At 31.8% G+C, this 144,179-nt stretch overlaps 14 protein-coding genes, 2 non-coding genes and 2 pseudogenes across 24 annotated transcripts; 8 read left to right on the plus strand and 10 right to left on the minus strand.

The window, feature by feature from the left end:
* Positions 1-20,493: 20,493 nt before the first annotated feature.
* LOC123887846 lies at positions 20,494-20,581 on the minus strand. The gene has a single exon (XR_006801836.1). It is a non-coding gene; the product is annotated as a small nucleolar RNA snoR114 (small nucleolar RNA).
* Positions 20,582-20,585: 4 nt separating this feature from the next.
* Positions 20,586-20,656, minus strand: TRNAG-GCC. Its single transcript has one exon. It is a non-coding gene; the product is annotated as a tRNA-Gly (tRNA).
* Positions 20,657-27,066: 6,410 nt separating this feature from the next.
* Positions 27,067-28,405, plus strand: LOC123883322 (E3 ubiquitin-protein ligase ATL4-like). Its single transcript, XM_045932080.1, has one exon. The coding sequence runs from the start codon at positions 27,261-27,263 to the stop codon at positions 28,215-28,217; it is 957 nt and encodes a 318-aa protein (XP_045788036.1). The 5' UTR covers positions 27,067-27,260; the 3' UTR covers positions 28,218-28,405.
* Positions 28,406-33,284: 4,879 nt separating this feature from the next.
* On the minus strand, positions 33,285-36,860 carry LOC123883330 (1-aminocyclopropane-1-carboxylate oxidase homolog 2-like). Of its 2 annotated transcripts, none has more exons than XM_045932091.1 (3): positions 36,211-36,860; positions 34,540-34,861; positions 33,285-33,646 (listed from the first exon to the last, which is right to left on the minus strand). In XM_045932091.1, the coding sequence occupies exons 1-3, from the start codon at positions 36,729-36,731 to the stop codon at positions 33,398-33,400; spliced, it is 1,092 nt and encodes a 363-aa protein (XP_045788047.1). In that variant the 5' UTR covers positions 36,732-36,860; the 3' UTR covers positions 33,285-33,397. The 2 variants fall into 2 exon arrangements, with proteins under 2 accessions (XP_045788047.1, XP_045788045.1); XM_045932089.1 differs by lacking the exon at positions 36,211-36,860 and adding an exon at positions 35,231-35,787.
* A 392-nt stretch (positions 36,861-37,252) lies between these two features.
* Positions 37,253-40,523, minus strand: LOC123883327 (1-aminocyclopropane-1-carboxylate oxidase homolog 3-like). The gene is made up of 3 exons (XM_045932085.1): positions 39,750-40,523; positions 38,790-39,111; positions 37,253-37,669 (listed from the first exon to the last, which is right to left on the minus strand). Exons 1-3 carry the CDS (start codon positions 40,268-40,270, stop codon positions 37,418-37,420), a joined length of 1,095 nt encoding a protein of 364 aa, XP_045788041.1. The 5' UTR covers positions 40,271-40,523; the 3' UTR covers positions 37,253-37,417.
* An 8,699-nt stretch (positions 40,524-49,222) lies between these two features.
* On the plus strand, positions 49,223-51,103 carry LOC123883323 (hydroquinone glucosyltransferase-like). Its single transcript, XM_045932081.1, has one exon. The coding sequence runs from the start codon at positions 49,304-49,306 to the stop codon at positions 50,699-50,701; it is 1,398 nt and encodes a 465-aa protein (XP_045788037.1). The 5' UTR covers positions 49,223-49,303; the 3' UTR covers positions 50,702-51,103.
* On the minus strand, positions 50,924-52,729 carry LOC123886927 (1-aminocyclopropane-1-carboxylate oxidase homolog 1-like). The gene is given in 4 exon segments (XM_045936198.1): positions 50,924-51,178; positions 51,472-51,793; positions 52,217-52,336; positions 52,659-52,729. Coding segments are annotated over 4 exon segments (768 nt in total).
* An 89-nt stretch (positions 52,730-52,818) lies between these two features.
* On the minus strand, positions 52,819-55,117 carry LOC123883324 (1-aminocyclopropane-1-carboxylate oxidase homolog 1-like). Its single transcript, XM_045932082.1, has 3 exons — positions 54,430-55,117; positions 53,608-53,929; positions 52,819-53,257 (listed from the first exon to the last, which is right to left on the minus strand). Exons 1-3 carry the CDS (start codon positions 55,038-55,040, stop codon positions 52,994-52,996), a joined length of 1,197 nt encoding a protein of 398 aa, XP_045788038.1. The 5' UTR covers positions 55,041-55,117; the 3' UTR covers positions 52,819-52,993.
* Positions 55,118-56,205: 1,088 nt separating this feature from the next.
* LOC123883325 (1-aminocyclopropane-1-carboxylate oxidase homolog 1-like) lies at positions 56,206-66,543 on the minus strand. The gene is made up of 3 exons (XM_045932083.1): positions 65,898-66,543; positions 56,832-57,153; positions 56,206-56,713 (listed from the first exon to the last, which is right to left on the minus strand). The coding sequence occupies exons 1-3, from the start codon at positions 66,440-66,442 to the stop codon at positions 56,453-56,455; spliced, it is 1,128 nt and encodes a 375-aa protein (XP_045788039.1). The 5' UTR covers positions 66,443-66,543; the 3' UTR covers positions 56,206-56,452.
* A 1,263-nt stretch (positions 66,544-67,806) lies between these two features.
* Positions 67,807-75,012, minus strand: LOC123883326 (1-aminocyclopropane-1-carboxylate oxidase homolog 1-like). Its single transcript, XM_045932084.1, has 3 exons — positions 74,354-75,012; positions 69,480-69,804; positions 67,807-68,333 (listed from the first exon to the last, which is right to left on the minus strand). The coding sequence occupies exons 1-3, from the start codon at positions 74,893-74,895 to the stop codon at positions 68,073-68,075; spliced, it is 1,128 nt and encodes a 375-aa protein (XP_045788040.1). The 5' UTR covers positions 74,896-75,012; the 3' UTR covers positions 67,807-68,072.
* On the minus strand, positions 70,434-73,193 carry LOC123883328. Of its 4 annotated transcripts, XM_045932088.1 has the most exons (6): positions 72,741-73,193; positions 72,348-72,497; positions 71,726-71,799; positions 71,434-71,484; positions 70,861-70,927; positions 70,434-70,773 (listed from the first exon to the last, which is right to left on the minus strand). In XM_045932088.1, exons 3-6 carry the CDS (start codon positions 71,797-71,799, stop codon positions 70,639-70,641), a joined length of 327 nt encoding a protein of 108 aa, XP_045788044.1. In that variant the 5' UTR covers positions 72,348-72,497; positions 72,741-73,193; the 3' UTR covers positions 70,434-70,638. The 4 variants fall into 4 exon arrangements, 3 of the variants coding, with proteins under 3 accessions (XP_045788044.1, XP_045788042.1, XP_045788043.1); XR_006800159.1 differs by having other exon boundaries at positions 70,861-71,306; positions 71,726-72,497; XM_045932086.1 differs by having other exon boundaries at positions 71,726-72,497.
* Positions 75,013-76,720: 1,708 nt separating the features above from the next.
* LOC123886928 lies at positions 76,721-81,614 on the plus strand (annotated as a pseudogene).
* A 1,654-nt stretch (positions 81,615-83,268) lies between these two features.
* Positions 83,269-92,530, plus strand: LOC123886929 (annotated as a pseudogene).
* Positions 92,531-96,807: 4,277 nt separating this feature from the next.
* On the plus strand, positions 96,808-101,489 carry LOC123883331 (transcription factor bHLH19-like). The gene is made up of 4 exons (XM_045932092.1): positions 96,808-96,879; positions 97,085-97,552; positions 99,026-99,415; positions 101,175-101,489. Exons 1-4 carry the CDS (start codon positions 96,844-96,846, stop codon positions 101,268-101,270), a joined length of 990 nt encoding a protein of 329 aa, XP_045788048.1. The 5' UTR covers positions 96,808-96,843; the 3' UTR covers positions 101,271-101,489.
* Positions 101,490-104,650: 3,161 nt separating this feature from the next.
* Positions 104,651-114,009, plus strand: LOC123883332 (protein ENHANCED DOWNY MILDEW 2-like). 5 transcript variants are annotated; one of them, XM_045932094.1, is made up of 21 exons: positions 104,673-104,751; positions 104,958-105,121; positions 106,488-106,931; positions 107,016-107,112; positions 108,085-108,135; positions 108,217-108,548; positions 108,674-108,770; positions 108,891-108,989; positions 109,292-109,539; positions 109,685-109,774; positions 109,887-110,408; positions 110,515-110,653; positions 110,783-110,884; positions 111,127-111,219; positions 111,674-111,715; positions 112,530-112,640; positions 112,789-112,860; positions 112,966-113,084; positions 113,207-113,270; positions 113,365-113,514; positions 113,686-114,009. In XM_045932094.1, the coding sequence occupies exons 3-21, from the start codon at positions 106,516-106,518 to the stop codon at positions 113,710-113,712; spliced, it is 2,871 nt and encodes a 956-aa protein (XP_045788050.1). In that variant the 5' UTR covers positions 104,673-104,751; positions 104,958-105,121; positions 106,488-106,515; the 3' UTR covers positions 113,713-114,009. The 5 variants fall into 5 exon arrangements, with proteins under 5 accessions (XP_045788052.1, XP_045788050.1, XP_045788053.1 ...); XM_045932097.1 differs by having other exon boundaries at positions 104,707-104,751; positions 104,961-105,121; XM_045932096.1 differs by lacking the exon at positions 104,958-105,121 and having other exon boundaries at positions 104,651-104,751.
* Positions 114,010-117,852: 3,843 nt separating this feature from the next.
* Positions 117,853-120,997, plus strand: LOC123883333 (ATP synthase subunit delta', mitochondrial-like). Its single transcript, XM_045932098.1, has 2 exons — positions 117,853-118,224; positions 120,424-120,997. The coding sequence occupies exons 1-2, from the start codon at positions 117,976-117,978 to the stop codon at positions 120,766-120,768; spliced, it is 594 nt and encodes a 197-aa protein (XP_045788054.1). The 5' UTR covers positions 117,853-117,975; the 3' UTR covers positions 120,769-120,997.
* Positions 120,998-124,193: 3,196 nt separating this feature from the next.
* LOC123883334 (putative clathrin assembly protein At1g03050) lies at positions 124,194-126,623 on the minus strand. Its single transcript, XM_045932099.1, has 3 exons — positions 126,096-126,623; positions 125,938-126,050; positions 124,194-125,361 (listed from the first exon to the last, which is right to left on the minus strand). Exons 1-3 carry the CDS (start codon positions 126,621-126,623, stop codon positions 124,317-124,319), a joined length of 1,686 nt encoding a protein of 561 aa, XP_045788055.1. The 3' UTR covers positions 124,194-124,316.
* A 14,306-nt stretch (positions 126,624-140,929) lies between these two features.
* On the plus strand, positions 140,930-141,988 carry LOC123883336 (FCS-Like Zinc finger 3-like). The gene is made up of 2 exons (XM_045932100.1): positions 140,930-141,137; positions 141,543-141,988. Exons 1-2 carry the CDS (start codon positions 140,974-140,976, stop codon positions 141,712-141,714), a joined length of 336 nt encoding a protein of 111 aa, XP_045788056.1. The 5' UTR covers positions 140,930-140,973; the 3' UTR covers positions 141,715-141,988.
* The last annotated feature ends 2,191 nt before the right edge of the window (positions 141,989-144,179 follow it).

Here is a 144,179-nt window from a genome sequence, read left to right on the forward strand (position 1 = left end):
TAAAATCGATAATATTGATGTAGGTTGTCTCTGTTTTATTAAAAAAACCAAAAAAACAGAGTAAAGTGAGTGAGATTGGGTGTTATTCCAAATTCACAAATTTCAATCCAAGACATTAGAATTAGAACTAAGAAGGTTATTTCAATTGAGACGAAAAAGAAAAGGCTTTTGTTCTGTTTGTGCTACTGAATTGGTATCTCCCTACAAACAAAATTCCTCATATTATTTTTTTTAATTTCTAAATTCAACACAGATGCAATTAATTAAAGTGACATATAATATAGCTAGAATAATTCATAGATCCCAGGTATATTTCATTAAGCATTTCCTATATTGGAGTTTGCATACAAACATTCAAATGTTATTCAAGTGTAAGAAACACTCTGCCTCATTATTTCCTCTATTGTTGATAATTAAGTTTCTATGGAGACTTGAATCTGGATGCCGAGGTACATCTCAAGTAGAGAAGTTACTCCTTGTCTTGTTACAGATAGAATCAACATGTTAACAATGTTACCATCTAATGATGATATTCCACACACTTCCTCTAGTACTTTCGAGGTTTATTGAATAACTAATGTATACTAGTATTGTTGATAATTAAGTTGCTATGGAAACTGGAATCTGGATGCCGAGGTACATCTCAAAAATCAGGCAGATTTTCTGTGAAACTTTTGTGCTGAAATTTGCTAGACGAGTGTGGAATTTGACAACAAGTATGAAAGTAAGGACCCATATCGCCAAAATGATCAAAGCATGTTTCACAGAAATCATAGCCAAAACTATAAAGGAAACGGCACACTCCGACAAGATTCGGAGTAACATTGTGCAAATAATAGACCTGGGATTGGGAATAGGTTGTCGAAACAGAGTGTGTAGCACTAAAAATAAAGACTTTACCATAACAGCGTAGGGATATGCAGTGATGTAATAGTGTTTTCCGTTAACCTCTGGATTTCCCCAATTATATACTACCATGGCACTTAAATAGAGGAACATTCTCCAAAAGATTTCTTCTAAATCTTTAAACAGATCTCTGCTACAAGTTCGAAAACAATAAGTAATATAATTTAGATTTTAAAAAGAGAAAAACTAAAATTAGAGAGGAAAGTATGTATTACTACTACTACTTGTCGCGGCGCGAAAAATACTCGAGCGTAAACACTCGAAAAATAACAGAGTCGCCACCGAATTTTATTTATCCCAAAGCAGGGAAAGGAAAATATCGAGAAAACCTTGAGGGGTGAGAAAAATGGGTTCGGGAGTTGGTTATGCGAGGGGAAGGTATTAGCACCCCTCACATCCGTTGTACTCAACGAGAACCTTTTAGAGGGAGTTGGTTATGTGTTTTTTTAATGTTTGCTTAAATGTTTGTTTCTTGCTTCATCGATGGAAAATGTTTTTTTATTTATTACTATTATTATGGATATGGGGAAAAAATGTTTTTGTTTTTTATTATTATGCCCGACAAGATGCTGAGTCCTGCTCCTACGTATTCCCAGGTGCAATGGGAAAATCAGGGTTTCGTAGTTCAGGGTAAAAAATGTTTGTGGGTTGGTTGCTTTTAGACGCATGACGTCTAAGTCGCATTCTCGTATTTAAATGCTGCTTGTATGCTCGCACTTTGGAGGCTTAAGCGTGGTTTGTATTACGGAGAAAGGACGAAAACGTCACCCGTTTTATGAAAAGAGCTTTACTTTTACTGCGCGCGTGGGCAGAGAAAAGGTTTGAGTGTGTTGAGTTGATTTTAGGAGTTTTAATGAAAACGTCCGAGAATGAGGATAATCCGAGTCACGAGCCATACGTCAGGGCCTCGAATTATCCGGGGAAGAAAGCCATACGTCAGACTAACCCCTTTTCACTCTAATTATGCTTAAGTTCTTTTATTTGATTTAAGAAAATCAAAAGGAAAGATAAAGCGGATGATGAAGTGTTTTAATGTTTTTTAGCGTTGGGGAATGAGAATGATTCAAATCACGAGCCATACGTCAGGGTCTCGAATCATTCAGAGAAAGAAAGTCATACGTCAGACTAACCCTTTTTCATTCCAATTATGATTTGATTTGATAAGTTTAAGCAAGATAAACAAAAAACAAGCGAAGCAGACATAATATAACAATAAACATATGCATGGACTGAAACTTTTGTCAACCGGTCAATTTTGCTTAATCGTGATTGTTTAGAAAAAAGAAAAGAATGAGAATAATTCGAGTCACGAGCCATACGTCAGGGTCTCGAATTATTCGGGGAAGAAAGTCATACGTCAGACTAACCCTTTTTCATTCCATTTATTTTAATTATGGGTTTTTTCAAGTAAGGAAATGCTTTTGAGAAACAAACCCGCAACGAAAGTATTAAATCAAGTAAGTAAACCAAACATTAAACACGAACTTATTAAAATAAGCTTAAGAGGTTTTGATTAATTAATCACTTAACTAATAATCACTTATTTAAGTATTTAACCATTTAAGCACTTAGTAATTTAAGTACTTTTTATCAAACAACTTAAATGGTTACTCACTTAATCAAGTATTTAATTAATTGACTAATTAATCAACAACTCAAATAATTATTTCCAAATGATAAGCACTTATTTGAATAAGCTCTTATTTGAATAAGCACTTATATAAATAAGCACTTAAAAGTAAATAAAACGCTTCTGGGGGTGCAAGAATGGGTTCTGGGGGTGAAGCAATAGCAATCTGCAGCACCAGGCCCAGCCCAGACTAAATCGTCCAAACAAAAAAAAGAGCAGAAAAAAATTAATCAGGTACAGAGTTAAGATAAGGGTGTATGGTAGGCTTCCCGGATCTAGGCCTTTTGATTTGATCAAATGGCTTGGATTTAAAAATCCACTAACAGATCTCAGCCTTACATCCGATCTAACGATTGTGTTTTAAAATAAAGGGGGAGCCAATGACGTGCTGACACGTCATCGTCTTCAACCCCATCTCCTTCAACCTCACGCATGGTGAAGAAAAAGAAGCCATTGAAGCTTCATCGAAGCTCTCGGCTCCAACAACAACATCATCAATTTTTCGTCAAAATTTACAAAACTTGCTTGGAATTTTGCATAGATCATGAATATAAACTTAGATTTTTCAAAATATGTTTTCATCTCATAAAAAGTTCGAAACTTTAGAACCCAAAAAAACTTTAAATTTCACATTTGTACGATTTAAGCAAAATCAAGGGTTGGAAAAGCTTCAGATGATGTTCAGGAGTAAAAAGCGTTTAGAATCTTACTGGTTTCGAGCTCTGTTTTGGTGGGTTAACACCTACACTTTTCTTTGCTATTTTTGAACCTTGTGTAAGCTTTTTTTGATGGTTTTTCTTCGTTTTTATTGTGGGTTCAAGCTTAGGTAGGTGCTTGGAGTGATTTGGGTGAAGAAAATTGAAGGTTGGAGGTGGTTTTAATGGATTTCGAATTTGTTGGAAAAGTGTTGAAAAGATGAGTTTTTTGGTTTTTTTCTTCTCTGTTTTTCTCAAAAATCGCCTCCCTTTGTTCTTAATTCTGCTCTCAATTTATAGAGAGTGTTGCTGAGCTCTCATGTCCGGTGGATAAAATGGAGTTTGGATTTTCTATTGTTTTGGCACAAAATGTGGTTTTGGCAGGGATCAAAAGGGAATGGAGTGGCTGCACTTTTGCTTTGAGTGTATTCATGGGGAAGACTGGACTTATTTTGGGAAAAAATCATGAAAAGAAGAAGCTGAAAATAAGGGATGAAGGAGGCGCAGCAGCAACAACAGTGTTGTTGTTTTTTCTCTTCTTTTTTTTTATTTTTGATTATAATAATAATAATAATAATAATAATAATAATAATAATAATAAAAATAAGTGAAAAATAAAAAAATAATTGTAAAAAGAGGGTATGAAAAAATTAGGGTATGACACTACTGACCTTGAATCTGCAATGCTTTCGGATATAGAATCAATCTGTGACATTTTTGCAATGTCTGTCTCTGACAGACAGTTTGATGAAATTTATGTTAGAAGTATATAGTGAATTGTGAATAATTAAAGGAACACACTAAACACTATATATAGCGAAAAATGCACACTATAGAAAAGTTTAGGTATTGTGTGTTGTTGGAGTAGAGACTGTGAGAGTGACTTGTTGGCAGGGATGGATGCACACTAGTTGTGAAAAATTGTAAAACTGCATTCATCACATCCTGCTTGATTATTTCTGAGCAAGTTTGAAAAAATAATGCACCAAATCCATCAGGACCGAGATAAGCACTATCATTATTAAGATAAAAAAACAGCAACTTTAATATCATCTTGAGATGGTAACATTGTTAACATGTTGTTGTGTCAAAAAAAAACATGTTTTTTATTCTATCTGTAACAAGACAAGGAGTAACTTCCTCTACTTTAGATTTTTCACTCCAAAAGAGTTCCTCCATTGCTGTCAATTTGTTAAGCTATATTTTACTTTTTTTTTGTTGTTGGTACAAATGCTATATTTTACTTTTAATTTAATTATCATATATAAAATAACAACCAAATTATTTTTTTTTTGACGGAACAACCAAAGTATAAGACAAAAAAGATAACAACCAAAGTCAGTTAAGTTATATACTAATTCAACGAAGGGTGTATATGGCCAAAATAAATTCATTTATGCCTTTCTTATTGAATGTTGTGTTCGAATATTTTATGATATTCCAATAATATTACGTGGACAAATATTTTTATATAATTATATTAGTTATTTATCAATTAGGAGCCTTGATTGATTAAGTGATCAAATGAAGTTAAAAGGTTAATTAGATTTATATTTAGAATTAATTAATAATTAATCGGATATGGGCTCAATATGAGTGGATGTCAGGATGATCCATTTCGGAATAATGGAAACCTTAATTGATCATCACACTATATATAGGCTATGGTTCCCCAATATATCGTACATAAGCAAAATCTCTTCTCCCCATCTGAAGAAAACTCAAGGCATTGGGGTACCGGTTGAGGAAGAACCACACAAGCCGACAAGTGTTTGTCATCCGGTTATCTTTTGTGTTTCAGGAGTGTTTATCCCATGAATTCGTCATTCAAGTATTCCTAATATTGATCTTTGATAAATTAACATGTCGTAGATCCTGTTTTATATATATGCTCATGTGTTTATTTGGCTTACGCACTAAAGTAAGATTATGAATTTAATCTTTGTCGTTGAACATGTTTTATGATTAAATTATTAAGTTAATTCCAACATGTTGAAATAAGTCATGAGCGTAAGAGAAGCGTATCGAATGCCGTTCAAGTAGTATTTAAAATATCGATCTACGAGGATTGTAGTTATTCGATCAACTCAATCATATCTGAACATATTAAAGAACTAAAACACATAATTGGGGAAATTCTTTGAAATTCATTTTGTAAGATGTTTTTGGAATGCAATTTGGAAAGGAGGTTGGATCTTAGGAAAGTCGCTAAGCCATGCAAACGGCGTGTAAATTAACCACAATGCAACGAATGTCTCAAGTGTTACAATTAGATTAACGTTGTGATGAACTTCAATCTCATGATGAGTTCATCCTATTCTTTGCTTGTAATTTCCCAATCTCTTGGTAAAAATTACAAGTAAAGAAGTTAATTAAGCTTGTTAATCCATAATTACACTAATTCATCCAAGTTCTCAAAAGAATCAATTAGTGCACAATAAATTCATATATGATTCCAATTCATATTCTCATACATAATCGAAATCAAGAATCAATTCAAACAATGATCAAATGTTAGAAAGCTTTAAACACGGAATTCATTGCATAACACTGTAAGAGAAATTCGTTACAATAGTGAAAATTACATAGAGTTTACATGGATTTAACTTCTAAACCAGACCCAACCTCATTAGGGACTTAGTTCCCCATGAATGCTTGAGGAATCTTCAGCTCCAACCTCCTTGAAACTCCTTCCAAGGTGTTGGATAACTTCCCAATTGATCAATCTTCACTTCAACTGGATCTTGCAGAGAAAACCAATACTTCAGCTTCTAAGTCAATTCTTCCCTCCAAAATTCGAACCCTTTTCAAAATTCTGAGAAAACATTATATACAGATCGCAACCACGCCGCGCGTCAAATCCACCACGCCGCGCATGATTGCTTCATAACCAACTACGTTGCGCGTAACAACTGCCCACGCCGCGCGTGGTCTCCAGCTAAATTCAGAGCTCCAGTCTTCATAATTATGCCGCGCGTAGTCTCCTTCACGCCCTCAGTGTAGTGCAAGATCCTCATCACGCGACGCGTGGTACGGACTCACGCCGAGCGTGATCGGCAGATAATTCTCATCTTCTTTGAAGGGGAATTACGCCGCGCGTGTCAGGACATCACGCCGCGCGTAATAGGCAGGGAAAAACACTCAATTGGTAATCAACAATTACACCGCGCGTGAGCATCCCACGCCCCGACGTAGTGTAAATTCCTCTGCTTCACAATTTTCCTGGTTTTCTTGTAACTCAAGTCACTTCCATTTCTGAGTCGATATCTCTTGTTTATTCACTTAAAAACATCCAAAACAAGTCTAATATCTCTCATATATGCATGGATTACTTAGTGTGACGATAGTTCATCAAAAACATCAGTCAACACGTCAGACAAATAAAAAACATTCAATTCAAAAATAAAATATTCTTAATATTCTAAAAGTAATAATGTGAACTAGGGTTGTACATGGGTTGGGCAAACCCACTTGACCCGATCAAACCCACCCAACCCAAAAAAGTGGATTGGCCCGGGTAATTGGTGGTGCGTATTTTAAGTCTCTTGACTTTTCAAACTATGTTATACTTTGAGAAAGAGAATTAAAGTTTTAAGCCATTAGGTTTGGTTTAGTGGTGAGGGGTTTGAATAATATGTTATAGGTCCTGAGTTCGATTCACAGCTCATTATAAACAAAAAAAATAAAAATAAAAAATTAAAGTTTCTGTTTAGGAATTTAACATCTATATTTCCGTTTATAACATCTCTGTTTTTTTGGTAGATGAAAGAGGAATAAAAAGGAGAAAAAAAGAGATGTTCTTATATAACATCTATGTTTCTTCTACTAGTATTTAATAATTATCATTATAAATATTTAGTAAGGATTTTTTTATCATGTACAAATTTGCAAATGTAAATTAATGAGATGAAATTGTGAAGTTAAATTTATAAGTGTAGAATTAAGAAGAAAAAAATTGTTAAAGAAAGAAAAAGAAATAAATAAATTGTGAAAGTAGTGCAAAATTAAAAACAACAAAAAATTGTAATGATCGATGTCCACGACTTTTGGTTATAGATGTGGTCACTATCTGAATGAGATTAAAGTTGCGTCCACATTAGGGGTGATCGTATCCGAACCAATCCAAAAGTAAAATCGCAAATCGAACCAAACCAAATCGAAAACCGCAAAAACCGCATTTGGTTTGGATGTATTTGGATGGCTTTCTTACTGAACCACAAACCGCAAAACCGCAAAAACCGCGGATAACCGCAAAAACCGCATTAAGTTACTATTATATATTTATATTCCAATATCGTAAAAGAAAATATATTTATATTCCAATATACATGCCCAATTACCAAGTCAGTCGACCAAATTAATCGAACTTCAAGTTGTTTTTATTTTTTGTACTGAAATTTTATTTTGGTGTTGTAATGTTATTTTAAATAAACAAATTTTATCGGTACCGTGATGTTATTTTGAAAATTCAATTTTTTTATATATTTAAAATTGTAAGTTACTATAATGTTATTTTAGATAAATAATTTTTGTTGGTACTACATTGTTATTTTGGAACTTCAATTTTTTATTTTTTTTTTATGCTTAAAATTGTTCGGTACAATCGTTATGTTTTAAACCGCACCAACCGAACCGATCCAAACCGCATTGGTTTGGTTTGGATGACTTTTTAAAAATCAACCGAACCAAACCGAACCGCATGCATTTTTATCTCGCGGTTAGGATGACTTTTATGCTCAAAACCGAACCAAACCGCACCGCGATCACCCCTAGTCCACATCATATGCTTAAATAAAGTTTTAAATATGATTGGTTTGACTGAGAAAATCAATTAGGTGAAGAATTATAAGCTGAAAGGGAAAGCTGAGAGTGAGAAGAATTATAAGCTGTAATGGTTACCTAGCTATACATGATGGGAGTATAACCTTTTTTATTTATTTTTTATTAAAACGCTATATATAAATTTATTCAGAGACTAAGTACAGAAGAAACAAAAATATCAAGGTCATCATCAGATTTTCAGAGACTAAGTACGATGATAAAGATTTTCAGAGACTAAGTACGATGATAAAGATTTTCAGCAGATTTTCTTCAATTTTATCATTCTTCTCATCGCGCATGCCCAGATTCATCGTGGGTACGATGATGTGCTGCTTTATTCTATTTTTGCCTTTTTTTGCTGCTTTTTCCACTTTTCTTGCTTCTGTTCCTTGTGTCTTCACTCTTCCCGATATTTGCTTGCTTTTGGTCTTTAATTACAATAAAAACTATACTAATTTACTATTAAAAACATCATATGATTGACTGTCATCAAACATCTACTAGCAACTCCTCGAGCGATTCAGCCTCGGCCACCTCTGATGGCCAGGGGCGTCTCCGAGTTTTAGGAGACTCTGTGCAAAATATAAAAATGGCCCCTTAATAAAAAAAATATAATTTAAAAAAAAATTGTTGATTTAAATTGCATATAATATAAAAAAAAAATCATTCTTATAAACATATAAATTATCAATATTAAATCAATTGCATTAAATTAAATGGAACAAGAAATACAAAATAATTATCTTTGTATATAACGTCAAAAAGGAACATCTTAATCTAAGATCAAATTGTATGCAAAGATTAAAATGGACTATAACTATATTTACGATTATAGATAACTAATCTATTGATACATATGATATTTTATGAACATTAACAATATATAACTATTATTTTAGAGCCTAAAAATTAATCTATTAATATACATTTGATATTTTATAGGTATAAATAATATATAAGTAATATTATAGGACCTCAAAATTTTGAGTTGAGGCCCTCAAAATTTTGAGGCCCGATGTCATCTCACACCTCGCACATGTGTGCGAGACGCCTCTGCTGATGGCAGCAATGAGTCTATCAACTCCAACTGCCAATGCCACCCTCCGTCTTGCCAATAACCCATGCTCGATATATGTAATATTGAATTTCCTTCTTAGAGATTTCCTTCTTAGAGATTTCCTTTTTGCCAATTTTTTAGTTTTTTCCCAGTCAATATATGTAATATTGAATTTCCTTCTTAGAGATTTCGGTTGGTCAAATTGGTGTCTCCCAATTTGAACAATTATAATTACAACTTACAAGTGTCATCCCTATTCATGCTTAACAGGTCATAATCCTTATAAGAAGAAACAAAAAATAAATAAATTAGGGGACATAAAGCTCACAAAGAAAAAAAACCAAACAAGGAAGAATTGAGCAAATAAAAAAACTAAAAAAAAAAAAGCAAAACAATATACTAAAATAATATGGTCGATTAAAAGTTGGGATAAAATTTCACCAAGTAAAAAATCGAGAAAAAATTTAAAAGAAGTCAATATATCAACACATAAATTGTATTTTCTCTAAATATAAGGACCTTAAATTGTAAAGATGTAGCAATTATGCTATTTACTACATATATACTTTTGAAGAATGAGATCAAAATATGAAAAGACAAAACCACCAGCATACTATAAAAGGAGCTTATTTCAATCTTTCTTATAAGCAATATTTTTCATGATGACTGCCTCTAAGTTTTTTTTTTTTTTTTTTTTTTAATTAAAAACGACATTCACTTATTCAAATTGATAGAATAAGTCGAATAATACAATTCAAAATCGCTAAAAACTGAAAAGAATGAATCTGCAAACTCGCAGCACCAACGTTAATAGCATACAACGGTAAAATGTCTACAAATATGACGAAATTGAAATGCTTGGAATATTCATGTCTCTGAGTCTGCAACGTTGACGACGCTAAAGTCACTGATTGAAATGCACTGAATCGAGTCTAATATGTCAATCTAAACCGAACAAACACCGCACCAAGTCGGGATAACAAAATAACGCCGCAACAATATGACGACCAACACAATGTCGCACTAAAACGACGAAATCACAAGAGAAAAATTAAATATATGTAAAAATCACTTATTAAGGAAAAAAAACAATTTAGAGGGATGATTTTGGGTCAAAAATTGACCCTATAACCACCCCTCCCTGATGAATGAAGAAAAAGAATAAACTAGGGTCGAAAGGAGGTTTTTGTTGCCGATTTTTTATGAAAAAGGACAGCTCATGTCCCCAACCTCTAAGTTGTATTTTTTTGTTTGTCAAGTAGCCTAGTGGCTAGAAAATACACCTTAAAGGTGAATAAGTGGAGTGTTCAGTGTTCAATCCCCGACTCCTGCACATAAAAGTACGATGTCACTGCCAACTGAGCTAAATTTACGGGAACACCTGTAAGTTGTATTGAAAACAATAAGAAATACACAAAAATAAAAAGCAATGAAACTTGAAATTACACCGCTACAATCCATTAAAAAAATTAATTTCTTATATAATTACACCATTAGCATAATATTATACAAACTATATTAATTGGCCTTAAAATATATATATAAATCCACTATATAAATCAATATAAAATATCATATTTCCAAACAACCCTCTTATTTTTAATATATTATAATAATATCATACATAATTAAATCACTATTTTTATTTTTGAATTTTTCCGTCAATTTAATCTAATTCAGGGGTCGATTCCGATAAAAATTGCTATATTTTACAACATATAAATCATGAATATACCTTTTTTTGTTGACAAATATACCTATCATTCCTTCAAAAAAAAAATATATACCTATCATAATTATTATTTTTCATTTGTAAAAATAATACGTGTTTATTCTAATCAAACTCATGCGTTGGAGTTTATTTTACAGATGGACAAAAATCAGGGAATAAGTAATTAATTCTTAAAAAAAAAAAAGTGGCTAATTCAATTACGCAAATAAAAATGCAAAAAAATGCCACATGATAGGTTCAAACCACTGCACTACACCAAAAGAACAGGCAAATTAGTCAAATGCATTGGAGGTTCCTTTATGGCTTTATCAACCTTAGGTTGATTGAATTGAATCACATGCTGTTGTAAATTACAACCGGATTTTAAAGAAGAGTTCACATTCACACTATAAATCCACACACCCTCCTCTCTCTTTTCTCAATTCTCAACAAGTTCAACAAGTCACTATAATTTTGGCCAAATACAATATGAACGGCATTTATTAATTTATTTTTGTCATTCGTCAAAAAAAAAAAAATTTTGGTCATATACATCATTCAATCATCCAATAAGAATGCATAGTTCAACAAGTCACTATAATTTTGGCCAAATACAATATGAAAGGCATTTATTAATTTATTTTTGTCATTCGTCAAAAAAAAATTTTTTTTTGGTCATATACATCATTCAATCATCCAATAAGAATGCATATAGTTAAAGGGGCATGATGGCTTTCTTATAAATCATGACAATAAATTACTACTTGTGTTAAGATTTTGTAAAATTTTGTTGTCCTATTTTATAAAGTATTTTTTAAAATTCAAGGTTCGTTATATAAATTTTCACAAAATACCTTTTAATTTTTTTTGAAGCAACAAAATACCTTCTAATTAAATAAAGAAAAGTAAAAAATCAATATTTCTCTCTCATAATTTTAGAAAGAAAAAATATATTGTTGACAAATTTAATACAAAAATGACTTTTTTAATTTTTGTGTTTTTGTGAAAAATGTGTTATTATATATTGAGCTGAGTAAGAGACTTTTTTTATTGGATGATTGAATGATGTATATGGCCAAAATAAATTAATTAATGTCTTTCTTATTGGAGGCCATCTATAACAATCAAAATAAGTTATAGAATATTGAAATAAGTTACTATTAATGAAATACAGTAAATTTGTTTGGTTAAAAAAAACCATGTACTAAAAATATAATAACATTTTATTTGGCCGTTGAGATAAGGTATTATTATTGAAATTATTGAAATAAGTTATAGAATGTTGAAATAAGTCATCATGTACTAAAAATATAATAACATTTTATTTGGCCTGTAAGAGAAGCGTATGTCGTGAGAATCGTATCGACTACTACCTTACCTTTTGGGCAGCACAAGTATTGTGCTAACACAATATAGTTTAAATTTTGAAATACACTCAAAATTTACAAATAAAATAGTTATTTTACCTCTGTAAAAAAATAGTTATTTTGCCGAAGAAAATGATTGGCTGTTTTAATTGGTGGATTTACTTTACCACAAATTATCGGGACAAGATTTTACACAGTAACAATATTCAATTGAAATAGATATAGACCGTCAAATCTTAAATTGACGATTGAGATTATTTATTGTGTAAAATAGTGTTTGTAATTTGAACTGTTCGATCTTTTTTAAAACTTAAACTGTTTGATCTTAAATAAACATATAAGATGTGTTACGGCATGGTTTTCATAATTTTCTATCTAATTTTGTGTGACATCCATTGATTTACATAATTTTTTTTTCCCACTCAACCAAATGAATTATTAACTTAGCATGCACAAGTTAAAGACAAAAGATAAAAATTCAATTGATTAGTAAAAGGCATTATTTAATTTTTGTTAAACAATGTTAGATTGAGGAGTCAAGAAGGGAGAGATTTGGACTTCATTGCAGTTGAGAATTCTTTTAGTTGAACAGATCTTTAGACAATTCTTAATATACTCTAAATGTAATAATGAGATGAACAAGGTTCATTAGTTTTTCTCGCTAGTTGTTTGTTTCTAATTTAGATAAATTTCGCTCTTAATATATGGGATTGGAGTTCAAATTTATGAGTGCGGCTTTGCTCCATTTCCAAAGGCTCCTTTTATACCCAATTCATTGCATAGATGGATGACACGTGGAAAAAATAAAACTAATGGTTGAGATTAAAACGTTTTAATTAACTAGTAATTATTTGCTTATACCGTAAAAAAAACAAAAGAAACACGCGTTCTGATACAAAACAGAAACCCTTTCATCTTCGCCTCATCGCTGCCTCTCCTCCCTCATTCTCTCGCCGTCGCCGCCTCTTTCCGTCACGGCGGCATTCTTTCTCCTTTCTTCTCCACACATGACACATCATCAGCACCACCTCGCCGTCTCGCCTTCATTTCGTCTTTAATGCTTTCCTTTCATCTTTAATGTTGTGTTTATTACTAAAATTTATTTGACGAACAAATATTGAGAGTGAAATGATGAGGAGCTATGCTTATTACTAATCTGGTTTATTCAATTTGCAGTGGTTTGTATTTAAATGTTATGCTATTCAAATTGTTTTGTTTGTGGAAACGGAAGCGGCGAGAAAAAAGACGAAGGAGCCGCCGTTGTGACGGACAGAGGGGTGGCGCCGATAGGTGGTAAGGTGTAGATGGAACGAATGTTGTATCAGTGAAACAAGATGAAGAAGAGACTTACTTTTTTTTACTGTTTCTTTCTCAGTTCTTGTTTCTTTTTTGTTTTTTTAAACAAATACTTAATTATTAGTTTTAATCTCAACCGTTAGTTTTATTTTTTCCATATGTCATCCATCTATGCAATGAATTGGGTATAAAAGGAGCCTTTGGAAATGGAGCAAAGCTGCACCCTAAATGAGAGTTGATTGTAATTTTCTTTTTTTTTTTTTTTTTTTTTTTGGTACATAAAGAGGGCAACAAGCCCAAATAAAGAAAAAAAAAAAAAAAAACTACGAAATTAGACGAACATTTCTAGGCATGCAAGCCCCTGAAATGTCATCAAACAAGATACTCTGCAGCTCCCTCGGTGGGGCCTCTAAAACAATGGGAAAAAATGAATCATTTGTTAGACTATATGAAGCTATCCAATCAGCACATCTGTTGCCTTCTCGCAAGGTATGGTTAACCTGAACATGCCAAGAAAGATTAATAAGATCTCGGATTCGACGAATCAGAACGGGAGTAGCCCCATTAATCTGGCAATTATTTGTAACCATGTCCACTAGCAATTTAGAGTCACTTTCCACAATTATATGTGAAAAACCTTGGTGTATTATAGGTGTTGATTTGAGTAGCTCGGTCCCTTCTCATTGTACTTGGCATATGATAATGATATCTTATGTTGACAAAGTGTTCACGTCATGTCATAACACTTGACAAACAAAATTGGAAAGAATTCAATACTTTTGAGTTAGTAAGAATAACCATAGTTAGTTAGATTTTGAGTTAGTAAGAATAACCATAATTAGTTATAGATTGAATGTGTATATAAGCACATTAGTCATTGTAATTTTCAACACAATCTCATAACCTTGATCAATAATAATTCTCCCTTTACTCTCTCAATTTTCATCATTCTTTCATAGTTAATTTCCCTCATTCTCTTTTCAAGTTCTAACAGTTTCAACTAATTTTAGAATTCTTTATTCAACTTTTACCTCACCGTATCGCTAGGGTTTTCCTTCCATTTTCATTTCTCCGATACTCCAAAACCACACGCAACGGAAAATGGGGAATTGTTGTGGGAAACACTTTTCGAAGCAGAACAGCAACGGAAAATTGATTAAAGAATTGGGCGATATCGGCGCAAAATCATTGCCTGTTTGGATTGGCTTGATAGCACTGAAGCTCACTTCGATTGGTTTGATAGCAATGAAGTTCATAGAGAAGGATTTCTTTGCAAATTACTATGCTCTTATTTTTGTCTTGGCAATTATGGTATTCTTCTTATTTATGATTTTCTACGCCGTGTTATTAGATGAGAATGAGAGGACTATTGCAACCTTAATTCCTATCACAGTCATATACGTAACCGCATGTGCTGTGTCGTCCGGAGCACTAGCAGTTATCTTCATTTCAATGTCACCACCCATCTTAGTTGTAGTCAATCTGGTCTTATGGAGTACAGTCTATATAGCTACTGTCTTCATTTATTGTCAAAAAGAGCAAAGCTTAGATGGTTCCGCCGAGCTGCCTCTCGTATCAATAATAACTATGAATGGTGATGGAAATGCGCCAGAACAGCCGGTCACCCAAAAAATGCCTGTCTCCGGCAACGGCGAAGAATTGGAAATGACAGGCTTTGAACAGTTTCGTGAAGATGATGGAGATGGAGACGGTTCAGTTGAAATTGAAACATAGTAATTGTTTGTGTGTATTTATTTACTATTTATAGAATACTGTCTATATCTTTACGAGGTATTTATATAAGAAATCTAGTGCCTACTTTTTGGGATTAGATACTGTCTATATCTTTTTTGTAAGATTCTTCTGTTCTGTTTTTTAATTTTCAATTGTCGCATCTCTGATTTTAAATTTATATTTTCCCTTATGAATTACGCTGTTTGTCTTCTTTTTCCCCTTTGTGTTTGGCAGGCTTTCAACCATGAAAATCTGAATTGAAATTATTCATTCTTGTCTTGATATATAGGAATCAGTCACAGAAGAGATCGGTCTTTGTATGCATTTTATTACTTAATTACAGATTCATCATCTCATTGATTATCTTTATCAATTGAATTAGAGAGTTAATTTTAGTCAAAATAAATAAATTAGGGAGTTAATTTTAGTCAAAATAAAAAATAAAAAATTAGGGAGTTAGCGTTGATTCAATTACGCAAAAAATTTAGGTTTGTTTTCTTGTTTTATTTATTGTTTGGTTGTGAAGTTGTGGTTGATTTTTGTATTTTCCTGTTGGCTTGTTGGTGATTTTGTTTTTTTTTTTTATTTTTTTTTATCTTTTGTCGTGGTTCGTATTTGATTTTTTAGTGTGGCATGTGAGTGGATAAACTGATAATTTACTTTCTGAATTTGTTTATAAAAAATCAAGTTTTTGACCCTTGAATGTTTGATTTATTTGTCACCGGTTGGGCTAAAATCAAGTTTCTTTGCATTGCTTGAGTAGATTTATTTGTCACCATGTTGACAGAACGGACTAAAAGTAAGGAAAACTCAGTTGTGTGTTCCCCTTCTAGGGAAGCTTACAAGAAGCTTGCAGAATCCTTAAATATGAAGATTGATGCAAGTTATTGTCCTGGCTCTTAAGAACATAAAACTAACACTGCCAGAATGAACAACTTTATGAGGTGTATAAAGATGCTACTACTTTAAAGAATATTGTGACTTGTGAGTTCGATTTCCCGATGGGACAGTTTTATTTTCTTTTATTTTAAAACTTTTATAATGAATTTAAACAACTATTGTTTATATTCTATAAATAAAATACTTTTGCATAAAAAGAAATAAAAAAAACTTTATAACTCTGACAAAAAAATAAATTTAAACTTATAAATAACTTGACTACTTTATTTTTAAAAAAAAATTACATTTAATTATTTCTTTGAAAATAAAGAATTAATTTCTACTCTATAACAATAAGTCATTTCAAAACAACAAATTAATATTATTAAATAGTTAAGAGAGACAAGAATAAACATAAAAAGTTTAGGGGACATAAACCTCACAAAGAAAAACAAACCAAACAAGAAAAAAATAATTAAGCAAATAAAAAAAATAAACCAAACAATCAATATAAAACGGTTGATTAAAGACGGAAACCCATAACTAAGAAGTTGATTAAAGATAGACAACCATTGCACTACACCAAAACAGTTGATATAAAACGGAAACCAATATATTTGAAGTAAAAAACCATTACCAAATTTGAGCTCTAAATAATCTAAAAAAAAAAATTAGAAGCTTGAAAATGTAACTATTAACCTCTGAGTTGCATATTGGAGGTAAAAAAGACAAAAAAACTAATGCTACCACGGAGTAATTTTTACAACAGGTGAGATATGCCCATGTAATAATGAGCGAAAGGGTTTGGGAGTTTTTGGAGTCACCTAATGTTGCAATGCTTGTTCAACTTTTCCTGCAAAGAGCGAAACATGCTCCATATAGTAGTCACGTAATGTTACCAAATTCCACGCTTGTTCCTTTTGTGTTTGTCATCATCGTAAATCGGTTTTTTGTGCGTGTGACTCTATTAATAAGGATTGATTAATTTTGTTTTGAATCCGTACGTGATTACCTTGTGCAATATCCCCTTTTTTAGTCAAAATATAAAAGATTTGACTTTTAAACCATATTCTACTAACCAGGTGTTCTGGACTGGGCCAAGGGCTGACCCAATCCTTTCTGCCCGACATTTGGGGCACAGCCCAATAAGGGGAGACTTCCCCGACACGTCAGCCAATGACGCGTCCTGCTCGACTTAACGGATTAGCACCACGTTAACCACGTGCTCATACATCCGTGCATGCTGATCCACTCCTATGTAGCTTAACAGCTAAGCAGCACGTTTAACACGTGCTCCTTTATCCAACCACAGCTGTCATGGAGCTTATCCCTTACTCGCGGATAGCGGAACGGCTCCAACCAAGATAGAGGCAAATAACGGCCTTCCCCTACGATACAGGGACTATCTTGGCAGTTGAGTCTATTGGGCCGGTTATCCCGGCCCAACAGACCAACCTTTGGCCCAGCGCTGGGGGCACTATATAAGCTCTCCTAGACAGGAGAGCCAGGTATTTCTGAATCATTCTGCATTCTACTTTCTCTCTCTTCTTTTGTATCTCTTGCTGACTTAGGCATCGGAGCACCTGCAGGTACAAACCCCCCCTTCGTTGTGGACGCTTGCTCAACGGACCGGCCATCAACCTTCTCTGATCATCAGGTTAGATCACCAGGGATTGGGAGTTTTGAATACTAACAATATCCAATTAGTTATATTATGAATTGAATGCAATAAAACATGATTTCTACTTTACGACAAATATATATACACTTGAAATAGAGAAAAGTTTTGTCTAACCAAATCAAGTATATATCACACACAATTAAATCAACTGATAACGATTATTCATAAATCATTTGCCAATGTTGAAACTGACAATCATTATTCATTGCTCATTTGCCAATACTAGTTCTTATACCCGTGCGATGCACGGAACAGGACAAATGATAAAACATAGATGAGTGTAGAGATTAAATCATTAAATTTAAAATTATCAAAAAATATATTAAAAAAATTAAATTAAAAGTTAAAGATTGTGAAAAAATGTTAATTGCAAAAGACTTACGTAACAATATATATATTTTAATTTTTTTTGGTTTACAACAATATAATATCTATTTAGTACAACACATGGAGGGTTTGAATTATAAAACAAATAATAATAATAATAATGTTATAGTAACACATTTTTTTACAAAGAATTTTATTAGTGATGCTATTTACACAAAATTTGCTTAATGGAGTCAACATTATATACTACATTTTTTTTCTACACACATGTACTTAAAAAATGTACCATGTTCAATATATAAGTAATAGATTATTAAGCAAGAAATGGGAGAGAAAAACTATGTTAGTTTATATCCAAAAAATAAAGATCTCTTTTTAGAGGAAAAAATAAAGACAACCTAATTATTGAGTATATAATTTGAAATTATTGTTTTTTTTTTCTTCCATCTTCAACCCTATTAAATTTTCTATGTGTGTGAACAAATATTATTCAATAATTTATCTCTCACACTCGTGTATTTATTTTGTTTACAAATACAATTATTTTAGTAATATTTGGCGGCAACACTTAATTTTGTGATAGCTAAAATTACTAAAGAACTTTTAATTAAAATAAGAGATTAAGTGGGATCATGTGCCCCTAATTGGATACTTGCATCCGTCCCCGACTCTATTAACCTTAGATGTACATGTTGGATCAAGAGAGAGTTAAGAAGATATTCATATTGAGGCAAAAACAACCATCAAAATATATTAGACAATACAGTAGTATATTTTTAAACAAAATGACCTTCAAACTATTTGCCTCACGAATGAATGATGAAAGGAAACATGGAGGAAAAATGAATGGGGAAAGAAGAGGAGTCAAACAAAACAAAACACACAATTACATTCTATGTGAAACAATGATAAAAAAAAAAATATCATCCAAAATTAATGGAATAAAATATACCTTGTGCCAACCATTTGATCCGCCCACCATGAAATGGGAAAACACAATGGTTGTAGAGAAGGAAACACAATTACTTTTGCAACCAAATTGACTTGCTTTAACCCAAATGCAAGACTCAGGCTCCACAAACAAAGCTCTATCTTCAAGTTCTTCCATTTTCACCCATCTAAGCTTAGGAACCTGAAGCTTAAAGACCTCCACATGATCCACAATAGTCATTGTTTTCTGGAAAATGAGGAAAACCAGCAAGATTTCCCCATTTGATTCAAATAGGCATTGTCTGAAATATCTCGCGTTAACGGAAGGTACAGCCCTGCATTTGCTGATTGCTGTTATTGCAATTTGCAACATCAGTGCCAACAATGACTTCAATAACAGCAACCGTTCTCTGCATACTCAACGCGTAAATTTTCCCTTGAGATGCTAGATAGCTGTTCCGAATTTCATGAACTGTTGCTTCGGATCATTTGGATCGATAATAGTGCAACCCCGTTTCTCCCATACATGCACAGGGTTCAGCCAACAGAATGCAAAAGCTGGATTGCTGATACCTGTAAATATCATCGGGAGACAAAACTTCGAAGACATAGGGGACTCATTGATCAGCACGGATTTAAGGGGAACGTTGCATCCCAATTTGGGACATGCCTACAATCTCTTGAGGCAATGTTGCGAAGAATATACTCTGATGGGCTATTGCGTCGGGAAACAACTGCACCGTGGCCACATCCAACATAGTACAATGGCATAAATCCAGGTTCCCAGAACTCTGGATGACTCCCACAATGAGGCCAATTTATACTGATTTCATGATCTTGACGTGACAATTCTTGAGATGTTCTTTTGTTCATATTTCATGTTATTTGATTATTAGTTACACCTACTGCTAGTTTGCTCCTAGGATTTGTATTCCTTTCCATTCATGTGAGATTCTTACAGAAGCCTGTGAACTGTGAAGGCAAAGATAACATGGATAGAGAAAACTTGACAAGGCCGGTGTTTGATACTTCGATTAGTTGTTAGATTAGTATTTTTTTTCTTCTTGTCTAGTTTTGAACCGAGGACCTCTAACTTCTTTCATCAGTTGAAATTAATTGAGCTATGTAACTAATAAAACTTCCATGTATCTGAAAATAGTCTACTTAAAATTTGTATTTTATTCAAGACGACAAATTCGACAACACATTACCTCAACAAAAAAAAGTTTGACAACACACTCACAATTAAGCACTTGATATATAATGGATGTTATTTAGTAGATAGAGTGGAGGACCCAGAAAACAAAATATGTGGTGAGATTATGTGGAGAATTACTTAGTACTAGTATCTAGCAAAACACTAACAACTATAATCCGGAAATTATGATGAATATTGAAATGTGTTAATGAAATGAGTAAAACAGAAATTCATGTTTTTCATTTAATAACCAAAAAAGTTAAGCTCAGATGTGCCAGTTTTAGCCACCAAAGGGGACATTATTGTGATAAACCCATTACCACATTTGACACAAATATCATCATAGCTAATTTTGCACCAGCCGGGAATCGAACCCGGGTCTGTACCGTGGCAGGGTACTATTCTACCACTAGACCACTGGTGCTTTGATGTTTATGTTTGACACTTCTTGCTATAGATACGGAAATCCTTTGTCTGAAATCCTCTTTGTTTTTCCTATTTCTTTATTTATTCTTTCCATCTATAATGTATGAATGTCTTATCTTATACATAATTTATCATTATGTATGTAAAATGTAATAATTATCAAATAGTCGTATACGCATAATTTATTTACATATGATTATTAAATTCTTAAAAATGTATTTAGAGAAACAAAGAGAAAAAGTAAAAACCATATTTCTTTTACCGGGGTTAAGAATAAAATTTGATAATTTTATAAGGACTAAAAACATATATATTTTATAGTATGCTAAGCAGTTGGGCTTTAATCGTGTAGACGTGGAAATTGAATCTCTTCATGTGGTAAATGTGCTTAATAATAGTGGTAAAGAGGGAAGTCTGATGAAAAGATAGTTGATAACTATGATTAAATGACTATTAGATTTGCAGTGGGAAGTGGTGGTGCGTCACTTTTATGAGGAAGCTAATTAGTGCGTTGATGCGTTGACAAATTATGGAGTTTTTTTAGATACGGACATTGTGTTCTTTGTGACATGTCCGTCTCAATTTAATCACTTATTAGTAGCTTATGTTAAGGGAATTTCGCGTCTGCTTATAGTTTCTTTTCTTGGATTTTTGTAGCCCTCTTTGCAATAAATTTTTTTAGCCTTTAAAGTGAAACGATTAAAAATGCATTTAATATTGGTTAAATAACTTTTTAAAGTTTTAAGATGTTGATTACACAAGTTCTAAAACATAATTTCTTTATTAATAAGCTTAACAAATATCCCAAAGACACTATTTAACATTTTTGATGTTTATATAGTAAAAAATAAAATAAAAAAAATACTATATGTTTTTGCATTTATAAAAAAATGTAATGAATATGAAACACAGTCTTAGGTGTAATATTCACCAGTTTTGTTGAATGTGACAATAATTATGAAAACAAAAGTGAATGTGAATAAAAAAAAATTATAATTTATTTTAATTTTTTTATCCCATTTGACAAGCTATGTGTTGTTATTATTTTATATATGGTCAGTACATAATTATTGAGATGAAAAAATATTTAAATATATAATAAAAGAACATTTATAAATAATACTATGAACACTTTTGTATTTTTTTCCAGCTGGTTGTGTTTTCATCTTGGTCTACTGGTTAAATTTTAGTTTTCTTATGTTGGTTCACAAAGAGAATTTTTTTGTCATCCTACCAATTTTCCCGCACGCTCTATAAAATTACTAAAATATTCTTTATCCGCTATAATCCGTTAGATAAGTAGCGGATATTATAAAAATATAATTTCAAGAAAAATACATTCTTTTATACGTTTTCTACTTAAATAACAGAAGAGTAGAATAAAAAATTAATAGGACTCGCGAGAAGGTGCCATGGTGGTAGGGTGGCAAAATAAACCTCTTTGTCCACAAATCTATGTGCATTCCTCTCAACAAAAAGGCTCAGCCCAACCTGACGGCTCCTTAGGCCCAATGTTTTTTCTTCCACCAAATTGGCCTCCAATTTTATTTGGTTATTTCACTTACCAAAAACTAATAACTTAACAAAAAATAATAAAAAGTCCGTCAAAAAAATAAATAAATAGTATAGATCAAATACAATTACTTTTGCTAACTCATATATCTCTTATTAAAAAAAGTTGAGGGAGTGTAATTTTATAAGATATAGCAAATTTTACATGTAATTATGTCTACACACAACATCATTTTTTTATTTTTGTGTGTTAAACCTCCAGTTTCAAGGGGAAGCGATCTCGATAATTCGGAATTCAATTGAAAATAAGTAAAGTTTGACTAACAATTATTTCACATATAAATCAACTCGAATTCTTTCAAATAATTAGTTTATAGTTGGAGTATATATATTAACCAGTTGAGTCAAATCAATTTTTGTTGTTGTTGTGGTGTTACAAAGTACAAGAGAAATAAAGTCTGTGCATGTATTTTGTTCCCTAAGAACATGCACTAGTATATACAGTGCTACTAATTCCATGCCGACCATGGATAATATGAAGGATATATGTTTGTAGCATAAATGTGCAAGGTATCTCGTCCAACATTAACCAATTCAACAGCTTCCAAGCAATAGTTCTTACAATGTAACACACGATGTGTTAAGCCTTCAGTTCCAAGGGGAAGTGATCGTGATAATTCAGAGTTCAATTAAAAAATAAGTAAAGTTTGACTAACAATTGTTTCACATATAAATTAACTCGAATTTTTTCGAATAATTAGTTTGTAGGTGGAGTATACTAAGCACTTGAGTCAAATCAAATTTTTCTGGTGGTGTTACAAAGTAACAGAGAGAAAGAAAACAAGAAATAAACATAAACTAAATTCTAAGCTTCTCTTTCAAAACAAGAGATTTCAAGTCAGACAGTGGGCAATTTCAGTGGACAGAGCACCTGAAATGTGATCTCTCATTTTCCATCTGTTCATGTATTCTGTTCCCTAAGAACATGCACTAGTATAGTGCTACCAATCCTATGCAGACGATCAATAATATGAAGGATCTCCGTAGCATAAATGTGCAAGGTATCCCATCCAACATTAACCAATTCAACAACTTCCAAGCAATCGCTCTCACAAATAATGTTACATACAGCAAGAACTTTTTTTCCCATAAGCGAAGAGCATCTAGATATCAGGGTACAAGACAGGCTTCACATCATCCTTTGTTGCCCATATGTCCTTACAATATAATAGTTACACTTTAAAAAATATCTAAATTAAAATATTTGAATAAAAAAAATTCAATAAAATATTTTATTAGTAATTTAAAAAACTCTTAGCGCCAAGTTTGTCTTAATTACACATCAAAACAACGTTAGACGGCGCTGCTCAGTAAATTATGGAGCACACTACATTAAGAAAATAACAAGCAAAATTATACAATGATAATATTTTTGTAGCCTAGCTAATACTAGTTTTATTATATTTGTAAGATGTTTAATATCTATAATGTTAAACTAGACGTTCACTTTAAAATTTTAGTACCATGCAAATGTAGTGGTAACTAAATTCAGTTTAATTTACCATAATCATATCAAAATTGATTGAAAGATATATAATTGATTTTGACATGTTTGAATAATCACCACATCCAAGCTAATTGTTTAAAACACCATAATGCCTACAAAATAGACAAAATTAAATGAACGAAATACTTAAGTTTCCGAATTTGTAGCGTTAGTTAAATATGTAATGGATCAAAGTCGGTCAAATAATTCAAAAGAAAAAAAAGCACAAGATGAAAAATTAATCCACACCGCACTAAGACAGGGAAACTAAACTATATATGTTATACTTTAACGACAAAATCACAAAACAAATCTATGTAAATAATACTTATTTATATAAAAGAGGAGAAAAATGTAGATGGGTATAATCATAATTTTATGTTTATTCTTCTTTTTTTAACTTAGTATGTTTGGTTAGAGAGAAGTTGAACTTTCTCTCACTTGAAGCTTAAGTTAAAAAAAATAAACATAAAATTATGATTTATAACTTTTAACTTCAAATATAATTTTTATACCGAAATTTATTATTTAACTCTTTTTTAGCACATATATTCACATATAAATCACTTAATTGCAACTCATATTTATCTAAATTGAATTTAAGAATTTTTTTTGTCAATGTTGAATCAAACACGCATGGTGATTCTTATAGTATATGAACCAGAAATTTAATACTGTAGTTTATAGAGCATGCCAAGATTATAAGGAAAGCAAAACCATAGTACTAAAGAATGAAGCATGCGCTCATGATGTATTGCAGAAAAGAATGTGAATAATGTACTATTTTTTTGGGTATGAGAATGTGAATAATATATTCTAAGTATGAAACATTGCATAAAATCCAAGGTAACATCATCCGATTAATAATTGAACAACTAGAGATAATGCGACATTATGGTTTCATTATAGAATTATTATGGAATGTATTAGTTGCCTTGTTTCTTGGGTTTGCACGTTTCTAAACACCTGTACCACATTCTGTTTAATTCTATTAGCATATATTGTATACTATTATTCATCCCTTAAAATAAATAAGCAGAGAATTTTGAATTCAAATCCCGACTCTTATATATATTACGATATTCATATCAACTGAATTATACTCACGAGTATAATATAATCTTATTTTTATGGGCAACATAAGGATGTAGTACTTCACTTCAATATTTTTTGTTTATAGATTTAATGAGTCTAGCGTTGAAACTTACACATACAAGTGTAGACAAGAGAGATATGAGATTGAACTCAGGTCGCATTGTATCAAATATATTTGTGATCTTTTATCATCTGCGTTGTACTTAATAACACTTCAATTTCAAGTTCGGTATGAAAATTACTTTTATAGGAAAAAAATTCTATATGAAGATATATAATTTTTTAATTACTTATATGTTAGTACATGTATAATGATTGGAATCATCTTGAAGTTATCGCATGATTTGCACGATCTTAGGATGATGTTGGCTAGCTTAAACTTTTCCCAATCTTGTGAATTTGACTTTTCATTCATTAAAGAAATTCCTCCCTTGTTAGTTAATTAAGGGTATCCCTAAAAGTTAATTCCGTTTTCTTTTTTTTACCAATTTGAATCCAAAAGTTGTCCCCAGCCATTTTATTTGTTTCTAAATATAACCAATCAAGGTTTATGAGTCAAAGTTCCTATATATCCTTATTCACAATCATAGTTGAATGTACCATCGTCACTATATTTAACTTTGGTAAAATTCGAATGATTAAAGCAGGTTGTTATTTTTCCTTATAGTAGTTTTTATTCATATAAAATCTAGTTTATTATTTATATGAATCAAATGATTTCCTTAACAAAAGTGAAACTATATATTTATTTTGAAGCATGGTGAAACTATACTATACTGTATATGCCTAAGAAAAAGCGCAAAGCAGCATTTTGCTTGAATTTACCATTACATATGTTTATACTTTAAATTGTTCCCATACACATATATAGACATAGACAAAATTAATTATCACAAAAAACAATTATCACAATAAAATAATATTATGACAAACTCTCTTTTGAAAAAAACTAACTACTAGTCCGGTCAGCTTAATTCAGTCGGTAGGAATATCACATATTTTATATGTAGGACCAGAGTTCGAAGTCCGGACATTCACTTATCAATCTTAATGGTAGAATTTCTATAGCTCTAGATTAGTTGACAAGAAGAAAAAAAAAAAAAAAACTATAACTCAGACACCATTAAGAGTTAAGAAATGAAAAATTGTGATTCAAATAATGTCGATGAGTATATCAAATACTTTAGAATTAACTCTATAATTTATATGGAAAGGAGTATCTAGTAATTTAGAGTTATTAAACCATGAAGTAAGAAATCAAAATTGTGTTCTCTAAAATGATTAATCTTAGGAGGAATTTATTAACCACTTAAATCTAATTAATAGATTAAATATATCAAATACTTTTACCGCCTTTTACATTTATACCGTACTTACATGACATGATTTTCTTTTGGGTCTTGTTAACATGTGCATATAAGGCACATGTTAAGGTATCTCAATAGAGAAATTCAACATTTTATGATACAAAAATCTTAATGCTTGAAAAGTTAAAATATACAAATTCTAAAGTACAGTATAATTTCTATTTTTGATTCCTTAACATGTGCACATATGTTAACATTCTCCTTTTCTTTTTCTTGTTGGAATTTTCGTAATCCAAATATTAAATTAAATTACATGGACAGAGCAGAACATTATATCAAGTGAAATTAGAGCCAATAAAAACAACAAAATTGTGTGTATATAGAAGGATTTCTTTTGGGTGATCTATATATAAAAGGACTATCTAATCTAACACACACTAAAAATCAAGAGATGCAAAATCAAGGTAACCATACACTACTACATAAACAAATCATCTCTTGGTATCTCATTCACATTTCTTATTTTACACTAATCTCATTCGTTAATTCACCAATAACTATCATCGACCGTGTACAAAATAGTTTCTAACCATCCGATTAAAAATCCATAGTACTAATAGTGTCTCAGTGAACAAGACCTTATACATAATACATAATTGAATTCGACGCTATTTCTAACCATCCGATTAAAAATGAATAACCAAAATTAAAATCTATATAAAATCAACCAAATTAATTATATAAATCAAGATGGTCTAATCTATTTTATGCGGCTTCGATTTTATACTACATGTAGCAGTTACAACAGCCGATCGAAATCCGACTTATACATTAAAAAAAAGAGAGAACAGTGTATCTCTGATCTCCCCTACACTAAAACCTGAAAGCATTAACTTCTCTACATTACCTTACATTCACCAAATAAATTTCAATTCCCCAACTCCATCCATTAACATTCAATTCATTACTAACCTTGCACCAAATCCTCACGTGCCATTCACGTGCACACTATCTTATCTTCTCAAAACAACAACACAACAATAACATAACACACCCTTTTCCTCTTTCTGTTTCACTCACTCTCTCTCTCTCTTAACGTCGTCGTTTTCATTTTCAACATTCTCTACAGTTTCTATATTATTATGGATACAAATACAGTTACAGTTACAGTTACACCACCGTCACCGTCATCGTTACAAAACATAAGCCCCAGCATTCTCATCATTGTAATCGTTCTCGCCGTCACTGTCATCGTTTCATTCGCAATCTGTTTTCTTCTCCGTCACCTCAACTGTAACTGCCTCCGCCGTCGTATCGCCGCCGATCCAACATCAACAACAACAACAACCGAATCATCACATCACAACAACCAAATCTCGCCGGAGATAATATCTCCTTCCGTTATCGATTCACTTCCTCTGTTTACATACTCTTCCATTTCTCGCCGCTCCTCCGCCGTCACCGCCGCTGACTGCGCCGTTTGTCTCTCGAAGTTCCGTAACAGTGACCTCCTCCGTTCTCTTCCACTATGTTGCCATGCATTTCACTCTGATTGTATTGACACGTGGCTTCGTTCAAATCTCTCATGTCCTCTATGTCGTTCCTCTGTTTTTCCTTCCGATTCCGACCTCGCGAAAATTCTCCGATCAAATTCCTCGGAGAGTTTCCGAGTTGAAATCGGAAACGTGAGCCGGCGAGGGACTAATTCAACTAATCCAGAACTCGCCGGTGGCGGTGACTCGAGGTCGTATTCTATTGGATCGTTTGATTATCATGTGGTTGAGCCATCGGAAGTTTCATTCACACAAGATCACCGGAGAAGTGTTTCCGATCAGAAGGAAATTCACATTCCGATTTCAGATGATTCTTCTGTAGTTACTATTGCCGGGGAAGTTTCTGGCAGTGGACATTGGTTGAAGGATTACGTGGACAGGCTTTCGGCTACTATTTCATCGCGAACGGCGTCGTTTCGAAGCTCTGGAAGGTTTTTCGGTGGTGGCGGAAGTAGTCGGAGAATTGAGCCGGTTGATTATGATGTGGAAGGTGGCAGAATTGGTGAAGAGATTAGTGAAATGTTTCGTTGGCTTTCAGGGGTATGATGGTAATTAATTAGATTAATCACGTAGATTATGTTTTAAAATTTTGATATATAGTTTTTTATTTTTAATATTTTCAAGCATTCCTTGCTATTATTATCGTTTTAGAACAAAATTAGTGCAAATGATCAGAGAGGCATAGTAACTTGGATTTTGATGATGAATTTTATAGGAATGAATATGATAATTTGATCATAATTAGATGAAAAGATATTGGTAAAAGGCCACCAATTATGGATGATTTTTAGTGTAGTTTGTAGTATAATTTTTTCGTTCATCATATGATTATGTTTCGTAAATTGATCCAATCTAAATATAAACCGTATATTAGAGTTGTTTGTTCTTAAAAAGAGTACTGGTTCTCTTATTTTGTTGTCGGTATAGTTTTTTTTGTCAAGTAGTCTAATGATTAGAAAATTCACTTTAAAGGTGAATAAGTAGAGTGTTTCGAATTTAAATTCAGACTGTTACACATATAATGTGATGTCCCTATCAACTGAGCTAAGCTCACGAGACTCGTTGTCGGCATAGTTAATACAAGCAAAATACTACATCTTTTCTCAATGTGATGTCCAAAGTTTATTAATTTGTTTGGATGTTATTGTTGTTGGTTAACCTGTTAATTTTTCATACACCCAAAGAAGTAGGAACCAAAATCTGGTTCATTTAACTTGTTTAGAATATTGTTACGCTACTTCTATAAAAGGGTATTTTTGGATTTTAGGGTAAATGTGTCATATATGCGACAAACGAATGAAATACATATAGTTACTTTATGAAGTAGTGTAGTGACATTAGTAATAATCTTTGGCTTTCAATGAGAAAAGACATGACATGCTTTGTTTGGTGAATTTTTCTTTATGGTTCATCATACTAACTGGTGTCTTAAATATTTTTTAAGCAAAAAAACTACTGTATTAAAAAAAATTATAATATTTTTATTAATTTAATTATTATGCACCGTCATTTTAAAGTTATTTTACACATCTAATAATATATTTTACACATACATTCAATAATGTGTTGACACATCATTTAAAGAATATGACATGCCATGCGTTTTAAAACACATTACATGATGTATCAAATATATGTATGTGTAAAATAATATTACACTGATAATGTATATAAATTAAATTATATTTTTTATTATATTTGATTACTTAATAGTAACTAGGGGACATATTAGTAGTTTTTTTTTATTTTTACGTTTACCATGATATTGAGACAAACGTCGGAGAATCTGTAGGGCACACAAGTTGAATCCTAGGGGTCCCAACTGAATTTTCTCTATCAGAAATCGAACCCCTAACGACATGCTTAAGAGAACATATATACTTGGACCAATTCATTGTTGATTGTTATTTTTTATTTGTACTATTTTAAATATTTTATGGCACGTCTTGAGTCTTGTGTTGCGTAGACTATTTGATTTAGTATATATATATATATATATATATATATATATATATATATATATATATATATATATATATATATATATATATATATTATTTTGGCTTGTTCAAAAAAAGTATTTTATTTGTATTATTAAAAGTTTGTTCGGTGATTGATGGTGATTTCCGATGAAGAAATAAATAAGAGTAAAGTATAGGGGTTTCATGTAGGTGAGTGAAGAACGTATGGAATTGAATTAATGGTAGATCATTTATTGTATATTACCAACCTTTTTAATGATAAAGGTCCTACTTCTGCTTCAATTTTAAGTCTTTTGTGACGCTTATTTATGTTTATAGTAATGAAAGGGAACAACTTATTTAATGATCACATATAACGTGATGTTGAGACTTTATTTTTTGGTATGTTGAGAGTTGAGACCTTTTCCAATACTAGCTACAGTAGCATGTTAAGTTGAAACTATTTTTGTCAATTTATTCATTTTCTGATAAAATAGTAACCAGGTAGTCTTGTTTTTGTTTTGCTTATTATAGTACATGTGCATTTTTTTTTATTCCTTCATGTAATTTAATGATCAAAATTTCATCCCTTAAAATAAATAACAAGAAAATTTCAAATTTAAGCCTTAACTCTTGTATATATTGCAATGTCACTGTCCGTTAAGGTATATACTATATTCAAGGGGATTGTTTCATTCATTACTTAACTAGTCATATTTCCATTCCTATTTTACCTTACTTTGTTTTTCAAATTTTATTATTAGTATTTCTTTGATAAATTTTCTATCACTCCAAATTTGTTAACTCTTTCTTTTTTGTTGTTGATAAATTATGATTGTTAAATTGTTTTATAATAAAAGAAAAAAGACATTAATGATTAAAGAGTTAAAAAAATCAACTACCATGTATAGTATACAATAGAGATATAATAAAATGGAGCGACCATCGAGCACTAATTAAATAGAGTTAAGTCTAGCGAAATGAACTCGATTCTCATAACATGGCGAACTTACATTCTAATTTGAGTAATCAGTCAATTTAGTCCCTAAACTATCACTATCTCACCAACTTAGTCCCTAAACTATTAAAACCAACTAAAAAGTCCCTAAACTATATTCACATCCTTCAATTTAGTCCCTAAACTATTAAAACCAACTAAAAGGTCCCTAAACTATATTCACATCCTTCAATTTAGTCCCTCGGTTAACTTTTCCGTTAAGAGACTGTTAGTAGTCCATAAACTATAAAAAATACTTCAATTTAGTCCCTAAACTATCTTTAAAAACAACAAAATAGTAACAATACTGCTAAATCATTACTGCTAAATCAAATTCATTTTTAACATAATTCATTACTGCTAAATCATCCTTTGTCTCGTTCACTACCTAGTAACAACTAACAACACAAATTCGTTCACTACCTAGTAACAACACAAATTCATTACTGCTAAACCAAATGAAACATTACTGCTAAATCAACAAAAACCAAAAAAACAAACTTAACCATAATTTAAACCATAAACCATAATCTTCATTACATAAATCAACTAAACCATAATCCATCAAATTCATTACATAAGTCAACAAATCCATTATCCATCAAAAGAACTAACTAAATCACAATCCATAGTTAACTAAAGAACAATATTAATCATAAACCATAATTTCATTACTAGAAAACTAGCATGCATCATTACAAAAAACCAAATATTATAAGCAACAATCAAACAAAAGCACTAAGTAGAAGGTCCTTCATTGCGTGATCCTCGGCTTAATCCTGGAGTTGGCATGAAAAACGTACCTTAAAACAACGACGACAACCGGAATTGGAGCGTATAGGTGGCGCTAGGGTTTTCAGATTGAGATGATTTGAGAGAGTTGATCGAGAAGAGAGATATAAGCGTAAAAATAGCTTTTGGATTTTAGGGTTTTAAAGAACAGTTAAAGGAATATATAATGGAGGACTAAATTGATGGATGGAAAATAGTTTAGGGACTAAATTGAAGGATGTGAATATAGTTTAGGGACCTTTTAGTTGGTTTTAATAGTTTAGGGACTAAGTTGGTGAGAAAGTGATAGTTTAGGGACTAAATTGACTGATTACTCTTCTAATTTTGTTTAAAAGAGGTATATACACTGTCCCCGTGAGCTTAGCTCAATTGGCAGAGACATTGCATCATATGTACAGGAGCGGGGGTTCGAATCTTGGACACTCCACTCATTCACCTTTAAGCTGGATTTTCCAGCAACTAGGCTACTTGACAAAAAATAAATAAAAGGTACGTACTCACATTTAATATTCGTCGGTCCTTTAAAAATGATTACCTCTAGTGAAAAGAATCTATATGTGACAAAGAAAGCAGTATCAAATTTATTGTTATCTGTCCAAAAATAAAAAATATAATTATATCGATTTTCATTTTCCATCCTTTTATTTCTAAAGTTCTTTTTGAAACACGCTTATCAAACATAACTTTTTTTTGGTCATATGAGATTTTTTAGTCGTATGAGATTATAAGAATGTACTCGTATTTTCTTTTATCACCAAGCTGCTATAGTTGTACTATGATGCTTTAGGCTGACTTGTAAAACCAATACATGTTTCTTCTTTTCTCTTTTAGATTGTCTAGGAATCTGGGGTTACTTGATGATAAGGCTAACATAACTCACATCAAATGCAAGAATCAATCATCATATAAGTTTCAAAAAGAATGAACTTTCATCCATCAAATTAGTACACATATTTGCTTTCTCCTCATCACAAACATACCTTTCTGTTGGAAATTAATTAATACTATAATAATACAATAAGATCCAAATGATCATTATGCCTATATCATTAATTAATGTTGAAAAGTTCCAATAAATAATGTTAACTCAGGTAATTCTGATCAAAATATAGTAATAAGAGGAGTGCTAGCAACACACTTTTTAACAAACACACTCTAACACACTCTTTTCTATTGGTTAAAATTTATATGGGTCCCATAAAAGTTATATGGGTCCACATTTTTTTATGGGACTCATGTGAATTTCAACCAATAAAAGAAAGTGTGTTGAAGTGTGTTTGTTAAAGAGTGTGTTGCTAGCATTATTCTAGTAATAAATATTGAATACTAGAATTAAACAAGCATTTGATTTGGATATGATTATATGAAACATTACTACTAGAATGTTAAGAAAAAGCAATTTTCCCTTAGTTTTAGGAAAGTTACATCACATTCTACAATTCTTTTTTTATAGGCTGCATATTATGCAATTCTAATTTCATGAATCAACCTTATTTATATTTTCGGTATTAATCCTCTGATTCTCACGATCAATGCAGCTCTACTTTGTTTCAATATCTACTTTCGGCTTTAGACTCGTTGTCCAAAAGATTGTAGAATACCGACCATTGATGATAAGGTCCTGAGAGCATTCTGAGTTTAAAACAAGTTTACTAGGAAAACAATGATCTAATATAAGCAAATTATCTTTGACTTTTAGTTAAAAATGAATCATTCGAAAGAATACAAATTTAAATATTGTCCGAAGTAATTATTGTTTATAAACTTTATTTACTTTCCGGTCAAATTCTAGATTACCAGAAAACCAAAAGATGAATGTTCATACTTTGCAATTCATCCATTGCATGATATTGAAACCACATTTTATTTCTAGTTCACATCATATGGAATTGATTAATAACTACACCATCATCAACTCACCAAATTCCTTCAATTATTTATATGAGCTAACATTTTTATCTTCCACATTGTCTAGTTCAAATCTTGTAATGTGTAAGAGCAGAAGTACCAAGTCCTTTTGCTTCAAAGTAGGTTATATAGTCATTAACTGTGGTTTCTTTGTATTTGGGAGGATTGTTTTCTGATAATAGTTCCTTTATAGGTCCATAAAGCTTTGAGGATGACCTATGAAATGTGCAGAAAAAACATGCAATTGATGTTCTTGGACCGACATGATTGGCAAGTACTCTATGTTCAACACTCTTGAATTTATCATTCGTTATAAGCTACAAAGTAAAAAAACGAATAATTAGCTATATGTTTACAACTATTATTGATCCTTCCAATCAATATCTTAAAAACCAAACCAGAAATTGAACTGATAAGAGGGAAACCAAGCCAGTCATTTGTGAAAGAATTAGGCCCTTTTAGTATAGGAAGTTGCAGACCCTGCAAGTTATGCAGTGTCCTATCTTTGTAATTAGAGTATATCTCTATTTCCTATCAGTTTGAGAGATCTAGTGTGTATGTAGAACTAGACAATTTACTTGTAGAGTAAGAAACAATAGTAGGCACAAAACACATAACTAAACACCTCAAATAAAGATGGAAGATAAGTTATTAGAATTTATGTTGGTTCTAATTCAACCCTATAAAACCAGATTGAATGATGAGACATGGCTCCTACTTATAAACACATTTTTAGGCCATATTCATTCAATATTAGACTTTTAATGAACCGGTCACACCCCCAGGATCGAACATTTAGAGCGTGACCTGAGCGCCCCCATAACAGGTAGGTGAACAGATCTTAAATAGGCTCGAATATCATCTTTAAATTTGAATCGAGTCAAACTCAACCCTAGAAAATCAAATTGTATGTTGAAGGACACCTCGTACTTATAAACACATATTCATAGCACATCTCATATCCAATGTTGGACACTTAATGTAATGCCTGATATATGCTTGAAACCAAGTTGAAATTGCAAGATATTTGAATAATTATAGGAACCAATTTAGGTTGCATGGTGTGTCCTATTTTTGTATCTTTGGTATTTTTTTACTTAAACACATTCTTATTGGTCAATATGTGCCATGTTGAATTTTGTTCATTATGGTACAGTAGAAACAGTTTCTTGTAAATAGTAATATGCACATAAGAATACAGAAAACTTGCCTGCAAAAGATCTCCAACATTAACTATGAGAGCTCCAGGTACAGGTTTAATATCAATCCATTTATCTTCATAAAAAACTTGTAGGCCACCAATATGGTCTTGTAGAAGCACAGTGAGAAAATCAGTGTCAGAATGCTTGGTTGTTCCCACAGTCAATTCTGGTTCAGGGCACGGTGGATAATAATGGCAAAGAGCAACTAGCCCTTCAGCACAATCCATATCTTTTAGATGGTTTGGAATCAGACCTAAAGCTTCTGACAACAACTCAAACAGTAATGTCCCTAAATTCATCATGTGTTTCCCATATTCTAGCAGTATATCTCTGCAATGAAAGAATATGTAACCAATTAGAAAGGGAAACAAATGATGATTAAATTGAATTTCAGACCTGTTATAATCTGTATCAGACTATAATTAAAACATCATTTTTCTTATATAGAAGACAGATCACTGAGATTCAGCACTAGTCGTTTAGATTCATAAAAAAGGATAAGTTTGAGTATCTTAACTTAAGTCGTATGAAAGACTCCAGATAAGAACACCGGAGATGACACTAATACTCACATGTCGACATTGGTAATAATTAACAAAAAATTGTATAACACCTAGACCAGTGCTGTGTCCGGTGCTCGACTCTAACATGAGTCAGACACTAAACGCGTCTTCTATCTGAAGTGTTCGTGCTACATACCTGCATACTACGGGAAAATCTTCTGGTTTGTGAGTATCAGGAGCCAAGTAACATATAAAAGTATCCCTCCAATTAAGTGCAGGTGAGCTATAAATATCAAAATTACTATTATAAATAAAGGATCTATTCTTATCTCTTGAATACAAAGCCTTTTTGACTTCTGTGTCCTGCTCATAAAACCTCTTAACACCATCTTTCAACTCCTCAAAAACACTCAAAGGGATTCCATGATTAGTAATCTGAAAAAAACCCCATGTTTCACATGCTTCTTTGATTTTGTCAACAATCCCTTGGTGAATACTAGGATCTTTATTATCAATATCTACAAGGTCTATGACAGGAATAACATGGCTTGGATTGTTGGCTTTCTGATATTTGTCTGGTTGATGATGGAAAAAGCTTGCGATCTTCTTAAGTCCTTCATCAACAAGTCCTTTTACACCAGCTTTTGTTTCATCAAATGCTTTGCGTTCGCTCAGTATAGAATCAAGGTTAGGCTTGCCTGTATCGTTGGTTCCCATTTTCTTTCGTTTGTTACGGAGCTAGAAATGACAATCAGAAGAGTGTATATAAGAAGAAATAATCATATATGACACCGAAGAGTTAGGCATGAGCTAACATTTTAGGTAGAATTGATGGCGCTAAGAGATAAGTAAAGTTTGACTAAAAAATGATTTTTATACAAATTTATACTAATATTTGTTTTGTGTGAGTTAGAATGAGATCAGAGGCAGAAGTATTGTATGAGGCAGAATGACCTTGTTGTCACTTCAATCATAAAAACCAGCTAAATTAGAGTACCTTAACTTAAGTCCGGTAAAACACTAACATAGATACGGACATCAGAGATGACACTAATACTCACACGTTGACCGCTAATAATGAATATAATCACCTACATCGGTGCTGTGTTGGTGCCTGACTCTGACATGAGCCAGACACTAGACATGCCTTCTAAATTAGGTGTTCGTGCTACATACCTGCATACTACCGGAAAATCTTCCGGTTTGGGAGTATTAGGAGCCAAGTAAGAAAAAAATGTATCCCTCCAATTAAGTGCTGGTGAGCTATAAATATCAAAATTGCTATTATAAATAAAAGATCTATTCCTATCTCTTGTATACAAATCTTTCTTGACTTCTATATCCTGCTCATAAAACCTCTTAACACCATCTTTCATCTCCTCAAGAACACTCAAAGGGATTCCATGATTAACAATCTGAAAAAAAACCCATGTTTCACATGCTTCCTTGATTTTGTCAACAATCCCTTGGTGAATACTTTGATCTTTATTATCAATATCTACAAGGTCTATGACAGGAATAACATGGCTAGTGTTGTTAGCTTTCTCATATTTGTCAGGTTGATGATGGAATAAGCTTGGAATCTTCTTAAGTCCTGCATCAACAAGTCCTTTTACACCAGCTTTTGTTTCATCAAATGCTTTGCGTTCGCTCAATATAGAATCATGGTTAGGTTTGATTGTATTGGTGGATCCCATTTTCTTTCTTTTGTTATGGAGCTAGAAATGGCAACTAGAAGAGGTTATAAGAAGCAATAATTATATATGAGACCAAAGAGTTAGGCATGAGCCACATTTTAGGTAGAATACTAGAATTGATAGCGCTATGAAACATGGACACGGACAAAAACACCGAATATGATATTGATTGACACCGTCAACATTAGTTATAATTTAAGAAAATTAAATATTTGAATGTACTCAGTCAAACACTAACACATTTTGGACATAAATATGAAGTGTGTTATATTGATCGCGAGTATCTAATACTTACACATGTATTGATCAATGATCTTTTCATTAAATAATAACAGTTCTTGCTTCAATTTGTATACATTTTTTGTACCATACTGATTTACAATAGAGCTCAACTCAAATTCAACATAGACCTCTTTCGTCTTTCAAGCTCGATGTTTAAAAGATTGTAAAATACCAAATAACGATGAAAAAAATGTCCGAGAGCATTGAATAAAAGTGAGTTTACTTGAAAAACACTGATCTACCATAAGCAAAAATGATCTTTATTTTCAATAAGTGAATGTTTAAAATTGCAATTAATCCATTGCATGTGGAAAGTATATGAATAACTACACCACTTTAAACTCACTAAATTTATTCAATTATTTGTATTATGAGTTAACATATTCTTCACCACATTGTCTTGTTCAAATCTTGAAATGTGTAAGAGCTGAAGTACCATCTAGTCCTTTTGCATCAAAGTAAGCTACATAATCAGCAACTGTGGTTTCTCTGTATTTGGGAGGATTGTCTTCTGATAATAGTTCCTTTATAGGTCCATAGAGATTTGAGGATGACCTATGACCTGTGCAGAAAAAGCATGCAACAGATATTCTTGGACCAACTTGATTGGCAAGTACTCTGTGTTCAACACTCCTGAATTTGTCATTCGTTATAAGCTACAAGGTAAACAAACAAATAATTAGCTATATGTTTACATATACTATTGTTTCTTCGAATCAATGTCATAAAAATCAAACAGCTGAGATGTTTGGATCATCGTTTCATTAGTTCAACCGTTGAACGAATGACAAATAAGTCACATAGAAATAAATAAATGTAAAGAAAGGAAAAGTGGTTGAACCAGCCGTGGTTAAACCAGTTCAATCTGGTTCCGTCCTAGTTCAATTCGGTTTAATCAAACTGCATAGCAATTGAGATCAAACCAATTCAAAAACTGGTTGATTCTTGGTTCAACCGTTTGAGATCAAACCAATACAAAAAATGGTTGATTCTTGGTTCAACCGGTTGAGATCAAACCAATTCAACTCATTGGATGAACTCTATCATACTAACCAGAGAAACAAGGCATGCATTTTGCTGTCTAGAGAGGGAGAACTAGCTGGTCATTTGTGAAAGAATTAGGCCCTTTTGGCATAGGAATGTGCAGACTCTCCAAGTTATGCAGTGTTCTATCTTTGTAATTATTAGAATTTATCTCTATTTCTTACTAATAAATAAGTTCTTAGTCAAGTTACTTAGTAAAGTAATTAGCAACAGTTGATGGCAGAAAAGACATACATCTCAAATTATATGGAAGATAAGGCAAGCTATAGCTTTAAAATTCAAGAGATTTGATTAATGACCAAAACCAAATCAGCGAAATGATAAATTAGATTAGCCATTTTTAATTGCATGGTGTGTACTATATATTCTAGTAGTTTCGGTCTGCATTACTTGGTGCATGACACATTCTGACAATAAGTGCCATATTGATTTTTGTTCATTATCGAACATTACTAACAACTCACATGGGTTGGCTTAGTAGTGAAAGCTTGAGACTTTGAAGTGTGCTCCTCTTAAGGTCTCAGGTTCGAGTCCTCCTGATGCCACTTTATGTGTTGGGGGGGTCAGTCCATTCATAGCAAAACTTTGACTTTATTTCAAATGTTAGTGGACGGTAGGATTGTTGTCACTTGAATTATTCGGTCCTTGGGTTGGATATCAAAACTTTTTTTTTAAAAAAAGGGAACATTACTAACAGTTTGAAATATACACATAAGGATATAGAAAACTTGCCTGCAAAAGATCTCCAACATTAACAATTAAAGCTCCAGGAACAGGTTTAATATCAATCCATTTATCTTCGTAAAGAACTTGGAGGCCACCAATATGATCTTGGAGAAGCACTGTGAGGAAATCATTGTCAGAATGTTTGGTTGTTCCCACAGTCAATTCTGGTTCTGGACATGGTGGATAGTAATGGCAAAGAGCAATTAGCCCTTCAGCACAATTCATATCTTTCAAATGGTTTGGGCTCAGACCTAAAGCTTCTGACAACAATTCAAATAGTAGAGTCCCTAGATTCATCATGTATTTCCCATATTCTAGCAATATATCTCTGCAAGAATATGTTGCAAATTAGAAATATGTTTGAGATTAAATTCAGTTTCATAAGTTTTACGGCAATTTGTTCCATTTACTCCCTCCGTGACATTTTATAAGAAAATTTCAGATTTCTAGGTTCATTGCATAATTAATGTATCTGGACTATAATTAAGGATGGTGGGAGTATACAAGATAAAAAAGATAATGTAATAAGCAAAAGGCAAAGTTTGAGTATGAATACACAATGAAGTATTGTGAGTGGCGGAGTGATCATGTTGTCGTGATATACTAAGATTCGATCATTGTCATTCGACATTTCCACAAAAAGAGACCAAGTTGAGTACCTTAACTAAAGTCCTATGAGCATTAACGCAGACACCAAATACATTGAGACTGACACGTTAACACCAATAATAATTTTAAAAATGGTATAATGATATGTTAGGCACGGTGTCAGTGTCCGAAATTTGTACCAACACGTATTAGACACCAAACACGCTTTAAATCAATCTGAAGTCGGCGGTGTCCAAAACTTGTACCAACATGTATCAGACACCAAACACGCATTAGATCAATCTGAAGTGTCGGTGCTAGAAAAATTAGTAACCAAAGTTCAAGAAAGACATAAATTTTATACATATGCATACATACCTGCAGACAACAGGAAAATCCTCTAATTTAGGAGTATCAGGAGCCAAGTAAGACGCAAAAGTATCCCTCCAATTAAGTGCTGGTGAGCTATAAATATCAAAATTACTATTATAAATAAAGGATCTATTCACATCTCTTGAATACAAAGCCTTTTTGACTTCTGTATCCTGCTCATAAAACCTCTTAACACCCTCTTTCAACTCCTCAAGAACATTCAAAGGGATTCCATGATTAACAATCTGAAAAAACCCCCATGTTTCACATGCTTCCTTGATTTTGTTAACAATCCCTTGATGAATACTTGAATCTTTATTATCAATATCTCCAAGGTCTATGACAGGAATAACATGGCTTGTGTTGTTGGCTTTCTGATATTTGTCTGGTTGATGATGGAAAAAGCTTGGGATCTTGTTAAGTCCTTCATCAACAAGTCCTTTTACACCTGCTTTTGTTTCATCAAATGCTTTGCGTTCACTCAATAGGAAATCAAAGTTATGCTTGATTGTATTGGTGGATCCCATGTTTGAAGTGGTTTCTGGATAGAGCTAGTGGTAACTACAAGAGTTAGTAGAAAAAGCAAGATTTTATATTCTTATTACATGTGACCCCTAAGAGTTACGTATATAAACAACTAATTGGACTCAGATTAATTAAGCTACAAAGTAGTTCTCACTTTTCTTATGTTTGTAATTGTTTTGGAGCTAGAAGTGCTTAAGTAGAAAAATGAGTTAGTAACATATTTTTTTTACAATACTGAGGATTTGAAATGACATGTCTTTGTCATCTCTAATATCTAAGTGAGAGTTTGTGCTTATCGAACACAAACATCATATACAATATTGATATTGACGCATCGACATCAATGATAATTGAAAAAAGTGACATTAAAATTAATGTATTGTTGTCGTGTCAAACACAAATTTGAAGTGTCCAAGTCATATAAATTAATGGTTAATGAGCTCCCTAGAACAGATCGTTCGGGAGAATTCGAGTCCGATTTCTAATGAGAACAATTTTTAACAGACTTTTCTAATCTCGCGGCCGAACTCTGAATTATCGAACTCCTTTCCCTTGAGAACCAGAGGGTTAATAACCAAAACAAATTGATTATTAACTAAAATAACTTTTGGTCGAAATTTATTGAAAATATTTTTCAGCCAAAATTATTAACATTTTTATTGAAAATCAAAGGTTAAGAAAAAAAAAACCTTCACAATTTGTGTATAGAATATTGATCAGTTAACCAATCCCATTAGACATTAGTCTAAGTTTACCCTCTAAATAGATGCATCCGTCTCAATCTAAGCTACCTAGAACAGTTGAGTAAAAAAAAAAAACTACCTAGAACAGTTTTTTTTGTAGATAGAACATTTATTTCAAAAAAATGACAATTAGTCAAATTGTCAAAAGATTTATTTTATGATTGGGACTTTCGTGGAAAAGGAAAAAGATAAAATCACTGAAAAATCTTTTGTGGGACAATCTCATTAATATTGTGAACTAAAAAATTGTGATGGGGAGGAGGATTTTGGAAAGCTTAAATAAATTCTCCAAATCTAATTTATGTTGTTATATTGCTTTAAATATTAAATTATTTTTTTGGTTACATTTAAAAATTATTAATTATAAGCAATATGCAAAAAATGAAAGATTTCTATATATTTTCTTACTTCCATAACCCCATCCCTCCATCATACCCCCCCTCCCCTTTAAACTACGAAATAGAATTTAGGCTTTGTTTGCGAGAGTAAGTTCTTGAAGGAGGGATTTGAAAAGGCTAAATCAATATTTTGACATGAGCTAATCACAATTAGGTGCCAAATCATGCACCATTATCCCGCCTAATGCCATTTAACCGCTCAAACTCAAATCCTTCACTTTTCAAACAAAGAAAAGCCATTCATATTCTTAGTTGTGATTAATTAATTTCCATTGACACCAAACCATCAAGTAAACTATCCATTTCCTAAAATGTCATCCTCCTTAATCATATCTTCAATATTTTGAGAGCACGGCCTAACCAATCATGTGCGTCAATTAAAGAGAAGAAAATTCAGTCATTGAATTCAATGTGGTGCCAAAGGTTTTTAGAGAATGTATATTCCTCAACACAATGAAGGAAAGTCGTTTCCTGGAGGCCACATCGAGTAAAAATAGAGGAAGTGTCCAACTTTCGATAATTGAGAGTAAGGATAAAGTAGGAACCGAATTATGACAGGCTAACCGTAAGAAAAAGATGATCTTCGTATGTAACTACTTTACTTCAAATAAAATGAAGAAAGCCAAAAATTTTGAAAGAAAAAAATGATCTTCGAATGTAACTACTCTACTTTATTTTATGTGCGCATCAAATTTGAATTGTGTTAAGTTGTTTTGGTAATAAAAAATAAGTTTAAATGTATATTTGGTCTTCATATTTTCATAAAAGTAAAATTTAGACCCCTTATTAAAAAAAAATGATATTTTGGGCTTAATTTTTTTTCAAATTTTTAGTCATTATTTTAATTATTCGCATTTTAATTTTTCAAGTAGCAAAATTTGTTAGACACGTGTTCTTTAACTGTTCAGTAGCTCGTGATAGTTAGTGTGCAGCTGGTCTTTCTTTAGTTTTAAATAACATTGCGTACCAGCAAACTACTGTTATGGATCATATTTTCGCTTTGTGCAGCAATGAAAATAGTGATACTATTGGAAGAATGGCTATTTTACTCTGGAGCATTTGGCACAATCGTAATGATAAAATTTGGAATGCAATGTCCAGCTGCCGAGCCAAATCAGAAGACATGCCTTTGATGCTTGGAAGGATTGGTACTTAATTCATAAACTACAGCGTAACAGTGTGAATATGGCTACAGAAGCAGATCTATTACAGTGGGTAAAACCAAATCCAGGTTGGGTAAAATGCAACGTTGATGTTGCTTTCGTTACTGGCTCTGGGAAAACCTCGTTGGGATTGTGTTTTCGTGATAGTAATGGTCAGTTCATGGCTGATATGACGCTATGGCAACAGTATGTGATTTCAACTTTAGAGGGTGAAGCATGGGCATTAATTACTTTTAGTTATGAAAGAAGCTAGACACACATTTGTAGATCAAATTTAACTAAGGGAAGTTGCCTTCGCTAAAATTTCAATCACCTCCTCACTATCATACCCATTTTTTTCTTCTTATAATCGATTATACTCATTTTAAAATATTTTGTTTGTCTTAACTGATATTCATATATAAGGGTTTAATTTCTCTCAATAAATTTTTCTATACATTTAAAATATTTGTCATTATAAAAATGATAAGAAATAAAAAAAGTGAGGTGTTGATTTAGTGGTAAGAGCTTAACATTATAATCTCAAGATTTCGAGTTCAAATCTCTATAACATTATAAAATAGTCATTTTTCTTACCATTAAACTAACACCTCAACATTTTTTTAACAACCAAATATGATTATATATATATATGAAATGGAAAAAAAAAAAAATACAAGAGATAATCCACTTGAACAAAAAAGACCCTTAGCCCACTACCTACTTATACAATTCATAAAATAAACATGAAGACTTTTGCTTCTTAGCCAACTATCCATTTTCATGATATCAAATTAAGCCTCTCTACCCACTCTCATGGCTAGCGTGAGTCTGAGTCAAATGTTCATACTACAAGAAATTTGATTTTGGGCAACGCCTGTTTTTGTTACAAGTCGTTGGCAAAACTACATTTCTTCTAGAAAGACAGTCTTTGCCAACGACCTGCAACAAAAACAGGCGCTGCAAAAAAACAAATTTCTTTCATTCCTTAACTCGGCTATGATACCATAATGTTAAGAAGTCTCAAACTACCATAGTTGGTGGTCTAGTCATTTGTTTGTGTTTGAACCTTGTATGATTTGTTTTTTTATTCTCGGTACTACGTACTTATTGTAAACCTTTAGTTGACCTCGGTACGTCTTGTGCATAGGAGGCTGTTTCGGTTAATATATTTCATTTTAGCTTGTTCAAAAAAAATAGTAAGAAGTTTCATATCGGTTGTGAGATGACCTGAATATATATATTTATAAAGTAGAGACAATCATCACCTTACAAATCAGGTTTGTAGGATTAAGTTAGGTCAACTTCCAATTCTAAGATATTCTAGCTTAACAAAGGTCTTCAATTCGATCTATGGTTCATACATGCAACAATGTTAAAACTTAAAACCTCTTAGGTAGAGATTATCACTCATTTGAATATCACAAGACATTCATAGACATTCGATGTGAAATTAATGGACGAGATCAATTAATGTGTGTTACTGCGTTACTCCTATTTTTGAACGGTAGTAAATCCTGGTCCCAACATGCAGGGCCGGCCAACACCCAGTGCACAATGTGCAACGGCACTATTAAGTAATAACTTATGGCTATGTTCAAGGAAAAAAAAAGGCCCAACTAAATCAACACACATTAAGCAACAACATGTGGCATAAGGCTATTGGAAAGAGCACACACACAATAATAGGAAAGAGCACACACGCATAGTAACAACATAAAAAATTAGGATTTCAAGAACACATTCACTCCACCGACCACCGCAAACAACAAATCAACACTAACCTAAAAAGAAAAAAAAGCATAAAATCTTGTTTTGAATTTAAGATTAGTTTACTAATTGTTTAGTATTTCTTCTATTCTAATTGTTAATTTTTTTTATTAGTTTGTTAATTTGTGATTTTATTTGAGAATTGCTAATTATCTCTTTTCTTTTAATTGATATGCACCGACGGTGTAAAATAGTTTTACACGGTCTTCCAATAAATAACCATCATTTTGTCATGTCATGTCAAGAAAGTGGAGTGAAGTGGGATGATGTGGCGGAAAACATTGTTGGTATTTGTTGACAGTGTAAAATTATTTTACACCGTCGGTGCATATCAATTAAATCCTATTTTTTTACTAAGGGTCCATTTTTAACATTTAAGCCGGGCCTCCAAATCCCCGGGACCGGCCCTGCCAACATGTGTGGTCAAATTTCCCAATCATATGATGTACACAATGATGCTTGCTGTCATTGTAGGACATACATACATATATACTACATACTATTGCTACGTTAGTTCCATTCTCTATTTATTTTCCTTTCACAAGTTCTACACAAAACACAAAAGCACTTAACAAGATAAGCTGTACTAGTATAAACTTAACTTTTACACGATATAGGAATTTTTTTCAAAAAGTATTCATTTTTTTTTAAGAAGCTAAATAAGTCCACCCAAATTGACACAAAAGAAAATCAAACCTAAAACTTTAAGGAAGAGCACACTCTCAACTTTCAAGTCAATACCACCAGACCAAACTAATATAAAACCGAGCCTATTAATATTGTTTTGAATGTTTTTGTTTTGTTTGAAAACTATAGAATAATTTTCACGTTGGATACCCTCCTAATATTTTTTTCCCGTATCTTTAATATTAATATATATTGAGATTTTGTGTAAAAAAATATATATAGTGAGATTTTTATTCTACAGATCACGCACAACGTTTTCCTTTTTTATTTATTTTTGGTAACCATGCGATTAGCAAGGGCTAATTAATAAACAGCTAATGTTTTTATTTATTTATTTTTGGTAATCAGCATTAACACATTTACGATATCAACCATCTGATTTAAATGAACTATGTATAAACTCATGCGTTGCACCGGGTTGGTTAAAATATATAATTAAAATATTTTTATAAATGAAAAATAATAATTGTGATAAGTATAATCACATCACATATAGTTAAAAGATAGATACTAACTTTTAAAATATGATTATGTTTCTATATATATATATATATATATATATATATATATATATATATATATATATATATAAAGATTATGTTTAATATTAGTATATGTATAAAAAATAAAAATAGGTTGTTTAGAAATATGAGATTTTTTATTGATTTATATCGTAATTTTGTTTATATTTTAATGGAATAGATCTCTTATAATATTTTATAAGTTTGAAAGGATACATCATACTTTAGTTTAATAGTGTGATCGTATAAGATCTTAGTTTTCTTTATAAAAGTTGCAATTGTATAGTCACATGTCACTTTGCTTTTTATTTTTGACGTATCCTTTATTTTATTTTCAATAAGAGTTGAAGACATACATACATACATACATACATACATACATACATACATACATACATACATACATACATACATACATACATACATACATACATACATACATACATACATACTTTTTTACCACGTGATCTCATTTTTTAAAAATTACATATAAAATAGCGTAACAACTTACTTCCTTCTATGAAATTTAAAGTACCAAATAACTTTTCTATTTGTTGATATAAGTTTGGATACTAATTTCATATATTTGAATTTAGGTTTAGTTATTTGGCTAAGGTAAAGAAAGCCTAGTATTTTAGAAGAATTTAACATGTAAACTTATTATTTGCTTAAAAAAGTGATATTATTCTTATAAATATCTCACTATTTTTTTTTCGAGCCGCAACTTACACATTTTATTTCAATAGTTAAATTATTATTATTTAAATCAAATTAATAATGTTGGAAATTTTAGTAAATTTCAGAGCGCGCGCGCATACACACACATATAAATATTTTCAAGAAATTTAAATCAATAAAACCAATATCATTCAGAAATTCATACACAAACCCATGCATGTTTTTGTGTTTTATCATCCTATCATTGTCATACATATTCATTTTTTCGATCCATAAAAAACGTGTGTGGAATTAATTTTCACACTAACTAAACTAAAGATCACAATGAGCATAACTTGTTTTCAAATTGATTGCAGGTACCATTACATTCCCAACATATTTTTTCCTGGCAAAATACTAATTAGAGCACACAATATATATGAAGTGATGCATCATTCACTTCAAAATTGCTCAATCAATATATAGAGCAGACAATATATAAAATATGTACTAATTACACCACACATACGTAAAAGATGGTAAAAGAGAAATAAAGTTTTTGCATCAAACACGAATTGTTAGTGCTAGTTATTGCTAGAAATAAATGTATAAAATATGCTTGCAACATTAACAATAGTATCTCACTCGTTGAATACAAAGAAAAAGAAAAAATACAATGAGATCACAAAAGTTTCATAAAATTACCATTCTTCTAAAATACTAATAACCCTTTGAAATAGAAACTTCACATGCCCATATATGTATGAGGAGGGGTTATACATAAAACATATATATTATATATAATAATTAATTCACACAACCGTTTTTTTATTAGTATGGGATTGAAAAGATAAGAAGAATGAAAGACTTAGTACCTACTAAAAAAACCAACATTAAAAGAGGTGATTGTTTCATCTTTCATAACAATTTATTTAATTTTATTTTTTTATTAATCTTTCATAACATTTTTCTTATAGGGGGTGCACACATATACTTATTATTCAATTATTAATTAATTAATATTAGTAGGTGAAGGAAACAAAAGGATGCACACAATATGCTTTGGAGATAATTGGACAAAGACACTAAATTGTGGCTACAAATACTATTAATTAATTGAGAGTTACATAATAATAAAGTAGATGAGGGAAATGCAAAGGCAAAAGATGTTATAGACCATTGATTGTCAACAAAAAAATAACAAAAATAAATCATTGATTTGGAGTATGAATTATAACCAACAAATAAATTTCGATCCATTAGTCTGCTCTATAATAATAATTTTTTAGTAATTATAACTTGAAAAGATAAAAAATAATCAGAAAAGTGAATAAATAAAATAGTTGGAAATAAATTTATAAAATATTATAATTTCAAACAATAAATAAATATAAAATAATTCAACAAATAAAAGAATTTACTTTTATTTATCTCTAATATTAAATACTATGCAAAACACTCATTAAAATTATTTTAAAAAATAATAGGATAATAAAAAATTAATAAAAATTGTTAAATGTCAAATTATTAATTTAGATTTTGCATTAGTACAATCTTTTTAAAAAAGCAGTATAAATTTTTTATTAGTGAAGCAAAGAAATTACTTTTGGATTTGGTAACCATAATTTGTAAGAATTTTTTTTTTTTTACGATAATTGTATATAGTGATAATTTGATAATTAAAATGATTTAAAAAAGAGATGATGAAAATGTTTTAATAGAAATTGTAAACTTTTCTTATAGAGTGTCATATTTTATGTTTGGTAGTGTAAAATATGAAAGAACATATATCTATTCACTGTTCTTTTGTAATTTGATCTTTTTTTCTTTTTTTTCTTTCATTATTATTGGGAACCATTATTATTATAACATATAGATAATTACTTTGGAAGATGAATTGACACACAAAATAAATTGTGGGACAAATTTTAAATACATATGAGAAGCTTTCTAAAGCATGCCACATCATCACAATGCTTGCTTATGAGCAACACAACATTCATTTTACTAGTAAAAGATAAATAAAAGATGGTCAAAATCATTTTGATGCATATGTATTCATAGACATTCGATGTGAAATTAATGGACGAGATCAATTACTGCATGTTATTGCGTTATTGTAGGACATACATACATACTAATTGCTACGTTAGTTCCATTCTCTATTTATTTTCCTTTCACAAGTTCTACACAAAACACAAAAGCACTTAACAAGATAAGCTGTACTAGTATAAACTTAAATTTTACAAGATATAGGAATTTTTTTCAAAAAGTATTCATTTTTTTTAAGAAGCTAAATAAATCCACCTAAATTAGCACAAAAAAAAATTAAACCTAAAACTTTAAGGAGGAGCACACTCTCAACTTTCAAGCCAATACCACCAGACCAAACCAATATAAAACCGAGCATATTAATATTGTTTTGACTGTTTTTGTTTTGTTTGAAAACTATAGAATAATTTTCACGTTGGATACCCTCCTAATATTTTTTTCCCGTATCTTTAATATTAATATATATTGAGATTTTGTGTAAAAAAAATATATATATTGAGATTTTTATTCTACAGATCACGCACAACGTTTTTCTTTTTTATTTATTTTTGGTAACCATGCGATTAGCAAGGGCTAATTAATAAACAGCTAATGTTTTTATTTATTTATTTTTGGTAATCAGCGTTAACACATTTACAATATCAACCATCTGATTTAAATGAATGGTCAAAATCATTTTGATGCATATGTATTCATAGACATTCGATGTGAAATTAATGGACGAGATCAATTACTGCGTGTTACTGCGTTATTTTTGAACGGTGGTAAACCCTGGTCCCAACATGTGTGGTCAAATTTCCCAATCATATGATGTACACAATGATGCTTGCTGTCATTGTAGGACATACATGTTATAATATTTTCTAATATTTTGTGGGCTACAATCAATTGTGGCTTTTAATTTTAATAAAAACGGGTTGATGTTGTTGTGATCCATTTGATGATGCATATATACTATATACTATTGCTACGTTAGTTCCATTCTCTATTTATTTTCCTTTCACAAGTTCTACACAAAACACAAAAGCACTTAACAAGATAAGCTGTACTAAACAACAAATTTCCATGGAGAAAACAGTTCACATTGCAGTTGTTCCAGGTGTTGGGCATAGCCATTTAGTGCCTATTCTTCATTTTTCCAAGCAACTTGTTCAACACCATCCAGACTTTCATGTCACATGTTTCATTCCCACACTTGGGTCTCTCTCAAGTGCCTCAAAATCTATCCTTGAAACTCTTCCCTCAAACATCAACTACACTTTTCTTCCACCTTTGAACCCCAATGACCTACCACAAGGGAGTTCTGTCATAGAGAGCATTCAACTCACAATTCTTCACTCTCTACCTTATTTAAATCAGGCCTTGAACTCCTTATCTTTAAGGGCTCCCCTTGTGGCCTTGGTGGTTGATCCTTTAGCTGTTAAAGCACTAGTCTTTGCTAAGGAATTGAATATGTTATCCTATATATACTCCCCTGTATCAGCTACTACACTGTCTTTGAGCTTCTATTTGCCTAAGTTGGATGAGGAAACGTTATGTGAGTTCAAAGATCTACCAAAACCTATAAAATTACCAGGTTGTGTACCACTTCATGGGAGGGATCTCTCTACCCATCTTCAAGATAGATCAAGTCAAGATTACAAACATTTCCTTCAAATAGTTAAGCTTTATGGTATTGCGGATGGTATTCTTGTTAATAGCTTCTTAGAAATGGAAAGGGGCCCTATAAAAGCACTTAATGAGGGCAACCCTTCTGTTTATCCTGTTGGACCAATCATCCAAACAATAACAAGTTATGTTGATGCTAAAGGGTTGGAGTGTCTGTCATGGTTGGACAAACAACAATCTTGTTCAGTTTTGTATGTGTCTTTTGGGAGTGGGGGTACACTTTCACAGGAACAAATTGTTGAGCTGGCTTTGGGTTTGGAGTTGAGTAATCATAAGTTCTTATGGGTAGTAAGAGCACCAAGTAGTTCAGTCAATGCTGCATATCTTTCGGCACAAAATGATGTTGACCCTTTGCAATTTTTACCTTCTGGGTTTTTGGAGAGAAACAAGGAGAAAGGTTTCGTGATTCCATCATGGGCACCCCAAATTCAAATCCTTAGTCACCGATCAATTGGTGGGTTCTTGACTCATTGTGGCTGGAATTCAATCCTCGAGAGTGTGGTGCATGGTGTACCAATAATCACATGGCCTCTATTTGCTGAGCAGAAAATGAATGCGGTTTTGTTGAGTGAAGGCATGAAAGTGGGATTAAGGCCAAAAGTTAATGAAAATGACATTGTGGAAAGGGTCGAGGTTGCTAAGGTGATCAAGTGTCTCATGGAAGGAGAAGAAGGCGAGAATTTGCGCAAAAATATGAAGGAGTTAAAAGAAGCTGCTTCTAATGCAGTCAAAGAAGATGGGTCTTCTACAAAGACTATTTCTCAATTAGCACTCAAGTGGAAAAAGTTGGTGTAGGAAAAGAATTGGCAATTGATGAGCTGGTTTGCTACTAGGATTCATTACTCTGCATACCTTATTCAATGTCCCTCCGTCAAGTTTCATGTATATATTGCGTTGATCCAAGACATAAAGGATTTGCTTTCCCAAAGTATTGTTACTCTTAGCCACACCCTCAGACAAGGTAACAAATTAGCTGATTTCTTAGCCAAGCTTGGAGCGTAATCAAATGTTGATCTGTCAATAAATGCTTCTCCACTTGAAGGCATCGTTGATCTTCCTTAGAGAATGATTTATGTTTTCTTTTTTGTTTTTGTTTCCCTGTTTTTCTTTATGAGCGTAATCAAATGATTTATGTTTTTCTTTTAGTTCCTTTATAGGTCCATAGAGTTTTGAGGATGAATTATCATAACCTGTACAGAATTATCATAACCTTTTTAGTTCCTTTGCAAGTACTCTGTGTTCAACACTCTTGAATCTATCATTTGTTATAAGCTATAATTCAAAATACAATAATTAGCTATATCTTTATCCATAAGTCGTTATACAAATAATACATAAACGTTTACTCTCTCCGGTCTCATCTATAAGTAAATATTCCGTTTTCAGATTCATTGAATAATTGATCGATGTATCTGGTCTATAGACCATATAGAGACCAAGTACATCAGTTATTCAATTATCTGAAAAATGAATATTTGCTTATATAAGATCAGAGGGAGTAAAAAGTTTCATGGTAATTTGGTTCATGTTATAAAAATATGCACATAAGCATACATAAAACTTGCCTGCAAAAGATCACCAATATTAACAACCAAAGCATCAGGTATAGGTGTTACATCAACCCATTTATCTTGATGAAGAACTTGGAGTCCACCAATATGATCTTGGAGAACAACTGTGAGGAAATCATCATCAGAATGCTTGTTTATTCCAATGGTTAATTCTGGTTCCGGACAAGGTGGATAGTACTGGTCGCGAGCGATAATCCCCTCAGCACAACCCATATCTTTCAAATGGTTTGGATTCAAACCTAAAGCTTCTGACAATAACTCAAACAGTAATGTCCCTAAGTTCATCATGTGTTTTCCATATCCCAGCAGTATATCTCTGCAATACAAGAATTAGTTGATGTATATACTTCATTTGTTTTACTGATTTTAAATTCTATACAGCTTAATTGAGATTTGTATCCAATATAGGTGTTATGTATGCCTTAAAATAAAAAATTGGGGCAAACATAAATGTGAAATTCCACTTTAATTTAAGATTTTTCTTTTTATTAAACATCTGGCTCCTAGAAGAAGAGGTTCCGGTAATTTAGAGTTCGACTGCGAGGTAAGTAAAGACTGGCCGATAATTGTTTCCACCAGGAATCGAACTCAGGTTCTCCTAAACGATTCACCCTAAGGGGAACTCATTAACCACTTGAGCTCAATATCTCGGCTTTCATTTAAGATAATCTATCTATCTATCTATCTATCTATCTATCTATCTATCTATCTATCTATCTACACATGCATGTATACATACCTGCACACTGCAGGAAAATCTGCTGGCTTGGGAGTATCAGGAGTCAAGTAACACATAAAAGTATCCCTCCAAGTGAGTGCTGGTGAGCTATAAAGATCAAAATTACTTTTATGGATTAAACTTGGAACACAATTATTAAGTGCATGATTGGTTGTGCGGTAAAAAAATTGATTTTACTTACAAGTGAGTTGAATGTGAATGTAAAGGTGGGAGAATCCACCTTGTGTGTCCCACAAGTTCTCTGATGAAGATTAGTTATCGTTAACGGCGGTGGAAACTTCGTATCAATATCATAGTAAACAAAATATTTTAAAAAATCAATTGATTTTATTAAAATGGTTAATGAATTTCACTTAAAAATAAATTGTTCGGAAAATTCAACGAATTAAAGAGCTAAGATAATAAAAATAAAATGGTATCAAAATATGAGGAGAGGGTACACTGTCTAACCCCGTCAGTTTGACCCACAAGAGAAAGGATAAGGCCAGCTTTGTGCTTTGACTTGTTTTCCATTTTTTGAGCATGAGTCTCTATCTCTACACACATTACATCTTTTACTTGCCAAGGAAGTTAACACAAAAGAATGAAAATAACAAAGAAAGTGACAAATTTAAGCTGTAAATAGAAAAAGCTATCAATAATAGCAGATAGAAAATGTGTACAAATAGAAGTTATACAAATATAGCAAAGTAGGTTTGTGTTCTTATAATCTTAATTACTTATACAAATATAGCAAAGAAAATTTTACAAAGTTCTTTTAATTATATTGTAAACAAGTTAAACCACATTTCCAATCTTGAAATATGGCAGAGGAGAAGTTCCATCAAGGCCTCTTGCCATGGAGAATTCAACATAATCCTGAACTGTAGTTTCCTTGTACTTTGGAGGACTATCTTCTGATACTAATTCTTTTATAGGACCATAAAGCCTTGTTGATGGCTGAAAACTTGTGCTATAAAAGCTTGCAACTGATACTCTAGGACCTACATGGTTTGCCACGACTCTGTGCTCAACACTCTTGAATTTGTCATTTGTTATAAGCTGTTTTCAACAAATTTGTTAATTAGTTAATCAACAAAAAAGGTAAATATTCATGCTTTTTTTTACTGGGGTTAACCTTCTGGTTCCTAAGGGAAAGGGTCTTATAATTCTGAGTTCGGTCGCGAAGTAAATAAAGTCTGGTCAATCACAAGAAATTATCCAAATAAAAATGATGAATTGAAGCCACGATGATTGGTATAGTGGTGAGGGATTTGAGTAATATGCTAGAGGTTCTGGGTTCGATCCTCAGCTCCATTGTAAACAAAAAAAAAATGATGAATTGTGATTAACTGACAGTGTAAAAAGTTTTACACTGACGATCCATCAAAACGAATCTCGATAAAAATTACCTGTAGAAGATCACCAATGTTGATGACTAGAGCACCAGGAACAGGTGATACATCAACCCAACTATTTTCATGAAGAACTTGGAGGCCACCAATATGATCTTGTAGAACGACAGTGATAAAGTCATTATCAGTATGTTTGGTTAATCCCAAAGTCAGTTCTGGTTCAGGACAAGAAGGATAGTAATGGCAAACAATTGCAAGTCCCTCATTGCATCTCATTTCACCTAAATAGTTTGGATTCAGTCCAAGTGCTTCTGATAATAACTCAAATAATACATTTCCCAGTTTCATAACTTGTTTTGTGTATTCCAGCATTATATCTCTGCAACCATATGCACATAATATCTCAGGTTTAATCTCAGCTGTTATCAAAATCTGTTATAAAGATACGATATTGTTATTAGGTATGACTCGAGGTTTGGTGATAAATTGACAAGTCGCTCGAGCGGAGCTCATTGTTTAGGGGTAATTTTGAACACTAGTTGTAGTCTGTAAACTCTAAGCTTGAATAATAGAAATGTACTGTCGTCGCTCTATAGTCGGAGACTAATCCTAATCAATTATTTTTCAGGCCAGTACTCTTTCTCTCCTGGAAGCTCCAGCAGGAGCAAAGCCTATTGATTCACCTGTTTGCTAACCTACTTGTCGGCTACCCGCACTCTGTAACCAGAATAGGGCTCGAAGTCTTTAATGTCTTTGCGACTACAATTTAGGCTATATCAATCATATTTAGCCATACTTCACGGCAATATTAAGGATTGTGACACGACAAAGATTTATTATAGTCATTAAGCTTAAACTTGAAGATTATATCTAACATACCTGCATACTGATGGCAAATCTTCTGGTTTTGGAAATTTCGGAGCCATAAAACAATAAAAGGTATCCCTCCAACAAGCAGCAGGTGAACTATAAAGATCATAGTTGCTATTATAAACCAAAGGCCTCAAAGGTTCACGAGAGTATAGTTCTCGTTTCACCTCAGAATCTTGCTCATAGAATCTAATCACTCCATTCTTCATCTCATCCAAAACACTCACTTCAATTCCATGATTAACAATTTGAAAGAAACCCCATTTCTCAGATGCTTCTCTAATTTTATCAACAACTATTTTCCTTCTTGTTGGATCTTGATGAATATCAACAAGATCAACAGAAGGAACAACAAGTTTGTTGACGTTGGTTGAAGTTGAAGATGAATCCTTGTCGAATTTATGATGGAACATGCGAGGAATTTTTGTGACAGAAGCATCAACAAGTCCTTTAACACCATCTTTTGTTTCATCAAATGCTTTGAGCTTACTTGCTCTATCATAGTCATGTTTTGTTGTCACTGAAGTTTCATTGTTTTTAGAGATTTCCATTTTTTTTTCCTTATCACTGTTGTGGATACAGTTTTTCAATTTTAAATCTCTTTGTGGATGTGCATCCATTATGTGATATGTATTATGTAGCACCGACACTTCTGATCGAAATCATGTCTGGTATCCGACATAGCACATGTGATTTACCTTCAATTATACCAATTTTAAAAAACTTATTATTAGTATATATTAACACATCAGTATCTTGTTTAGTGTATGTTGGGGAGTCCGGGGAAGTTCGAGATCGGCTCAAATGCTCTCAGGATAATAAAAGAGGGAGACGCGACATACAAGTCATCTCTCTTATAAAACAATCGTTCTTCACATTCATAGTCGGTCGATATCTTGAAGATACAAAATCACAATAATTGAGCGAGGGCTAAAATGGACCACCATAATAATTGGTACATACTAGTGTTCAACAAATTTGACAATTTGTGTATTGAGAAAATGAACCGCCCCCATTAGACATTCAAAAAAACAAAAAAAACGGACCGATTTTCATGATTGGGACAATCCATTGAAAAATTGGGACTTCCTCTACCTCTCAAAAATAAAATAAAATAAAATTGGGACTTCCATATGGATAAGGAAAAGATAAGATTAAATAATATCTCTTCTGGTTTGCAATAAGTGAAGTGATTCATTTAACCATTTCACATAAGCAACATTAATTAGAAAGTACAATTGTTATAAAAAAAAATTGTTAGAAAATACAAGGAAGCTTCTACGGTACATCTATCAAATTTTAATGTACCGGTATATTAGATCAAATAATTACTGTATTAACGATTATTTTATGAATCAAAACACTATATGTCGATTGTATTTCATAAATGATAATTTCATAAGAAAAAACACGAGTTCAATAATAACTTTTCAAAACACTAGCATTATGCTAACTTTTTTACATTTTCTCATAAAAAAATTCAATAATAACTATTATGAGTGATAACAAATTCAAAAATATATAAATTTTTTTTTACAATTTTGATAAATAATATTTAGTTATTATAATATTTTAAATAATAGAAAAATGATTTCTTTCAAAAAAATATTCATTTACCTAGTACTTTAGTGATCTATTGTACCGGTGCATTGAAATTTGATAGATGTACCATAGAATTTCCCAAAATACAATTCAAAAATCAATTAATATTGCTTTAAAAATTAATTAAAATTGATCATTATTCTCCTTGGTTTCAAATATACGCAAAAAACTAGACTTTTCAGATTCATCGAATAATTAACTAATCTGATCTACATTACTTGAAGTAGGGAGTATTTTTTTAACAACTTTTTCACAAATAGGTATTTTTTAACAACTTTTTCACAAATAGGAAAGACAGGAGTAATAGTCTCTATCTCTACACACATTTACTTCTTTTGCTTGCTAAGGAAGTTAACACAAAAGAAGTAAATTTTACAAAGTTCTTTTAATTATATTGTACGCATGTTAAACCACAGTTGTTGTGTGTGCATCAGAAACTTCCAATCTTGAAATATGGCAAAGCAGAAGTTCCATCAAGGCCTTTTCCCATGGAGAATTCAACAAAATTCTGAACTGTAGTTTCCTTGTATTTTGGAGGATTATCTTCTGATAGTAATTCCTTTATAGGACCATAAATCCTTGTTGATGGCTGATAACTTGTGCTATAAAAGTTTGCAACTGATACTCTTGGACCTACATGGTTTGCCACCACTCTGTGCTCAACACTCTTGAATTTATCATTTGTTATAAGCTGTTTTCAACAGATTGGTTAATTAGTTCTTTTTTTGACAGAAAATTTGTTAATTAGTTAATCAACAGAAAAAAGTTTATACCGATAATGCATCAAAATTAATCTCGATAAAAATCACCTGTAGAAGATCACCAATGTTGATGACTAGAGCACCAGGAACAGGTGATACATCAACCCAACTATTTTCATGAAGAACTTGGAGGCCACCAATATGATCTTGTAGAAGCATAGTGATAAAGTCATCATCAGTATGTTTGGTTAATCCCAAAGTCAGTTCTGGTTCAGGACAAGAAGGATAGTAATTGCAAACAATTGCATGTCCCTCATTGCATCTCATTTCATTTAAATAGTTTGGATTCAGTCCAAGTGCTTCTGATAATAACTCAAACAGCACATTTCCCAGTTTCATAACTTGTTTTGTGTATTCCAGTATTATATCTCTGCAATCATATGGGCATAATATCTTAGTACTCGTTAGGTTTTAGAACGCTTCAAACGCGCGTTTGCAAAAGTCAAACGTGGTTTGGCCTTAAAATTTCATGTTTGCAATTGGTTTGGCCCTAAACTTGTTTAATCTAAGTTATTATCAAAATATGTTACAAAGATATGATATTGTTAAGTATGACAAGTTGCTGAGCAAGGCTCATAGTTCAAGGGTAATTTTGTAAATTAGACCGTTGTATTTGAACACAAGTTGTAATATTGTCGCTTTGGAGTTTGGAGTAAGAGACGTAAATACAATTGGCTAATCCTAATCAATTTTTTTTTTGAAAAAAAAAAAAAAAAAAACTCTGCGACTGCAATCTAAACCGTGATACCGAAGTTTTTAATGTCTTTGTGACCTTGATTGGGGCAGTATCAATAACATTTATGTTGGAGTAAGCCCTAAGAGCCAATCTATTTTCATAGTATTTGCTTTAGGAGTTTGAATATAAATATGGCATTTCTTTATTATATTTGTAAGGTTGCAAAATAATGAAGTCCCTAGAATAGAAAGTCCGTTTAATAATTAAGTGTGACTTAATCATGAGATAATATTAAACATAAGGACACTATTCTTAAAGTATCCGTAGTCGAGCTTTAAGGTAAAGGGGATAACCTTAAAGCATAAAGACTATTATGAAGATAGACTGATGATCACATCTCATGGATCATGGGATAAGGAGTTATCAAGTCTTGACGTAGGTATAAATATTAGGAGTAATATTTATACTGGATTGACCCGCTATGAGAGTACTACATGCAAAGTTATGCAAAGTGTCATAAGTTACTCTCATGGTGATAATGGTGTAAACCGCCCTTAGACCTGAAACCACTTTGTACCCTAGATGTGGAGTCAAGTACTTTGTTGCTGATCTAACGTTGTCCGTAACAGGATAACCATAAAGGCAGTTGATGGGTACTTCACAAAGCATGCTGAGGGACAGTAGTGACCTAGATGGAATTTGCCAATCCTGCATAACAGGATAAATGTCATGGGCCCAATATTGAACTGGACAAAGATGACACCAAGTATGTTCTGTGTTCAATATAGACATAAAGGGCAAAGGGGTAATTATACACACTGATATTATCACAAGAGGTTATGTTTAGATCACATGTTAATTTCTCGTAACTTGAGTAGCAGTGATGTGTTGCTAGATACCGCTCACTGTTTATTGTAATAAATAGTGATTTATTATAATTGTCAATGTTACGGAAACCTACAGGGTCACACACATAAGAACAATCTAGTGAGATTGGAACACCGTAAGGTACGGTGCACCTTGGAGAAATAAGGAAATATGATAAGGGTATTATGGTAATTAAAATGAGCATTACATCATATGGTATGATGTAGCAAGAAGGGGGTGCAAATATGTACTAGACATATTTACATGAGAATGGCGCCCACTATAGCCCATTTAGTTAAAAGGGCTTTAGTGTAATTTTGCCATGGCAAGTGGTTCTATAAATAGAACCCTTGTGGTAAGGAGAAATAGTGACACAATTTTGTTACTCATTCTCATGAGCCTTTGTTCTCTCCTCTCTTGAGAAACCCTAATCACCTTTCTAGAGTTTTTGTGAAAAACCCTAATCCTTATTTTGTGCCTCCTTTCTCCTAACCTTTCAAACCATTGGAGCTAGCACTCCATTGAAGGTTGTTGTTCGTGTGGACTGGCTAGAGGCGTTATACCTTTAACGCTTGTGATCAAATTCGTTGGTGACTTGGTGGTGACCTTGTTCGTGACGGTTCGAGGTTCTTGTTCGTGACCTTGTTCGTGATTCGAAGTGTTCGATAGCCGTTCGTGATTTAAAGGGAGTTTTCGAACCAAAAGGTAAAACTCTAAACACAATTCATGACCATTCGTAAGGATCACAAAAGGAAAATTTTAAAATTCCGCTGCTTTTATCGTATCAATTTTCCTTCAGTGGTATCAGAGCCACTTACGAAACCATGAATTGATGTTTGTTTAAATTCATGAATTCAGTTTTAATATGATTAAAACAGTTAATAAAAGATTAAAATCGAGTAATTAAAATTTGACGGTTGTTTGTGTATAAATTGGATGATTAACATTGAAACGGCTCCGGAATCCGACACTTGTATGGTGGAGCATGCGATATGTTGATTGTCCTAAGGTTACACGAACAAGAACGGTCAATACTTACATGTGATGTAAGTTTTGTGTATGAATTGGGTAATTAACATTGAAACGGCTTCGGAATCCGACACTTGTATGGTGAAGCATGCGATATGTTAATTGTCCTAAGGTTACACAATCAAGAACGGCCATAAACTTATATATGATATAAGTAACCGTAATGCCAAATGGTGTATGTGATATACCGTTAGTAATTTCGTTAAAATTATTATGAAAGTTATTCAATTAAAGCGAGCCGTGTTCATTTGTTTCGGAATCCGACATTTGTATGGTGAAACAATGACATGTTGATCAATTGGATTGAATTTGGTCATAAGGAATTTTGACGGCATGAAAGGGTTGCACAAATGTTGTGTCATTAAAATTAGGATTTGCAAAACGTATCAAGTGTTGATGCGAAAAGTAGATGATAAATATATTTAATTTTGAAATCGTTTCAAAATTCTAGAAATATCTTTTAAAATTGTTTTAAAAGATAATATCATCAATTTTGGAAATATTTTATTCAAAAGGATTTTGATTAAATAATTTTCCATATTTGACAAATATATTTAATTATGAAATCGTTTCAAATCTCTAGAAATATCTTTTAAAATTGTTTTAAAAGATAATATTACCAATTTTGGAAATATTTTATTCAAAAAGGTTTTGATTAAATAATTTTCCATATTTGGAGAATTGTCAAAAGATTTAATTCTACTTTAAAATAATGTTATTTATTTTAGCAAATTTTGATTCGAAATATTTAATTGTGAATTAAATATTTGAATCAAACTTACCTGATTTGATCAATCGCCGGATTTAATTAATTATGAGACTTTAATAATAATAAAGTTTGTTTGTTATTATTATATTTGATGATCGGTTATGGCCTTAGTTTATTTATTTTATTGCATTTGGTTTTTAAATACGGCCTGCGTGTCGTGCCTTATCTCTATTCTCTATATTCTCTTCTCATCCACTCCCTCGTATGTAAAACGAGTATTCTTTTATATTATTATGTAATATTATGAAGAAGAAGAACAATGGAGGTCAACCTTGGAGATCATGCTTGGAGAAGTATAGATCGTTTTAGGTTAGATTAGGTTCTCTCATTGGCTTGGGAGAACAAATGCGCTATGGGCCATACTGTTTCATTTTATTATATTATGTATGTTGATGCATGTTATGTATGGAGTGACGTCATTGTATGTAAGCCGTGGTAAGGTGAGATCAAATTAATTATAAAAGCCCTCAAAGGAATTAATATTAAGTTTTATTGCTTTCCAACGAATAGCGCCCTTCAAGATCAATATCGATCAATGTAGGTTTTGCCAACGCGAAGTGCATTGTCAATATTGATAAGTTGCGGTGAGGTAATTTATTTATCCGATCGCTATTTAATGGGTCTAACTTAACTAAAGAAAATATAATAAGATTATATGACTTTAGAAGCAAGTATTGGGTTATTCCATATGATGGATTAGAATAAGTGTTATTCACCCAATAGAAAGGATATGAGAGTTGTATGAGATACAATTGGGAAGGAGTTTCCTACCTAAATAACTAAGTTTTGTGTAATCAGCCCAACGCTGACTTAAAACGAAGTGAAAATGGATCTCATTCTCACTAGAAAATCTTCCAACGGGATTTTCCGAATCAAATGTCGAGGGTCATTTGTTTTGAGTAAAATAGTGAGGGAGCGTATTTAATTAAAGACCAAATTAAATATGATTTAGTCATAATATCTTACATATCTTTGTAATTAGAATTTCGAAATACAATACATATTAAGTTGTCCTTATGAAGGACAAGATTTTCAGAAAGGAGTTTCTGTATTGGTACAAATTGAGAATTGTTCTCAAATGCGAGAAAACTATAAGTCTTGAACTATAAACTGTGAACAACCTACCATAACTAGATTGGAAAAGGGATACTTGTTAGAAGCATCAAGTTGACGTCTAGATATAGAATATATAATAAATGATGTGATCATTTAATCTCAAGTAAGATCCTTTTGAAGGAACTTTAGAGTATGATAAATTTCTCAATGGATCAAAAAGTTGGTCATAGGATCAATCTAACAAATTATAATGGAATAGATATAGACAAAATTGTTTTGAATATCTACCGGAATTTGTTGAGTTGAATGAGAATTAATTTGCACTATCAAAGATTTGAGATATAATATAAATAAGATTTATATTCCTCTTATTTGAATAGTACAAAATGGTTGTCAAAGTAGAACGGCTATGGTTAGACCATTAAATAAAAATGACGTAAATAGTTCTTGGAAGAGTCAAACCAAAAGTATGAAGTGAGACTTCAATAATGCACATATTGTTATAGAAAGTCAAAATTTCTATTTCTACATCAAAAGTATATGATACAAGATGTTGAATCTCAATTTTTCGAAAATAGAGATGCTTAAAGAATTAGAACATTGGCTATAATTTTAAGTCAACCCATATCTAGAATGAAAATTGTTTCATTGATAATGAGAGCTTATGCAATGACTTAAAATCGAGTTTGAAATGGAACAAAATAATTGTTATTGAATTCCATCTAGTAATAGAAGTAGCAATTGTATATCTTGTATTGACAATATATGAATTGTAGCCTTAAATGATAAGACAAGTAATGGTCCTATCATTTAAGCAAAGTTTTCTATACTATTACTCCAAGTCAAGTAATGGACTAGGGTTCCATGGTCTTGATAGGGTTATCTATAACAATCGTGATAAGAGCCAAATATGATTTGGACCTTAAATATATCAAGAGCATTGTTGTTTAGTACAAATATTCGATGTGTCAATAAAATAACGCATGACCTATTTGAATAATATACATGAGATGTATGTCGACCACTAAACATATTTTGTATATTGAGTTTATTTTACTTCATTAACATTGATGATTAAAATCATTAGATGTTGGTAGGTGTATGACACCAATTAGAAATCTTTGAATTTGTCAAAGAAATTCAACAATGAAGAAAATAGAACTCGACAAAAGTATTTAAGTTATATGAATGAGTCATATCAGTAAATACTTAATTAAAAGACTATAATAACTATTTTATCACATCATGTTTGACATGATTTAAGGATAGTTTAATTATATATTGACTCTTTCTATAAATCTCTTTACTTATAATTAATCTTCACCCACAATTAGTTCCCTTTTAAAATGATCATAAAGACACCATATGCGATATGGAGGTAAGAGTACCAAGTTTGTCTTTATGAGAATTTTGGATTAAAATTTATTAGATAAATCTAATTCCAAATGAATGAATGAATAAGTGGAAATATCCTAAAGAAAGGGATATTGGTCCTATATCACTCTTAAGGACAAAAGGTTGTTTTGTTGCTAGGTTTGAAACATTCCTCTAGTGGGAGTGTGTCTCTAAAAGAGACAGTGGGAGTGATATAGAACTTGAATAAATTCAAGTACCACAAAACATATTTATTTAAAAGGGAATGCAAACCGGTTCCTCAAGGTTGTTGAAGAACCATTGTTTTAAAGTTGCACAAATCCAAGATAAGTCTAACATATCACATATGGCTACAAGGTATGGTTTTATCATGACTCAGCAATGTGATATGATTCTCATGGAAGATGAGTCTTTGACTTTCTAAAAGGTCGTAAGACGATCTAGATTATGAGAAGTGGCTAAATGCCATGAAATCTCATACAGAATCCATATACACTAACCTTATGTAGATAATGGTTATGTCTTCAAGATGAGTAAGACTCATACGATGAAAGTGAGTATTCTTTTTGAACACTGATATGGATGGTATTAAGAATACCTTATAATATTTGATTGCTTCTGCTAAATGTTGTACTACATGTTTTGGTAGATGGATAACAAAGTTGCATTCCTTAATTGGAATGACCTCATATATATGCGTTGGACATATACGTAAGGGTTTTGTTGATCCAAATGATGCTAGAAAGGTATATAACTTGTAGCTATCTAATTTTGATTAGATAGAGTTCTCAGAAAATTAAATTATTGTTTGTTCCTTTTATGAAGTTTTATGAAAAACAAATTAACAAGGACAAACCTATCTAACTTTGATTAGATCGAATAAATTTGAATATTTGTTCCTTTTGAAAGTTTTGTGGAAAACAAATGAAGGACAAATATAAATCTTGTGCATACAAAGTTTTAGTGGGAGTGATAATATCTGATATCATATTAATCATCAAGACATTTTTCTTATACATGTGAGACATGACTAGGAAAATAACTCTTGATGAAACACTTAGGCAAGAATTCCTAAAGAGTTAGGAATAACCTATGTACCAAAATTGAAATTAGTGTTTGACACTAACTTACCTTCAAGAATATCCCTAAGGACCTTAAAGGAACTAAGGCCTATTTCTTGAAATAGATGGGTATGGGAAGGATCATTATAAGGAAGTTATAATGAAGGAAGGTTCCATACCAATGTATTGTATATCATGGCTGAATACAAGCATTGAAAGCTATAAGATAAGCTTCGTAATATGTTTGTTTCAGTTAAATAAGTTGAGTATTTAAGATTGGATCGTTTGGCTCATGATTGAGCTAAAGATATGTTTCCGGTGTTACAAGTCACATTAATCACATTAGTGATGGTAATAGTTTAATCTTGCAAGAACACTTGAAAATAGATCTCACCGACGATTCATGAATATACTTAGACACTTATATATTTCGATAGAGATCGAAATAGAACGTTGGAAGATACGTAAGATACCAACATAGGAAATAGTTCCTTATCCACTAACAAAGCCTCTTGCGCAGTTGAAGCGTGATGGGCATACAAAGTCTATAGGTATTAAGAGAAACCTAGATTGGCTTTAGTGCTAGTGGGAGATTGTTGGAGTAAGCCCTAAGAGCCAATCTATTTTCATAGTATTTGCTTTAGGAGTTTGAATATAAATATGGCATTTCTTTATTATATTTGTAAGGTTGCAAAATAATGAAGTCCCTAGAATAGAAAGTCCGTTTAATAATTAAGTGTGACTTAATCATGAGATAATATTAAACATAAGGACACTATTCTTAAAGTATCCGTAGTCGAGCTTTAAGGTAAAGGGGATAACCTTAAAGCATAAAGACTATTATGAAGATAGACTGATGATCACATCTCATGGATCATGGGATAAGGAGTTATCAAGTCTTGACGTAGGTATAAATATTAGGAGTAATATTTATACTGGATTGACCCGCTATGAGAGTACTACATGCAAAGTTATGCAAAGTGTCATAAGTTACTCTCATGGTGATAATGGTGTAAACCGCCCTTAGACCTGAAACCACTTTGTACCCTAGATGTGGAGTCAAGTACTTTGTTGCTGATCTAACGTTGTCCGTAACAGGATAACCATAAAGGCAGTTGATGGGTACTTCACAAAGCATGCTGAGGGACAGTAGTGACCTAGATGGAATTTGCCAATCCTGCATAACAGGATAAATGTCATGGGCCCAATATTGAACTGGACAAAGATGACACCAAGTATGTTCTGTGTTCAATATAGACATAAAGGGCAAAGGGGTAATTATACACACTGATATTATCACAAGAGGTTATGTTTAGATCACATGTTAATTTCTCGTAACTTGAGTAGCAGTGATGTGTTGCTAGATACCGCTCACTGTTTATTGTAATAAATAGTGATTTATTATAATTGTCAATGTTACGGAAACCTACAGGGTCACACACATAAGAACAATCTAGTGAGATTGGAACACCGTAAGGTACGGTGCACCTTGGAGAAATAAGGAAATATGATAAGGGTATTATGGTAATTAAAATGAGCATTACATCATATGGTATGATGTAGCAAGAAGGGGGTGCAAATATGTACTAGACATATTTACATGAGAATGGCGCCCACTATAGCCCATTTAGTTAAAAGGGCTTTAGTGTAATTTTGCCATGGCAAGTGGTTCTATAAATAGAACCCTTGTGGTAAGGAGAAATAGTGACACAATTTTGTTACTCATTCTCATGAGCCTTTGTTCTCTCCTCTCTTGAGAAACCCTAATCACCTTTCTAGAGTTTTTGTGAAAAACCCTAATCCTTATTTTGTGTCTCCTTTCTCCTAACCTTTCAAACCATTGGAGCTAGCACTCCATTGAAGGTTGTTGTTCGTGTGGACTGGCTAGAGGCGTTATACCTTTAACGCTTGTGATCAAATTCGTTGGTGACTTGGTGGTGACCTTGTTCGTGACGGTTCGAGGTTCTTGTTCGTGACCTTGTTCGTGATTCGAAGTGTTCGATAGCCGTTCGTGATTTAAAGGGAGTTTTCGAACCAAAAGGTAAAACTCTAAACACAATTCATGACCATTCGTAAGGATCACAAAAGGAAAATTTTAAAATTCCGCTGCTTTTATCGTATCAATTTTCCTTCAATTTAACCATACTTCGCGGCAATGTTAAGGATCGTGCCACGACAAAGATTTAATATATCTTAAACTTTTTAGTGCTGGTGCCCTATAATCACTATGCTTCAACAAGTTATATTCTACTAAAATTAAAGATTATATCTAACATATATACCTGCACACTGATGGCAAATCTTCTGGTTTAGGAGATTTTGGAGCCATAATACAATAAAAGGTATCCCTCCAATTTGCAGCTGGTGAATTATAAAGATCAAAGTTGCTAGTATAAATGAAAGGCCTCGAAGGTTCACGCGAGTATAGTTCTCGTTTCACTTCAGAATCTTGCTCAAAGAATCTAATCACTCCATTCTTCATCTCATCCAAAACACTCACTTCAATTCCATGATTAACAATTTGAAAGAAACCCCATTTTTCAGATGCTTCTCTAATTTTCTCGACAACTATTTTCCTTGTGGTTGGATCTTGATGAATATCAACAAGATCAATAGTAGGAACATCAAGTTTGGTGATGTTGCTTGAAGTTGAAGATGAATCATCCTTGTTGAATTCATGATAGAACATGCGAGGGATTTTTGTGACAGAAGCATCAACAAGTCCTTTAACACCATCTTTTGTGTCATCAAATGCTTTGAGCTCACTTATTCTATCATAGTCATGTTTTGTTGTCACTGAAATTTCATTGGTTTTAGAGATTTCCATTTTTTTCCTTATCCCTGTTGTGCATACAGTTTTTCAAGTTTAAATCTCTTTATAGACCTGCATCCATCAAGTGGGAGGATTCAAACTATGTAGCACTGATAATTCTGACTGAAGATGTGACAGTGTACATATTAATGTTAACATGTCAATATCGTCTTTAGTGTCGTGTCTAATAATTTCGCAGAAAAAAATCACAATAATTGAGTAGTGGCTAAAATGGACCACCATAATTGAGCATTTGGTAGGGGATCGGAACCACTTAATGTCAGAACTGACTCCGAACTCTGGACTACTAGCGCCCCTTCCCCAGAAACCAGTGTGAAAACCAAAAAAAAAGAACCACCATAATAGGTGGTACATAGTGGATAACAAATTTGTCAATTTGTGTATTGAGAAAATTAACCGACCCCATTAGACCCTTAAATTAAATGGATGCATTCTTCTCAATTTTAAGCTAGAACAATTCTTCCAAATGACAAAAGTTAAATTGATTAGTCAAAGAGATAATTTCATGATTGGGACAATCCATTGAAAAACTGGGACTTCCTCCACCTCTCAAAAATAAAATAAAATTGGGACTTCCATATGGATAAGGAAAAGATAAGATTAAACAATATTTTTTCCCTTTTGTAATACATGAAGTAATTCATTTAACCATTTCACATAAGTAATAATTAATTTTTTTTGACATAATAATAATAATAATAATAATAATAATAATGAATGTTCCTTTTGAGACCAATAATACATCGTGTCAGATCCGTTGACACCATGTGTTAAAGTTAATTTTAACACCAAATCTTATCCATCGATTTTAATTGATCTAATGGTCCATGTTTATTCTTCAATTATGCCCACTTGATCATTACTCACAAAATTACTCCTCGTTTTTACTCCCAGATGAGAACAATGTTTGGTCCTCTTGTTTCGACCTCTTGCCTCTTAATTTATTTTCCTTTGAAAATTTGTCCTTAACTTATTTTAATGGCGTGGGTGTTATCAACATGTTCTTCATGGAGTTTGTGGAAAAAAGCTTTTTTTTCCCTCCAATATAATTAATTCTTTGTGAATTAATAATATGAAAGATGGTTTTTTGTGTTTCATATTATCATATTTTAGCAATCTTTGATTTATCAGTGTGCCTACCATAAAGCAACAGAACTTTTTAGGGCAAAAAATTTGGGAGAAAATCATATATGGCTAAAAACAATATTTAACAAACTTATAGAGAGGAAACGAACAAAAAGATCAAATTTTTCATGCAAGACTGGTCTTTAGACGATGAATCGATGATAAATGCACCGACAAACCAGGCAGCTAACAAGAGAGCGAGCGCACCCCTGGGAGAGTAGAGAACTATTATGTGAGGTTTCAAGTTAATAAATCTAAGCCATCGGATTAAACTTAAATAACGGTCTAGATTTGGTGTCACAATATAAAGTTTGACACCTGGTATCAACGGATCCTGACTCTAATACATCCACACAAATATAGAATCTAAATGTATGCCAAGTTTGGAACAATAAAAAAAAGATGCCGCATGTGCATGTACCAAATATAGCAAAGTAAATTTTACAAAGTTCTTTTAATTATAATGTAAACATGTTAAACCACATTTGTTGTGTGTGCATCAGAAATTTCCAATCTTGAAATATGGCAAAGAAGAAGTTATTCCATCAAAGCCTCTTGCCATGGAGAATTCAACATAATCCTGAACTGTAGTTTCCTTGTACATTGGAGGATTATCTTCTGATACTAATTCCTTTATAGGACCATAAAGCCTTGTTGATGGCTGAAAACTTCTAAAAAAGCTTGCAACTGATACTCTAGGACCTACATGGTTTGCCACCACTCTGTGCTCAACACTCTTGAATTTGTCATTTGTTATAAGCTGTTTTCAACAAATTTGTTAATTTAGTTAATCAACAAAAAAAAAGTAAATATTCATGCCTTTTTTTTATCGGTGTTGTTGTGTATGACTCAAAATTATTAAGCTACTTGTTTAGCAAAATATGTGGGTTACAAGGATATTTCTTGAAGTGCAAGACTAGTAATCTCGGTTGGCAAGACATATGGACTATAAGGATATCTCTTGAAGTGCAAGATTAACAATATTGGCTGGCGAGATATATATGGGCCACAAGAATATTTCTTAATGTGCAAGACTAACAATCTTGTTTGGTAAGCTGTAGTCCATAAAGTTATGTCTTGCAATGCAATATTATAAGTAGATTGATGCCGATATATAAACAACATAATGTTTGAGTGAGTGAAAAACAAAGAAAGCAATCTTAGATAGATCGAAAGAGGAAACCTTTAGGGTTAAAAGTTGAATGCTTTTGGGAGATTCGAGAAAATGGTAGAACTAGGATCGAAGGTTAATTCTTGTAACTCCTTTGTGAATCTTTGTGTAACAAAACTCAATTGATTAGTAGAACGGAAGACTGCTCTTTCCCCATGTGTATGCCTTTGTTGGACTGAAATGGGTAAACAATATTGTGTGGTTTTCTTCTCTTTGATTGTGTTTCTCATTTTTGTTCGTGATCATTATTGCATTACTTGGTTATCGGTTGCTACTCTTTTTGCTGCACGTACACATCAAAGTACTATTGGTGTGAGTTTTTAATTCTATTCACAACCGGTGTTAACCTTCCGGTTCATAAGGGAATGAATATGATAATCTTGAGTTCAGCGGCGAGGTAAATAAAGTCTGGACAATAATTGTTCATCCGAAGAACTCATGTTTTAAAAAGTAATATTATGAATCATGATGAAACAAGACTGAAATATGAATAAAGAAAAATTGCATCTTTCACTCTTTTTAAAACTATACAATCACAAGAAATTATCCAAACAAAAAACAAGCAAAAGATGAAAATGAGCTTAGTTCATATGCATTAACAATTTTATATTGTCGATTGATCATAACTGTTGGATTATTACAAACATTTGATTTTGATCATATTAATCTTAAAAGTCATAAAAATGATAGAATTGTGATTAACTGACGGTGTAAAAAAATCTCAATAAAAATTACCTGTAGAAGATCGCCAATGTTGATTACAAGAGCACCAGGAAGAGGTGATACATCAACCCAATTATTTTCATGAAGAACTTGGAGGCCACCAATATGATCTTGCAGAAGCACAGTGATAAAGTCAATATCGCTATGTCTGGCTGCTCCTAAAGTCAATTCTGGTTCAGGACAAGAAGGATAGTAATGGCCAGCAATTGCAAGTCCATCATCGCATCTCATCATGTCATTTAAGTAGTTTGGATTCAATCCAAGTGCTTCTGATAATAACTCAAACAATACATTTCCCAGTTTCATAACTTGTTTTGTGTATTCCAGCAGTATATCTCTGCAACCATATGCACATAATATCTTAGTGTTTAATCTCAGCTATTATCAAAATCTGTTACAAAGATATGATATTGTTAGATATGACTCGAGGTTTATTGATAAATTGGCAAGTTGCTCAAGCAAGGCTCATAGTTCAGGGGTAATTTTGTAAACAAGACCGTAATATTTAAACACAAGTCACTAGTAGAAAAAACACTTTTTACATCTGGCCAAAAACGCATTTTACATCTGGCCGCGGTCAGATGTAGACGCACAAGATATAGTAAGTTTACACGTTTTACATCTGACACAGCCAGATGTAAAATCTACACTTTTTACCTCTGTTTTCGTACGTCAACTGATGTGAAGACCATTTTTTCAAATTTTGTTTTTTATTTTAATTGAACCTTTTACATCTGGCTAAACTATCAACCAGATGTGAAATGTTCACTTTTTTTTAAAAAAAATCCTTGGTTTTTTTTAATTTTTTTTTTGACACGAGGTTTTTTTATTTTAAATCCTGATTTTTTTTTAACCCACATGCATATATATATATATACCTCCTGGCAGAAATCAATCCAGATCACATTGAAAAATATTCATATTTGAGTTAAATACGAGTATGCACACATTGAAATCAATCCAGATCAACAACATACACTTTACTTATATCATTACATTTTTACATGTATAATCTAGATAAAATATGCATGTGCAAATGTTGTATATTATACTATTCAAGAAAACAAAAATTATTGCCTATTTGTATTATTTGTATGTGCAAATGTTGAATATTATACTATTCAATTTAAAAGCAGTAAATTATGCACCTCCTTTAGTTCCAATTTGAAGCCTAATAACTAGAGGAAGGTATAGTTGCGCTTGATGCTTCGTCAGTTCCAATTCCCATTCCACCATGTTTTTCCATGAAGTCAATCATCTCAATAATAGCTTCCTCAGTTCCCAGGCGGTTAGGTCCAGAAAAAATCTATAAGAAAATATACCATTACACATACAAGAAAATATATTGATTCAAATAAATCCATATTTCACAACGTAAATTGTTTCTACTTACTTCTTTTACGACGGAAATATTCCTGGGAAGATTCTGGTTATAACTTCCAAATAGATATTCATCTGACCTGATCAATGCACACAGTTTACAACTTTTTCTTAGCCCAATACACGTACCAAAATATAAATGTGATAATAATTTGAAATCAATTTAACAAGCAGTCCATGTGAATTAAGTATACTTTATCACCTTTGCATCAATTTAACAAGCAGTTCATTGAAATCATGCTTCAAGCTAAATTACAACACCAACACTGTCATCAAATCAAGACAGTTCACAAGGCCTAAGAGCTCCTAAATAGCAACATACCAAAACTCAAGCTAAACAACGTCGAACTTCAAATAAGAGAGAAACTCAGCCTGAGTCAATGATTGTCCTTTTGATTCTCTTAGTAATTTCTCCATTTTTACACTCTGACTTTAACAGGTACAAGGACCACATTGATACTGATATACTTCCAACAACATAAAATAAAACCTCTAAAACTTATTTAAAATTACAAGAATATATACTAACAAGTTCTATACTAGTTCATTTTGCCATAATATATATACTAACAAGTTTATTACTGACCACACAAATGCATCCTTGTCGAAGCCTTTTAGCAATACTATCTGTGATGAGCTGCAGCCAATGGAAGTAGATTAATTTGAAAATGTTCCAATATTGAAAATATTATGGTAGGACAGAAATTCATTTTAATTAAGCTCAAGAGTTCAAACATAGGATTATGAAAATATGACAACTGATTATTCTGATATAAACTAGAATTATATAACCAAAAAAATATAGAATACGCATTTAGTGATCTATCACTGTACAAGAGTATTTAAAAAATATAGAGAGAGAGAGAGGCTGATCTTACTGTTTTCCATCCTTCCCTACAGTTGATAAGCCCATAGCATTTGGTTCCTTCAAAGACCATTCAACAGATTGCATCTAATACAGATATTGCAGTCATCTTGGTAGTGAATCTCATAACTAACAAAGAAAGTCTAATTTGGCCATTGAAAACCAATTCACCAACAAACCGGTGATTCCATGATATACACGATGATATACATATTAGTGTTCAACTCATAATCTTACCGAGCTTAGATAAAGTAAATCAGTGCAGAAAATGGTTCAAATCTTCATCCCTTTAAAACATAATTTAACAACAAAAACATAAAAGTCATAAGCAATCAAGTAAATATGTAACCCTTATCAATTTGAAACACAGAGAACAAGTTATTAGCATCAAAGCTTCAACAAATTGAAGCACCCTACAGCAAGACACTTGTTAGCATATAGCCTTAAAGTGAGCCACATGTGAAACCAATTAAGCTACTATCTCAAAACTTTGAAAACGTTTTTCATTCAAATCTTCATCTCTAAGTGCATTTATCTACAGATGATCAAAAATTAAGTTTAAGAAAGAATATAATTCAGTTATTTGATTCACAAAGCCACGTGCCGATGGTAAAACATCAAACAATAATTCAAACCTCTTCAGGGGAGAGCTGATAATCACATAAGAAACATGTCACAATCTCTTGTGTTTGTGTATTATAGTTTCAAGCTCTTGTTTGAGCCTCAATGTGGTACTGATAATGTCACCAGTGCTAGCACTACAACTGTTCAAAGCCTTTGCTATCCTGTAAAAATATAGAACCTAAAATTTTATTCAAAGATCTGCTGGCTAGAAAGACAAAGAATCCATTCTCATTGAAAGAAAACTAAGAAAAAAAAATCACTATCATATAATTTCCAGTATACCAGACAAAAAAATCATTGAAACTTTAAATGAAAAAAAAAACTAAGAAAACATAAACAGATCTGACAGAGTACCAAACTAAGAACATAATTTTAAGAATAAAAATTGAGAATAGAATCAATACCTGTTTGCGTTTTCAGTCGGAGAGCTTCGATTTGGGACGAGAGAGCTTCAATTCATGTAATTTCCGTTTATCAGTGAGCCTTGATTCTGCAATTAGGTAATCATCAATGAGAGAGATGACGAGATTGTGAGAGTTCGATAGTGAGAGAACAGGTATGCGACCACCACTGTGTGAGAATAGAATCAAAGCTCTCTCAGCTTGTTCCTCTCCCTCCGACCGAAAACCCAAAATCAGCTTTGATTCGTTTCATTGAGCTTCTATTTGGGTTCAGTAAGCCTTGATTCTTCAATTAGGGATTGGAATTTGTGATTCAGTGAAAGAGATTGGAGGGTAGGGTTCGAGGGAGAACGGGTGTGAGAGAGAGAGAGAGGGATAGTTCGATCGAGTGAGAGAGTGAACGATTTGCTGAAACAAAGATTTGTTGAACTAGTTCGATCAATTTGGTGAAATTGAAAGCTAGGGTTCGGTTTGTTCTTTGTGTGCGTGAAGCTGATGAGAGAAGATTAGGTTGTTTTGTTTTTTTGCGTGCATCAAGCTTATGATAATTTCCCTTCAAATAAAAAAATACACTTTAGACAATTTTTGCAATAATTACAGAATTGCCACCGCATTTAGTTTTGCTTCTGGGGGATATTTTGATCAGATGTAATAGTTGTGTCTATGTATTTTTCATATCAAGTACAATTGAAACCAGATGTAAAGAGTACTCTATTTTACTTTTCACATCTGACATCTCTTCCACTGATGTAAAACCTTTAGTAATATGTCATATTTGTACTAGTGAGTTTTACTCTGTAAACTCTAAGTTTGATTAATAGAAAGGTACCGCAGCCCCGCTCTGTAGTCAGAGATGTAAGTACAATTGGTCAGAGATGTAAGGCCAAAATATATAACTCTTGCATGTACAAAATTCCTAATAGACATAACCAAATAAATTCAAATCATTTTTTTATGAAAAATAAACCCTGTGACTGCAACCTTTACCGCAACACCAAAGTTTTTAACCATACTTCACGGCAATATTAAGGAACGTGACACGACTTAGATATAATATATCTTTTCTTAAAAGTCGGAGTGTTTTTTACTATTCCTTGATTTTGCATCATCCTGATCCTAGGCTATTGTTAGCAACGTAAGTCAGGTTAGAGATCCTACGTAGGATCGGTAGGCCGGTGTCATAAGCTCGAGGTTGTCCCCCCTTCCTACGGGTTCCCCCACCAGAGCCCGCTTACGGCACGCATGACGCATGGTTACAACCTTTGCCTTAGCGTACAACAACTTATATAAAAAGCATGAACCACCTCGAACTCACTTGATGGTTCATGGTTCTACGTAATTAGTAGGATCGAGTTTCTACTCCAATCCAAAGGTTTTTAGGGTTGTGAACTCAAGAGTACCGTTACGAGTTCTTTGAGTAAGGAACTGGTAGCTTTTACTTATGTCCATGAGTGAGAACTGTAGTAGTAGATTGAGTTAAAGAGTTTGATCCCCCCGCAACTGCGATCGAAAGGGGACTGAAACCACTTTATGTCAGAACCGACTCCCGAACCAAATTAGGTGGTTCGGTGGGTAGGATACTGGTGGTGAAATTAAAGATTATATCTATAATATACCTGCATACTGATGGCAAATCTTCTGGTTTAGGAGATTTTGGAGCCATAAGACAAGAAAAGGTATCCCTCCAACAAGCAGCTGCCGAAGTATAAAGATCAAAGTTGCTATTATAAACCAAAGGCCTCAAAGGTTCACGTGAGTATAGTTCTCTTTTCACTTCAGAATCTTGCTCATAGAATCTAATCACTCCATTCTTCATCTCATCCAAAACACTCACTTCAATTCCATGATTAACAATTTGAAAGAAACCCCATTTCTCAGATGCCTCTCTAATTTGCTCAACAACTATTTTCCTTCTTGTTGGATCTTGATGAATATCAACAAGGTCAATAGTAGGAACATCAAGTTTGGTGATGTTGCTTGAAGTTGAAGATAAATCCTTGTCGAATTTATGATGGAACATGCGAGGAATTTTTGTGACAGAAGCATCAACAAGTCCTTTAACACCATCTTTTGTTTCATCAAATGCTTTGACCTCACTTACTCTATCATAGTCATGTTTTGTTGTCACTGAAATTTCACTGTTTTTAGAGATTTCCATTTGTTTCCTTATCAATATTGTGGATGCAGTTTCTCAAGCTTAAATCACTTTATGGATCTGCATCATCACAAATGGGAGCATTGTAGCACTGACAATTCTAATCGAAAATGTAGATTTTTTTTTTATCAATCACCATAATGGTACATGGAATCCGTTTAGATTTGACTTATTTTTGAACTTATGAAAATAATTTATGCAAATAAATCAACTTTTAGATTAATTCATAAGTTTTCACCGATAAATATTGTATATTTATAAGTTGTTTTCTCGTAAGCTATTTTGAAAACTTATAATAATATATAAAAGTGTATTTATTTGTATAAATTATTTCGCATAAATTCAATAATAAGCCGATCTAAACGGGCCTAAAGTGGACAACAAATTTGATAATTTGTGTATGGACAAAATAAACCGACCCCATTAGACATTGCTCTAAATTATTAGACCCTTAAATGGATGCATTCAACTCAATTTTAAGCTAGAACAATTCTTCCAAATGACAAAAAGTTAATTGATTAGTTAAAGTGGTAATTTCATGATTGGGACAATCCATTGAAAAATTTGGACTTCCTCTACCTCTCAAAAATAAAATAATTTGGGACTTATATGGATAAGGAAAAGATAATATTAAGTAACTTTTTTCCCTTTGTAATATGTGAATTGATTCATTTAACCATTTCACATAAACAATATTAATTAGAAAGTACAATTGTTATAAAAAAAAATTACTAGAAAATACAATTCAAAAAACCTATTAATATTTGAAAATTAATTAAAATTGATCATTAGTATTTTGGCTAAATTTCACTTTTGCGTCTGACTCCCTAATATGTTGATATGTTTTTTTAACATAAATGTAACTCACATGAAATGTGACTCACATGCCACATCAGCAAGTCACCACATGTGGACAGTGTGACTCACATAACATGCTGACGTGGCATGTGAGTTGTTGTCCATGTGTATATTGACTTTGTCAAAATCAATGGGGCCAAAAGTACTATTATGAAAGTTAGGAATCCAATACAATTTTGTGAAAGTTAGAGGGCCAAAAATGTAATTTAGCATAGTATTTTTTAACAATACTTTTGCACTATGTTTGTTTCTAGGGAAAGTGAGAGGAGGGATAGAAGGAAGGATAGAAAGTTTATGGAAAAACGTGCTTCCCTTGTTTGGTTGTTTTGTCAGAAAGAAAAGAAAGTGCTCTTTTGGTGGACCCCACGTCCTAAAACATTTCCGTCCAAATTAGAGTGGAAACCACAGAATGCATATGTAACTTGCGTAAAGACAAAAACACCCTCCCATATAAGACTGTTTTTTACTACACGTCATGTACTTTTTCGTTTTTTTTAATTAAATGCTTTTCAATTCCTCATGCCTCATTTTTTTTTTTCATTTGAATATTTCCATTTCTTTTACAAAAGGATTTGTCACTTGTTATTCACAGAATATTATAATAATTTTATTTTTATATAATAATAATATTTCTATGTTATATAGGGATAGTAATGTCAATTATTAAATACACATCTATCTTTCCTTTCAGTTTCTTCTTACTTTCATTCAAACCAAACAACTACAAAATCATCTCACTTTCCCTTCATTTTCCACTTACTTTCATTCCTACCACTTTCTTTCCTTAAACTTTCCTTTCTTATCCAAACAAACCATTAAAGACAGGAGTAAAGACAGGAGTAATAGCCGCCTCAACTCAAGTCAGGCTTTGATGTCACTAAAAACATCATAAAAACACCCAAAAAAAAAAAAACCAATACATGATAAATTTAAGGTTCCAGGTTGCGTGCTTATCAAAAAAAAAAAAAAGGTTCCAGGTTGTGTACCATTATTTTCTTTTCACAACCCACCTAAAAAAAACCATTTATCTTATCTCTTTTATCAGAAAAACACTTCACCTGAGAAGCTGTAAACTTGACAACAAATTTCCAGGTGAATGGAGAAATCAATTCATATTGCAGTTGTTCCAGGTGTTGGTTATAGCCACTTATTTCCAATTCTTCAATTCTCCAAACTACTTGTTCACCATCATCCATACATTCATATCACATGCTTCATCCCCTCACATAGTTCTCTCTCATCTGATTCAAAATCAATCCTTCAAAATCTTCCATCAAACATCAACAGTATTTTTCTTCCACCAGTGGATTCCAAAGACTTACCACAAGGAGTTCCTTTAGAAATTCAACTACAACTCACACTCACTCATTCCTTACCATCTATACATCAGGCTTTGAAGTCCTTAACTTTAAGGACACCCTTTGTAGCCTTGATAGTTGATTCTTTTGCAATTGCAGCACTTGATTTGGCTAAAGATTTCAACATGTTGTCCTATGTTTACTTCCCTTCTGCAGCCACCACTTTGTCTACATACTTCTATATGTTCAAACATGATAAAGAAACATCAGGTGAGTACAGAGATCTTCCTAATCAACCTATTCAAATACCGGGTTGTGTACCGATTCACGGTAGAGATCTTGTTGACCAAGCTCAAAATAGATCAAGTGAATCTTACAAATATTTACTTCAACGTATTAAAAGATTTCGTCTTGTTGATGGGATTCTTATTAATAGTTTCTTAGAAATTGAAAAAGGTTCTATAGAAGCACTGGCTGAAGAAGGAAGTGGTAACCCTCTTGTGTATGCTGTTGGACCTATTATCCAAAAGGGAACAGAAGCATCTAAGGATGATGCTAATAGTTTGGAGTGTTTGTCATGGTTGGATAAACAAAAACCTAGTTCAGTTTTGTATGTGTCTTTTGGAAGTGGTGGTACACTTTCACAAGAACAAATTGATGAGCTTGCTTTAGGTTTGGAATTGAGTAATCATAAGTTCTTATGGGTTGCAAGAGCACCAAGTAGTTTAGCAAATGCTGCGTATCTATCGGCGTCTGATGTTGATCCTTTGCAGTTTTTACCATCTGGGTTCTTGGAGAGAACAAAGGAACAAGGGATGGTTGTTCCATCATGGGCACCTCAGATTCAAATCCTAAGTCATAGTTCAGTTGGTGGATTCTTGACTCATTGTGGCTGGAATTCAACGCTTGAGAGTATGGCACATGGTGTGCCACTAATCACATGGCCTCTGTTTGCTGAGCAGAGAACGAATGCTGTTTTATTGAGTGAGGGACTAAAAGTGGGATTGAGGCCAAGATTTCATGAAAATGGTATTGTGGAAAGGGTAGAAATTGCTGAGTTGATCAAGAGTCTCATGGAAGGGGAAGTAGGTGGGAAATTGCGCAATAATATGAAGGAATTGAAAGAAGCTGCTAATAGTGCACACAAAGAAGATGGTTCTTCTACAAAGACTCTTTCTCAATTAGCACTCAAATGGAGAAATTTGGTATGAAAAAACAAATTTTATAGAATCTTTTGGTCATGATCTTCTCTGTTATTTTACTTTACATTTTCTGCTTTATAATAACAGTCAGGCATAGTGTGAATTATTGGCATCAAGAAAACCTTACTAGATGAGATTTTCTGATCTGGAAAGAGATCATCATGATATTGCATAATTCTTTCTCAGTAAGACATATATGTTTCTTAATTTTATTGGATATTGTTATGTCATGATTTATCAGATCTAAATTCTATGTACATTATTCACCTTGTATATTGATTTTGTTTCTGGCTGTTTTAGATAGTTAAACTATGGTCATTACAAGCTTCTGGCTGTCTAAGATACTCTAAGATTATAAACTAATTCTAGGAAGTAACTTAAAACACTCATTAAAGATATTTTATAATAGAGTCCTACTATTTGGTACGAAGCAGTTGGCAAACGAAACAGAAGAATTGCACTATGGCCATGTGCTAAATAGTAGTGCTTGTAGTTAATATTTGTTTTTGGCAGAAATCATGGGGGTAATGGTTTGAAATGAACGGTGGATATTGATTCTTGCCTTTCTTGTTTTGACTTTTTCGTATACATAAGCATTATTCTTTATAATATTCTAGCACTCTGAAGCTAAAATTTACTAAACTTTAAACTTGTTACAAATATTGAGCCGTTTTAACTTTTTCGTGCTTCTTGTGTCCTGACACGTAGTATAGAATGACTCTCGGCAACGGATATTTAGGCTCTTGCATCGATGAAGAATGTAGTGAAATGCGATACTAATTGCATAACACAAGTTGCGCCCGATGCCATTAGTTACCCTTTAAAAGAGAAAATATTATACCTGACATAATTATTAAACTAAAAAATTGAACCATATATCTTTTGGACAATCCAACAAAGAAGGCCAAAACAATTTGTTAAAGATATAGTTAGTTAGTAATTAGGAGGATTAGTTAGCAGTTTCTTGATGCCTATATATAGGCTTTGATGTAATCTTTTACACTTACTTTTCTCATTTTGTAATATTTTTCCTTCATCAATATTATACATTTTGAGCTATTTTCTCTCTTCTCCCATGGATGCCATGTTTCTTAACATGGTATCAGAGCAAATTTGGTATCCACCTTGAAGAAAATTTTCCGCTGCATTTTCTCGAGAAAATTTATTTTTCTCAACTTTCATTTTCTATCGCTCTTTCTTTTCTATTTTTCCTGAGAAATTCAATTCTCTAGTACTGTTAATTTTCCATCTGAGAAAATCACTTTTCTCATCTTCCGTTTGCGAATTCCGTTTTCTTGATTTCAATTTTGATTCCGTTTTGTGAATTTCATGATTCCGTTTCTGCCTATGGTGGTTAAGCGTTGATTTGTTGCTTCCTACGAGTAGTTTAGCCTGGAGTTGTGGTTTCTACTTGATGGTTAAGCATTTGCCCTTAGTTCGCTTTGATGGGTTGTGTTTTCTTCCTTATGATGGTTAAGCACAACTAGATGTATTTGAGTCGTCTCTCATTGTATTTTCTTTTGATTTGATGTACTTTTGTATTGCTTATCCCAAGCTAGAAGTGTTGTGAACACCTTCTAGCTTGCGGGAGGGTGTTAAAGATATAGTTAGTTAGTAATTAGGATGATTAGTTAGCAGTTTCTTGATGCCTATATATAGGCTTTGATGTAATCTTTTACACTTACTTTTCTCATTTTGTAATATTTTTCCTTCATCAATATTATACATTTTGAGCTATTTTCTCTCTTCTCCCATGGATGTCATGTTTCTTAACACAATTAACCAATGATGACAAACCAAACCAATGAAAAATGATGAACCACCATAAAGCAAAAGCTACCAAAGCCTAATCATCAAGAGCACGAGGTAAAAGATGAGCCTTCACCATTCAAGACAGAAGCTTCACCATTCTAGGCAGAAGTATCAATGCTTAACAGTAAGAAAAAAATCAAACTGCAAAGACCAGTGCTCACTCCAGCTGCTGAAATCAAAGGTTAAAAGTGTTGCAACTTCAAACAAAAAGGGGCAGTAAAAAATTAAGATCCAAAAGATAAACAGGAAGAGGAGATTGGCGATCACAACAGAGTAAACATCGTCAAAAACATACGTATAAGAGCTCGAAAATGAAAACTTGTGACACCGAATGTGTCCGTAGTACGCACGGCAGATGGCAGTGGCGCATTAACAGAAACACGACGGTTGTTGGAGGCGCATAAGTGCATGCGAAACAATATTTGGGCTTGAAAAGGGAGAAAAAAAGAAGAAGGGATCACTCCGAAAACATAAAAACCATGATTACATTCCCATTGCTGATGGTATTCTTGTTAATAGCTTTTTAGAAATGGAAAGGGGTCCTATAAAAGCACTTAATGAGGAAGGAAGTGTCGAGGGAAACCCTTCTGTTTATCCTGTTGGACCCATCATCCAGACAGCAACAATTTCTATTGATGCTAATGGGTTGCAGTGTCTGTCATGGTTGGACAAACAACAATCTTGTTCAGTTTTGTATGTGTCTTTTGGGAGTGGGGGTACACTTTCACAGGAACAAATTGTTGAGCTGGCTTTGGGTTTGGAGTTGAGTAATCATAAGTTCTTATGGGTAGTAAGAGCACCAAGTAGTTCAGTCGATGCTGCATATCTTTCGGCACAAAATGATGTTGACCCTTTGCAATTTTTACCTTCTGGGTTTTTGGAGAGAACCAAGGAGAAAGGTTTGGTGATTCCATCATGGGCAACCCAGATTGAAATCCTTAGTCACAATTCAGTTGGTGGGTTCTTGACTCATTGTGGTTGGAATTCAACCCTCGAGAGTGTGATGAATGGTGTGCCACTAATCACATGGCCCTTGTTTTCTGAGCAGAAAATGAATGCGGTTTTTTTAAGTGAAGGCATGAAAGTGGGATTGAGGCCAAGAGTTAATGAAAATGACATCGTGGAAAGGGTAGAGGTTGCTAAGGTGATCAAGTGTCTAATGGAAGGAGAAGAAGGCAAGAATTTGCGCAAAAAAATGAAGGAGTTCAAAGAAGCTGCTTCTAATGCAACCAAAGAAGAAGGATCTTCTACAAAGACTATTTCTCAATTAGCACTCAAGTGGAAAAAGTTGGTGTAGGAAACCTTAAAAACCTTAGTGTATATCTCTCTAAGTTGTGGCTCTTCCTCTTTAGTTGTTTCGTTGTCAATCTCTAATAAAGTAACTGATACAGACCCGAGTGAGGGTTGTGGATGTACTGTAATAAAGAATGTGGTAAGAGAGTGTTTTCTTTTCAAGAGAGCTTTTGGTTTGGGGGGATTGGGATTATTTCCTTCATCTAGTTTCCTTGTTTATTATCTATTCAATATATTATATTTTCCATTGTTTGATCTATTTCTATTTTATAAATTATGTTTCTAAATTTCAGGTTCCCATCAATAACCATAGTCATTATAAAGCCGATGATAATCATTTTCAACAGATTTAGATTACACTACCAAGAGATATTTTGGTTGTTGAATTGTATAATCATTTTTAGTAAACAATAGAATATATGGTGAAATGGTATACTCACTTCTTGTAAATTCTGTTGCGCCATTTAGGGTCAGCCCCGACTATTTGACTATTTGGAAGTCCTGCTTGAATATTAACAATGGACACCTAATAAAAATGCAAAAAAAAATTAAAACGAATTTAAATTGTAAACTATAGGGCTAAAAAAACCGTAAACTCCTAGTTTTGTAAGACAAGAGTTTCGAACCAGTGACATTTTTCAACAAAACGGTCCCTATAATTTCTTATAGCCCTCTACATTGTTCCCAAGTCCCCTAAATTGATGAAAATGCTTCTCAGTGTGCACCATTTATTTGATATTGCATACTTCTTTCTCAGTAAGACATATGTTTTTTAATTTTATTGGATATTGGATATTGGATATTGTAATGTCATGATTCATCAGATCGAAATTTCTATGTACATTATTCACCTTGTATATTGATTTTGTTTCTGGCTGTTTTAGATAGTTAAACTATGGTCATTACAAGCTGCTAGCTGTCTAAGATACTCTAAGAACTAATCCTAGAAAATAACTTAAAATACTCTAATATAAAACCAAAGATTTAAGGATATTATAAGATAGTTTGTAATATTCTAGCACTTCTTCTGAAGCATAAATTTACTAAACTTTAAACTTGTAACAAATTAAGATCCAAAAGATAAACATGAAGAGGAGATTGGCGATCACAACAGAGTAAACATCGTCAAAAACATAGGTATAAGGGCTCGAAAACTTGTGACAAGTACAAAATTGGGACAGTAAACAGAGTCAGGAGGCGGAAAAACTCGTCGAACGGACACCGAATGTGTCCGTACACTCGGCAGATGGCAGTGGCGCGTGGGCAGAAACACGAAGGTTGTTGGAGGCGCATAAGCACATGAAAAACAAATATTTGGGCTTGAAAAGGGAGAAAAAAAAGGAAGAGATGACTCCTAAAAACATAAAAACCATGATTACATTCCCATACGTTTAGGAACTCGACGACAAAATAGTGGCAAGACAATTCAAAGAGAATCGAAGCAAACACTAAATACCAGGTAGAAGTTGTAGTATTTTAAATAATAGGAGGGCAGAAAATAATGAACTTTGAAAATAATTGATTATGACTTAATAGTTAATACGAACTTGACACCAAACAGTGATTCTTGTTTATTAGGATAGCCACAATTCTAATAAAAATAAAGCACGGACACAAACACAAACACAAACACCGAACATGATATTAACATGTTGATATTAGTAATACATTTTAAAAATGAATTAACTGAATGTAAGTGGCGAGTTGCGGTAAAAATGGCTTTTTCTTACAGGAAGAAAGGTATTGTGAAACCATTCTAAATAAGTATTGGACCACTATTATCTTGTTCTGTGACAAGGTGTTGAATAAATAGATATTGTGAAACCATTCTTAATAATTATTGGACTGCAATTTTCTTAATATTTGTGAGGTACTGTACTACTTTTGTATTAATTATTACCCCCATCATACCAACATGTGTGGCTCTTATTCATCGTTATCAAAAGTTCCCAATCATCAAATGCGTATATTTATTTTCCTTTAACAAGCCACACAAAAAATACTTTGCTTCATAAGCTGGAAACATAGCAACAAATTTCCATGGATAAAACAGTTCACATTGCAGTTGTTCCAGGTGTTGGGTATAGCCATTTAGTACCTATTCTTCAGTTTTCCAAGCAACTTGTTCAACTCCATCCAGACTTTCATGTCACATGTTTCATTCCCACACTTGGGTCTCCCTCAAATGCCTCAAAATCCATCCTTGAAACTCTTCCATCAAATATCAACTACACTTTTCTTCCACCTGTGAACCCCAATGACCTACCACAAGGGACTCCCATGGAAAGCATTCACCTCACAATGATTCACTCTCTCCCATATTTACATCAGGCGTTGAACTCCTTAACTTTAAGGACTCCCCTCGTGGCCTTGGTGGTTGATCCTTTAGCTCTTAAAGCACTAGAGTTTGCTAAGGAATTCAACATGTTGTCCTACATATACTTCCCTGCATCAGCTACTACACTGTCTTTGAGCTTCTATTTGCCTAAGTTGGATCAGGAAACGTTATGTGAGTACAAAGATCTACCAGAGCCTATTAAATTACCCGGTTGTGTACCATTGCATGGGAGGGATCTCTTTACCCTTGTTCAAGATAGATCAAGTCAAGATTACAAACATTTGCTGCAACTTGTTAAGCTTTTAAGTATTGCTGATACTGTTCTTGTTAATAGCTTCTTGGAAATGGAAAGCGGTCCTATAAAAGCACTAAATGAGGAAGGAAGTGTCAAGGGCAACCCTTCTGTTTATCCTGTTGGACCCATCATCCAGACAGCAACAAGTTCTATTGATGCTAATGGGTTGGAGTGTCTGTCATGGTTGGACAAACAACAATCTTGTTCAGTTTTGTATGTGTCTTTTGGGAGTGGGGGTACACTTTCACAGGAACAAATTGTTGAGTTGGCTTTAGGATTGGAGTTGAGTAATCATAAATTCTTGTGGGTAGTAAGAGCACCAAATAGTTCAGCCAATGCTGAATATCTTTCAGCACAAAATGATGTTGACCCTTTGCAATTTTTACCTTTTGGGTTTTTGGAGAGAACCAAGGAGAAAGGTTTGGTGATTCCATCATGGGCACCCCAGATTCAAATCCTTAGTCACAATTCAGTTGGTGGGTTCTTAACTCATTGTGGTTGGAATTCAACCCTCGAGAGTGTGATGCATGGTGTACCACTAATCACATGGCCCTTGTTTGCTGAGCAGAAAATGAATGCGGTTTTGCTGAGTGAAGGTTTGAAAGTGGGAATGAGGACAAAATTTAATGAAAATGACATTGTAGAAAGGGTAGAGGTTGCTAAGGTGATCAAGTGTCTCATGGAAGGAGAAGAAGGTGAGAAATTGCGCAATAATATGAAGGAGTTAAAAGAAGCTGCTTCTAATGCAGTCAAAGAAGATGGGTCTTCTACAAAGACTATTTCTCAATTAGCACTTAAGTGGAGAAATTTGGTGTAGGAAAACTTAAAAATCCTTAGTCTGTGTTGTTGCTCTTCCTCTTTAGTTGTGCTGCTGTCAATCTTAAATGCATCTACATCGCCCATAATTGAGTCCACATCAATGAAACTAATAGTCAGAGACCTTAGGCCTAAGTGAGAGTTGGTTTGTGTTGTTCAATTGTATAATCATTTTTCATAAACAATAGAATCTATGGTGACACGGTATACTCACTTCTTAAATTCTTTTGCGCCATTTAAAAGTATGTCGCTGGTCATGAATTAAAGAATGAAGTTCCTAGTAGTTTTCTTATTCTGCATTCTCCCTAAAAGAGTGATACCTTTATTCCATCAAGATTCATGGTGTCATCAGCCCTTCCCTGTACAATGATATAGCCACCGACCATTGTCTTGATTATATTTCCATGTCTACTAAGAACCTGCTAATACACATATCAATAATAGATGAACTAGAGTAGTAAAAATTACAATGTTAGCATTATTGAAAAAGTATAAACTCGAGAACATGGAAGCTGGATAACAAGTAATAATGGACGGAAATAATTGGTCATTTGTTGTAACAGCTTGTTGTGGTCTGCCAGTGTGTCACTAGAAGTTAATTTTCTTTTACTGAAATTTGCTTCAATTAATTGAGGTTCTTTTTTTGATACTGTGATAATTTATCATTTTGAGTACTAGAAACTAGAAACAATGAAACAGCCCCTATATCCTATTCAATTACTTGAAGAACAAAAAATTAGCTAAAAACAACTTATAAACGAATTCTCCCAAACAGACTCCCAAAAGTTATACAAGTAAATGAGCTCAAATAAGTTAATTCAAAGATACCTAGGTGGAAAATCTTTCACACAAATTACAGCATCTTTTAAGGAATCAAAGAAATAAGATCACCATTAATTTCCTCACTTATTATAGAACATATGAAGTATTTTCTTAGTCCTATAAAACATGGACCATGATGTCCAAGTCCTAACATTTACTTATTTATTTTTTTCTCTTCTGCATTCACGGATTTAGAACTACAGTGATCATTAAATTTAGATCGAACTATCTAAATTTTAAATTAAACATTTTTATTTTAAAAATTTGAAATCTATAACATCTAATATCAAAATAGAAAAGTGATAGCAGAAATCCGATTTGGATAATTACAACTGCTCATGGTGTGGAATGGATAGGGTGGTAGCTTAGCCCTTTGCATCCTGCACGTGATCTCTCCTACTCTCCTAACCTCACTATCAAACAAACATATATGTTTCTCAGTAAGACATATATGTTTCTTAATTTTGTTGGATATTGTAGTGTCATGATATATGTACCATTATACACATGGCCTCTGTTTGCTGAGCAGAAAATGAATGCGGTTTTGCTGAGTGAAGTCTTGAAAGTGGGACTGAGGACAAGAGTTAATGAAAATGACATTGTGGAAAAGGTGGAGGTTGCTAAGGTGATCAAGTATCTCATGGAAGGAGAAGAAGGTGAGAAATTGTGCAATAATATGAAGGAGTTAAAAGAAGATGCTTCGAATGCAATCAAAGAAGATGGATCTTCTAGAAAGACTGCTATCTCTCAATTAGCACTCAAAGTGGAGAAAGTTGGTGTAGGAAAAGACTTGGCAATTGATGAGCTCGTTCTCTACTCATATTCATTACTCTATAACCCTATTCAAGGTCCCTCCGTCAAGTTCATGTCTAAGCGTGTTGATGTAAGACATAAAGGATTTGTTTTCCCCAAAGTAATCTTACTCTTAGCCACACCCTTAGAGAAGGTAAACAATGCGCTGATTTTTTAGCCAAGCTTGGAGCGTCATCAATGTAAAAAAAGTATTTTTTTATGTCGGGGTTATTTTAAAAAAAACTACATAAATCCGATTTGGGAATTAGAACATAAAGAACAAGATCCAAATCCCAGTCATTTAGCTGTGTGGGTTTAGCTTTTTGCATCCTACACGTGATCTCTCCTACTCTCCTAACCTCACTATCAAACAAAAACATATCTTTCTTTCTATAAGATAACACAAGATACTGCAATGTCATGATACATGTTTCTCGTCAAACAAAAAAAAAAATCTATGTACATAATTACAAGCTTCTGGACGACTAAGATGTTCTAAAATTATAATCTATAATCTAAGAAATAATTAAAATAAATACTCTAATATAGTAACTAAGGAGGAATACTTATATGGGCACAAGCCCAAATAAATATTTTTAGGACACTCACATTAAACTAAAAAAATGAAATAAAAAATGAACAAAGAAAAATTAATTGATGTGACTATTTTATTATATTTTTAATTTTTTTGATTTGTGAGTGTGTGTGCCAAAATTTTGTTTTCAAGTACTTATGCCTAGATAACACTATCTCGTAACTTGTCAAAAAAAAAAAAAATAACACTCTCGTAACTAATATTTTACTATAAAAATAAAAAGATATTTTATAATAATCTAACACTCCCCATCAAGTTGTGTCGAAGAAAAAAACACTCCCCATCAAGCTGTATTCTCTCTCACTCTCTCTCTCTCTAAAAAGTGGATTTTTTTTAAATTGTCTTTTTTTTTTTTATTTTGACAATTTTTTTTAAATTGTCTTAAAAACAGATTTTAACAGAAATAAACCGGTACTTAAAAAAAAACAGAAATAAACCGGTTTTTAGTCTAGATTTCAAAATAACCGGTTAAAAATTGGATTTAAAAAAATGATCGCTTTTAAACTGGTTTTGTTAAATTAACCGGTGATGTATCCATAACCAAATTTATAACCAGTTTTATAACCGGTTTATAATAAAATGAGGTTATGGTTATGAATCCAACTCCAAATAAATGGATTTGGTTTGTCAAATTATCCGACCATGCACACCCCTAAGCAAAAGCTACCAAAGTCACCATAATTTTGATAAAATATTATATCCAACAAGAATGCCAAAACAAAATGCCAATTAATGATGTCAAAATTTCAAACTAAAACAATAAAAAAATGTTGAACCACCTATCAAAGAATTTTCCTAAAGCAAAAACTTACCAAAGTCACCATAATTTTGATAAAATATTATTATTTTTAAAACAAAAAGTCTCGCTTTAAGACTTTCTATCCTTATTGGACCACTATTTTCTTAATATTTGTATGAGGTACTATACTACTTTCGTATTACCCCATCATACCAACATGAGTGGCTCTTATTCATCGTTTTCAAACTTCCCAATCATCATATGCATATAATTTCTATTTTAGTCCATTTAACAAGCCAAACAAAAAATACTTTGCCTCATAAGCTGGAAATATAGCAACAAATTTCAATGGATAAAACAGTTCACATAGCAGTTGTTCCAGGTGTTGGGTATAGCCATTTAGTCCCTATTCTTCACTTTTCCAAGCAACTTGTTCAACTCCATCCTGACTTTCATGTCACATGCTTCATTCCAACACTTGGCTCTCCCTCAAGTGCCTCAAAATCCATCCTTGAAACTCTTCCATCAAACATCAACTACACTTTTCTTCCACCTATGAACCCCAATGACCTACCACAAGGAACTCCTCCCATGGAAAGCATTCACCTCACACTGATTCACTCTCTCCCATATTTACATCAGGCCTTGAACTCCTTAACTTTAAGGACTCCCCTTGTGGCCTTGGTGGTTGATCCTTTAGCACTTAAAGCACTAGAATTTTCTAAGGAATTCAACATGTTGTCCTACATATACCTCCCTTTATCAGCTACTACAATTTCTTTCTGCTTCTATATGCCTAAGTTGGATGAGGAAACATCATGTGAGTACAAAGATCTACCAAAGCCTATCAAATTACCAGGTTGTGTTCCAATCCACGGGAGAGATCTCTTTACCAATGTTCAAGATAGATCAAGTCAAGAGTACAAACAATTCCTCCAACTTCTCAAGTCTTTAAGTATTGCTGATGGTATTATTGTTAATAGCATCTTAGAAATGGAAAGTGGTCCTATAAAAGCACTAAATGAGGAAGGAAGTGTTAAGGGTATCCCTTCTGTTTATCCTGTTGGACCCATCATCCAAACAGTAACAAGTTCTGTTGATGCTAATGGGTTGGAGTGTCTGTCATGGTTGGACAAACAACAATCTTGTTCAGTTTTGTATGTGTCTTTTGGGAGTGGGGGTACACTTTCACAAGAACAAATTGTTGAGCTGGCTTTGGGTTTGGAGTTGAGTAATCATAAATTCTTATGGGTTGTAAGAGCACCAAATAGTTCAGCCAATGCTACATATCTTTCAACACAAAATGATGTTGACCCTTTGCAATTTTTACCTTCTGGGTTTTTGGAGAGAACCAGAGGCAAAGGTTTGGTCATTCCATCATGGGCGCCCCAGATTCAAATCCTTAGTCACAATTCAGTTGGTGGGTTCTTGACTCATTGTGGTTGGAATTCAACCCTTGAGAGTGTGGTACATGGTGTACCACTAATCACATGGCCCCTGTTTGCTGAGCAGAATATGAACGCGGTTTTGCTGAGTGAAGGCATAAAAGTGGGACTGAGGCCAAGAGTTAATGAAAATGACATTGTGGAAAGGGTAGAGGTTGCTAAGGTGATCAAGTGTCTCATGGAAGGAAAAGAAGGTGAGAAATTGCGCAATAATATGAAGGAATTAAAAGAAGTTGCTTCTAATGCAGTCAAAGAAGATGGGTCTTCTACAAAGACTATTTCTCAATTAGCACTTAAGTGGAGAAATTTGGTGTAGGAAAACTTAAAAATCCTTAGTCTATATCTTTCTATGTTGTTGCTCTTCCTCTTTAGTTGTGCCACTGTCAATCTTAAATGCATTCACATTGCTCATAAGAAATCTTCTTACAAGACTAATTATATGCAGAGACTTTGCTAATAATTCAGTCGACATCAATGAAAGTAATTGATAGAGACCTGAGTGAGGGTTGGGGGATATATATTGTAATAAAGAATGCGGTAAGGATGTAAGGTAAATAAAGAATGGGGAAAATTGCTTCGTTGACAAGTTTGTTATGCCTTAGTAGTATAAATAGTGAGGTGTGTGAATTGTGATGGGTATGCAAGAATATATGGTGACACGGTATACTCACTTCTTGTAAATTCCGTTGCACCATTTAAAAGTAGGAAGCTGGTCATGAATTAAAGAATGAAATACACAGAAATTTTCCTCTACTTTTCCATTTCTTTCTATAATTCATTGAAATTCCTAGTAGTTTTCTTATTCTGCATTCTCCCTAAAAGAGTGATACCTTTATTCCATCAAGATTCATGGTGTCATCAGCCCTCCCTTGTACAATGATATAGCTACCGACCGTTGTCTTGATTATATGTCCATGTCTACTAAGAACCTGCTAATACACCTATCAAGATAGACATGAGAAGTTATATCAATAATAGCAGAACGAGAGTAGTAAAAATTACAAAGGTAGAATTATTGAAAAAGTATAAACTCGAGAACGTAGAAGCTGGACAACAAACGGTAATAATGTAGAAGTCGAAAACCTGGAAATAATTGGTCATTTGTTGTACAGGTTGTTGTTGTGGTCCGTCTCTAGAAGTAATTTGATATGATGAATTTTGTTTATAGACAAAATATGTCACTAGAAGTAGAAAAAGATTTATTTATAATATTTATGTATATCAAGCTTTGCAGTTGGACTTCTCTTTGCTTTAATTACCTTTTCTCTTTACTTGAGGTTGTTATTTGATATTGTGATAGTTTCATTTCTTATTTTGTGTACTAGAAACCATGAAACAGCCCCTATATCCTATTCAATTACTTGAAGAACAAAATGACAATAAGCATCTAGTTATTGAGATTTGAAATTAATTACTATTAATGTATTTTTGTTGTCCTGCATTAGTCACCAACTCTCTGAATAGGACATAGGAGCTTTTCATTGCTAAATATGTGGAGGGATTTGATAGTTTTATTATTGTATTAAGTTAAACAACTAACTTACTTTTCTATTTTCCCTTCTTTTTTTAAGAGGATTTTATTTTACAAAACCTTCTTACTTCCCATATTTGCTAAAAATGGTTTATATTATATGAGAGGAGCATCACCAAACAACTTATGTTACTTCACGTCTGTTAGATTAGTTAGACTGAAATTTTCAATACTGTGTTAGGTTAGGAGATGGCACATGAATTGAAGTTGTGAAATATAGATATACTAGAATATACCAGAAAATCATAAAACTAAACTTTCAAATAATATTAGAAAAATATTGTTTCAAAATTTGCTTTAAAATCTATATAAAGTCTAATTGGGATAGGTGAGTTGCATGAACTTGGCCTCAAATTTCCATGGAGAAAACAATTCACATTGCAGTTGTTCCAGGTGTTGGATATAGCCACTTAGTCCCTATTCTTGAATTCTCCAAGTTACTTGTTCAACATCATCCATATATTCATGTCACATGTATCATTCCCACACTTGGTTCTCCCCCAAGTTCCTCAAAAACCATCCTTCAAACTCTTCCATCAAATATCAACCACACTTTTCTTCCACCGGTGCAACCCAATGACCTACCACAAGGACTCTCATTACAAATGAAAATTCAGCGCACAGTGACTCATTCTCTCCCATATTTACATCAGGCGTTGAAGTCCTTCGCTTCAAGAACTCCCCTAGTGGCCTTGGTAGTTGATTTGTTTGCTGTTGAAGCACTAGACTTTGCTAAGGAATTCAACATGTTATCCTATATATACTACCCTGTAGCAGCTAATACGCTGGCTTGGAAATTCTACTTGCCTAAGTTGGACGAGGAAACATCATGTAAGTACATAGATCTACCAGAACCTATCAAAATACCAGGTTGCGTACCACTGCATGGCAGGGATCTTTTTACTGCAGCTGGAGATAGATCAAGTCAAGCTTACAAACACTTACTTCAACTTTGTAAAAGTTTTAGTTTGGCTGATGGTGTTCTTGTTAATAGCTTCTTAGAAATGGAAATGGGTCCTATAAAAGCACTAACAGAGGAAGAAAGTAGGAAGGGAAAGCCTTCTGTGTATCCTGTTGGACCCATCATCCAGACTGTAACAAGTTCTTGTGATGATGCTAACGGGTTAGAGTGTCTGTCATGGCTAGACAAACAGCAACCTTGTTCAGTTTTGTATGTGTCTTTTGGGAGTGGTGGTACACTTTCACAAGAACAAATTGATGAGTTGGCTTTGGGTTTGGAATTGAGTAATCAGAGATTCTTATGGGTTGTGCGAGCACCAAGTAGTAGTTCATCTAGTACAGCATATTTTTCAGCACAAAATGATCTTGACCCTTTGCAGTTTTTACCATCTGGTTTTTTGGAGAGAACCAAGGAGAAAGGGATGGTTATTCCATCATGGGCACCCCAGATTCAAATCCTTAGCCACGGATCAATTGGTGGGTTCTTGAGTCACTGTGGCTGGAATTCAGTCCTTGAGAGTGTAATGCATGGTGTGCCGTTAATCACATGGCCTCTGTTTGCTGAGCAAAGAATGAACGCGGTTTTGCTGAGTGAGGGCCTTAAAGTGGGACTGAGGCCAAGAGTCCATGAAAATGGCATTGTGGGAAGGGTGGAAATTTCCCATGTGATCAAGTGTCTCATGGAAGGGGAAGAAGGTGAGAAATTGCGCAATAATATGAAGGAATTGAAAGAAGCTGCTAATATTGCACTCAAAGAAGATGGGTCGTCAACAAAGACTCTTTCTCAATTAGCACTGAAATGGAGAAATTTGGTGCATGAAAACTAGCTTTAAGGAATGCTTTTGCCAAAAGTTTTTCTTTTTAAATATTCTAGTATTTCTGTTTGTTTCTTCTTTGGAATAAGAAAATAATTATAATTTTCAATATTAGGCTCATATTATGAAGCATGCTTATAAGACTTTCTATTTGACAGTTGAGTTGGTGTGGTCTTTGTTATGTACAGACGTTGCTGGTTTTTCATACCAGCGTGGTGGTTTCCGTTTATTTTTGCATATTTTTATGTATTTTGTGTTGTGAAGTGTTTTGTCATTATTGATGCCTAAGATGATCTTTATTTAGTTGAACATTGGTTGTTGCTCTAAAATACTGATAAACTTGTTTTTATATGCCATTCCCTGCCTAATTGTAACTTTAGCTTTAAGCAAACTACAGTTGACAAATCAGAAAAGTTGGATAAGCTTCTAATTTTATTTTTTAATCGGACTTTTCATCTCAATATTGTCATCTCTATTAAAAATTGGCAGAATGTTATGTTAGTAATTAAAGTTGATAAACTGGATATAGCCTATATAGGTGATGTATTTCATTATCCTTTGAATGAAAGTTTATCAGTGTTTTTGAATCTATTGGAAAAAACTAAATTCCCATACATTGGCTAGAGATGTATTCTAAGAATCTAAGACTCTAAAAAGATTTTAACGGTCCTTTGTACGATTGTTTCGAATTGCTGTGAGTTTGGCGAAAAAATCTAACAATCTCTAGGGTTTGATTTCTTATTTTCTTTTCTTCCTTCTGACACCTTCATCTTTTGTATATTTTTCTTCCATAAAGATGATAAGTTTCTTTAAATTCTTCTGTAATTCTAAAGTGGTGCAACATGGGATGATGATCATTCAGAATCTGTACTAAACAGGTAGGTCAAGGACAGAGAAGCTCTTACAAGTTTAAGTGTACCATTTTGCAGGTGCCAAAATTAATTATAAAGGTTAGAATTGATTTTGCCTCAAGAATTGAATCTAACTTGAAGCTAGAATTTGTAGCTTTGACTCCAAATATGATTTTTACACTCAAATTTATTGTTCAACTCAATTTTACGGATATGTGTACCTATTACTGAAGAATTTTAACCACTATAAATAGTATCCTAACATTTTTGTTTTTGACACAAAATAGTATCCAAACATAAACCACTTTATATTAACTCATTTTTAACTAAAATAAATAATTCAAAATCAACGTTTGTCACCACATAACCAAATACTACACACTTAAGTTAATCTCAAGTAATTCTTAATTACTAGCTAACAAATTAATGGTTACATAAGTGGAAGCTGAATTTGAGGATATACAATGCATTACTATTACTTGCTATTGATGAGCTTGCTAATCCTGTTTGCCCTATTCCTACAAATATAAATTTTAGTGTCCAAAAGATTTCATAATTTTCATGGACTTGGAGCATGTTTGGATTGGCTTATTTGAGTTTATCTAGTGACATAAGTTTTGCGAGATTGTTTGGGAGAACTTATGAAAACAACTAATGATGATTTTCATAAGTTTTATTCAACTTATTTTCGTAAGTTCTTTAGTATAGCTTATCTAATCTTAGACATAAGTGCTTATCATGATATAAGCTGCAAATAAGTTGTTTATCCAAACTTTGAAGCTTTTTCAGTCTATATTCTATGTTCCTAAAAATAACTGAAAGTGCTTATCATGATATAAGCTGCAAATAAGTTGTTTATCCAAACTTTGAAGCTTTTTCATTCTATATTCTATGTTCCTAAAAATAACTGAAAAACCAATATTTCAGTCATAAATTTGGGATGATTATGACTTTGAATGGTAATGTGTAGCTAGCTAGCAATAATCAAATTATGATCCTACACAATGTTGATAATATAATTATATATTATAAACAATATTCATCTCTAGAGTGTTTGTACCTTCAAGAGAAGTTCAACAAATGTAGCCACCGAGAATTAACCGGAAGCTTCCGTCAACCTCCGCAACCGTAAATTCCGTGGAACCATCGCGAAAGTCACCGCAGCAACTTCGGAAAGGAACGTAGTGTTTAAGTGAGGTCATTTTGGGCCAAGCCTAATACGGCCCAAATATGCTACTGAATCTGGAAAGAAAAAAAAAATAGTCATTTTAGTCCTCAATGTGCAATTCGCTGTCATTTTGGTCCTCCTTGAGGAAAAAATATTGTATAGTCCTGGAATCTGCATTCCGTTAGTCAGTTTAGTCACTGCTGTTAAGTTTGGTCGTTAACTCAACAAAAAAGCTGACATGACATTTTAACAGCAGGGATCAAACTGACTAACGGAATGCAGATTCAGGGACTATTCAATAGTTTTTCTTCAGTGAGAGACCAAAATGACAGGGAATTGCACATTGAGGGACTAAAATAACTATTTTTTTTTCAATGCATGAACTCAACCAAATGGACCGTAAGTGACTCCGACCACAAAATCATGTCACATTTTTCTTTGACAGAACAAAATCTTCTCAGATATGATGATTGGCCTTTTCCAACACATAGATTTGGACCACATCCTTCTAATTAAATTAATTTCCACACAATAGTTTTTTCTTTTGCTCAATCAATTCACACCTTAAATACGCAATGGCCATAAAAAATAGGGTTGATGATCGGGCTAAAATCACCAAAATGATAAAAAAAAAAATGCAATCAGTTAATTTTCATATAATTTCAATAGTTTACATCTTTGATTTATTCGGATGTTAGGTTGCACGGGTGACAAGTAAAATGAGTCGATTGTTACGAGTTATATTAAAACAAACTTTGTTGTTACATCGAAAACTTCATTGATCTAAAAAAAATATTCTTCAATTAGTTCAATACACCATACACAACGGAACAAATGATAGAAGAACTAAATAAATAACAAAGAGAATGATATTCAGTTACTTTGTTTCAAATCTGTATATTTAAACACAATATATAATAGATAAGTAGAAGAGATAAATTAAAATAAATCTGAAATATTAAAAAAAAAAAATCACACTTCATTCATAACATATTACAAGCTTGTGAAATATATCATTTCCCTTCCATATAAAAAATGAATAAAAAAACAACAAAAGAAAGAGTATAAGAGATTGAGAGAGGGAGGGAGAGAGAAGGGAAAAAAAACAATTTGTGTTTTAATGGTTTTTCTTTGATTTCTTTATAGATACGTGGAAGTTTAACTATAAAAAGTGAATAATTATAAACTTATTTTAATTTTCATTGTAAAATAAACTAAAAGTATTTACTCAAATAAGTTTCATTTGCTTGTGTGTGTGAAATGTGTCAGGTTGATCTCAATTTGATTCTTGTATATTATATTTTTGGAAGAAAAAAAACGAGTTATATTTAAGCGAGATTAAGTAAAGAGAAGATAATTAGTTTCGAACCGAGTCCAAAAACCCTAAACTTTTAGCAATTGAAGGAGTATATATAGGCCTGATGGTGAGATGTTGTCATTGATGAGAGGGCAAGGTCGCAGGGTCGTCAACTCGTCATTAATGGGGAGAGTGAATTTGGGTCTTTAATGCATTGATTGACATTAGAAGGTATTGATTTCGACGACAGATGTTACGAACATTGTCTGTTCGTGTCTGTTGTGGTCTTTGGAAAGATAGACGACCGATGTGTTCCAATCTTGTTTGGCCCGAGTATTGTGAGTGTAGGTCTTGGTCCATACACTAACTTTACAAGACATATCTAAAATACAAAGTCAAAATATAGACCATTAAGTTAAAATTGAACGGCTTGATTCTACAATAGTATGAATGCACGATTGCACACAATTCATTTCCTTAAGGTCGTTTACGCCAACCTCCGCTACAGATGTTTAGGAAACATGTCTTTATAGTAACTGCTTCACACATGCATATTACATCTTTCGATCGTTTAATCATACTAAAACACCCAAGAATGTTTAAATTTAATCTTTTAAATTTGTAAATTGAATCGTCAAATCTCAAATCAACAACTAAAATTGTCTACCGCATGATTTCTCTACGGCGAAAAATTCAGGTCCATATATTTAAAACATTCACTAGAGTGAGCCCGTATCCTATGCATGTTTTCAAACAAGACAAAATATAATTTTTCACCCAACAACATAAATAGACAAGAATATATATTTGGTGGGTATGAAACTATGAATCCCAATGCAAATATTTGGAGCATTCTCCATCTAACGGTGGAAATTGAAGTTACATATTTAGCTTACGTGGATGTTTCATGTCCGGAATTCTCATGTGTGATTGGTCTAGTTAAAGCTAAGGGCACTCATCTTTGAGAATTGGGCAGAACTAAGTTACAAAACCTCTTAGCGAGTGCTCTCAAATTTTTCTTTGGATGGACGATTTGTGGGAAAATTGGATTTCTTCTTTGGTAATGAAACATTAATATTAATTATAGTTTGATAGTTTGATTATTCTATATACAATGTTGTTTTATTGCATGAATATATATGATATAATGATTGATGAGCAAAAAAAAAATGATATAATTTTTTTTTTTTTGGAAGGAAATGATATAATAATGATTGATTTCTACATAGAATATAATATTTTTTTGCCCATGTGTTTAATTATAGGAAATGGGTGGTGACAAATCTCTCTCTATGGATGATGACAAGTTTCTCATAGAGAATGTTCAAGAACCAACTTTCCCTTTTGAGAATGCAAATAATTCTCAATTTTCAACCATTGTTGATAATGTTTGTGTCACCACCACAATTCATGAGAAAATGCTCAATAATAGTAATAGTTCCAACTCTCTCATTTCTCAAGAATATTATGATGCTACTAATTCAAAACAATTAGAACCTTCTCAATTCATTTTGTCTTTTGAAAACACAACTGTGGAACCTTCTCCTAATAGTGCAACATTTTTATCTATCATGGATAACAATGTGAGTGAATTACCAAAGGTAAAACAAAGAACCAAGAATCATAGAAGCTCTTCTGAAATACAAGAACATATCATAGCTGAAAGAAAAAGGAGAAAAATTATTAGTGAGAGGTTCATAGCACTTGCTGCCATCATACCTGGATTGAAGAAGGTTAGTTAATTTCTTATACAACTAACATCATCATTAATAAATGTTCAAAAGTTTGTTTCTTATATAATTTTTTAAGTTATTTCAATATCTTAGTATTTTTTCTTCCTCTTAATTAGTTTTATAAACTTTTCTTATATACTCAGGGAAAAAATAAAACACAAGTAGGCTTATTAAGAAAAACTACTACATTTAATTTTATGAGAATAAACAAAAAAAAATTCTTGAAAAAAATAAATGTTTATATTTTTCTCTTATAATTTGAGACACAGAGATTTTTCTAACATGAATGAATATCAATTTGTACTATGTAAGCGAGGATTCAATGGGACTGCAATGTTATTTGAACCTCAAAGGCGGAAAAGTACTCTAAATTCAACTCCCTCGTTCAGATTCCTATGTAGCAAGAAAGTTCCAACATGATGAAAATAAAATTAAAGTTTATAAAATTAATTAAAAGGAAGAAACTTTATTTAGACAAGATATTGAAAGAACTTATACTCCTTTAAAAACTAAAATTGTGAAAGTATGAAATAAATTTATTAATCACAAACAAATAATTATAAAAATTAATTTTTGTGAGATTATTAATCGCAGGGCTCAGGACAGAGACGTTTAACAACTCTATAAAATTTGATGTTGTCTGTGAAAACCTTGGCTGGTGAATGAATTCTAGATATACCATTAATGCACATAATCTAATGTTTTGTTTTGCTTTCATGCACACACAAAAAACAACAACATGATCTGAAAAGTTCGACACCATTATTCTGCCAAATTGTCAATTGCCCATGTGCATTCCTTTACATTATTATCAATTATCAATAGTTATCATAAAAAAATGTTCAAAAAAATAATAATAATTATCATAAAAAATTACTATTATCAATAATTATCATTCATATGTATGAATTAACTCATTACTCATTCATACTAGAGTGTAGATATTAGGCACAACCTCAAATTTAATATGTTGGACATCGATACTGTATAAATATAAACAAAATTTATCTTTTTAAGTTTATATATATATATATATATATATATATATATATATATATATATATATATATATATATATATATATATATATATATATATATATATATATATAATGAACTTAATTTTTTTCTTATCACGGAAGGAGTATGTACATTACTTTAAAAATTAATTAATACTATATAAAGTGATTAAATTTTTTATCTTTATTGTACCAACGAAATTATTATTTATCTTTAAAAAAAAATCATTTTTGTGTACACCCTAAATATAAAGTGATTCCGGGTTGTGTCCATGAAAATTTTGCTCTATATAGATGAAAATGCGTAACATTTTAATATTAAAAAGTCTTTCAAAAAAATTCAATATTATTAGTAAAAAAAAAATTAATATGAAAAAATTGATATTAAAAAGCATTTCTCTCTTCACTTCTTCTTTATGTAAGTTTATAATTCAATTTTTTTTTCCTTTGTATAGACAGATAAGGTCTACATACTTGGGGAAGCATTCAATTATGTAAAACAACTTCAAGAAAAAGTAAAAGAATTAGAGGATCATCAAAACAAAAGGAAAAATGATGATTCAATAATACTCATCAAGAAATATCAAGGTTGCACAATAGAGGAAAAAGGAAATTCTTGTGAAGAGAATAGTGATGAGCATAGATATTATTATTCCAAGCAAGAACTACCTAAGGTTGAAGCAAGAGTGATAGAGAAGGAAATTCTCATTGAAATCCATTGTGAGAAACAAAAGGATATTTTGGTAAAATTAATGGCATTGCTTCAAAATCTTCATCTATCACTTGCTAGTAGTAGCGTATTGCCATTTGGAACTTCCACTCTAAAAGTTACAATAGTTGCTCAGGTAATAATCAAACAATACTTTATTTGTTGTTTATTATAATTTTTTTTTAATTCATTAAACAACTGATGTGATATATATATATTTTTTGATTTACTTTTTTCGTAATAAAATATAAGTAAAATTCTACTTTTTAGTACATTACATAATTGATGTATATTTAGTTTATATACTTTTGATCAGATACATCAATTATGTAATGAATTTGAAAAATAAAATTTTAGTTATATTTTATCACTGAAGAAGTAAAATATAAATCGAATATAACAATTATTTAATTAATCTAAAGAATGAATTTTTGCCTCATTCTAATTTCAAAAACAATTTTGAAAGTCAATATTTTATAGAAAATATTCATTGCATTAGATTTTTTATTTAGTTTAAATTTTTGGTTCTTATAAGTATAAATATAATATAATTTTTTTGTCTTTAATTTCTTTTTCTTCGGTCGGTATTTCTTTTCCTTTTTTTAGTTCAAAATTTTGAATTATTTTTTACAATCATGTGTAGTATATTAAAAAAAAAATCTATACTTTTATGAAAGAGAACATTATATTATTCTTAACATGTGTGCAAAAGCTTATTCACAAATAAATGTGAAGGGTACATGAATTGACTAGGCCCTTTATAGGTACTTTCATTGTGGAACTATTCTTGAGGGCCTCGGGATCCTTATCTTCTTTTTAAACGAGATTGCATAATGTCTCTCAAATAGGTGATAGAGATCCAAAAATTGAACTGATGATTTTTTTTTGGAGAGTCACGTTAATGTTATTAGCTATACCTATTACCAACACCATATTTACAAGTCAAGTAAAAATATAAATAACAATTAAAAAATGATTTTAATATTTTTTATAAACATTATTAATTGCAATTTTATTTCTCTATTTTTATCATTTTATATATTTGGTTCATTCCATTTTAAAATCTGAAACTTTTGGTCTCTTCATCATACTTTTGAACTACAAAATTAGTGATGTTATAAGGTTCTCTTAAAAGTTGTTTCAAACAAGTTATATATAAGACATTAAGATTCTTTGTTGTACTTATTTCACGCAGTTGATAATCTCGAGTGTAGAAACATAATCATATCACCGTGATTAATCTAGTATAATTTAATTAATAATATTTCACAATATCAATCTTAATTGTTAACATTTAATCGGACGGTCACCAGCCGTTACTGCAATAAATCTATTTCCATATACGTAAACATGTTTTAAATCAATACTCTTTTTCTGTCCTTTTTATTCATCTTTTTAGATTTATTGATCAATAATTAATATATTTGGTTATATTATAATTAAAACATTAAATATTCAATGAATATAAAAAAATAAAGTGTCTATTAAAAAAAATGGAAAAATATTTAATAGAAAGACTAAACTGACAAATTATTTTTTGCTCATATGTGTAATTATCTTATATATTAAATAATTATATAAAAAAATTATTTGACGAAATAGTAAAAATACAGACCAAATATAAGAAATTAATTAAAACTACATTTATAAACCTAAACGTGATTGTACTAGTATATTGTGCAAAAGACAAAAATGATAAATATAGACAAAAAAGATGAATATTATTCATTTATCTCAATTTAAAAGTGAAAGAAAGATATTTAAAAAGTTACATTTTCTTTCCTTCGCCATTAAAAGAAAAAAAATTCTTTCTTTCTTTCAGTTTCACCACATGGTTATTGAAAGAAAAATTAAAAATATTTGTTTCTTATGATGTTGACGTGACAATCATGCAGATGGATGATGATTTCTGCATGAGCATGGATGATCTAGTTAAAAACTTGAGGCAATATCTCTTGGAGTCACGTGACAAACAAAATAATATTTCTTAGTGGGCCAAATAAAATTTCAAATTGATTGTTATGTTATCTTTGAAGTTTGTAGAAACTGTGTGATTGGTATTAATTTGTTTGTTTGTAATGGAATGGACAAATCTATTTTGAAAGATAGAGGTAGATGAAGATTATGGTGTGATTAATGTGTGATCTTAATTAAGATTTGGTAAGCTCCACATATAATGGTTATCTTGTGATGTTTTGGGTGGAACTTATGTCATGATCATATTCCACTGTAGAAAGTCATGTTGAAAAATATGCTCTACCTATTGTGAACAAATTCTCCATAGTCAAAAGATTATAGGTACAAGTCTTAAGCGTGAGAAGGATTCTGGCCCCGCCAACACGATAACGAATCCACGCACCAACCACATATTTAGTGAGAGAGTCACAACAAATTTAAAATCATTTATGGTCTAGCAATCAAACTTTGATCATAATAGACTGAACTGAATTGGAGAACGATGACACTATGACGATGAATCAAAGATTAAAGTCGTGCACCAACGATCACCATGAAAGATGGTTTAAAACTACCCATATGGGTTAAAAGAGAGTAAACTCACCCATCAAAATCTAAGACGAGCTAAAAGAGGTGGCACCAACGGAGGTTAAACGACCTCGGCTAGGTAAAAAGATGGTGCTGCCATGAGAGACTAGTGCACCACCGATTTCGACACCATGTAGGCTTAAATTAAGAGAGAAGAGAGCTTTCTATTGTTTAAGAGAGCATGAATAATTATCATATATTTAATTTAAGGGTCATGTTAACATTTTCCTTAATTTAATATAAGGAGCTATAATCTATAATAGAATTAACCGAAATAACGGTATCTTGGAGATATTTCTCTAGCTATATGATCGTAATGATCATCGCGATTTAGCAAGCACCCATGAACGGGTATGCATTTTGATCATTTCTTCATTAGTTTGGCTATGTGGAGTAGTTTACATCTATTGCAAAAAAAAAAATTGGAATAGTTTACGTGGTGTTCTATCATATATTGAGGACTAGTTTAGTGTAACGAAAGTACAAAACCACACAATTTGCTACAGAAAAAAAATCACAATTATTGATATTTAAACTTTTGGCCCCATAAGTTTCAGAAACTTGCAATTTTGGCCCCTTATGTTTCAAAATAGCACTTATAGCCCCCTAAGTTTCATAAAGTTGCGATTTTGGCCCCCTATGTTTCAAAATAGCAATTTTGGCCCCCTAAGTTTCAGTAGTTGCGATTTTGGCCACCTATGTTTCAAAATAGCACTTTTGGCCCCTATCTTTACCCCTTTTGCAAAAGGTCAATTTTGATCGAGTCAAAGTTGATGTGGCAAGTCACTTAAGTGACTCAGCTGCCACGTCAACATTTTTTTGTCATCTTATAATTAAAAAAACTAAAAGAATAAAAAAATAAAAGGAAGAAGTCACATGCTTTAAATTTATTCTTTCACTACGTTCAAAAAATAAAATAAAATTTATTCTTTCACTAACACACATATATAATCTCAAATCCTAAAGAATTAACCAAATACTTCGTGACGTTTATTCCAAAGGATTTTTCACTATACGTAAAAAAAAAACCTAATTCCAAATCCAAAAATAGGAAACAATGGAAATTGAAAACTCTTCGTGCTTTTTGTTATGTCTTTTTAATTATGTAATGACTTCATATATGTAATGACTTGATTTGTTATGTCATTTTGATTTAGAAAAGTGTCTTGAACTTCCATTTAGAAAAGTGTCTTGAACTTTCATTTTGCAAAAGGGGTAAACATAGGGGGCCAAAATTGCTATTTTGAAACATAGGAGGCCAAAATAGCAACTTTTTGAAATTTAGGGGGCCAAAAGTGCTATTTTGAAACATAAGGGGTCAAAATTGCAACTTCCTGAAACTTAGGGGGCCAAAAGTGCTATTTTGAAATATAGAGGACCAAAATCGCAACTTTCTGAAACTTAAGGGGCCAAAAGTACAATTTAGCCTAAATTAAATGGTTAAGATTTGTTAAAAAAATAATTAAATGGTTAAGATTACATATAAAAAATTAAATAAAATTGATCTTGGCCGTTAGTTTAAAATTAAATGGTGTAGCTGTAACGGTGGGAAATCTATTTCCATATATGATGAGTGAGAAAAATAAAATCGTTTACTCGATCGTAATTGCAGAAAATCGAACCGTAATTTTCTCTTCCAAACTCAATGCATTACCATGAACTAAGTGACGATTGATATTTTCGTGAAGAATTTTATTGATTCATTAATTATCGGTCAAAGGCATCATCTCCATCGGTCAAAGGCATCTATGTTACTATGTGCTGTATCTCATTTAATAGTACTACTACCTTAGTACTTACTGTGTTAATAGGCCTAGCTTAGCTAATAGGCGCAAGCTTTTTCCTTTTTTTAGTAGTATAATATTTATTTATATTTTTATAGTTTTAATATGGATTGCAATTTATTACGATAGAAAATCATACATTTTTTCGAAGGTTTTAAATCTTAGTCGTTGATGATAGATTTGACGGTTTAGATTAAAGAAGTTTTAAAATTGCTCTAAATGATCTTGGCCATGCGTTTTAAATTGGATGGTTGCAATTTGCGGTAATTCACTACCAAATGTCCAATGGAAAAATAGTGAGTGCAATATTTAGGAAGACGCTCATAAAGCACCTCACATAAAACGTGTAACCGTCTCTTTCAACCATAATTTCATAAAAAATTCTCTTCGAAAGATCAATATCAACGAGAATCTTAGCATAATTTCTAAATGCTCCCTTCCTCGTCGGGTCGTCCAACATAATTAAAGGTATGCCATTTGCTATCTCAAACAACAAACGAGGCTTCCAATACTCTTGTGGAAGATCCAAAACACGAATTTACACCTGAATTACCCTTAACTTTAAACTAGAATAAATTTATGAGACAATATCAATTTTACTTAAGTATTTAGGTAGTAGCTAGATGTCTTGAGTTCGATCCTCAACTCAATTATAAAAAAATGTTTTGAGTTCGATCATCAGCTCTATTCTAAAAAAAATAAATTTAAAACATGTCAAAATCATTTATGTCTTGAATCTTAATACATGTTCACCTTTAAATTGATTTTAATTTTATTTTCTTTTTGCAAACATAAGTACAATTTATTATTTTAATTTTATTTTCTATTTCAAAATCATTTATTCACCTTTCTTATTTCCATGTAACCGCAAACACAAACATGCCATGCTCTTCATGCCCATGTCCATGCGAATTTTATGGCATGCTATGACTATGAGTGTAACCGTAAATCATAAATTAACCATGAGAAAACCCTTTTACTAAAAAATCACTACAAAACAAAATGAAAAACTCATAAATTAAATATTAAAAAATTAGAAAGTTATCACGAAAATAGAAAGGTGCGTCCGTGCGTGTAATGCAAGCTTCTTCATAAATCACTTATCAAATCAATCACAGTAACATTTTTCATCATCACAAAAAAGGTAAAAAAAAAATTTAAAAATCAGATTCTTCATCTTCTTCACACTCTCACATTTCTCAATTTTTTCTGATTTTCACATTTTTGCTTGCTTGAACTTGAAAATCACAATGTGTGTGTGTGATTTAGGTTTTTCTGTATTGTGTTTCTGTTTTTCTACTTACTCAGTGTGAATTATTTATTTTTTTTGGTTTTTTTTTTTTTTTAAAGAAGCAAAATGCGTGTTGGATTTAGGGTTTTTTGTTTGGATGATGCTGAGAAAGTGTGGGAAAATGGAGGAAAATTTTGTGGAAAAGTTGAGTGGTAGTTATAAGTAGCTATAGCAGCATTTTCTGGAAACTCAGGAGCTAAGAAAAGGGTTTGGAGAGTTAAAGGTGGTAGTAACTTCAAATTTCAACGGTTGGGTTTGTTTATGTATTTGTATTTTTCTTTATTTTATATTGATTTTAGAGATGTGGAATTGATTTTGACAACAAAAAAAAAGTGATTTTTAATTGAAGCTAGAATTTGGGGTTGTTAACATGTTTCGTTGCTATAATTGATTTTTGACTGAAGTGTGATTCTAACTTGAAGTTAGAATTTGGGGTTTTTAACATGTTTGGTTGTTCTCGAGTAGAATTGATTTTGACTCTAAAAGTGATTCTAACTTGAAGTTAGAATTTGGGGTTTTTGACATGTTTGGTTGCTTTTGAGTAGAATTGATTTTGACTCCAAAAGTGATACTAACAAGTTAGAGTTTGGAGCTTTTTAATTGTATAATTGATTTTTAGTCTCAGTTTTTGTTTAACTCAGTTTTACATGAATGTTTCCGAATATAAATCATTTTATCTTCAACTCATCTTTAGCAGTAATCAATTTTTTAAAAACCAATTTTTGTCACCGTTGAAGCAAATATACATTAAAAAAAAAAATCTTTCTTTCTTTTTGTGTTTGTATAAGTAAGGAAATACATCTAGCTTCCATTTTTTCCGTCACTTTAGTACAAGGAAAATTCATTGGTATTGTTAATTTTGTTTTATTTTGAGAAAAGTAGAAATGCACTGAAAGTGTTTACAAATTTTACAGTGAGAAAAGGGGAAATGCATTACTAGTTTTACAGTGAGAAAAGTGGCCTTTTGTGGCAATAGGATGAGTTCTCATTGAATATCGGTGTAAAACTAATTTACATCGACATTACATTCCCATTAAACTCTTTTGTGCGACGGAGTAAGTTAAATAACATGAATGATTGGAAGGGGTATTGTATCTTATTATGAGTACTTCACCTATGTTAAATCAGATTTTGTACAGGATTAGAATTAGAATTGTAATGCATCTTTATACTTTTCTTGCAATTTACAAAGTGTATGTTTGGTTTCAATTTTGGAGCATCCAGAATTGATTCTGGACGTGTAGAATTGATTCTGACTTGTTTGGTTTCTCAAAAGTAGAATTGATTCTGCCTCCAGAATTGATTCTACTTGAAGCTAGAAATCGTAGCTTCTGATTCTAGAATTGATTTTTACACTCAAATTTTTTGTTCAACTCACTTTTTCATGAATATATCCAAACATAAACCACTTCAGCTTAAAATCAATTTTGGCCAGAATCAATTTTACAGAATCAATTCTGCAAAAATCAATTCTCTCCGCCGCAGAACCAAACACACGCAAAGTCAATGTTTATTTCTTAGTAAATTAATAAAGATTATATGATTGAAAGGGGTGGACTACTAAAACTTATATATTTCATATTGCGCAGATTTTCTGAACCTACTTTTGAGCATTTAATGGCATCATCAGATTCAGATGAAGAGGGTGAGATTGTTCCAGATTCTGTTGATAGTTATTGGTTTGAGAATGATAAGGCGCAATTTGAGTCATTTTTTAATTTGACATTATTGTGGAGTGTTGATGAGGTCGAGTGTTTCTCAGAAACAAACGTGTTTTTACGTGGCACCACTGATAATGGCCTCCAGAAAATTCACAAACAAATTATAGGATGGAGATTTGAACTTTCATGTGAGCAGCCTGTGATTTCAGTGCTCTTGAGGCAGAAATACTGGATAACACTTCTAAAACCGAGAAAATGCTTTGAAAATACTATTAGGTCAGTCTTGGTCACAGTTTATTGGTTGCATTGTGTGAAACGGTATCCAGAGGAATCAAGAGTATCTATTTTGGTCAAACTTCTGAAGGAATTTAGGTGAGAACTTACTTTTAATCCTTGGTAGATTATTTTTATTCACGTATTCCAATTCAATTAATGAAATTAATGTCTGTTTTGTAGCTCATTTGATAATCCACCATCTGAGAATGATGTTCGAAGTCATATGACATTGATTCACGAGGCTTCCGAAAGGGACACTGATTTATCAAAATCAAAGGTTCATAATTCTGTTTTTGTTTTGTACTTGAATGTATGTTTGGATTTACTTGAGAGAAAATATCTCAGCTTCATGTAGTTATATTTATATTCAGAAATATATCTATTTGCATCAAGTGAATATTCTAGTTCTTTTTCTAATTGTATAAGATATCAACCAAATCAAATATCAATACTCCCCCTAAGCAAATGCATATATGTCACATTCATCAAGTTTGATACATGAGCATATTTTTAGTTAAGATGTTTACTAGTTTATCATTAGAATTCACAAACAAGGTGGTAATTTCTCCAAAAAGATATTTTCATTGATGAAGTCACAGTGAAGCTCCATATCTTAGTCTTCTCGTGAAAGACTAGTTTCGAGGCAATGTGCAAAACTGCTTAATCAGAAATCAGTTTCATAGAGCTTATTTAGCAAAATTGAAGTCATTATTTCATCCGTGTTCATACATAGGAGTTACTATGGCTTGATACTTTGATTCTACTACCCTAGATCTTTCATTTACATTTTGCTTTTTCATGAAATGGTATTTGTTGTATAAACACTACTTTACGATAGAATATTACATTCGTTCCTCCTCTTGATAATGTGTAGATTTTATTTCCTTTTTCTCCTTATTAACATCTATTGGGATTCATGTACAATAGTCTATGTATTAGAGCCAGTAACGTATCAAATGATCTTTCAAGTTGGTATCAGAGCCTCCGATCCAGGCGACTTTGCTTCCATTTCAAAACCGTAGCCACCACTTTGTGCTGCCTTCATTGTTGTGGCCTCTAGCACCTTCATTATGTCCTTGAGCTACATTTTTTCCAATTATTAGACTAACTTGATAATTAAATGTACAAATTCTCTTGAGCTGTTGTGCCCCTTATTTTTTTAGCAAAATAAATGGAACCCGTGTGCCAAGTATATTAGAATTCATGGTAACTGATATTTTTACTAATTTTTTTAAATTTTATTGGACAGTATCTGCTTAATTTCATAGGAAAGACATGTTCAAATGAAGACTTCCCCGAGGTGAGCATGACTTTTTTTCCCCTTGTAGTTTGTAATATTTCATGTTCTTTCTTATTCATCATCATATTGGTTAATTAGCAGGATGTTCACACTACAAAGAAAACAAAATTTATAGTTGAATCAGAGGAAGAGGAGGAGGAGGGGGAGGAGGAGAAGGAGGAGGAGGAGGTGGTGGAGGAGGAGAAGGAGGTAGAGGAGGAGTTGTTGGTGGAGGAGGAGAAGGAGGACGAGGTGGAAGTGGAGGAGGAGGAGAAGGAGGACGAGGTGGAGGAGGAGGAGAAGGAGGAGGAGTTGGAGTTGGAGGAGGAGAATGACAAATCTGACGGTGAAGGCGAACTCATTGTAGATGAAGAGCAAAATATTGGATACGATACTGTTTGTGCAATTTGTGATAATGGCGGTGAAATACTTCCGTATGTATACTAGTCTCTGACCATAAATACATATTATTGTTCTTTTCTTATCATCCTTAATTGAAAAGTAAATAACCCATCTCTTCGTTTACTTAACTGTATATTTTTATGTTTTAATAATCCAGTTGTGAAGGAAGGTGTCTGAGATCCTTCCATGCCACCATAGAGGCTGGCAGAGATTCACTTTGTGATTCTCTTGGCTACACTATTACTCAAGTTAATGTAAGTGCTGTATCCCAATCTTCCTTTACAATATATTTTAATAAAATCCCAAACTCCTAGTTAGCATTATTTTTCTTTGATTTCAAATAAATTTGATAAAACCAAATCTTAACTTTGCAGGCTTTTCCAAACTTCTATTGTGAAAATTGTAAACATAAGAAGCATCAATGCTTTGCATGTGGCAGACTAGGTTCATCGGATGAATCATCTAACCCAGAGGTATTTTTTAGTTTTTTTCTTTCCTAATGGTTTTCTGTTGCTGATTTACAGAAGAGTTTCTTTATAATTTTGTGCAAAAAAACCAGGTGTTTAAAAATGTGTAGAACCTTTATTTCATTTATTTTCTGGCCTTCTGATTTTTAACCTTAATCCAAAACTCACTTTATTTAGCATGTCATTATTCTGACCGTCTAACTAACTGCTCCATAATTGTATTATCAACCATTTCATTAATATGCAAGTAAATTTAAATGTAGCGATCAATTGATGTGTATTTAAACATTTCTTTTGTTTCTTCTTAGGTATTTCCTTGTGTTACTGCAAATTGTGGTCACTATTACCATCCTAAATGTGTTGCAAGACTACTCTACCCTGGCACTGACCCCAAACAAGAGGCAATGAGGAAGAACATTGCAACCGAAAAAACATTTGTCTGTCCTCTTCATATATGTTCGCTATGCAGAAAAGGTGAAAATAGAAATGTTCATGATTTGCAATTTGCGATGTGTAGACGCTGCCCCAAGGCTTACCACCGGAAATGCTTGCCCAAGTAGGTTCTTGTTTTCATTTCTTCCTGTATCCACTTCAACAGTTTCATGTGTTCTATGTTGAATACCCTTCTATTTCTATATTTTTCTTATTTATGCTTCATGCATGCTATGTCTCATTATCACAAACTCTTTCACTTTCTTCAGGGAAATTTCCTTCACATTTGATTATTATTTGGGCATTGAGCAGAGGGCTTGGGATGATCTTCTTGACAACAGAATTTTGATGTATTGCTTGTAAGTTGTTAGTGTTTAGTAATTGGAGATTAAAATGTGTTTTGATACATAATCCTCATATTAATAGCCAAATAAGGCCTTACACTGTTATTTACAACCCATTGTTGTTTAGGGATCATGAGATAGTTTTGAAACTTGGAACTCCTGCTAGAAACCATCTGATATTTCCTAATAAGGAAGTCAAAAGGAAGTTAGTCAGTTTCAAATTATTAAACAACGAGAAGGTTGCTATACCGTTGAAGAGAAGTTTTGATGACCTTCCTCCTAACAAGACAGTGGTGCCAAAACTAATTTTAAAGGAAAGAGCTGGCCTTCAAAGTGGCAGTTCTTCGAAAATTATGGAGAAAATATGCTCTAAGCCAGATACACATCTGTCAACTGGACCAGATAATTTTGACAGGGCTAGAAAATATTTGAAAGTTGAAACGGCGTCTGGGTCAAATAGGTCATTACCAAATTATGAAAACAGAGTGCCTTTGAAAAATAATAACTTGTCCTGTATTCCAAGGCAGCCTGAAGCTAGATCCCAACAGCAAAAATCTGTTGGTAGAATTGAAGAAACAAGCTTAAAGATGCCTCTGGTAAAAAAAGTCAAAACTTCACTCGAGCATAGAAAAGCAGAAATGGAAAGCCGGTATTTTATGTGGATTATGATATGATTGTTCTTTTTATTGGGTTAATTGAAGAAAAAGATTGATTTGTAAATTCACCTGTTTATCTTTGGACATTATGCTGTACAGAATTTTATCTTTAATGGAAGAAGTCACGTCTAATCTGAACATGGAAGAATTTAAAAAGGACCATCAACTCTTTTCAAGTTTCACAGAAACTGCATTTCATAAGAGTGTTACTCACGGAAAAGTTGAAGGTTCTGTTAAGGTTTGTCTTCTCTATACCACTTCAATGTAGATGTCAGCATTGATGTCAAGTAGAATCTGAGCAAGTTAAATTCAAATGGTTAATTATTTCATTTTACTTATAATAGTAGAATCTCTGACTATTTTGCAGGCTATTAAAATAGCTTTGCAGAAGTTAAATGAAGGATGTAGTATTGAGGAAGCAAAAGCTATTTGTGGGCCAGAAATTATTCGTCAGATTTTTACTTGGAAGGTTAAAACAAGTTGTTCTAAATACTTTTACATAGTCCTTTTTAGATTCATAGAAGTGTAATATACAAACATTCATTTCTCTTTGTCTAACTACTCAAGCTATTTCCATGAACAATTGTGCTGAAAGCTCAAGCTGTTAGGTCAAGAGTATTATGCAGACATTTTCTATTTTTCTCACCCTTTTTCTGTAAATTAAACACCTCTCGAGTAAATACTTTTCATCTGATTATAATTCACTTGCAGAAGCAGCTCAAGGTCTATCTTGCACCTTTTCTTCATGGCATGCGATATACTTCATTTGGTCGCCATTTCACTAAAATAGACAAGTTGAAAGAGGTAAGCACATTCTTTTAGAATATTTTTTCAGGCATTGGTTGTGTTGAAGCTGAACTTTTAGTACATTTCTCGGGATCTTTTTCTTGAGCTGTGTAGGATAGATGGTCATCAAAATTTATGCTTGTATGCCTTGTCTTGATGATAAAAATGAACGCTATAAAATAGTCACAACTATCACATAGTTATTAACTTATTATATAAGCATGATATTGTTCATATTTATCAACACACCTTGGGAGGATTCATTGTACATTACTAAATTAGATACCTATATTTCGAACTCCAGAACTCGGCTGTTTTACCTTGCTCTTAGCCTCAGTGATAACTGATTGAAATGAATGATTTTATGAATTAAAATGTTAGAATAACTTTAATTTATGAAGTCATTTATGTTGAATATTTCCTTGAATTCTCTCTCATTACTATATAGCTAATGTAGAGCTCTCTAATGCAGATTGTTGAAAGGCTTCATTGGTATGTGCAAAGTGGTGACACGGTATGTAGTTGTCCTTTATGCATATCTATTTTGGTATTATACACCTTACTGTCGTTGTGTAATTGATATTATTTTGTAACTCAACTCTTTTGTTTGGATAATAGAAATAAAAAATATTAATATAGATTTTGAATTCAGAGGATTTTAGATAAAATGGAGGGTAGAGAAAGATTGAAGATATAATCGGAGATAAAATGGAGAATTTTAGATTTTGTAATTATGGTTTTTTTATGATACAAAAGAATAAGCACTAATCCTTATTATTACTAATACTAGAATCCTAATACTTACCAGATAAGAATACTAATCTTAAGAGATAATCTGAGATAAGATCAAAATGTTATAAGATAATTTACATACACAATCTAGCAAAATGTTTTTTCAAATTTTAATGTTTCACGCTGCTCTTGTTCCTAATATGTATATTCTATATGTAGTTGCAGTTCGAAAGCTGCTCTTGTTCCTAATATGTATATTCTATATGTAGTTGCAGTTCGAAAGACTAGGATCATTATTTTTGCCTTATAATGAAGTAACTTTATTACGGATCCGTCGTTGTGGGGATTATTTGTGTGCATTTGGAATGTCCTACTTCAATGAAGTATGGGAGTCTGATAGTGATATAAACATTTTCATAAAAATTGGGCGGACAAACATTTCTGAAGTAGTTTATAATTGTGTGTATGCATTTGATAACATTTGCTTGGCAGATGACAAATTCTTATATGAATGATTGCTATTGACAGTTTCAATTTAACTTAATTGTTGTTTCAACTAACTTGCATCCTTTATATTTAACTGTTACCTTTGCCAGGTTTTGGACTTCTGTTGTGGCGCAAATGACTTCAGCTGTCTAATGAAATCAAAGCTTGACCAGACTGGAAAGTCTTGTTCATTTAAGAACTATGATTTATTCCAAGCTAAGGTACATTTTTCATTATATATTAGTGGCTTTCCCAGATAGCCTCTCTGCATGAATAGTGTTTTGTACATGAAATGGACAAGTCTATAGTTTAGAAACTCGAATTCTCACTCTTGAGATTTATAATTTTTAATCTTCCTTGTAACTGTAGAATGATTTCAACTTTGAAAAGAGAGATTGGATGACTGTCCAGGCTGAGGAATTACCCCATGGTTCTCAACTTGTAAGGCCTTGAAGCTATTTTTCTCAATTAGCTTATATAGACATATAACCACTTTCATGTTTAATATTTTTGTTAATATGTTCTTTCACTTTGGTACTTGATTAGATCATAGGGCTGAATCCTCCTTTCGGTGTCAACGGCTCTCTTGCTAACAAATTTATTAACAAGGCATTGACGTTTAAGCCAAAACTCCTTATACTTATTGTGCCAAAAGTAACAAGAAGGTTAGTATTGTTTCTTTTTCAGTCCCAATATTTATGACATCTATACCATAATATAAAGTAAAATAAAAACATAACAATGAGAAAAAAAAAACTAATGTTTCGACTAATTTCTACTTTGGCAGACTTGACAGAAACAAAGGTGGATATGATTTAATTTGGGAAGATGACGAAATATGTTCAGGAAAGGTGAGTTTGAGGTAAAACTCACATGATTTTAATCCAAGATTGTGTGACTAACTCAAGGGCTTATATATGTTTTGCATTTTGTTCATTCCACCAGTCATTTTATCTACCTGGTTCTGTCGATACTCAACATAAGCAATTGGAAGACTGGAACCTGAAGGCACCGCCTCTTTACCTTTGGAGTCGCCCTGATTGGACTTCTTGGCACATGGGAATTGCTCAATATCATGGCCACATAAAACACAACGTGCGTAATAATAATAATAATAATAATAATAATAAAGGAAAAGAAATGATGAATTATCTTATGGAGGAGAATCATGATTGTTATCAGAATTACCTTGGGTTACATGCACCTGATAATTTTTTAAGCATATTTGATGGTGTTCCAGATGATAATGGTGACATTTTGCTACAGGATTGTGCACCTAGCTTTGCTTTATGAAGTGGAATAGAATGGGAGGATGGATTACCTAAAATGAAGCTGAAGATTATTTTTTCTTTACATGGAATTATTATCTCTAGAATGAGGATGATTGGGTGTAGAAACATTACAATGATAATAATGTAAATAAAAATGTTATTGGATAAAGTATCTAGTAGTTTAGTGTAAGGTTTTTTTTGTTGTTGTTGATAATCGTAGTTTAGTGTACGTAACACTTGACCTATAGGCTAACTAATGTGTTTTGATGATGGTATATATAATGACAAAAGGGTTTTGTTAAACCCCAAACAACAAAAACTTATAAACCTTTTGGAAAGAGGTGTCAGCGCCATTGGCCAAAGCGTCAACCGCTTGATTAGCCTCTCTAAGCGTATGAGAGAACATTATGCAGTAACCAGCGATCAATAGAGTAGCCACCAGTGATAAAATTAATTGCTGCTGGGGAGTCCAATTCGATCCAAATGTTTAGGAAACCCTTAGAATGAACAATTTGAAGACCTCGATAGCGCATAATTTCACAATAGTAATAGAACAAGCTCCTATGTTCGAAGGCAACAAGGCAATCTATGACAAACTCTCCATCTGAATTTAGTAAAACGCTGCTACACGCGGCCATTAAACCATGTACGTTAACAGCATCATCGATAATTAAATTTGATCCAATTCATCGTAGGAGGTACCAACGCTTGCTTGATTGCCTCTACGGAGTTCTGAATTTGCTGCACCACAACATAAGCAACAAAACTCACATCTCAGTTTGTATCCCTACATAACATATTTACATATGTTCATGAGATTAAATACATATATAACAAACTGAGATGTGACTCAACAGAAAGGTTTGAGAATGTAGTGATAACCTTAGTGCATTTCTTCTTTTTATTGATCATGTTCCCTTCACTTAAGATGATGTCATCATCATATGTTGAAAAATTCAAGGTAGATCTATGACACTATTGTAGCTTCAAGAATCCACTATATGATTCGTATAATATGACAAAGTACAAACTCATGAGGAAGACTTTTATGATCACGTGATCATATAATAACACTCATATAATTTTTTATTATTTATGAAATAATTAAAATAATAAAATAAAAAATTCAAATTTAATTTGTGAACGTAATTAAGAAATTATATTTGATCACATGACTATATAAAAATAATTTCAAACCCATAGCACAAATGTATATAAAAATATACACATCACATCCTGGATTATTGAAGCTAGCTAAGACCCAACAAAGTAAAGGCCTATCAAGATTTATTTAGCTATATAATATTTATATCATAATAAATTCATACAAGCAAAATATTCAAACGTAACTATAGATATCAATACTACACACAAACCAAACCATGCATGGTTAGCCACAATGTCTAATTATCACGGCTTTGAGCTTTGCAGATTGGATCAGTTGGAAGACAATTGTAACAGTACATAGCACAGAAGAATCCACGTGGCATAATCGCGCACATTTCTCTCATTCGCGCGCATGGATCAACCTCCAATTGGTAACTACCTCTTCCTCCACCCTCAACTTTATAGCCATTCATAATTGTCCCAACGACAATGAGAAACAAAACAAATGAAATACTCATGATTTTTGCCATAACTATATCATCTATGAGAATGTTAATTACTCTTTCAAACTTTGTTTTATATTTTTCTTTTGATTTCATGAATGAATTGGATTCATAGTTGCACTCAATTTATAAGACTAATGTTTTGTTTATATGAAGTGGAATTGATTAAATTTGATTTTGCGTGAAGATAATTATTTTAAAAAAAATTGAAAACGTGAGGGAATTCTATGTAGCATTAAATATTTTCTAAGTGTAGTTTCCTTTTATGATTGTAGCTTTAACTTGATTAGCTTATATTTATTAATTAAATTAAATGGGGGTAATTAAATGGTATAATATAGATGGCACATGGGTTTGTGGTTGGTGTGGATATATATCAAACTCAAGGCATTTTTTTGGTTACATGTTATACATCGAATCTCCGCCAAAAATATGAGATGAGTTATTATATTTCAACCAATTTTTTTACGTGAGGATAATTAGTTTTTTTTTTTTTTTACGTGAGGGTAATTAGTTTTAAAATATTGAAAAAGTGGGAATTCTATATAGCATTAAATATTTTCTAAGTGGGGTTTCTTTTTATGGATGCAGTTTTAAGTTGATTAGCTTATATTTATAAATCTTTATTATTATTAATAATAATATAGAAGTTATAAAGTTTGAAGTTAACCCTAATCCTCCAAATTTTAAGAACTTTGTCTTGCCTCTTATGATATATTTTGTTCAGTCTCATAATCAGTTTCTAAATCAAACTGAATACAATATAATTTGTCCAGTCCGATCTCTTATTTTTTAGCAAATCAAACTACAAAACTCAACCACTTGTGAAGCAAACTTTGTTGGTAATAGGTTCATTGATGAATTATCACTGCTTGAAGTCACAGCAAGAGTCTCATAGAAGAATGTGTTGATTGGTATGCAATGTGAGAAGAAGGAAAATGATGATATTGTGAACAAAATTGTGAGCTTGGTTACAAATCTTCATCTATCTATAACCAATACTAATATTTTCCCATTTGGTGCTTCGACACTTCAAATCACAATTATTGCTGAGGTAAATGCATACAATTATAGATTTATTGTGTTAAGAACAATTAATCGAATAAATTAACAATGAAATGAGAGAAATGGGAGAGCTGGATCCAAAATGAGAAAAGGTTAGAGACTAAGTTAAAAGAGTTTTTATTCATTAACCCTACATAATTAGAATCTTTGACCTCGAGTAGACACTCCAAAGTATCACACGACTTAGGTCATTTAAGCTCGCAGTGTTGGTAAAACATATGATATTTTTATTTTATTTAATTAGGATTGAATTATCTCCTAAATAGACAACTCTAAGAATCAAACTCAGGTTCTTTTCTTAAGAAAAAGTTACTTTGTCAAGTCTCTACTCTACGGTGTTGGTAAAAGAGAATCTTATCAGTAATGTGTGTTATTTTTTTCATTTGAAGGACAAAGTGTTAGTGTTAGTATGTTAGTGAATAGTGACCACATGATAAATGGAGTGTAAATTTTCTTTTGTTTTTTTAAGAAGTTAAATTAGTCCATCCAAATTGGCACCAAAGATAATCAAACCCAAGATCATAAGAAGCAACACACTCCAAATCCCAAGCTAATACCACCAGACAAACCTAAATTGATTAAATTTCATTTTGTCAGTGTTAGTGACACTTATTTAAACTATAATGTATTATTAGTATTATTAGTATTTAAACTATAAAGTGAGTAATTACGTTAAAGATAAAATGTTCTATACACATAATCAATTTAAAATACCATAACACACATTATGGGAAACAACACAATAAATAGTTGAGATAAAGATTAATCCTTAAATCTTCTTCTCAAACAAACGATGATCTAAGATAAAGATTGATCTCATCCGACCCCACCCTCCCCCATCAACACCTTAGCCCCTTCTAAAAATCTCTCAATTGACACTCTCGAATCAACCGCTAAACTTGCCGATCTAAAAAACATCACTCCATCCACAGAACATCCCAAACTATGTTTTTCCCCGAGTAAACTGTTAAATACCCCATTGAAATTTTAAAATTCGTCAAATACCCCCCCTGAAATTTCGAAATAGGCAAATACCCCCTAAAATTATAAAAAGTCAATCAAATTGTCCCCTGACACTATCAATCAGAGTCCACACAAGGGGGTAATTTGATTGACGTTTTATAATTTCATGGGGATATTTGCCTATTTCCAAATTTCATGGGATATTTGATAAATTTTGAAATTTCAAGAAGGTATTTGGCAGTTTACTCGTTCCTCCCCATTAGCCACAAAAAATAGAAGACTATATTGATAAACATAAACCACAATATCCACAATCCTATCTTAACTAGTAAATATCAATATTGTTACTCAAGTTCGAACTTGTAACCTTGCAATTTTGTGTGTGAATTTCACTGATATTTTTCACTTCATTTTATTTAAAATTAAAACAAAAAACTTGGATATTGGGCTGGGCTACACAATAACAAAGCCCAAAGCCCAAAGCCCAGTTACAAACATTGCTTACAACCATTCTATTCTCTCTCTGTCTCTCTGTTCATTTTCTCTTTCTCTCTCTCTTTCTCTGTTTTCTCTCTCTAACGCACACACACTCATTTCTCTTTTCTCTCCGACTTGCGAGCCCGAGCGATCCAACCCTAACATTCACCATGTTCCGCCGCGCTACATCTACTTTCCTCTCTCGCGCCGCCGCTACCCGTCGATTCTCCACCGATGTGGCTACCCCTGCCGCCGATTCCGCTTTCGTTGAAGCTTGGAAGAAAGTTAGCCCCAATCTAGACCCACCGAAGACACCTTTCGAATTCCTCAAACCTCGTCCTCCAGTTCCTACTACGCTTCCTACTAAACTCACCGTCAATTTCGTTCTTCCTTATTCTTCTCAATTGGCCGCTAAAGAGGTTTCTCTCTTTTCATCTCGATTGGTTCCCCATTGTTGTTGTTGATGATGATGATGATAATTTTTTATTGTGATTTGTTAGATTGTGTATGATTTGATTTTGATTTGTGTTGTTGATTTTACATTTTTGAAATTGGTGATTTGAGATTATTGTGAATGTGGATTAGGTTTAAATTGAATCAATTGGTTGAAATTAGGATTTGATTATGATCTAATTGTTTGAGTAAAAGGGGGTAAGGAAAAATATAGGAAGAATTGATGAGAAGGATTTTTGGATTGAAATATTTGTTTGATATTTGATTCATTTTTAGTACGTTATGGTATTGTTAGATGAGATCGATGTAGTTTAACCCTAATTAGTAGAAAAATGTATTTTTTTTGTTGTTTTTAATTTGGGTTATTTAATTGGGCCTACTAATGTTTTAATTTCCAAAGAAGAAAATGATACAATATTTGATTTCATACATAGTTTTCGGTTTTTCCATTTAATTTAGCTAAAAAGACTGAATATAGGATAGTGTTCATCGCCGTGTTTGTTGTTAAATTCTCTTTGTGGGGGAGATTTCTATTTTCATGACTAGAAATGCTGCTTTATGTTCAGTTCTGTTTCGATGCATGGTTTTGTTGTCATTATGTTAAGTTTTTGTCTTCATATTTCAATTGCTTGAGGATTGAAATTCAACTTGCATTTTTTTTAGTGTCCTTCGTGGTTTCTTTTGCTGTGTATAATCATCTTTTGCGAGCGAAAGTAGGTTATTTGATCACTTTTTTATGATGTTTTAAAAAAAATATATAAGTGGTGATAGTTTTTTCTGATTTTTTTTTTGCTTCTGTAATATTGACTTCTTATAGAACCATCTATTGCTGAAACGTTACAGTTAGATTATTACAATATAGAATTTTTGTCCTGTGGGAATAACATAATCCTCAGATTTTAGGATTTCCTGGATAAACTAAGGCTGTAGGATTTCAGCTGCTTCTCCTTAGTGTGTTTTCCTTATTTCGTGACGAATGAATTGTTTAGTGATATAGAACATGAATTGAAGCCTTGCTATCTTCTCTTGTCATCCCCTTGTTTACATCATGTTATAATATAACCCAACTAAACCTAGACAATTTTTTAACTTACTGAAAATTTAGAGAAAGAAGAATATTGCCAAACTGCAAGACAAAGTTTGTTGTGCTTAACATCAGTTAACATGGATAGACTTTCCTATAATCTATGAAAGTGGCAATTGAAATGGGTAGCAGTGTTATTTTTTACATTTAAATTTGAACACCTGATCATGTGGTGATTTTATGATCTGTATATCAGGTGATGTATTAGTACGTACACATTTTGGTCTTGGCATCATCTCTTTAAAGGACTTGGTATTGATACTCTTCCATTGAACATGTTTATATAAAACTATTATTGGTCAAACTATTAAGAAGGATTTGGATATTGGATTTAAGCAGTCTGTCTGTAGTCTAGTTCATGATAGGACATTATAGCATCGTTTCATCTCATGTGGTTGACCTCACCTAGTAGGAAAGGGTTGTAGTTGTTGGTAAGTGTCGTTTGTTTTGCATAACTGAAAACCTTTGAACTATTGAACTGTCCAGTGCAAGGTACAAAATACAAACCTGTAAGATGCGTTTTTATCTATTATTATAATGGTTGTTCAAAGTTCAAACCATTTGCATTATCGTTAGAAAAACTTCTTCTTTCTTTTCTTATGGCTTTAGCAATGTTTAATCCAATTAAGTAATGAAAAATTGTCTTTAGGCTTTAGCAATGTTTACAATGTCATTACTGCCAGAACATATGCATTGATGATTATTTGCTCTTAGTCATAACCAGTGTTGTCAAATATCGGCCACGGTGGATTGCGTGGCAGATTTTTTGACAACCGCTATGGCCAATTTGTGAAGGAGGGTGGCTTAAAATGGCGAATTTTTGGCTTTCTACCATGGTCCGCCATCAATAACACTGGTCATAACTCGTAGTAAATTTTGAAAAAAGAAGTGACTGGAAAAATATATTAAACCATGAAAACATTCTCGATGACTCCTTTTGTAATGCTGCAATCTCCCTGCCCACATGGGTTCCAGTGTTTTGGGTTTTGATAATTTTTTCTTGACTCAGGGTTTCAATGTTAGAAGATTCATTAATTCTCCTTCCCTTGCGTTGAAAAATGACACAATTTATGTTTTATAGGTTGATATGGTTATAGTCCCAGCTACAACTGGCCAGATGGGTGTTCTCCCAGGACATGTCCCAACAATTGCTGAGTTGAAACCTGGGGTCCTGTCTGTACACGAAGGGAATGATACAACCAAGTATTTTGTCAGCAGTGGCTTTGTCTTCATCCATGCAAACTCTGTTGCTGATATTATCACTGTTGAGGCTGTCCCAGTGGATCAAATTGATGCAAGCCTAGTGCAGAAGGGTCTTCAAGAGTTCACTCAGAAGCTCAACTCAGCATCAACTGACTTGGAGAAAGCTGAAGCCCAGATTGGTGTTGATGTGCATAGCGCTCTCAACTCAGCTCTTACAGGCTAAGTACCTTAGTTGAGCTTTTTACTTTTTCAATTTGTTTATTTCCCCCTCGGTTATTTGTCTCAGTGTAATCAAAGTTGCTGAAGAACATTTTCATCATGTATTTTTGTGTTGAAAACCGAATTGATGAAATAATATATTTCAACAGCTTCCATCTATAGCTCCAGGAAGTTGAGCAAGACCTTGAAATTAGAAACAAAAGCTTGATATATATATTTTGGATTATATGCAATACGACTTCAACTTCATAAGCCTGTGCTTTGTTTTGCTTATGCAGATGCATGAAATTTTGATGAGCTCACTCACACCTTTACCCTTTCCCAATAATGTTGCTTAGACCTATGCCCTCTGTTCAAGCACAAAGCGAAAAACAACACCCTCGAACCAAAATGAGATTAAACGTATTAAAATTCCATTTGAATATCAATTCAAGCATTTATCCTTGGCCATATTAATCCCAAAACTCCTTGTGTATTTTAGGTTAAGAAGAAATATGGCATTAAGATATTATTAGATTTCAAACTGAATGTGAGAACTGTCGTCTAACATCTGAGAAAGCAAGAGCGAGTTATCAAATATTTGGATGTCTTTCTCCTAAAGCAAAGTGCTGTTTGTATTAACATGAAAGGGTTGTGTGTGATATAGAATATACCAATGTAGTGCAGATATTAATGTGAAAGTGTAATGGTAGTCATCATCTGAGAATAACTTATTACATTATTACATGTTCAACTAATATAAGATGGTATATTTTTACTATCGGTAATTCATTTTCAATATAAAGTTAGCTCATTCATACAAAATTGATCTGTCCTAAAATTTAATAGTTTAAAAGTCTAAAAAAATCATCTTTTGTTATGAATAATATGTAATGAATGTCCATTATTGTGTAGGTTTTCTTGTCCCCTAATTGTGTCCTATAAATAGGACCCCTTTGTTACAATGTAATACACACCTTGAATAGAACAATACAATAGTCTATTCTCTCTTCTCTTTCTCTCCTTCATCTATTCTTCCATATTATTGTTCATGCTTAGAAATTGTTCATAACACGTTATCAGCACGATAGTCTCTCCCCTTTCAAGAAAGGTATATCAACAAAGGGAAGTGACAATTTTATTTTATGCATGATTTTTTTTATTCTATTCTTTCGGATAATTTTTTGTCTTCTTGTTTTTTTTATATTGATTCACAAACCTTCGATCCAGAAGTATCGTAGTGAAATTTTTGAATTATGAATCCTGAAGATTCATAGTATGATGAAATTTTAAAATATGAATCCTGAAGATTCATAAGCATATGCTTCTAAAAATACCGTAAAATATCTTTTAAAATATGAATCCTGAAGATTCATAAGCATACGCTTCTAAAAGTACCGTAAAATATCTTTTAAAATATGAATCCTGAAGATTCATAGATATAAGTAAAATGAACATCAATCCCTGAAGGATTGGATAAATAACTGATTTGATCTGTTATATAGTTCTTGAACAATTTAAAAACCAATTATACTCCACGAATTCTTGAAGAATTCATTATGGATACATCTATGAAGGATTGTACAATTAGATATATTATAATATAACGAAGAATATGGATTATTCTTATGAGGATCACGGATCAAAGTCTATTAAAGATTATAGACAATGAAATTATTGATAGACGCAATTGATACAATATTAAAGTAGCTTTGCAAAGCGAAATATTTTTGGACCAGTAGTCCATTTCATCTGCAGATGGAGATAAATCGATATGAATAAGTTTTCAGGAGAAAAATAATGAAAACAAAATATTTAGAGTTTGAATTGTTATTCAAGTATATTGATAAATGTCTATCATTGATTTTCAAGAAGCATATTCACCTGAAGTGAATTCAAAAATTAATTAAGTTGAGTAGCATATGAAATACTCAATTCATGTGAAATATGTGTTTTAACGTATTTGACTGGCTCACTTGATAATGATGATCCCTGAAGGATTTAGTTATATTTGAGAATGAATTTTTTATATCTGAGGCTTATATTAATGATAAAATATCATCTAGACTCATGAAGAGCTTATGAGATATTCTCATTTAAATTTATAATTTAAATAAGATTATCTAGCAAAAGTGTTAAAACAGTTTAACATTGACAAATCTAATTTGTTGTATACTAAAAATGGTTACAATGTCATTTGATGTGTCATGCCTCAAGAAAATGATGAACAATTTGAATTGGTCCTGAAGTACCATATCTTAATTCAATTAAGCTCACTAATATATTTGCTATAATTTCGTAGTATTTTATTTTTGCCTATTCATCCAACCCAAATATTGAAGTAAAGCAAAGCATACAATTATTTATACTTTAAAGAAACAACAATATCATCCAATCATGTGAAGATTTTAGCACTACATCAAGCAAGTTGAGAAGATGTTTTTGTTGAGGATTGTAATTCAACACATACAAGAAATTCGTTGTTTTATTACAAAATGATGGTTCCTGCAACAACTCAACATGAAGATAATATCAGACGCAGTGCTAATTTAGAGAAGAGTATAATAAAGAAGATATGACAGATTTTTCTACAGAGTCAACTTTTAGTAAAACTTTGGAGCAGCTAGTACAAAAGATTATTTGATTTTTCATCTCATGTATAATAATTGTCTTTATGAGGGGGAGATATAAATATGTTCTGCACTCTTTTTTCCTTCACCGTGGTTTTGTCCCACTGGTTTTCCTGGTAAGGTTTTTAATGAGGCAGTTCACACACAAATGATGATGTACTCTTTTTCCTTCACTAGGGTTTTTTTTTAGAGAAAGAATATCCTTCATGGACATTCAAGGGGGAGTGTTATGAATAATATGTAATGAATGTCCATTATTGTGTAGGTTTTCTTGTCCCCTAATTGTGTCCTATAAATAGGACCCCTTTGTTACAATGTAATACACACCTTGAATAGAACAATACAATAGTCTATTCTCTCTTCTCTTTCTCTCCTTCATCTATTCTTCCATATTATTGTTCATGCTTAGAAATTGTTCATAACATCTTTAAATTTATTGATTAGTTTATTATATTTACGGTATTTTATTTGATATGTAAAAAAGTTATTAATCCAATAATATATGATTTCAAAGAAAATTCTAACAAACTATAAAGAATTAAAAAAACTGAAAAGTCAAAACTGTGGCGGAAGGAGAGAAAAAGAAGACGGGTTCTTGTTTGTTCTTTTTTACATTTTTTTTAAAGAGGGCATTTTTGTCTTTAATTTTTTTATGAGAAACACTTTATGATGCTGTTTTTTTCAAAGTAAAATAAGTGAGATCAAGTATCATTTATTACTCCTTAACATGTGTCATATAAGCACATGTTAATGGCACCCTTGATTAAATATGTGAAATAATCTGATAGACTGCATTTTCACTTGTGTGTGATAAATTACAAGAAACTTATAAACAAGTTCTTCTATATAGCTGTCCAATTAAATTTCACTTCACCATGGAAAGAAAGGGGAAGAGGGAAAGTGATTTGGGTTAGTACAAACTAATGAAAAAAAATCTTCCTAGTTAATGATAGTTCCCATAATAATTTTGTTGGTACCCTCCCATGTAGAGATTACTAGGTTGTTGATGTGCTGTAAATCCAACATGTCCTTGCATTCCACTATTTGCATATAGCTGCCACATTGCTTGTTCCTCAGCTAATAACCTTTGTCTCTTCTCAATCTCTGTCATTTGCACATAAGCTGGTGGTGCCACAGCCAATGATGCTGCAAATGGATCATAAGAACCATTGTTTGATGATGTTGGTGCTGGCAATGCTAACATTGTTCCATAACCATTTACTCCTTGCATTGATGTTGGTGCTTGTTGATACATACTATCCAATAACAATGTATCAAATCCACCACCTAATGATGGTTTCTGATTAGGTAAATTGCTACTTGATTGAACAAGTGTTGTTTCCCAATCTGATTCATCATCAAAAGCATGCCATGGAAGAGCTTGTGTGCTATTACTTGTTGGTAATTCACCATCAAATAATGCCAATGCTAATTTGTTTTCATCATAATCTTGTTTTGTCACAATAATGTCATCACCTAAATCTAACAAATCAACTTCTGTTTGCACTATTTTTTCTTCTTTTTGTTCTTGTTTTTGTTCTATCTCTTCCTTTACAACATCCTCTACTTGTTTCTCATTGAATCCTTCTGGTGGTGGAAGTGCTTTGATTTCATTCATATCCTCTTCTAGTTCATTTTCGTCATTCTTTTCGACTTCTTTTTCTTGTGTACCAAGTTTCTTCTTGGTTTTTTCTTTGATGAATTGATCCATGAGTTCCAATTTCTTTGCTGTAACTCTTTCAATCTCTGGATACTCTGAAGATCTTGCAATTCCAATACTTTTAGACCAGGTGTAAAACAAGTCTAGCTCGTCATACTGTTTTCCAACACGGCAGAAAATGTCGTAAACCTTAGAGCATTCTTGTACCTCCATTTCAATGAAACGGTCGATGAAGACACTTAGTATTCGTGTCATGTCATGGTATATTTGAAAACTTTCCTTCACAATTGGGTAGAGTGCCACTATCACAATTCTATGAGACTTTGCTCTCCCTGTTGAATTCAAATAAGTATCAGATTTCTTCTTATGCTTTTATATGTTATTTTATTTTATTGAAATTTTGTTTGCATTCATTGAAAGAGTGCATTTTTACAATACCTATTGCTCCCTAACTATATAAGAATAATGTAAGATGCCTGTAGAGGTTTTGATCATGCAAATATATAGGTTTTTGCTTTTAAAATTCTTGTAAAATTAATTCTTTTATTGTCCTAAGACATCTCAAAAGTGATGTCTTTTAGTCCCCGTTGTCGATCTGTTTATTCGATGCTATCATGTCTAACAAAAACAAATACGGTTTTCGCTACATAGGATTAATAATGTTATGTGGACTCCAACTCACCTACATCTTCTGCTCTTAATATCCCGGCCTCAATATCGTAATAGAGGGAGTTAAGAGTCCGAGGAGTGACCCCGAGGGAAGAAGTGTTTCTATATGTGAGTTGGAGTCCTTCTCTATATATGTGACATTATTAAAACATATCTGACAACGGTGATAAATAGAACTAAAAGCGAAAACACCTATAATCATATGAGGCGAACTTTTCATGTTCTAATTAAAAACGAACCTGTGGGACGACAAGTCATAAAGCGCTCGAGCAACACCTGCAAATGCTGCATTTTGGAAAATAGTTGCTCCGTCTTCATTTCACTCAATGGAGGAGATCTTACAACAACCTCTTTATCCTTATCTCTTTCTTTATATCTACCTCTTTCCCTAACCCTTGATTGTTCTTCGTCATCTTCATCAAACGAGAACCTACTACGCCTTCCACGCTTATGTTGCATTCTATACTCAAGCCTTTCATCTAGATACAATGCATAAGTGCGAACAAACGCTGAAAGATCCCATGTTTCAGTCTTAGACTTGTCTATAAAATCACACATGTTAAGAAGTCGAGTACCACGTCTAGTTGAGAAAAATATTTCTTGTTCATAAGCAGGATCACCTTCTGCTAACAACCTTTGAATCAAAACAAGTGTTTTTAAAGCAACTGTCCAACTACTTGTCTTGCTTAATCTCTTAGAGAGATTATTAACACAAGCACTTATGAATACGCGCGAGTAACATGTTAAACTTAGAATCTCTCTAATGTGTTTCTCTTCAGCTGGATATTCATTGTGGCTTGTTGCTTTTACAATGGCTACTTCAAGATCACCTTGTGAGGAGCTACTTCCAACTTTTGCTAGGCCAATGCTTGTTTGATCCTTTACTGCTCCAATGGCTCTTCTTAATGTGCTTTGTGACATTTTTTTAAGAATCAATTTGACTTGTTTGATTAGGTTGTTAAATATTATAATTTTGAAGCTCTCAAATTCATTGATTGTGACCTGAAAAACAATTTTAATCATCGAAATTGTATCATTAGTCGATTTAGTTCATGAAATTAACAAAATTCTAAAACAATATCTCAAACGTAAAAATTCTTCGTCATATTGCGACCTTCACAACCTAGAAAATAATTTCGGAGATAAAATTGTCATGCATGTGCAAAAAAATAAACTATATATTGTGACAAGGAGATTTTTTTTTTCAATAAATATTTTAATTTTTTTTATTTTAGATGCTATATTATTAACATTTCAATGATCACGTCAATTCTAAAAAACAAAAAATTATGAAAAGAAAAATGGATATGTAGGGTGTGAAAATACAAAAAGACAAATAAATGCTACCTGCTTATGAATATCTTTGTATGCAGAAAATATTATAAACCCAACTAGCACAATAAGATTTTGCTAAAGATTTTGCTAAATGTTGAGAAGGAAAGATAGTTTTTTTTTTGTTTCTATCTTTCCTCTCTTTTTTCCTCTTCCTTCCCAATGTTCTTCTTTGTGTCAAGGCATTATGACCAAACTCAAATTGGCCAAGCATAGCCCACTTTTGTAGCATTAAAATGTGGAGAATGAAATGAGATGTAATTACATATGTATTTTTTATGAATGTTAATATGATTTTATTTTCTCATTGCCCTTTGACCATTTCAAGGAAAAATGGTGACCAAAACTTAAATTAATTTTTTATTTAAGGGTATATATGCTTAGGTTTTTCACTTTGTATTTTTTTATTTTATTTTTCAAGATTTTAATCATTTTTCTTATTTATCATGCTGATTATAAGATTGGTTTTTTTTTTTTTTATTTTATAATTATTTTGTAGGCATATAATGTTATGTTTAGTCTTGTATGTTTTTAACAAAAGTTTGTTGGATTGCTATCATTAGGTGTTCTTTTTGTTGAAAAAATATTAGGTTGATATAAAGAAAAGCAAGAAGTTTTTTTTTTTTAGCTATGTTATAGTTGCATAATAAGAGAAGTTTCAACCATCGTTTGGTGCTGACTAATTTTCAACAGAAAATATGTTGGGCATACAATGTGCATTCTTTCCCTCTCAATTACTTTTTTTTCATGCGCAAGAGATAAAAATTGAACTCATAAGGGACTCAAATCTTAAATTTTTGAACAATCCATTGTTGGTAAAGATTACTACTTACTAGGTTATTTTTAGTGTATTGCACTTGGAGTCATTTCTCTTTTCTTCAACAGATTACGTCAACGAATGAACCATGTCTCCTAATTTTGGATTCATTAACTCTTTCAAAGAGTGTTAAGTACAAATTTAGGATTCTTGAGCTCAATTAAGTCAAGAAAAACATAAGTAAATGTAAAGTACAAAGAAAGGGATAAATGTGAATAAAATAGAAAGGGATAAATATAAAATGGACTAAAATTAGGGGGACAAAAATGCTATTATAAAAGTTAATAAACTAAAATCGCAAGTTTATGAAAATTAAGGGGTCAAAAATACAATTTTGCCTTAGACAATGATAGAGAGCATGTAATCATTCTTGGCCATGAACGTGACCTACAAAGACTCAACTCTAACTGTCATTTATTCGACTAAACTTGTGAGTAATGCACATACATAAGATTGTTGTTGTGTGTAAGTGGTTCAATTCACTTCCAAACACATGTTATTTTGCCTTAAACTCACTTTTATCTAAAACCAATTCATTCAAATTTTTGTTTAGACCTAGAACATTTAAAGACATTGATGTAATGTAATTTTGAATATTTGGTGATGTCCTATCCAAATTGTTGATATCTCAAGTGTGAGTCAAAAGTCTCACATTAAAGTAGAAGTTAAGCAATATATATAAGTGTTGAAATTCACTGTCAAATATCCCTGAAATTTTAAAATTCGTCAAATACTCCCCTGAAATTTGGAAATAGGCAAATACTCTCCTGAAATTTTAAAAAGTCAATCAAATTGCCCCCTGGCACTACCAGTCATAGTCCACGCCAGGGGGCAATTTGATTGACTTTTTAAAATTTTAAGGGGGTATTTGCCTATTTTCAAATTTTAGAGGGATATTTGACGAATTTTAAAATTTCAGGGGGGTATTTGACAGTTTACTCATATATTGAGGTTATAGATCAAGATGTGGTGCCTAAATTTACTTGTATAGTTACTCTTAGTTTAGTATAATAATCCATCGAACATTTTAATCTCCTCAAATAAGATGACTCATATTCATATAAGTGAAATAATTCACATATTTTATATATTGTAGTTTCAACTTATATTCTAAAAAATAAAAACAAAAAATGTTATTTTTCTTAAGTAAATTACAACCCCTTAGCTTATATGCCAACCTATCCACTCATAAACCGTAAAATGTAAAGAATAATAAATGTTCAACTTCTGATTGCATTTTCCTCAAATAAGGAAAAGAAAGTTTGATTGCATTGAAAAATTTTCAATAAGGTTGTAATTCAAAATCATAGTTTTTGTTTTTGCATCCTTTGTGAGATCTTTTTAGAGAAAAGTTAGATGTAATGGGATGACTTTTTTGAGATAAGACCAGCTCTATACGACTCGTAATAAAATGAGAGTACAACTCTAATACTTCTGTTTATCCATTTATGTCTCAAATAAATAATTCTTTTTTTGAAGAAACTCAAATAAATAATTCTATCAAAAGAAAGAAGAAGAAAAAGACTGAAAAGGCATAACAAAGGCCAATAGAATCCATGTTTGTACATCTTTAAGGTAGGTGGTTAAAAGAGAAACGAAACTCAAAATGTGTAATTTAAATTAGGTAACTGCTCTTCTCCCTCTTATATTACTAAGAATTCTCTAATTTTTACCGCAAAATATCTTTTAATAGTATATTTTATCTATTTAAACAACAACGAAGGAGTGTCAAATTTTTGGATAACTGTTGAGTGTATAGCGTTGAAACCACTTATCCTAAAGGTTAAACCCCTCTTTATTGTCTGTTTAGATCATCCAATCATTGTCATACTCAATCCTAGAGCTTTGGCAAGGATTGAACATACGGTACGGGTTGGTAACATGCGGCCAGTGAAGAGTGGTGCTTGGTGAACACCCCCTCCAAAGCTACTTAGGGCTTCATTTTTTTATTTATTTTTTAAATTGAATCATCTCTTTCCATTTCTCTACATCTCTCTTTTCTCTCTATCTTTCTCTTGATTTGTTTATAACTTTTTAATGAAAAGATTGAAAATAAGAAAGAGATCTGGAAAAAGGGAAATGTAGAAAAATGAAAAAAAAAAAAAAAAAAAAGACAACCAAATCCTTTTTTTTTTCTTCCATAATTGCTAAGGGACGATGATTATACAATTCGAACAATTCATATAAAAAATTTTAAAAAAAAATCTATATATATATATATATATATATATATATATATATATATATATATATATAGAATAGAATATAGAATAATGGCCACCTAGTCCCCTAGGCCAGGTGTTTGGTCGGCCCTCGCGTCCTTGGCATAAGTCCCTTTGCTTCTATGGCTCGGTCCTCTAATTATGGCTAAATCTAATGGAGTAAATAGCAAAGTACCCCCATAAAATTGCAAAATTTGTTAAGTATCCCTCTAAACTTTTCAAAATGACAAATATTTCTTTAAATTTGTATGTCCGGAAGCAATTTATTTTGTCAATGAATAACTTATTTTAAGGACTTATTTTGACTTACTCCCTCCGATCCTTAATATAAGAAAAGTTTTACTTTTTAGATTCATTGAATAATTAATATATTTGACTTTAAAAATGGACCAAATACATCAAACATTCTATAAATCTAAAAAGTAAAAAAAAATTATATAAGGGATCATAGAGGGAGTATTACATGACCCCTCCAAAGCTACTAGCCTAGGTTTTTTTCACATAATTATTGCTAAGGGCCTAAGTTGGCCACCTAGTCCCCCAGGCCATGTGTTGGGTCAGCCCTCACATCCTTGGCATAAGCCCGCATGTTTGTACAGCACGGTTTACTAATCAAATTTAATATAAAATTTATACCTTATCAAAAAATAATTAGTAATCGAGATTAAGAGAAATTTATATACACCACTCATATTATTTAAATCATCAAAACGCTTTTTCTACAAAGACAAACCGTTATGGGTTAACTTCAAAGCGGACAATTTCTTGAAGATGTGGACGTGAGGTCAGGTCAGAACATTGGCGTCGTCTATGGGAAACGAACCCACCCATGCTCGTGGTTCAACACCCTTTAGCTCCTAATTTGCCTCGATTGGGGCTATTGTTCCAGATGCATCAAAATAGTCTCACATCAATTGATAATTAAAGCTAAAGGTAGTTTATATACACCACTCACACCTTTCAAACGATGTAGATACTATTTCTATAAAGAACAAAATCGTGATGTATTAACCCTAAAACTGACAATCTTTCGGAGAGAAAATTAATATATACTTTAAAGACGCATGTTAAAATACTTAGTATAGTCTTAAAAATCATACATTAAATCATTTTAAAATCAAAAATTTATTTTTCGGAAAATGTTAAACAGTGCCCCTAAGGCCCTGGTTAAACATTCTAATATGGAAATTTTACTTTGAAACTTGTGCATTTAATACTTTAAAAACATAAAAATTCATCTTTGTAGCATTAACTTTATCTTTCAATTTTCATTTTTAGTATGCTTAACAAGTATTATGAGGACACTGTTTAGTATGACCGTTATTTTTCTTAATTAAAAACTTCCATTATATGAAACCAGATTCTCTCTATGGTCTAAATACATTATTGATTCTACAATGTATCTAAAAAATCAACATTTATATATATATATATATATATATATATATATATATGTATATAATCGGAAAGAGTATACAATTTCAAATTTCAATGTATATTTTGTAGTAGTATTAGTATATACTACTACTACTAGTATGTATGATTGAGTTTCCTTCCCTTTTGAGCAAAACCCAAATCATTTAGAAGCACGTTGCACGTGGAATCTTTCTTTCTAACACAGTTTGGAGTTGAAGAGACCGCACGTGTAAAGATGGCTGGCTGACCGGCATATACGGGCAGTTGTTGTGGGCCCGTAAGACAAGGACAGGTGAGTCAGTAGTGGTAACGCCAGCAAACAAGACCAATACATAGTGGGTCCCATTCTTCATTGTCTTTGTCTGCTTCTCGTTATCGTGGGTCCCTTGCCCCGTCAGCTCCAGGTTTGCTCTTTTCAACCCTTTACTCACTCTTGAAACTAATTAATAATAGGAGAGTGTTAACTTGTGCCCTTAAAACACATGTTAAAGAAGCAAAAATAGAAATTATTAAATGTTAATTTGTGCATTTTGACTTTTGAAGCATTAAATTTCTTGTATCATTAAATGTTGAATTTCTATTTTGGTATATCTTAACATGTGTCCTAAGGGCACATGTTAACAAGACCCTTAACAATATTACTTCCTTCGTCCCAAAATAAATGATCTATTTCATCACATTTACGTTTATTAAAAATTATAAAAGTCATATATTTTAAAAATAATTATCAAGATAAATCAAACAATATCTCATACGTTAATATTTGCATGTATAATATTAATATAAAAATATGGTCAAAATAAATGTTATGAATAGTACACCAACTCAAAATCAGATCATTTATTACTAGTACTCCCTCCGTCCCAAAATATAAGCAAAAGTAGGTCAACAAAAGTGAATGTATTTGGTCCTAATCTTTAACCAAATACATCAAGTTTCTTTGACCAATATTTACTTATATTTTGGGACGGAGGGAGTACTCTCTAATGAGAGGTTACATCATTTTCTTCAACTTCTTAGGTGATTAATTTTTTATTTATATTTGTTAAGTTCCAATTTCTAGGGGAAGTAGCTTGGTCAAAAAATTGGAGTAAAAGTTATTTTTATTTGAGCATTGAACTCAAGATATTTATTTTTTAAGTGAAGTCTATTAAACATTTGACTGCAATTACTTAATTGATAATTAATGTCACTAAATAGTATGAGTTATGTTAATTAGTGTTTTTAGAGTACTAGTTAAAAAATTGCATTAGCAACAATAAATTGATTCAAATGGTAAGAGTTTTGGTCCTCTTAAGTATGTTGTTAGAGGTTCGATTTCTGATTCGTTTGTAAGAAAAAAATTCAGTTAAGAGGGGAGAACGCATTTTGTGTGTCCCACAAGTTTCCTGATAAAGATTAATCATCGCTAACGATGGTGAAAACTTCGTACTAATATCATGGTTATAAAAAAAAGTTATATTTAAATTTTTTTTATTAATATTTTTAAGATGTTAACGGCATAAATTTCAAAATAACTTTCCCATATTTTATTCTAGCATTTTCCATAGTATATTTTAGTTTTGTTTAAAATAACTTCAAATTTTAACAATTTACATGGATATCTTTAAATTTATTATTAAGTGTACAAGAAGTAGAACAATAATTTTTTTTTGACAAAACAAGAACAATAATTTTAAAAAATAAAACAATAATAGCAACCAATCATTATCTCATTAAATGAGGTTAAATAAATGATTGAATAATATCATAATGTTCTATTATACTTTTTTTTCAAATTATAAACAAAAAAATTGTCAAAAAAATTGAAGTATTTTATTGAAATATTAAATTAAATATAGCAACTTTCTTTCATCCATTCAAGGTCTGTTTGGTATGATGAAAAGAAAATGAGAAAAAAAAAATTACGCAAAACAATGAATGAACTTGGACTATTTATGTTTATAAGACACAACACAAGAGTATCTTATTTTTATCCAACATATTAATCTCTAGATTTTTATCCACATAGCTTCTATCTATTTACCGGATTTGGATCTCTCCAATTTTCCCTCATGTTTTTTCTCTTTTTTCTTAATCTAAAGGTTGATAAATTACAAAGAATAAAAAAGAGAAAAAATTAACTATTGAATTAATAAAAATGAAAAATTAAAAAACATGAGAAAACATTAGAGAGAATCCAAATCATTTAAACCTAGATGTTACCCTAACTCTCTTTTGTTATCATTTCTAATTCCATCGTCTAATCACACATCCAACACAACACCATCATCTTTGTTACGCGTAATTTATTTTCGTGTTGGTTCTTTACGATCCAACACTATGTCGTATGTCCCATACAACATTGCCAGTCTTACATATGTTTTAAAAAAAAGTTATATCCTTCAGCCACTTTCTTATCACATAAAACACCTGAGACTCCATCCATTTCAACCATCCAACTAGAACTTGATGGTTTATTTCTCCTTCTAATTCTCAGACGTTTTAATTTGTATTATGGACCCAATATACATAAACTTTGTAACTTGCGATATGATATATATATATATATATATATATATATATATATATATATATATATATATATATATATATATATATATATATATATATATATATATATATATATAAGGTTCATTTTGTTCCTCCTAACCAATATCTACCATGTTATAGTCTCTGATGAGATCTCATTTCATTCCTTCATTAAGTTGTAGAAATAATTCTTCCATTTATCCTAAATCAAAACTTTATCTTCATCTTTTATACACTTCACTTGATCCAAGTTTCTTGTCTTTCTTTTCCGCCCCTTAGCATGCCCATATATAGAATTTTCTCCCTCCTTGGTGCCTAAGTATTGAACTATATATATATATATATATATATATATATATATATATATATATATATATATACTCCTTCCGTTCCAAAATAAATAACTTAATATTGCTTTTGTATACTATTCATATGATCTACTTTGATTATATTTTTCTAATAATATATACATGTAAATATAAGCATATGTGAAATGTTGTTTAATTTGGTTTGTCTCGATGACTGATGAGCTTATAGTGAATAAAATATCTGATTAGAAGGAAAAATGATGCGTTATAAGCTATAAGCTATAAACTCATAAACAACTTGAAATAGCGTTTGAAAAATAAGATACTCCAAACAGAATTGTTGATGAGCTTATAGTGAATAAAATACCTGATTAGAAGAAAAAATGATGCGTTATAAACTATAAGTTATAAACTAAGCAAAAATAACGTTTGAAAAATAAGATACTCCAAACAAAATTGCGTTTGAAAAATAGCATTTGATAATTAGTAAAATTAACTATAAACTTTTTTTAAGAAACGTTTATTAAACAAGTCTATTTTAATCATATGAACTTATAAGCTATAAGATGAAACAGAACTTTAAATTATTATTTTTCTGCTGTTGATGGAAACACTTAATTTTTTTGTTTTGTTTTTTATATCATGGAAACACTTAGTTTTTGTTCGGGAGGAGTAGAAGTTGGCAATTAAATAATCCCACTATCAAATGTCTATTGCTTTGTTTCAATTCTTCTATAGTAAATGTGTGAAGTATGAGCTGGGGAAAGCAACTGCCAAATATAATTGCTGGGGCTGTACACTGCATTTATATCATGAGTTTATTTGATTTTTATGGTATGGGAAAAGATGCAATCACATTTTTGCCCTTCCACCAACATGAATTTTGGACATTCTCAACTTTAAAAATCTCTATAGATTATATTTACAATATTTTTTTATTGACAATTATGCTTTATATATCATTTAAGTTCAGCCAAATATTAATTCTGTTTTTGATTCAAAGTCTAATATTTAAGGTATAATCAAAGAGTATAATTAAGGCAATTGACTGTTTTTAATATTTATATATATTGGACTCACTTAACATTGTTTTTAACCCATTTGAGATATGTCTCACTTGAACTTACACAAGTAATAAAATCTTGTAGGATGAGTCCCAATATTATTATATATTATACTTTTCCTAATAAGAAGCCTTTTTGAGCAATTGATGATTCATTTTGAATTTTTTTTTCATCAAATAACCTAATTAGAAATTTCACCTTAAAGATGAATAAGTGAAGTGTTCAGTGTTTGAACAATGATTCCTGCACATATAATGTGATATCTCTACCAACATAACTAAGCTAAACTCACGGGGATATTTTGAACATCTTTAATTAGTTTAAATAATTAAGATGCAAAATAATTCATAGATATATCGATATATCTATGAATTATTTCGCTAAATTCATTATACTTTCTTTATAGTAATTCAAAAGAAAAATTGAACTCATCTGAATGTCATTTTTTATATTAATCGATAATAAAAGAAAACATTTTAGCACTAAAGGAGGATTTCATATTTTCCGTATGCTATCTAAAAAATCAAAAAGTAAATTGAGTCATCTTGCCAAAAAAATATTGTCATAATCAACCATCTTAATTTAATAAAGTATTAGAAGAGTCAATAACATTGCTACTAACGCTATTTGTAGTGGCATGTGCTTGACTCATCATATTTTAGAGGGTGTCATATTCATAGTATATATTAACATTTATCGTAAAGAACAAATTCATATATTGCTGTTGTGGTAAAATTGTTTCCTTATACTTCACTAATAGTTCACCATGAACAATCCTCAATTTTTCTCATTTGCTCTTTCAACCCTTCACTCAAAAAACTCTTTAGAGAAAGCTTAGATCTTTTCTCCAATGATTTTTAACTACTCAAGTTGTTTATTATGTTTCCTAATCCTCGACTCGCACCCGAAAATCTTAACCCTTAGCGTTTTTTTTTAAAGAATTCCCTCTTCTAGGGATACCTAACTCGATCAAATCTATAAGAAAAAAAATCTATTTTATTTTAGAACCCAACAAAACTGCCTCATTGCGTTCAAGTGAGACACACACAATATCAATATCGTGTTTAAGACACACACAATAGTTCATGTATAGTTTTTGTAACTAAAATTAATTCATGTGTCACTTCATTTAAAGAAATAAATACAACTTATATAGTTCCATAGAAAAATATATATTACAACTCATAAATACTCCTCTAGTCATTATTATAAAAAAAAATATTAAATTTATTAAAATATTAATGTATCTAATTTATAATATTAACTAAATACATCAATAATTCAATAAACGTATGTAAAAAAATTATAATAAATAAATGTTTTAAAACATGATACTGTAATTAGGTAAAGATGTTCTCACTCTAAAAAAATATGGGCAACCACTTGTTTCTGTCCTTACAAAATTAGCTAAATCTTCTCTGTACTCCAGTAATAATAGATCCTTTGGGAAAGAAAAAAAAGTATAATAGAACCAAATTCTAATAAATCTAGTATTTTTTATTAAATGGACACCATTAGTCACAATAATGGATCCATTGTTTTTTTTTACAATCACAATAATAGATCCATGTATAGCTTCTTCTTTTTTTAATATGAACTCATATTCTATTGGACTTTATATTAAATAAAAAAGTCCAAGCATATGTGTCAAAATGTCATATGAATAAATAAGCATATATATGAAATAAAACCATGCGTCATATACCTCTTTATTTATTTTTTATATGACTTATATTATTACTTAGATCATAGACCTCACATGCAAGTTGTGTCTTATGAGACATACCAACCAAGCAAAAGAAAGATTCTTACTTCATTGTTTTTCCACATTCATGTCACCCTTTAACGTAAAGGCTTTGCATTTGATACACTTGCTAGTTGCTATGACACCAAATCTTAATTAAAATTGATTTATATTTTGCTATGTTAATTATTTTAACATTTCATCATTTCCTATGTGCCACGTTCTGTTCATTCGTGTTAAGCTAATGAACTTAGTGTATCATCTAATAATTAAAAATTTGTTAAAATACAAAAAGAAAAACGATTCCCGTGCCTAAAGAATAAGAAGAATGTTAACTTGTGCCCTTAAGGCACATGTTAAGGAAGCAAAAATAGAAATTATTAAATGCTAATTTGTGCATTTTGACTTTTGAAGCATTAAATTTCTTGTATTATTAAATGTTGAATTTCTATTTTGGTATATCTTAACATGTGCCCTAAGGGCACATGTTAACAAGACCCAAAGAATAATAGTCCAAGTGAAGAGAACCTAGTTGAGGTTTGAGACATCCATGATTTTATTTAAATTCTTCTTTCTTGTTCTTTTGCTATTTGTTTGAGTCATTATTTAATTATGTACTATTCTTGTTATGAGTAAAAAGCAGCAAATTTATGGGGTGTAGTAAGAAGATATTTTTTAAGATACATATGTATGCTTTTCATTATTTTTCCGCTGATGTAAATTTAGATATTGTATTTAAAATTATGAATCCTCTTGCCGAGGAAAAAGCTAAATATTGTAGTTAAAGTTGTGGTTCCTTTTGTTGATGTCAAGTTAGTTAAAATTCTACGATGTATGCCTTCATATCAGCTGTATGTTTTACGATTTTAGGTATAATATTTAACTTCGTATTAAGAAGAGAATAACGAGGAGCATCGTGTTTAAAGCAGCGTAAACAACTTAAGAAAAAAAAAACTCGGTGAAAATAGGTTTTAGATTCTAAAATTAAAATATAATTTTGAATTATAGAATCAAACATGTAAATTTATGGGGTGTAGTAAGAAGACATTTTTTAAAACACATAATATATGTATTTTTTCGTTATTTTTCTGCTTATGTAAATTTGGATATTGCATCTAAAATTTCATGTTGATAGATGAGTATTTCAAACCATCTGTTTGAATCCTAGAAACCAAAAACATATAAAATGAAGTTTGGATTCTAAAATCCAAAAAAAAAAAAAAATTGAAATTTAAGCGATGCGAGATGCGTAGGTATAAAAGAAATTAACTTGTGTTAGAACATTCACAATTGAGATACTCATTTTTTAGTACTTAACTGGGCCCAACGTGTACAGATCACTTATTTATAATTTTTTAATAATAGTACCTAATAAGTACTCAATCCCTCCAACCTAACATCTCTTAAAAAGTTCTAAATGGGTCATACCAATAACACATCTCACCAATAACTATACATATTTATAAATGGGAGTCACAAAAACAAAATAGGTATTAATGCTCATTGTAGAAATAGTACCTATTAGATACTCAAATGAATATTGATCTAATGGTAGTACCTAATAAATACCATGAGTACCTAATAGATACTACACCATCGAAGATATGGGAAGGGACCCCATAGGGACCTCCTCTCATTCCATCCATGTCCGGACACAAATACCTAATATTTATGTGATGTGGAGTGCTAGCAACTCTTTTTTTTTAACACTTACTCAAATCTTTATGCACTTTGAAAATAGGTTCACATGAAGTGTTGAGACCCCTATAAATTTTACGGAGAATGTTAACTTGTGCCCTTAAGGCACATGTTAAGGAAACAAAAATAGAAATTATTAAATGTTAATTTGTGCATTTTGATTTTTGAAGCATTAAATTTCTTGTATCATTAAATGATGAATTTCTATTTTGGTATATCTTAACATGTGCCCTAAGGGCACATGTTAACAAGACCCAAATTTTACTACCAAATTAGAGAGCATTATTGTTAACGTTTCTTGTTATGAGGTTTTTGAATTCTAAATTATTTTTTCTTTCTTTTATGTGCACTTGCTTTCGAATTTCAAAATTAATATTTATACTCAATTATATAAGAGATGTAATGTCTAAAATTGCGTGATTAATTAAATAACGCAATTGGACTGTGAAATACTCTCTTTCATCACTATTATAAATAAATTTAACTTTTTTTAGACATTGAAAAATAGTACTTGAACCGTTTTATATATAAGAAAAAATTTGTTTTTTAGATTCAGGTTTATGTATCTAGACAATATTATAGTCTAGATACATCAATTTTACAATGAATATAAAAATTAAACTTTTTCTTATATATAAAATCGGAGGAAGTAATGTATAGTATATGATCCATTATCAACTAAATATATAATTTTTCTAATATACCAAAAAACAAAATTACTTATAATAGTGAAAGAAATGCTTAATACAGCAGTAACATAAAAAAGGCCAAATATTGAAAAGGTTGGGGAAAGTTCTTTTGGAAAAAAGTGCAAAATGCATCAACTGGTCCCAATGGCTTTAACTTTCAAGTTTCAATCTCATGAGTCATGACCTATGAAAACAGCCATTGCCTTTATTATAATAATTATTTAATTTTCTCTCATATTTATTTTTTCAAAAAAGATGAGTTAATATATGGCCCAAGTGTGGGCGATTCTGGTACACCATGAATGGTAAAGCACTTGGATGGTCCCTACTCGTCAAGCTCTCATCTCTTAACTCATTACATGATTGATTTTATTGAATAAAAGACAAAGTGTATAGACTATTGAATTATACTAGAAACACCTATTTTTAAAATATAAAATAATAAAAATAATGACACAATTTTTTTTTGTGCATAAATCTTATATTTAAAATAATTCTATTCTAATCATATTAGATAATAAACTTAAATATTCTTTTAATTGAAATTTGAACATTAATTTACACAACGTAAATCTAACTTTTTCTAAACACAATTTCTATTGATTTTCACTATTTTAATTGAATTCATATTATTCTCACTATTTCACACATACGCTCTTTTATTGAATTTAAATTATTCTCACTATTTTACGTGGATCTACATACTTTTGTAAAATACTATTTGAATTTCAACTAATACTATTTTAGGCTTACTAAACTTTCAATAAAAAGATATATATGCATCCATAGAAAGAAGGTATTGCGAAATATATATATGAGCTAATTTTTTTTATCAGTAGAAAAAAAAATAAGAAAAAAGAAATATTCTAATGTCTAGTTCTCAAAAAAATAAGATAGTTATAAACGAAAAATAAGAAATATTTTTAATTTTTTATATATGTATTTATTGAGAAAAAATAAGATAGTTACAAACGAAAAATAAGGTTCAATTTTTAACCGTGCATATAAAAATGTATTTATTGAGAAAAATAACTCTCTAAATAAATTGGTTTTGACATTTTTTTTTACTCTTAAAATCGTTTTTCATTTTTTTTTGTTGCATTCATTGTGAATATTGAATTAAATAAATAAAAACTATGCATTTAACTACATTATTTACAGTAAATAAATAAAAAATAACTTGTAAAGTAATTAAATAAAAAAAATTTAAATACAATAGAAGGCCCCATAAAGAAAACAAATATTAAAAACTCATGATTATAGAATACCTTTATTATATTACTATTATACTTCTATGATTATAGAATACCTCTATTATTATACTATATACTATGCTATGTGCTCTACTCTATACCGTCCAATTTTTCTAAACCTTTCATTATATAATTCCCCATTCTCCTTCATTTATGCTCCCTGCTTTTTCCAACTCCTTCTCTCTTAAACTCACCTATGGCTTCTAACTATTCTTTCTCTTCTTCTTCAATTTCTTCTCCAAAATCTAGCATGTTTTATTTTGGTGGAAGTGAAGATTTCTATGATGAACCTCACTTCCTCCAAGCTTGTTCTCTTTGTAGAAAACATCTTGGCCTTAACAAAGATATCTTTATGTACAGGTTAGTTCATAATTCATCACCTCAATTTAATTATAATTCATATTTTAGTCACACCCCATATGAAATCTCTACTTTATATTCATAATAATATTAATTTTTTACACTTAATTTTCATGTGGGATAAGAACTATAGTCTTTTTTTTACTATATGCTTTTGACTTCAATTTTCAAGTACAAGATTCATTAGTAGACGGTGAGATTGGTGTTCCTTAAATTAGCCGGTCTTTGGATCGGATACTGAGTTAAAAAAAAATACAATATTCATTGAATAATTCAGATCTAAAAAAAAATCATTTGGATGATTATAATTTTTTATTTTTATTTTAATTATGTGTATGATTGGAGAACTTATTTTGTTGATGAGATTTGTTTGATTAAATATTTTTTGGAATTTTTATTTTGCAGAGGGAATACACCATTTTGTAGCAAAGAGTGCAGGCAAGAACAAATAGAGATTGATGAGTGCAAAGAAAAAAGCTGGAAAATTCCATCCAAAAGAAGTGTTAGAAATTCAGAAACCAATCAAAATTCTAAAAATAATAAGGCTGTAAGATCAGAATCAGTTGCAGTGGCCTAAGACATGTATGAGTGATGAAAAAAAAAATCCAAATTTTTTGAAAAACATGAAGAAGTGGAAAATTAAGAGTAATTAATTTCCATGATGAAAGATTCTGATAAAACAAGGATGAATCTTTGCTCTACCTTTTGTAAAGAAATTGTTGGAGTTTCATGAGAGATAGAAAAAAAAAAACTCAACAAGGAATTTTGGCTCTTTTTTTTTTGTTTGTGTTTTTTATTTGATTTTTTATTATTTTTTCTCATATTTAATCTTTCAAGTTCTATGAGAAAAATGGATCATATATAATATGATGCTGTTTAATTTTCCATAAAATTGAGGTAACTAAAAGAAAGTATCAAAGATACTTTATGGAGGATTTAGATGGAGTGAAACTATGTTACATCATTTCAATCGAAAAAATATATTCATTTGAAAAAAAAAATCCATTGGTCAGTAAAAAAATGGAATTTATTGTAAAAAAGAATTGGAATTTATTCTATTAAAAAAATGAATTTATTTGCAGCATCAAAATTTAAATTTTAGGACTTCCATAATCACCGTCCTGCTATTCATGATACATAGACGGAGGGAAGGGGAGATATTGAAAAGATAAAAGAATTTCTTTTTTGACACAAAGATAAAAGAAAATTTTAAAAGTGAGTTAATTAACCATTAAATTATTTGACAATTTTTTTTATTGATAACTAGAAAATTCTCGGATTTATCTATTCATTGGTAGAATCTAGAATCGATATTATCATAAAAAAAAAAATTCTAGAATCGATACATGGAATTATGACATGGTAACAAATTAAAATTGGGTCAATAAAACCAGTCAAATAAATTTAAGACCTTTTGTAAAAAAAATAAAAATTTAAGACCAAGATCTAATTTAAGCACAAAATCAAAGGGCAGGCAGATTAGGCTTAGTCCAGTTGCATCAAACAATATTGTTCCTCAAAACTATCGATTCTCCAATGTCACTCAATGGATCTTCTTAGTTCTTACTAGTTTATTTGGAAAAGACAAAAATTGGAAGGAGAGAAATTTGAGGAATTGCCTGTTAGGTGTGTGTGAGTGGTACGATGTTTTTTTTTTTTTTCCCGATTAGAGAGATATAGTTGATAGACGGAATGAAAAGTTGTTAAAAACTCACGCACACAAAGTGGAGTGACAATCATTGACAACATAACTCCTATGTAAGAAAAATCAAATGTTTCATTGATACGAATATTAGTCTCATAGCAAGTTTAAGGGTCTGTCTGATCTACAAAATATAAGTAATGGATAGAATAATACATGACATAATAGCACAGAAGACATAACAAAACTTAAAATGTTATTTTTGTATTTTAAACAAGGGTCGTGCTAACATGTGTCTTAAGGACACATATTAATGAGCTTAAAATGGAAGTTTTGCATTAAAAAAAACAAGATTTTGACTTTATAAAAGTTAAATGCACAACTTTTGAGACTAATTTTCTATATGAAGTACCTTAAAATGTGCCATTAGGACACATGTTAGCTTTTTCCTTTAAACAATTGTGCAGAGAACAAAAAGTTGTTCCGTGCAATGAGAAACAAAAATTTTAGTTTTTGTTCAATACCTTAACCTCAGTTTGTCCAATCCCGGTAACAATTTTAATTACAAACACAATACAACTAAAATTATCTTATCTAATCTTTTATTTTTAACGGATTAAATACACTATAAAATGCGGTATAAAATGCGGAGATAACTAAGAGTACTCAAGAAGAGTTGTGACAACTTTTGTTATGGAATCACCAAAATAGCCTTAGAATTGTTTAGCGTTATATCTTAAATTAATTAATAATATTATAAAATAGTTCTTTGAAACATTCAAATTATTTGATAAAGACATGTAGATTTAATTTATATATTACTATCAATGTTAAAAAAATACACAATAAATTCACTGTAATTTTCAAATCATTAAACTCGTTTGCTTTTTTAATTACAATAATTCTGAAGTCATCAAAATAGTTGGTTGATTCGTTGACTTATATTACTCTCCCGTATTATTTTATAAGAGACATTTCATCTTTATAAATTTATTGAATAACTAATATATTTAATATAAACAAAATTATAGACTATATACATTAATTATTCAATGAATTTAAATTGTCACTATCATGAATTATTTTAAATTTCAATGATTTCTCTAGATTGTTATCAATCAATATCAATAATTAAATTGTACGCCCCTATCATGAGAAACATAAAATAACCTCATATGAAAGAAAAAGGCAAAGAAAATAGGCAAAATTACTAAAAAGTCTTTGATAAAATAATTGTATATAACTTTATGTGGAGCTATCAATGTCAATGTGGGTTAAAAGCAACAAACAACCATCCCATATGCTTCTACAAGATTGTTGAAAAAGCACAAAATGAGGGCGCCACTCTTGTCTAATTAATGAAGATAAAGTAGATGGGAAATTTAAGTGAAAATACAATT

The sequence above is a fragment of the Trifolium pratense genome, linkage group LG5 (assembly GCF_020283565.1).
Source record: "Trifolium pratense cultivar HEN17-A07 linkage group LG5, ARS_RC_1.1, whole genome shotgun sequence".
Lineage (NCBI taxonomy): Eukaryota > Viridiplantae > Streptophyta > Magnoliopsida > Fabales > Fabaceae > Trifolium > Trifolium pratense.

Bases quoted from the DNA above. Each gene is read 5' to 3' on its own strand.
- LOC123883322 (XM_045932080.1), top strand. From the start codon at position 27,261: ATGGATACAAATACAGTTACAGTTACAGTTACACCACCGTCACCGTCA.
- LOC123883330 (XM_045932091.1), bottom strand. From the start codon at position 36,731: ATGGGATCCACCAATACAATCAAACCTAACCATGATTCTATATTGAGC. The intron at 34,862-36,210 runs GTATGTAGCACG...CTTTCATTGCAG, and splicing joins GATTTTCCGGTAGTATGCAG to AGATATACTGCTAGAATATG. The intron at 33,647-34,539 runs GCAAGTTTTCTG...TTTACTTTGTAG, and splicing joins ATGTTGGAGATCTTTTGCAG to CTTATAACGAATGATAAATT.
- LOC123883327 (XM_045932085.1), bottom strand. From the start codon at position 40,270: ATGGGATCCACCAATACAATCAAGCATAACTTTGATTTCCTATTGAGT. The intron at 39,112-39,749 runs GTATGTATGCAT...ATATTCTTGCAG, and splicing joins GATTTTCCTGTTGTCTGCAG to AGATATATTGCTAGAATATG. The intron at 37,670-38,789 runs GCAAGTTTTCTA...TTTACCTTGTAG, and splicing joins ATGTTGGAGATCTTTTGCAG to CTTATAACGAATGACAAATT.
- LOC123883323 (XM_045932081.1), top strand. From the start codon at position 49,304: ATGGAGAAAACAGTTCACATTGCAGTTGTTCCAGGTGTTGGGCATAGC.
- LOC123883324 (XM_045932082.1), bottom strand. From the start codon at position 55,040: ATGGATGCACATCCACAAAGAGATTTAAAATTGAAAAACTGTATCCAC. The intron at 53,930-54,429 runs GTATGTTAGATA...ATATGGTTGCAG, and splicing joins GATTTGCCATCAGTATGCAG to AGATATAATGCTGGAATACA. The intron at 53,258-53,607 runs GTAATTTTTATC...TGTTGAAAACAG, and splicing joins ACATTGGTGATCTTCTACAG to CTTATAACAAATGACAAATT.
- LOC123883325 (XM_045932083.1), bottom strand. From the start codon at position 66,442: ATGGAAATCTCTAAAACCAATGAAATTTCAGTGACAACAAAACATGAC. The intron at 57,154-65,897 runs GTATATATGTTA...ATATGATTGCAG, and splicing joins GATTTGCCATCAGTGTGCAG to AGATATAATACTGGAATACA. The intron at 56,714-56,831 runs GTGATTTTTATC...TGTTGAAAACAG, and splicing joins ACATTGGTGATCTTCTACAG to CTTATAACAAATGATAAATT.
- LOC123883328 (XM_045932088.1), bottom strand. From the start codon at position 71,799: ATGCAATCTGTTGAATGGTCTTTGAAGGAACCAAATGCTATGGGCTTA. The intron at 71,485-71,725 runs GTAAGATCAGCC...CATTGGCTGCAG, and splicing joins GTAGGGAAGGATGGAAAACA to CTCATCACAGATAGTATTGC. The intron at 70,774-70,860 runs GTAAGTAGAAAC...ATTTTCTTATAG, and splicing joins ATATTTCCGTCGTAAAAGAA to ATTTTTTCTGGACCTAACCG.
- LOC123883326 (XM_045932084.1), bottom strand. From the start codon at position 74,895: ATGGAAATCTCTAAAAACAGTGAAATTTCAGTGACAACAAAACATGAC. The intron at 69,805-74,353 runs GTATATTATAGA...ATATGGTTGCAG, and splicing joins GATTTGCCATCAGTATGCAG to AGATATACTGCTGGAATACA. The intron at 68,334-69,479 runs GTAATTTTTATT...TGTTGAAAACAG, and splicing joins ACATTGGCGATCTTCTACAG to CTTATAACAAATGACAAATT.
- LOC123883331 (XM_045932092.1), top strand. From the start codon at position 96,844: ATGGACGATTTGTGGGAAAATTGGATTTCTTCTTTG. The intron at 96,880-97,084 runs GTAATGAAACAT...GTTTAATTATAG, and splicing joins AAAATTGGATTTCTTCTTTG to GAAATGGGTGGTGACAAATC. The intron at 97,553-99,025 runs GTTAGTTAATTT...TCCTTTGTATAG, and splicing joins TCATACCTGGATTGAAGAAG to ACAGATAAGGTCTACATACT.
- LOC123883332 (XM_045932096.1), top strand. From the start codon at position 106,516: ATGGCATCATCAGATTCAGATGAAGAGGGTGAGATTGTTCCAGATTCT. The intron at 108,136-108,216 runs GTGAGCATGACT...GTTAATTAGCAG, and splicing joins CAAATGAAGACTTCCCCGAG to GATGTTCACACTACAAAGAA. The intron at 110,409-110,514 runs GTATTTTATGTG...TATGCTGTACAG, and splicing joins AAAGCAGAAATGGAAAGCCG to AATTTTATCTTTAATGGAAG.
- LOC123883333 (XM_045932098.1), top strand. From the start codon at position 117,976: ATGTTCCGCCGCGCTACATCTACTTTCCTCTCTCGCGCCGCCGCTACC. The intron at 118,225-120,423 runs GTTTCTCTCTTT...TATGTTTTATAG, and splicing joins CTCAATTGGCCGCTAAAGAG to GTTGATATGGTTATAGTCCC.
- LOC123883334 (XM_045932099.1), bottom strand. From the start codon at position 126,623: ATGTCACAAAGCACATTAAGAAGAGCCATTGGAGCAGTAAAGGATCAA. The intron at 126,051-126,095 runs GTTAGGGAAAGA...AAGGATAAAGAG, and splicing joins ATGACGAAGAACAATCAAGG to GTTGTTGTAAGATCTCCTCC. The intron at 125,362-125,937 runs GTTTTTAATTAG...TTCAACAGGGAG, and splicing joins ACTTGTCGTCCCACAGGTTC to AGCAAAGTCTCATAGAATTG.
- LOC123883336 (XM_045932100.1), top strand. From the start codon at position 140,974: ATGGCTTCTAACTATTCTTTCTCTTCTTCTTCAATTTCTTCTCCAAAA. The intron at 141,138-141,542 runs GTTAGTTCATAA...TTTATTTTGCAG, and splicing joins AAAGATATCTTTATGTACAG to AGGGAATACACCATTTTGTA.